Below are 101,476 nucleotides of genomic sequence, written 5' to 3' on the forward strand. Positions count from 1 at the left end.
TCGCTTTATTGACCAAGGGAGCTGGCGTACAGCTTCTGGATCACGTGGCCAGCATGACTAAGCCACTTCTGGCGAACCAGAGCAGAGCACGGAAACACCGTTTACCTTCCCGCCAGAGCGGTACCTATTTATCTACTTGCACTTTGACATGCTTTCAAACTGCTAGGTTGGCAGGAGCAGGGACCAAGCAACGGGAGCTCACCCCGTCGCAGGGATTCAAACTGCCAACCTTCTGATCGGCAAGTCCTAGGCTCTGTGGTTTAACCCACAGCGCCACCCGCATCCCTTTGCCTCTATATAAGCCTGTGTAATTTATAAACCTATGTACTCCCATTTTCTTGGGTTCCCCATGAGCGGCTGCTGTTCTGACCAAATAAAGTCACCTCAGACATCACAATTGGTGTATATATTGAAGGAATTCACCACCTGCCCACTCCTGACATCACATGACATCAGGTACGGAGGAGGTGCAAACACAACCACAAAGCTATGATTGGGAGCCTCTGGGCAAGATCCAGTGAAGCAGCTCCAGCAGCATCGGGACTTTTGATTGTGCAATGGAACTTGCCCCCTCTTTCCTCTGCCTGCACAACCCATGCCTTCCTAAATCTGTTCTAGGTTTCCCCCCCACAGCCCTCAAGAGCAGATCTGGGGACAGCATGGGGGCAAAAGGAGGAGAGGGAGAGGAAGTTATACTATGCAAGTACGCACAAAGATTATCATTAGTTGGATACCACAGTTAAAAAAACCCTCTATATAGTCCTTGGCAAATGAGGCACATAGCAAGCCCTGCTGGGATCTGCTGCATTATAGAGTTCCTGGTCAAAAGCTAAACCCTGCCAAAAGCCAGGCTGACCAATAGGCAGGGCCGGCCTGGGACATTTTGCCACTGAGAGTTAATGGGTGGCCCAATTTCACCCAATGGACTCTAAGGCTCAGTCCTGGCATGGTACTCTAACCTAGGAATAGCCAATATGGTGCCCTTCAGGTGAATACTAGACCACAAATCCCATCATCCCTGACCATGCTGGCTGATGGGAGTTGGAGTGCAGCAACATACCATGTGGGTTACCACTGTCCTAACCACTACACAAAATGGAAGGTCTTCCTACTCAGGCAGCTGAGAATGCAGCTATGGGGATAGTACTCCTGGATCTGCATTCATTTTGAAGTATGTAGAACTTTCCAAGGTCATTGTTGGCCTGTAAACACTCATCTCAAATCCTGTTGGCCTGTAATTGTTGGCCTGTAAATATTCAGCTCAAATCATCTCCTACATTGTCTTTTACTGTAGATCTTATCAAGGGGAAGATAATGCATTATTTATTCCTTTATGAGGTGTTGTCCTAGTCAAGCCTTAAAGCCCCTATGAGTATCTTCTTTGAGGGGCTTAAGATATTTGTGACCAACCAGGCGGCAAGATATCTAAATGCTGTAATATCTTTTAGACCTGCTATGACTCCTTAGCTTGTCAACTTTAATATAATGATCAGTTCTGCCTGCTTCATAGTTTGTACTTTGCTTAATGGTTAGTTGAATGTAATCCACATTTGACATACTGACCAACTGATTGATTGATTGAAGTATGCAGAAATGCAATATATCCTGGTTTTTCCCCCATTATGCAAAAATCCTTCTGCCCCAGCCCAGAAGAGGTAACTGCTAAATCTCCCAGTGCCTTAGATAGCAAAATCCATAATGAGATCATGTAATGAGATTTAACTATTGCCGCTTAATCTTTGGATCTCTAATTCATTTAAGAGTGAGCTGCTGAACTCTGTCTTATCAATGCTATAATCATGGTTAAATGCTGACACGTAAATTTACAGGACATGGCACTGAATGAACCTTCCTGGATATAGTTCAGAGGGTACTTTTTACCTTTGTGTACATGTTTTAAAATGTGTAGTGTTTTAAAATGATAATTTCTTACGTATAAGTGTTATCGGGATCATGTGTAGAAACAACAACAAGAAGTGGCGTACGATTTAAATAAAGTCAAATTCCTAATAGTTCTTAAGGACTGGGTTCTTGAATTTAAAATGAAATGCATGTTTGTGTTCCCAAATGGCCACAGAAGACCTAAGCAGCTTTGGGTTTGGGGCGGGTTGGTGTGTTTACTCTTTCTTCCTTACAGCTTTCATTGGGCCAAACCGCTGTTATAATTACCCTGTAGCATCAGCTGCTGCTTCTTTAAGTGGACAGAAGTATAAATCAACATGTGAACATTATTCTGCCATGGAGATGTGATGATGGGGGAAATTAGCATTTTATTTTATTTTTCATTTCTGCCTGTGACCGTAAAAATGCTGGCAATCCCTAGGGAGTTAAATCCCAGCCTGCATCAGCACGAAGACATGCTCACTTTGGGGCATTTGGCAAAAATATGTTGATATTATGGTGTCACAAAAAAGGGGGGAGGGCAGTGCTTAGAATCAAGAACACCCAGGCTTCTCAAAAGGAAGCAAAGGGGGTTGAAGGGGCTTAGATCTTGCTTTGCACACAGGTGTCATCTTGGGCATCTACTGTCAGCCAGGAATTTAATACACAGCCTTCCTGATCCAGATTGGCCAGTAGTCTGACTCTGTGTAAGGCAGGTTCCTATGTTTCATTAGATCAAAGGCTGCATTCAGTGCCTACAGATGCACCAGGAGGTAGACGATATATATAATATTGCTTGATTTCAAAAACAAACAAGCAGCAAATCTCCAAGCAGATAAAACATCTCTAAGGAGATAAAAACATCAGAATTAAAATTTAAAAACAGGTATTAAAAAGAGTAGAAGTAAAATCAATTTAATTTTAAAACCAATTTAATTTAATTAATTAAACCAACACTAATGTTTCAAGCATGAGTCGAAATATGGCTTATAAGGAGCCTTATAGGGAATTTGACCACTGGTCCATCTATCTCAGCATTGCCTAATACTGGATAAAGGTTTCCAAACAAAATGGTAACACAGTCCTTTGCCTAAAGGATTACAATCTACATTTTTATTTACCAGCCATTTTTAATGGTTATGTTTAATCTGCATTAAAGTTCTAGTCTGCAATCCTATGCCCATTTACTTGGGAGTGAATTGAATGGGACCAATTTATTGGGGGTGGGGAGGTACAGAGGCTGTGCTGTTGAAGGCTTATTGCTCGTTTTGCTAATTTGTTGTGGACATTGGTTTTTGTTGTTTTATTTGTATCTGGTGTGAATTTTTTTTAGTATTATTCTTACCTATATCGCAGTGCAACGTGCAGCACAGCCCTCTCAAGTAAATTCAGCCATAAAAGTGGCCGGCAGAATGGTTTGTGTCTTACAGCACAGCGCCATTGAACTGCATACTATTCCTATCTTGAGCGGGCAGTGCGTGGTTTAGTCACTCAATTATTATTAATTCTACACCGGGCATAGTTGCCAGTCTCAACCTCTGCTTTGCTCTCCGTGACTCTTGATTCTCCGGAGCTGATCTATTAGCAAATGGGGGGGGGGGTGTTTTTGTTTTTATAGAGATCTTATTCTTTGTTGGGAGAGGTTGTTTGAGTTTTATTATTTTAAGGGCGCTTCACTTCTAAACAATGTGGTAACGGCAAAACCAACAATATCCTGCAAGCTCCTCTCTTCTGGGCAGTACAGTAAGCTGCTGATGCCAATGATGAGTCAGACTGTTTGGTGCTGATGCTGCTGCCATTTCATCAGTTCTGTGATCTCGCCTGCATCTCTCCCCTTCGCTGCCCCTCCATCTTTGAAGCGCTGGGTATCTTTTTTTTCCGGGGTGGGGGGGCAGAACGCAAACAGGAAGGTGGATGTTCTCTACTCTCTTGGAGGCAAACGAAACCCACCTGGTGCTAACCAGATGTCCTTGAGAAGCATCCCTCCTTCCTCCTGACATATTTCCGACGGAAAGCTTCAAGGTAACTGCCTTGCCAGGTCCTTCGCTCCCCTCTGCCTCGTAAGAAGGCCCGGACGGGCTTGGAACATCCGGCCTGCCTTAGGTGGAGGATGGAGCCTCGTTTGAGGACAATATTCCTAAGAGCCTTCCTCCTGCAGCACTCCAAGGACCGGTTGCCTGGCGGATCCCTGGGGGAGCGCTGAGACAGCAGCCGGGAGGTCGTCTTGCTGAGAGCCTTTGTGGGGGCTTGGGGTAAAAACAAAAAAACCAAGAACTAAACAAGAACAGCAACCCACCACCACCAAAGCCAAGGGCTTGAGAAAGAGGAGAGGAGGGGCGCGCGCGCGCGTTTTCTGTCATTGCAAACGGCAAGACCCCTTCCTTGGCAAAAATGAGAGGGGCGGCTCTTCGGCTGAGCGGTGTGACGGGCTGACGGTCAGAAAGGATGCGTTGTTATTGTCTTGCTTTAAAAAGAAATGTGCTGCTTTGGCTCGAGGGAAGGGGAGAGAAGGCGCTTAGGTGAGGAGTCTCAGACCCCCTGACCTTTCCGTCCACTTTCAGCGGGAACATTTGCGAAGAGTGTGTGTGTGTGTGTGTGTGTGTGTGTGTGTGTGTGTGTGTAGAACACCGGCAGCACCAGCCTAGGAGTCTACTCCCACGCGGCCACGTTCTGTAGGACCTGCCCCTCTTCCTCTTCCTCCTCCTCCAGAGAAGACCTCCTGCGACAAGGAGCGCGTCGCTTCCCCCTTTTTCTCCCCTGCTCGCTCGTTCTCCCAGGAGACGAGAAGAAGCCGCAAAAGGGGACGGAAGAGGAACGCCGCCCAGTGGCCGGTGCGTGCGCGCCGGCGCGCTCCTCAACCAGTCCTCGCTCTCCAACGCGGCGCCCCATCCGCCTTGCGGGCCGCCGGGAGGGCAGCCTCGAGTTGCTAGAGGTGGCGGGGGACCCTCCTGGGCTTGTATTAGGCTTGCTCCTGCTTCCCTGCGCCAGGCTTGTGCGCCTCGACGGAAGACGCTGCGCCTCCGGCATCCGCGTGGTTGGTCTCTCCGGGGGCGAAGACGCAGCGGCGGCAGCACCGACACCACCACCAAGCGCCGGCTCCGGAGCTACCCCGCCTGGGGAAGGTGGAGCATGGAGGCCATTTGGCTCTACCAGTTCCGCCTGATCGTCATCGGGGACTCCACCGTGGGCAAATCCTGCCTCATCCGCCGCTTCACCGAAGGGCGCTTCGCCCAAGTCTCCGACCCCACCGTGGGTGTGGATTTCTTCTCCCGCTTGGTGGAGATAGAGCCAGGCAAAAGAATCAAGCTGCAGATCTGGGACACCGCCGGACAGGAGAGATTCAGGTGAGGAGGAGCCACTTTTGAGGATGGGGCTTGGGGGCCGGGGGGGGATGTCGTGTACGGATGGAGGGCTAGTGGCAGGTCGGCGCGGCTGAGGCTGCAACTGCGCCCCGAGTTCTGTCCCTTTTACCCGCCGCCACCATCATAAACATATTTGCTCTTCTGCAGAACAGCCTTCATTGTGAAGGATGGTGGAAGACCCGGACGGCTGGGTGGCGGTTTGATTTTGCTTTGTCGTTGAAGATGGAGGAGCCAGAGTAGGAGGGAAAAAGAGACACCTTGCTGCGGGTGGGGGGCCTTGGGGTGGGTGGGGTCCGGGTTCCAAGTGGGATCTCACAGCAGGTCACACAACAACACCCTGCCTCCTCCCCTCCCTCACCCCTATCCTCCTAACAGCTGTTCATTGAATCCTGAAGGGAGCCACAAGCACAACAAAGGCTGCTGAGGAGGGCCCCTCCTCTCAAAGAAACATAAGCAGCAGCCTTCTACCGAGCCAGAATATTGGTCCATTTGGCTCCATGTTGTCCACACTGACTGGCAGTGGTTCTCCAAGGTTTCAGGCAGGGGTCTCCCCAGCCCTACTTGCAGAGCCTAGGGTCTTCTGGTAGCTCTGCTGCTGAGCTCCAGCCCTTCCCTTCCCTCTCCATCCTCCATGTCTGGGCTGATACTGCAGAGGTTTTGTACTAGATTTATTCAAGAAAACTTTCCCACAGTGCAGATTTGTAGGCCACAAGCAACCATCTTGGACAGGAAGAAAGGGACTCTGGCCTTAACAATTTCTCAGGGTCGGGCTTCCCTGTCCCACCTGCCCAAGTAAGGGTCTCCTAATGTAAAGAGAGAAGAAAACCAGGCCACTGGGGATCTCATATGCAGGCTTTCCACATGCGTCAAGGAGCTTTGATGCAGTGGTGCCTTCAAACAGAAGATTTCCTTCTCCGTATCTTCCCAAGTGGTACAGCCCCCTCCCTTGAGAGTACTGTCCCACATGCCTGTAAAAACATCTAGGTCCATTCTTAATAGACACCAGGTGTGAGGAACATTTGGCTTTCCAGCTGTCACTGAACGACAGCTCCCATCAGCCAGTGGATGGGGGTGATGGGACTTGTCATTCAGCAAGTTCTGGAGGGCCAAAGGTTTCCTGCACCTGATATGCACATACATGAGCTACTCACTGAACAAGGCCTTGAGGATATAACAACTTCAGAAATTGTGTCATCTGGAGGACTTTGTGGATTGTGGTCGCTTTCCTCCCCACAACACCCTTGCTAAACTAGTTGGCCAACGCATTTCCAAATCTTTCTCCATAACTAACCACAAGAACTATACAGTGGTACCTCGCAAGACGAATGCCTCGTAAGACGAAAAACTCGCAAGACGAAAGAGTTTTTCGTTTTTTGAGTTGCTTCGCAAGACGAATTTCCCTATGGGCTTGCTTCGCAAGACGAAAACGTCTTGCGAGTTTGTTTCCTTTTTCTTAAAACCGTTAATACCCAGGGAATCCGTGCTTCGCAAGACAAAAAACTCGCAAGACGAAAAAACTCGCAGAACGAATTAATTTCATCTTGCAAGGTACCACTGTAAAATGTTAAGCTATGTTCCTGGATGCTGAATCTCAGAACTATGTCAAGAGCAGGCAGCCAAGCACCAAACTGGCTTGAGGGAGCAACATGTGATTTGCAGACTAAATGTTGCCCAGTCAGCAGATGCCCCTCCTGTCCTTTTTCCTGCCCCATGATTGAAAAATGTGTTTATGAGGGACAAAGCAACCCTCTCTCACTAAAATAGCACTTCTCCACCCATTTCTGACCCTACATAAAGGAAGGAAACTGTGCACCATCTCATTTTTCCACGCCCCCTCCCCAATAAACCTGGGTGTGGATGTATAATTGCTTCTGTATACGTGGTGTCTCCATTCTCTTAGGTGAAAGCAAGCTACTGTATTTTTCCGTGTATAACACGCCCCCGTGTATAAGATGCCCCCTATTTTGGGGGACACAAAATTAAGAAAATGGGGGGAGATTGCCCTTGTGTCTAGGACTACCCCCCTTTTTAACATTAGTTTTTTAGTAAAAAAAACCCTAGTCTTATACACAGAAAAGTTCAGTAATTTTTTATTACATTTGTATCCCACATTTCCTCCAAGGAGTTCTAAGCCAGTTCTGTCCGCTCATCCATTTTATCCACCCAGCAACCCAACAAGGTAGGCTAGCCTGAGAGAATGATTAGCCCAAAGTTACGCAATGAGTTTCATGGCTGTGTGGGGATTTGAACAGCACATTGGCCTCCAGTGTCAAGTTTTTAGTGCCCACAAAACTAACAAACCTTCAGCTTAATATATCTTGTGACTTTGTAACGCTGCTGCATTCAGACATTGTGATAAGCTATTTATTATGCTGGGAAACAAACCTCTCACAAGCTTGCATGCTTCCCCTCCATTTCTGGCATGGCCTAGAGGAGGAATTTAGGAATTTTGCTTGCCCTCTATACATGAGCTACATTTGGACAAGGATGAAGTTGCTACATGAGAAAGAATGGTTTTGTTTCACCAGCGATTACGCTGCAGGATGCTTAATTAGACTGTTTCCATTTAGAATCACCAAGGGTTTAATTCTTTTTTTTAAATGAAAAAACAAGTCCCATTCTTCCAATTCACTTTAGTTATGGAAACAGATGGAAATTCAAGAAAATGAGTTCAGAAATATATTTTTATTTATTTTGTTTGGTTCATTCGTCATTCATTTCTGTTGGGATCATAGGAGCTAACTCCTAGGGGCCAAGGTCCCTTCACACACACCCCCAATGAAAAATTTAGGGGTGCTGGCACTTCACAAAGATGATGGGTATTGCCATTCAAATGGGGGGTGCCGTGTCATGTGATCAATTATGTGGGGTGGCACTTACCTGCCCCCCATATTTTATTCAAGTTGCCCCCCCTGGTTGGGATGAAATATAGAAAACAGCCTGGGGGAGAAATAGTACAGGTCAGAGAAAGGTTATAGAGAAGAATGGGGACAGAGAGCGGGGAAACTGACAGATATATATATATATATATATATATATATATATATATATATATATATTTAAAATCTCTAAAATAGATAACCTGTCCAATCTGGCTGAAGATTAGCAAGTCTGATGCTTAGGGTGGGTGAGGTGAAGAGGTGGCAGAATGCCTGAAAATTGCATGACATTAGGATGAAAAAGAGAGAAGTTAGAAGCAGCAGAAGACCTACTGGGTCTCCCATTGAAATAAATGATGGGGCATATGGAAAAGCAGAAAAGGAGTGCAATTGAAACGAATGCCAAAAAAGAATAAAGAATAAAAATGTTGTTTCCCTACTCCCCCAGAAATCACATGACATGCTGTGACCATTTCAGCTGTGCTTCTGGTCTTAACAGATGCTCTCTTGAGTCACCTTCCTCTTGGACCCTGATTTCTAGTCTTGGGCTGTCCCATTACTATTTGATTTAAATCTCATGGTTTCCACTTGCAGTGCACAGCTCTCTGGTGTACTTAGTCTGGATCATATCAAAGGCCTATCCAGTCCAGCTTCCTGGTTCCTATGGTAGCCAATCAGATGCATCTGGGAAGCCTTCTAGCACAGACTAAAGGCAAGCACCCACTATCCCCAGTAGACAACACTATGTGCCATAGTTCTGGGAACCTGGAAGCTGCAAAGAGCCATCTTGGCTATACTTATCCTTCATCAACTTATCTAACCCCCTTAATGCAGAGGTTTTCAACGTTTTTGGGTGCACAGCTCCCTTGACCAACTACATTCCTTCTGCGGCACCCCTGTGGGGCTCAGGAGCCCAGTTATGTCACCCCTTGCCTGCAGAGCTGGCAGTTTCTCACGCTTTTTGGAACACCCTCCATTGTAGAGTGTCCCCTCATCCTCCTCTCCCATCTCCTTGGGAGTCCCCCGGGAAGCTGCTGCTGCCCCTTCCTGTCCCAAAGAGAGGTGCCTCCTCACACTGCCCCACAGGGGCCTGGGACATGTCTGTCCATTCCCAACAGCAAGGGTTGGTGGACTGGCTGGGCTCCCTCACCCACTTGCTTGCTTACTCCAGGCCACCTCAGCTCCTGGCAACAAGCACCCTCTGGCCAGCCCCAGAGGCACCATTCACCTGGGGAGCTTGTAGCCAGGGCTGCTGCAACAAACAGCTGTGCAAGCCTTTGGGAGGCAGAGACACGAGAGGGTATTATTATTATTATTATTATTATTATTATTATTAGAATTTATATACCACCCTATACCAAGAGGTCTCAGGGTGGTTAACAGAACAAGATCAACATAAAACACACAATATATATATATAATCAAAATAAAATCAGCAACCCAATAACACCCCTCCCCCCCCAAAAAAAGAGCCACATTTTGAAAGGGCATAGGATGTCAATCACATCAACCAAAGGCCTGGTTAAAAAGGAATGTTTTTGCCTGGCACCTAAAGGTGTATAATGAAGGTGAACTTCCCAGGGGAGAGCATTGCACAGATGGGAAGACACTGCAGAAAAGGCCTGTTCTCATGTTGCCACCCTCCAGACCTCTCGAGGAGGGGGCACACAAAGGAGGGTCTCAGAAGATGATATCAGGGTCCAGGTAGGTTCATATGACAAGAGGCAGTTCTTGAGGTATTGCGGTCCTGAGTCCTTTAAGGCTTTATAGGTCAAAACCAGCACTTTTAGTTGGGCCCATGAAACTAATTGGTAGCCAGTGCAGTCGGACCAGGATCTGTGTAATATGTTCAAATCGTCTTGCTCCGGTGAGCAACCTGGCTGCTGAATTCTGCACTAGCTGAAGTTTCTGAACTATCTTCAGAGGCAGCCCTACATATAACACATTGCAATAATCTAACCCTGAGGTTACCAGAGCATAGACAACAGTAGTTAGGCTATCCCTGCCCAGATAGGGGTGTAGCTGAGCCACCAGCTGAAGCTGATGGAAGGCACTATGGGCCACTGAGGCCACTTGAGCCCTGAGTGACAGCAAAGGATCTAGGAGGACACCCAAGCTACGAACGTGTTCCTTCAGAGGAAGCGTAACCCCATCAAGAGCAGGCGACTTCCCACTCATCTGGTCTAGGGAACCACCCACTAACTGCCTCAGTCTTATCTGGATTGAGCTTCAGTTTGTTGGATCTCATCCAGTCCATTACCGAGGCAAGACACTGGTCCAGCACTTCTGCTGCCTCACCTGCAGATGTAAACAAGAAATAGAGCTGAGTGTCATCAGCATACTGCTGAAAACGTACTCCGAACCTCCAGATAACCCCACCCAGCAGTTTCATATAGATGTTAAACAATGTTGGGGATAGGATTGAGCCCTGCGGAACCCCATGTTGATGGTTCCACTGGGTTGAAAAGCATTCCCCAAGCAACACCCTCTGGGAACGACCATCCAAGTAGGACTGGAACCACCGCAAAGTGGTGCCACCCACCCCTAGTTCAGATAGTCACTCCAGAAGGATACCATGGTCCATGGTATCGAAAGCCACTGAGAGGTCAAGAAGAGACATGTTTCCCTTCTCTCTCTCTCAACAGAGGTCATCATACAGGGCGACCAAAGCAGTTTCTGTGCCAAAACCAGGCCTAAACCCCCAATTGAAATGGATCCAGAAAATCAGCTTCTTCCAAAAGCACCTGGATCTGGTCTGTGATCACTCGCTCCAGAACCTTGCCCAGGAAAGAGAGATTAGCAACTGACTGGTAGATAGTTAGGCATCAGAGGGAAGGAAAGAGGGTCTGAGGCCAGTTTTGCCTGGGGCATCCCTGACCATCCTTCAAGGCACCCCACAACACACTGGTTGAAAACCATTGCCTTGCTTAAAGCCATCACCCCATCATTCGGCAGCAGGTTTCACAAACTATTTGTGTACTAAATGAAAAAATAAGAACATAAGGAGCTTTCTGCTCCATTCCCCACCACCCCCCAGTGCCCTTCAAGCACTGTTGGGACTACAGCTCCCATCATCACTTACCATTGGCCATGATGGCTGGGGCTATTGGGAGCTGAAATGCAGTAACATCCAGAGAGCTCCATGTTATGGAAGGCTCATGAAAAGCAATGCTTCCCTTACCAGAATACAATTTCTGCATGCAAAAGGGCACCTTTGGACGTCTCCTTAGATCCATAGAGATATGTGGAACCTAGGAGTCTATTGAGTGTTCTATATACACCATTCACTTGCCAATTCCTAAAACCTAGCCAACCTCTGTATACCACATGCAGTGAGGCGGGTGGAAGGGTATGCATTGTGAAGAGTTTTGCTTTACAAATACCTCCAAATGACTCTAGTCTCTCCATATATTTTGAGGATGACTTGAACTAGCAGACTCTTGGCCCATCAGTTTAGTGGAAGCACAGCCTGCTGGGAGAAACACCGAGACTTTGTTGTCCTGTTTAGGCCTATGGTGGAATCTAGTGACAAAGCTATCTGCATCTCATGCAGAAGGTCCCCGGTTCAATGTCTAGGTAGGGCTGGAGAAAGAGTCTTGCTTGAAACCTTGAAGAGGCACTGCCACTCAGTGTGAACTATACCGAGGCAGGTGGACCGGTGGTCAGCCGTGATATAAGGCAGCAGCTTCTTATGTCCCTAAATTTCAGATTGCATGTGGGGGTTGGCATGTTTGAACATGGGGCCAACATGAGGTAGTGGGCTTAGGCTTTGGAGCACCAGGCTTCACATCTCCACTCACTGGGTCACCTTGAGACTGTCACAGTCTTCTAGCCTAGCTTACCTCACAAGGTTGTTAATGAGGATAAAGCAGAGGGCAAGATTCATTTTCATTTCTTTCTGCTCCTTGGAAGGTGGGTGGAATGTACATGTAGTTAACAATATTGCACCCCCAACACAAGTAAACAAAAGCAAGAAGTTCCCTCACATGTAGGAATCTAGTATATCAGGGGAAAGGGAAATATTATATGTGGTGGGCATTGAGTAATTAGACCTTTCGCTAGTTAAACAATCTGTGGCCTTTTAAACCACAACAGGGGGTTTATTGTTTGTTACTATGGTGTGAATATTTGTGTAAACCACCCTGTGATCCTTGGATGAAGGGAGGTATAGAAATGCAATTAATAAAACAACAACAACAACAACAACAGAGCAGCATTAAGATAAACAGCTTCATACCTGCAACTTGGAGTGGTATAGCCCAGACAGAGTTACCGTGTGATTCTGCAAACACATATAAATTGCATCCATACATCCATTCCTTCTCTTTCCTCCAGCCCAATACATACATTGTATGTTACAGCCCACATGCTACCCAAGCAAATGGTCCAATTTCTGTAGTGAGGGTATACCCCCCAATTGTACACCTTATTTGGGGTGTTGCTGGTTTGAAATTGATCAGCAATTACTGGTCCTCTTTCTCATCACCTGTTCTGCTGAGATTTTATAAATGAGGAAACTGCTACTTAGGGAAATCTGCAAATTTGCAAAATAGTAGATGTGGCCTGTGCAGAGCAGGCTTGGGACAGATGAAAAGTAAAACAAAAAAAGTGGTTATAGAGGGAATGAAACAGTCGCATTTTCCAATGTTTTATGGCAACAGTGACATTGGAGTAGAAGCCAGACACTTTCTAGAATCGATTTCTAGAGTGTCCATTGAAAATAGAAGTACTAGCCACTGCAAACCCTGTGTTGCTCTTGAATTATTATTTTTTTAAATCAGTACAGTTCTGAAAGGTTCAGTAAGTCTTCTTGATTCAATATTGTATTCAAACATAGAAAACCTGCTCCTTGGTCTTAGCAACCGTCATGCAACTTTTGAACATAATATCTTAAGAGGTGTCCAGATTCATAATGCACAGACAAACAACATTGCAGACTGTGTAAGAGAAAAAGATGGTGGGGCAGAGAATCTTTGTGTTGTCTTGTACAAACCCCCTTTATTTTGCTGTGTAGCACAAAAGGGCTGTGTTCTGGGTGGATTTGCACCTAACTGGCTATTTCAGATGCACGAAACCAGCCTTTGCCACCAGCGTTTTCCTCTTGAAAATGATTCTCATTTCCTTCCTTGGGCTGCTGCTCTCTTCCAGATCAATTACCAGAGCCTACTACAGGAACTCAGTTGGCGGTCTGCTCCTCTTTGACATTACAAACCGCAGGTCCTTCCAGAATGTTCACGAGTGGCTAGAGGAGACCAAAGCGCACGTCCAGCCTTACCAGATCGTGTTCGTTTTGGTGGGCCACAAATGCGACCTAGACACTCAGCGGCAAGTCACCCGGCACGAGGCTGAAAAACTGGCTCTTGCTTATGGCATGAAGTACATTGAAACCTCCGCCCGGGATGCCATTAATGTGGAGAAAGCTTTCACCGACCTGACTCGAGACATATATGAGCTTGTTAAGAGAGGCGAAATTACTATCCAGGAGGGCTGGGAAGGGGTGAAGAGTGGGTTTGTCCCAAACGTAGTCCACTCCTCGGAAGAGGTGGTGAAATCAGACAGGAGATGTCTGTGCTAATTGCTTAACGAAAGCAAGGAGAGATTATTGCTGAACTTTACTAACCAAAACATACCCTGCTATACAAACTTGTCGTGTGACAGAAGAGAATGTGACAGTAGTATGGCAAGTACCAATGCCTGGTGCTTTGAACCTCTGAAGAATAGAATCGTGAAGGGCTGTAACCCCCTGTTATGTAGGAATGAACCCAGATGCATGCTTATATTGTAGGAGATGAGGTAACGTTAAGAGCAGAAAAGATCCGATAGGGGTAGTAAATATCAGGGAATTTTACAAACCCTGTTTTAAATAAATCTGTCATTCAGTGCTTTGTGTTGAAGCCTATTAATATGAAACATATTCAGAGGAGGAGGAGATACAGAAATCTTGGCTTATTATTATATATTTTTAGGAAGATTAAAACATGACATGGTTGCCATTCTTTTTATGAGAACTTGATGGTTAACACAAAGAGGAAAGCATATTTTGCAGAAGGGGCGAAGGCTTTCATGCCTATAATATTGCTGCAGTATAATCCAACTCTCTTTAAAAGGAAAGGGGGAAGTGTTAGATCACTCTTGTTAAAATGCAGTGCAATGAATAGAACTGTTAAAATGTGGTGCAATGAATAGAACACAGACTGGTGTTTTCCTGATCAAGCCAGACTTGGTGGTTCCAATTCCAGTAATTTAACAGACCAAACGTTTGTGCTACTTCTTCAGTTATTGAACTGGAAATGCTCCCCACTTCTGAATTTGCTGTAAAATCTGTTATCAGCAATGGTGAAATTCTCAGCCATATGCAGTCATACAGTATTTCTTAAATGGGAAATTATTTTATCCTAATTCAGAGAGGGATGCAGCCTTCCCACCAGTAGCAAGCTGCAGTGGGCAATTTTGGGTCATTTAAAATACAAACTTCTTGCAAATAAGGCTGGGGAGGGAAGCAGGACTCATCAAAATGGAGAGCACAGACTTTTCCCAAAGAGCGGGAAGTGGGGGTGTTCTTCGTTTTGTTTTGTGGGGTGAATTTTTTTGGAAAACAAGTTCGAAAGGACTATCTGAAGGTGAAGCTGAACAGCAGGAGAGAGAGAACTAAGGAAGAGGGTGTGTGGTTAGGAAACCCACAGGAAAGCGGTCAGAAGCGCAAGAAGGAAAGTTTTTACTTTGAAAGTAGAACTGGATAAAATGCTGGCCTACAAAGCTTCAAGTGGGCCTTTGTTTCAGGGTAAACTTGTTGAGTTCTGAATAAAGAAAGCAAGCAGTCCAAATGAATTAAGGTAAGCAATAACAGCCACCCTGATTACCTAGGAAGAAACTAAAGTGTTGGCAAGATACGCAGTGATATACATATGTGCAAAGAAAGGAAGCTTAATGTGTGTAATGGTCTAGATAGATATTAAGATGGAAGAAGCCTGGAAGCAGGAAGGGGGAGGAGAGAGAGAGAGAGAGAGAGAGAGAGAGAGAGAGAGAGAGAGAGAGAGAACATCTGGAGAGCACCAGGTTGGGGAAGAATGTGGTATAATTATTTTGAATGAAATTAATCTATACCTTCACATGCGTTTCCACACTTTATACTTACAGAAGATTCTTTTAAGAGAACCGCCCACATCATTACTTTGTAAAGATGCAGGTGAGTTTGAACTGGAAACAGAATTTTAAGTTTGGCACAACAAAGGTCATATTAGGGGTAAGGCTAATACCTATGTCTTTATTTTCAGTAATTAATTGGGTAACTAGCTTTGTAATAAACACCACTAATATCCACCTTGAGACAGGGAGAAAAAGTGGACGAGGGACAGTTTGAAAAAGCCCTCCCCATCAAGTGTGTTTTATGTTTTTGGAGGGGTTTCGTTTTTCAAACTAGCCCTCATCTACTTTTATATACATTGGCCCATATAATATTTTGCTTCTCGTCATGTGATGATAATAATTACACAAATAGTCACATGACATTCACTGCCAGCCAGGCTTTTGCAGACTTGCAACAGCAATGGGATATGAACAGCATTTAATCTTGAGTCAAAAAAAAAATAGCTAAAAACAATCCCCAATCAATCTAGTCCATCCTGACTTCCACTTTCATTGGAGTTAAGGAGAAATGTTTTGCCCAACCCATACAGATATTACAAAGCAAGAATGCAATCAGTGAGGGAAGGGAGCCACAGACAAAATCAAAGGAAAATTATTATATTTTTCTGGGCTTGACATTAGGGTTGAACCCAGGTATCAAAAGAGTTTTGAAGTTAACGCCCTAGCAAACTCTAGGGTGGAAGAAAACTGGGGTTGTCACCCAAATAAAGTTGTTTTAGTCAATTTTATGAATTTTTATTGCATGGATTTCTAGAGATGCCTTGCTTAAATGCTGTTACTGCAAAAACAGCAGTGTATCTTGTGACACCTTAAAGAATGAATGAAGGAATGTCACTTTTTAAAGTGTCACAGAACTCTGTGCTGTTTCAATTACAAGTTTCTAAAGTTTTCTAAAGAAAAAAGCATACATTCTATTTAGTTCGGGGTGGGGTAACCTGTGGCTCTCCACATGCTGTTGGACCCCAAATTTTATTAGATCAGCCAGCATGGCCAATGATCACGGATGATTATCTAAACTTAGAACTGACCCTGATAGTGAATGGGAGAAACTGAGCTCAGTGAATATGCCATAAATGCTTTAGACTAGAGCAGGGATAAGGGACCTGTGGCCCTCCATATGTTGGTCAGGGATGATGGGAGTTGTGGTCCAACAACATCTGGAAGCTCAAAGATGCCCATATCCTTGTTATAGATATAATGCACAGCAGTTTTAGAGAATGGACAGCAGGCATCATGGTTCTTCTGAAATGGCACTTTCCATCTATAGAAGAGCTTGCATTAGAAATTATTGTAAGATTAAATGACTACCCAATTAATTAGGGGCTCCTTTTTAGTTGATCAAAAAGCTTTTATAATCAGTTAATCTAAGCAATTGACTTATGTTGCAGCCCTCTAGAAAAAACCAGTATCAGTTAATACTGAAGTTATATCATAAACATTGTAACCAAGTCTAATTTAAAACTTCCCATTTTCTGTCCTACCATAACTGAATTGAATTGAATATCTATTTTATTTTATTTTAGATTGCAAAATTGACATGTTCATTTCATTCCAAGCAGGTTCATTTTCAAACTTTTCATCTTAGAACACAAGTTTCCCTTTTTTGTATGATAATATTGTGGTCTTTCATACTATTTATAACCCAAATAAGATGCTGTTGCTATTTCTTCTTCTTTAACCAAAGTCTTGGTGGTTCCTATTTTCAATTCTAAAAAACGCAGATATGCCTAGCATCTTAAGAGTGCAGCTCCTTGCAACTTTTATCGCTTACCTTGACTTTATCTTTGTGATTATTTTTTTTAGTACAGCAAAATAATTTATACTTTTTAACTTCATAAATATGCTGCACAGAACAAATTCATATGCTAGCTGTTAAAATCTTGGAAGAATCAGGAAAGGGAAAAGATAGTATATCTTCACAAGACATTATAGTGGCCATTCTTTGGATGGCTTCTGAAGGGGAGAAGACTATCAATGGAGGATAAGGCAATTAATGGCTACTAGCTATGACAGCTGTGTTCTACCCCAGAATGTGAGTTGCTGGGAGTCAAAAGTGGGCTCAGTGCTGTTATACTCGAGTGCTGCTTGTGGAATTCCCATTGTGGCCCTTTTCTTGCTACTGAAAGAACAGGATGTTAGACTAGATTGGGCCTTTGGCCTGGTCCAACAGGGCTCTAATTACATAGTTATATAAATTCTACACAACATTCTTAAAGCAAATATATTGGCTCAAATCCAAAGAAAGTTAGCCATGATACTCAAGGACTGGTATAAATTAACAAGGCATAAATAAGTCACAACGGCACTTGTCCTGGAAAATTTGAAAAGGCAGGCCTCAGCGTAGTTTGAATATTGGTCCTTAGATAGCCTCAGGGTCTGGTGGGCTTCTGGGCTAGACATCTTGGGAAACCCGATTTTGCACCTGTATTGGGTTGCTAAACTGCAGTCATCTGGCCCTAGCCTTGCATTTAGATCACCCACCAGCAGGACCTTTGCCCCTGGATAATCCGAAATCAGCAACTTAACAAAGGTTTCTAATCTTTTCCACTTGCTATTGATGTCATTATTTAAGCTAGTTGGAGGAATATAAACATTTATAAATAACACTTTAGATCTTCCCCATGATATAAGGCCATTGCTAGTTGGTCTAGGGAGGGCAGCTCTTTACAGATGGCATTTAGACATTGAGAAATCAAGATGCAAAGCCCCCCTTTTAGCCTTCCTGGGCCTCTGCCCAGGATAGCCCTAATTGCATAAGCATAAAAACCTTCCAGAACTGGAGTTTCTGCCACCCATGTCTCTTGAAGGGCAATGATGTTAAAGTTTTGGCGCTAGAATGGAATATCTGTAGAGCGAGAAGGAAACTCGGAGTGTTGTAATTAGCCTCAAATAGTTTTAGATAACCTCAAGGAGTTTTGGATGGTTTCAGCAGGATTTCAAAGGGGCTTTGGAAGAGCCTCAAAGGAAGGGAGGATGTTTAAAATGCTGTCCGGCGACTCCCGGAGTCTTTATCTGGCTGGGATATAAGCTTGTTTTCCGGGAGTGTGTCTTTTCTCCTTATTATTTTTTAAAAGCTCCTACTCACTTTGCGGAGGCTCACAGGAGAGCCTCTTCAGAAACCTATCGTCCTATTGAGTTCAGAGCAGCACATTTAACTTCCTCTGGATTTGGGTCATTCCACCGAATCCATTATGTTGACAACATGTTTATTTGGATTGGTACCAGCTTTCTAAAGTTGCAGAAAAGGGGCTCTCCTAAAATCCCTTTAACCAGAGACAGTATTAGCATAAGGGCTTCTGTATGCCAAGAATGACCTCTCTCCTTCACATACTGATGGTACAAACCTAAGTGTGGCTACTAAGAAGCAAGGCCAATTGCATTCTTCAGGACTCTCTCCCTGGTGTGTTTAGGACTGCAACCTTAATGTTTTAAAATTTAGGTTTCATAAGCAAATCAGCATTGGATACATTTCAGTTCTACCCAACCCTCAAAAAGTACTCAAATACTATTTCCCTTCATGGCTTCAAACCTTTTAAGACATTTTTTATCTCTGTAAGGGACATGATAAAAAATCTTACTCATCAATTAATCTTCTAATTAATCTTACTCTTTATTTATCCAAAGTCATTCTAGTGTAGTGAGAAAACATTTTTAACAGCAAATAAATACCCCAGGAAAAGCTATAGATTTATTTCTGCATTGCCATTAATTTGCCAAGCATTGATTTTTACCCCAGGTTCAGGCATGTTTCAAGTTGGCTTTAAAAATGAATTCAGAATTAAACATTCTGCATAATAACCAATATTACTCACAATGGACCCATGTAAATTAAGGGACCTGCTCTGAGTAGGACCAACATTTGCTACAATTCTCTATTTATAAAACATTTATATGCTGATTTTTGGCTCTAAATTTTTTTGGACTGCCATCTTAGCTGCAAAAATACAGTTGAATCCAAAAGAAAGCAACTAGCATGAAGAATTCCAGCATCGTTTTACGTCAGGATCCATAGACTAGCATACTGGCAAATTTCATTTCCCCCCAGTGCATTTGCTGTTTTTTACCATAATAGATATAGTTCAACTGCTGCCTGCCTCAATAAATACATTTTAAATACATAGAGGGGAATAAAGTTTGGTCATGTTTGGACTCTTTGATTTATAATGTATACTGCATTAGAGTTACAAAAGAAAGTAAAATGTATAGGAAATTTGATTGAAGACCTTTAAACATACAAGAATTCTGATTGAAACTCATGATGTAATCTCTTTCTAATGCCTTATATTTTTAGGCAACTTATATAAATGATCATCTGGGGAGGGGGACTTCCTCCTGTACAAATAGAAGTGGGGTTTGACTTTGTAAAATGAAAAACCTCATCTTTTTCTTGACTTGTTTTAGCGTTTTGACTACTGCAAGATACACTGGAGGCTAATACTTTTAAAAAAGGCATTTTCTTTCATTTTCACTCTCTGGCAAAGACAGACAAAATAAAAACAAGCCTGTTGGTAAACTCACAATCTCAGTCTGCATGCTGGATTAAAAAAAAAAAAATCTCTCAGTACCTCCAGATTAAAATTATACTGTACACTTTCCCTAGCTTTCTGTTATATGCACTGTAATGAAATGTGACAACCCCCCCCCCCCGCTGTATTTAGCTGTGTGTGAATGAAAACTATGCTTGTATCTAGCAAAATGGTTAATGTGATTATGTGACATTCAAAACTTGTAAAGGAAAATCCGTGTTTTTATTTCCTCTGCTGTTCCCCACCCCACCCCATCAAACATCTGTATACAGCAACCATGGTGGTAAAAACCCAGTACAGAGTAGATTAATAATAAACATATGCACTGTTTTAACAGAATCCACTGGTGTTTTTAAGATGCAGATATGAACAAGGTCTGTCTCCCACTATTCTGGGCATTTTCAAACTGGTATTCTTGTGCAAATCCACAATGAACAAATCGTTCTATAGAGCCAGGATGGGAAATAGTCCATTTGAATCACTGCCAAGGCAATGCATTGTGAACTACAGGAAAGTCGCTAATTCCTGTATTGCACACAGCTGACATTTTAACTGAAATCAAGCAAATTATGACCTAGGAATTGCTGGTAGATTGGACTGCTGCACTTCTGCAATGTCATTTGTGCAAGCTGCAGTTAAACCTTTGAAAATCCAGCTGTGGAAAACATTTGCTGACAAATGTACATCCTATCAGAAATAATGTTGGGAGTCAACATCCTTGCAGTGCATCCTTGCAGTGCCTGTTGCCACACTCTAGCTGCCCCCCTCCCATTAAAAAAAGGCTTCTTGCTTTTAACACCCAACTGACACAGGAACACTAATGGGCCTTGTGGGAAATAAAGCTAGGGTATGCAGTGGCAGGATCTCCCTAGCTTTCCACAATGTCTCAGAGCAATGCTGTATTGGGAGAACCGCAGGACAGACAAATGGTGGTTAGACTCAGTAGGCCTGGTACAACTCAGAGCAGAAACACAATTGGATAAAAGGAACCAGAAGGCACTTTGCACACAGACGCTTTAATCCTGGCCCTGGTCACAGCTGGTGAAGGTGAGGATTAAAGATAACGTTCTATAGTGTGGTGTTCTTAGGAACCAAAAAAGTGTCCATCTGTGCAGCAATGCTACCAACTGGATGATGGATGGTAGACGGACATTGGACATGTTCCAGTCTTAGCTGGATATATCCCTGCAAGATCATGGGTTTAAAACAGGCAGTCAACTATGGTGCTCTTCAGATGTTGCTTGACTCAAACTTCCAGCAGCCCCAGCTAGTAAGGGCATTGGCCAGGGGTGATGAGAGTTGTAGTCCACCAAAAACACAAGAGTTGTCACCTGATTATAGAATCTGAGTCAATTAGTTATATTTGTATGTAGGAGAAAATAGTTCTTGAAGCAATAAGCATATTTTCTGTTCTTAAGGTTATGTACATGTATCCTCTTGAGAATACATTGCTTCCTATGAGAGATGGGAAATGTAACCAGAGAAGGATCAGGAAATGGCAACCAAAAAGATCAAGGCATGGAAGTACATAAATATGAGGAAATGTTCCAACAGTTGGAGCTGTTTGCTTTAGAAAAAATGGAGAGTAAATTGAGGGATGGAGAATGATGAATGTTTATAGAATTATTTAGGGCTAGGGGAGAAATTGCAGTTGAGTAATAGTGGAAGATTCAAGACAGTGCGTAGCTGGAAGTGTTGAGTTTGCACCCACAATATTTAGTAATGGCCACTAACTTGCATGACTTTAAAATAGGGCTAATAAAAATTCATGAAGGCTATCTGGTTACTAGGCATGATGGCCAAGTATTAGCTCCAGTGTCTGTTGCAAAGATTCACAAGTGAGAAGCGTCCTGTTGCATGTAGAGGACCCTTGTGAGCATTGGATGCTGGAGTAGGTGGGCCTTTGGTATAAGCAACTCTTCTCTTATGATGAAACTTCAGAAAGGATGTCACATCATTTGCCTCAAGATCTTGTGCTGAGATGACCCTGTGTGAATGACTGAATTTGTAAGCACCTACCTCTTCCTTTAAACTGCAAGGATTTGAATCCTAGAATTATTGCAGTCCTGGGGCAATGCACTGGAAGTTTGGTGTTACAGCAACTTGCTGAAGCACAGTCTTAGAAAAGGAATTTCTTCTCTGGACTATCATCGCCTAAGAGGGTGCTTGCCACACACACACACACACACACACACACACACAAATATACTGTATATCCCAGCTTTATTTTGTGCAGCTCGATAGGGTATGTGAGGAGATTTCCCATCCAGGAAGTGACCAGCTCTCAGACCGTCTTTACGCAGACCCATTCTGAAGCATTTTAACAGTGGGCTTTCAACTGGCTTAGCTGTATAGTGAGGTGGGATTACTGCTACCATACAGCAGTTCTGGCTACAAATCATGCCTAGGATAGTAAAGGGCTCTCAGCTCTTTCAAAGGCACCACAGCTCTTCTCAGTCCCTCATGCTGCATCATGGCAAGACACAATCAAGAGTTATTGGGTACACTGAGTAGCAGTGTTAGGCCACTGTGGAATAACCAGAAACTTTCGGGAAATAAAGGGAGACATTCACAGGCAGAGATCCATAGAATTACTTTAAGTCATCCCCAAGTTGTGCACATGCTTAGGAAGCACACTTTTAAAACTCTCCTAGAATTATAAAATTGTATTTGGAAGGGGTTTCATTGGTCATCTAGCCCAATCATCTGCAATGCAAAGCTAAAACAATCTGACAGACGGCCACCTGGCCTGTTTAAAAGCCTCCAATGAAAGTGTGCCACAAAACAAGAGGACAATGACTGCTCAAGCAAGTCCAAACACCCTTTGGATGTATAGAAGTGCCCTTGTAATTCTTTTGATTGCTCCCATTGCAACCAAGAGGCACCAATGCTCTGTGGCAACGTGACGATTCAAGACGCTTGGATAGCCATTTCAGCCATCTTTTAGAAGTGTGGGAGGCATGCAAAACATGATTTTAGGGCTGCAAGATTAGCTGACCTCATTTGTGCAGCAGTAGAACCATTTCAGGATCCACTATCCTTTGTTATTATTTCTGCACTGTGTTCAGACAGTTCCATAAGAAGTTTTAGTGTTTGCTCATGCCTTTTTCATTTATGTTGCCATGTACACTAGCAGACATGGACACACTGATTAAAGCACAGTGCAACAAGGCAAGACTAAATGAAAAGTGTGAATGTGCTAACTCACGAACTGTAGCAATTCTCTAAGTTAAGATAGGTGAGCAACAAACACAAGAGAAACATGCTCATCCCTAAAGTTTTAAGATGCCAACCTACATCCACCCTAACAGCTCAGGCTAGACGTGCCTTACATATCTAGGAGATCCAATGTCCATATGGAACTTTTAGCTGAAGCACTATTAGCCTTACTCAGCATCTATAATAAACACTACAGCTTGAACACATATAATTTTATTCAACCATCAACTCAAACTCTCACAAGAGCACCATCTTGTCTCTTAGTAAGGCAAAAACTAACTTCTTGGAGGAGGGGGAAATCTATAGCTTGAAAAGATGAAACTATATACAAAAATTCTGTAATCCAAAAGGAAAAATGAGAAAGAAACATTTTGTTTCATAATCAATGTTTTTTGCATTATTTGGATGTTAAGTTCTGTATTCTTATTCACCAGAAATATTGCTGTCTTCTGTTTCTTCTAAATCTAAATAAAATAATATCCTTTTATTTTACCATAGTATATTAGATTTGTCTTTTAAACATGCATTTATTTTCTACAGGTTCAAAAATATGCTTTGGGATCTTAAGGTATATAGCACATGAGTAGGCAAACTAAGGCCCGGGGGCTGGATCCGGCCCAATTGCCTTCTCAATCTGGCCTGTGGACGGTCTGGGAATCAGCGTGTTTTTACATGAGTACAATATGTCCTTTTATTTAAAATGCATCTCTGGGTTATTTGTGGGGCATAGGAATTTGTTCATTTTTTTCTTCAAAATATAGTCCGGCCCCCCACAAGGTCTGAGGGACAGTGGACCGGCCCCCTGCTGAAAAAGTTTGCTGAGCCCTGGTATAGCACTTTGGGATGCCACCTCCAACACTGGGTAAACTTGAAAGCTCTCCATCATTTTAAGAACTAAAGCAATCTCTATTTACCATTCCACCATCATCGTCAACATTTACATTAACAATTATTTCAGAAGTTTTGGTGCCCATCTGCTGAAAGGAACAGGTGCTAGAGGTTTCTGCTATAAGTCTTTCAAGTTTCAGTGGAAGAAGAAGAAGAAGAAGAAGAAGAAGAAGAAGAAGAAGAAGAAGAAGAAGAAGAAGTAGTAGTAGTAGTAGTAGTAGTAGTAGTAGTAGTGTTGGGTGGCTTCCCAAAAATATAAAAATACATATAATGAAATAAAAGTACAAAAACTTTAGAAGTGTTGTTTATTAGAAGAAATTAAAACACAGTTAACATTTGCTTTTCATTTTAAAATAAAACCTGCACTGCCACCTATTCGGCAGTGTAAGTACAGCACTTTTTTGACCTTAAAATGTGCATCATGGTTTCAAATAAAAAGGAAGACGCCAAGGCAAGACTTTAGCAAAGCTTCATATGAAGTAAAAAGGGAATAACACTAAGCCTGTTAACCAACTGAAGCTGGGCTCAAATACACCATCCATGTTTAAATGCAGGTTCCACCAAGTATCTTTGCAATCATCTGAATTAGAACAGATGGCAAATGCACTGATTGTGTACAGTAGGCCATTTGCTCCAGGATCCCTCCAGTTTTACAGACTTGGGATGAGATATTTATGTGAATACAGTACTGAGTAAGATCACATACAGATTGCATTGTGCATTAAATTATTTGTTTCCTTAAGAGCTAAACATGAGCTCGTGTGTGTGAAGTGTTTAGAGGATAGCTAAAGCAGCTAGAGGCAGGATTACAATAGACTGTTCCCCATATTGCTGCCATACCTTCCCCACACCAAATTTTGATATACCTCAATACTCATATATACAAACAACCCTTTGCAAAAGACAATTCCTATAATGCACTTCAGATTTTCAGTCAAGTCTTGTAGCCAGCATTTTCCTATGACAGATTATGTTGGAAGAACCAAAATCCTTTATGATTCATGTTCCAAAGCAGCAATAATAGAACATGCACAGAACCAAACTGGGCTTGCAAACCAATTTTTTAAAAAGATGTCTGCTAACTAAGATTAAAGTTGAGAACACATTTAATATAACAGAACTAATGAATCCTATTAATAACTATGCTTTGCTTTTGGAAGGGTCATCCTTGTTTCTTCGCTTTACGTCCCAATTATAAACTCTAGCCATATCTGGAAACACAGTTAAGGAAATTATTGTGCTGTAAGGTGAAAGCAGATGCTCCTCTCCCTGGATTTTATCTGCTTCCCATAATTAGCACAAGCAGTTTGATTCCTGAATACTAGACAGTGCTGTTCTCATAACCAATTTCTAATCTGTTCATCTGAAATATGTAAGTCTGTGCTCTGAAAACAGATCACAAATAACACTGTGCAGGGCCAGCAAGAAAAAGCCCTACAGTTTCCTTAGCATGAGCTTGATCATAAAGGTTTTTATTCCCGAATACCTGCAACAATACTAGCTTTCTCAAATTGCCAATAACTTGCCCTGCACACACTCTTGTGACACCTGGCTGGACAACAGGCAGCGTTTTCCATGATCACAACTCCATTTTCAAACCATGGGAAATGACTGCAGCCAGCTCATTAACAGGACATCTTCACTTGGTTAAGCACCTGAGCACATGCTTGTGGAAAGAATAAGATGGCTCTCAGTGACTAGACTGCATTTACCTGCAGATAACCAGAACACTTATCAACTTGTAATTTTGGAAAGGCTGGCAAATAACCACTTGCCTATGTTTTTAGAAGTGGTTAAAAAAAATTCTTACTCTCTGCTTCTCTGGTTTTTCTGACTGGATGCAGATGTGTGGTTAAAACTCTCTCTGCTGCATGGTAGACAACCAGCTTATCACAATTTGAATGAGAACTATTCTGTCCACAGTTCGAAGCTAGATAAACCTTTGGTTTTAACAACAGTGCGACAAGATTAAGGGAGAACAAAGGCAGGAAAAGGTGCTAACAAATGTACTGAATAATCCAGTGCATTTTACACTTCCAGAAATCGTCTATGAAAACCTTTGAATAAAAATCATAAGAAAGTTTGTTCTTTTTTGAGGTTTTCTTTTCCAAAGAAGAGCTTAAATGAACTTGATTACTCAGGAGTATTGCTCACCTCTAGCTCATTCTCTGCTCTTCCTCTGGAGAAGGAGCCTTGAGTCAAAATTCAGCCCCCAAAGCCACACCCCAAAATTTGATTTATTTCCCCTCCAAAACATTTTTTAGACAGTGCAAATCTTTTTTCTACTACTCTATATGTCTCCCACTGTGATGTTTTTGAGCCCTCCAAAGTCTCCTCACAAATGTTTACTGTATTTTTCGCTCTATAAGACGCACTTTTCCCCTCCTAAAAAGTAAGGGGAAATGTGTGTGCGTCTTATGGAACGAATGCAGGCTGCGCAGCTTTTGCTGAAGCCAGGAGAGCAAAAGGGATCGGTGCACACCGATCCCTCTTGCTCTCCTGGCTTCGCTTCGCTGGATAGGCACTGCGCAGCTTTCCCTCTCTGCGTAGCACCCCTTCAGCGAAGCGGGAGGAGAAATGGAGCCCCTTCCATTTCTCCTCCCACTTTGCTAGAGAGGCGCTGAGCAGAGAGGGAGAGAATTTTTTTTTCTTGTTCTCCTCCTCTAAAACTAGGTGTGTCTTATGGTCGGGTGCGTCTTATAGAGAGAAGAATACGGTATATTTTGCTCTAACCGGTTCCTCACTGTGATGCTAAATGATTTTCTTTTGTGACCCTCCAAGATCACCTTCTTTTGAACAAAGTGATGAAATTTTTTTTTTTATAAAAAAGTATTTTCTTATTTATTGACCACTGCCATGGGTGGTTCCTGTGATCCTAAAAGTCTTTTATGACCCTAACTGCCCCGCTCTGTCCTTTAAAAAAAGTCCACTTTTACACTTTGGCCACCAGAGGGGTCAATGTGGCCCTCAGCATGAAAAAAGTTTTGTACTGGAGGGAAGAACCTTGAACCTCATCGACTGTCCTGGAGTCACTGCTCACAGCGACTGTTATATATCAGTGATAACTGAGGATATTGTATCTTTTCACAGCAAGAGGTATCTAGACTGAACAAACTGGGGAAATGCAATAAACACCTGCATCTGCTACTGGATTCACTATTCCTTGACCTAAATTGTTTCCACAAGCAGATTCATTCAAAGAAAGCGGATGAATACTAAGAAATAGAGGACATAACATTGTGAAACAGGAATTCAATTCTCTTTTTAAAAGGATACTGACTTCTGTAGTAGTGAACTGATCCCTAAGAAAATCCAGATCTTCCTCGAGAGACTCAAGGTTTCTTGTGGCTGTGAAGAGATTCTTTTCTAGCAATGCCTGGGCTTCATCAATGTCATATTCCAGCATTACGTTGGCCTAAGAACAACATTTATGTTGAGGAACCTTCAATGGCTTTTGAAATTAAGTAGTTTTAAAATGAATGACTGACTGACTACAAATTCACCTTCAAGAGCCTAAGTTGGTTTTACCCTTTCTGATAGAGACCATTATCTTAAAACACAATTAAAACAGCAAATTAAGCACAACCCTTGACACATTATAGTTAAAAGACTGATCTTGGACATTGAATATGGAAGTTGAATACAGAAGCAATAGCACAGCATAGCATAGCTAGATGATAGATAGATAGATAGATAGATAGATAGCCAGGCAGTCATATGTAGCTATAAATATTGCAGGTGGTACTGTTTGCAACCAGTTCAAAAACAGTATGTGAAGCTCATGTGCCATTTTTTTTACACTTATTTACACTGTAGCTATCTGCTGCATTTGTTGCCCATTTAAGAGATTTAGAGAGACACTTTTGGATCTCCTGAAAAGCCTGGTGTCATTCAAAAATTTTGCTCACTCGCTGCTCACCTCCAACTGCAGATAATTTAAAACAACTTAAATAGTACTGGTCTGGGAAAAGATCATTGTGGGAACACAATTTTACAAAAAGCAGATAAAATTAACCAATCAGAAACTGTTGCGATTTAAACATATTTTATAAATATTCTGCTGCAGGAGTGCCAGACATTCCCTGCCAATTTCATCTGGGATTGTGTGCTCCTTTGTTGGATGTTTCAGATTTGGGGTAAAGCAAAGTGTTTAGTAGACTCCATGTTTCTTATTTAATCCAGGCAAGCAATTCATCACTTGTTATTTTACTGTTAAGTAACAGTTCAGAAAACCATTTAAATGATTGTTTAGGTCAGAAATGAGGAGCCTCTGGCTCTGCAGATGTTGTTGGGACTCCCATCAGACCCAACCAACATGGTCAATGGTTAGAGATACTGGGAACGCTGTAGTCCAATAACATTTGGCACGTCACAGGTTTTCCAGACCCAGTTTGGGTTATTGAGAATAACTCATGTGGAGCCTTAGGCTCACATGCTAACTTTAAGCACATGCAACTTAAAGCACCACCTGAAACAATGCACAATGACTAAATTCAGAGGAGCCTCCAATTCATGCAAGTATAAGCCAAAGCCTATATTTGGACAGCACAGCAAATGATGGCTAATATTGAACAGAAAAGGTGAAATAGATCATTAGGGCAAAGCTAGAGGAGAACCCAGTTCATTTCCATAGTCTGAAGGATCAGCTGAACTGTGCCCATTGTTGCACCTTTCAAGATCTGGGCTGAAATGTATTCTTTTGCAATGTTGCTAAGAGGCTTTTGTCCCTGCTGTTCCAAAAAATTCCAGAGATTGGAAATGGGTAATGATTTCCATTGCGGGGGGGGGGGGAGGTTCATACCAAGCTGCGTGGCCAAATAACATCATGAAATGTTAACGTAATATTCAGAACTCATGTTGCCTTTCAGCCATGTTTGTGGCTGAAAATAGATGCTTAGTAAGTGTGAACATGTTTTTACTTACCCCCAACCAAAGACAAACTTTATCTGTAGGAGGAACAGAAGCTTTACAGTAGAGGTTATCTGCCAATAAAAATCTGGTTTCCATCAGTTTTGTGGATTCCTAACGAAAGGAGAGATGACAAATGAACATGGCTAGAGCACTTGTGTTAAAATTAGTCATTATCAATAATTTTCTACAGCCAAATAAAGATTGATTTGTGATAACTATTGATGTAGCATTGTAGAAAAGATAAATACCCACCACATTGTAAAAGGTATTTACCTTTTTCTTCTGCATGTGTTTTAAGATTTCTAATGTCTGCTTAATTTCAGGAATTTGATTTTTTAACCTGTGAATAAAACAGATATAAAATATTATTTCTGCTACACTTACTAAACAATCTAATCTGCTTTATATATAATTGGGGTTTGGAGGTAGGGCAGAAACACTCAGTCCAGCATGTGAGGTTGTTCTACAGATATTTCCATATAAGGGACCCTTGCCTTATTGGGAGTCAGCCTACATTTGAACTTACGCCTCAGTTGTGATGTTGGAAATATTGAATTAAAATCAACCAACAGGTTCTTTAACGACGGATGTTGCAAGACAACTCTTCTAACTTTCAGAACCCATAGAATTCCAGCTATAATTATGAAAAAGAAGGCTCATTTAGCCAGGAAAGAAGTCTTTCCTTATCAGCATTTTGAAGACACATCACTTAAGCTACTGTTTGTACCTAAAAGGGCGATCAGGAGGAACAAAGTCACCTCAACTAAATCTGACATCTGTCCTATTACTGAAGAAGATCACAGTCAATGTGAGGAATTATTATCAGAAACTCCAGAGACTATGTAAGGAAAATTCAAGAGGTCTAATCAATTTATAGCAGTTCTGAATAAAAATTACCCTCCAGATTTAGCAGACTGGATAGTCCCAGAAAAAGAGGATTTCCTAAGTAATTTTATTAACCTACCAGATAAAGAACAAAGTGGCATTCTTACCAAACTAGCTAAGTTTCAGTCCAGGTTGACCCAAATACAACAGCATGGACAACAAAATGTTGGTGAAACAGCTGACAATCAAACCTTTTGCCCACAAACTGTTTCTCCAAAATGTATAGTTAAAAAGAGGACTACCAGAGAAACTTTTAAATGTATAGATGCAAACTGCAAACTCAACCCCCCTTGGAATATGATATGGTTAGGGACAATCCTGATGGTGTGACTACAAATTCCTGGCTGAGCTACTGGAAATTAGTTCCAAATGAAATAGGTAGTCCTCTCCCGAGAATCAAAAAGTATACCAACACCGTTGAATGGGTTCCCACTGATAAGAGGAATGGAAGCTTTTTTAAAGATGAAATTGGGTACCTGGACAAAGTGGAACCAAAAGGCCAGAGCCTTAAAGGAGTTGGGGCTAAAACTGATGTCATGGAGCATAGCAGGCTGTCATTCAAGGCAGAGTAATAGACAACATGAACTATTTTGTGCAATTTGATATTATTCTGCTTCAAGAAACATGGCACAATGACTCCATAATGATTAACGGAAACAAATGTCACTCATTGACAACCACTCCCTCAATGAAAGGTGGTAGGGTCAGTGGGGGTCTAGCATGTTTCATCTCCACAAAGTTGAATACAGCTACAACAGCCATGATTCCATGTAACCCATTTGCAACTGCTGTCTTGGTTGTAGTTTTGAAAGTATGTTTAATGCTGATTAATGTCTACATACCACCTTGTCAAAAAACAAAACAAACAAAAAACCTACTGTGAATACTATCTGGACAGACGTAGAGAATTATATAGAATCCATGGAATCCCTATATCTTACCGCAGTGTTTATCATTGCAGGGGATTTTAACATACATATGGGAGTTAACGATGTAAATTTGTACACCCATTACAATCAGATTCTGAAATCAGGTATTTACTTAGCCAGAGGTATCTCCCGCCTGTCTACTTACATCATAGATGTAATTATTCAGAGCTTTGTTTAGCCCAAGTTGTAAGGCAGAGGGACTTGCTAATATTGAACAGCATGATAGAGGGAGATCAACCCAGAGAATATACCCACTTTACAAACCATGGAAAGTGATAGATTATATTGTGATCTTGTGATTTGCATATAAGTTTGTCATGGAGTTAGAGCTGGGCAATAATATTGAAAGCGATCATTTACCTCTAACAATGGTACTAGTAGCCCCAGTATTTAACAATATTTCCCCCCAAACTCAATTTATCTCTAATGCAAACTTAGGTGTGACTGCAGGCAATAGAATTAGGTGGACACCAGTACACTTAATACTTAACTCGTTCCAAGGGTCCTTACGTACCCCGAAAAGTCCACAACATGAGGCGCCGTTTCTGCGCATGCGCAGCAAAACCCGGAAGTATACAGTGTGATTGTACATGCAATAGCATATGGAAACTTGATCCTATTCTTTTGAATGAACACTTCTGTTGATTAATGCAAACATGTGATTGCTTTTCTTCTATTCCAGTAATAATTATTGCCATCAAAATTTGTTCGATGGTATGGCCAGGCTCATTGTCTAATTTTTCACCTGGATTTACTTTAACTCCTAGTCAAGCAAAATAATGCATGATAAAAAGCAACAGTGGGTGCAGATACCTAATTATTTAATACAGTAGCCCCCATCATTAGTGTAAAAACCAGCTCATTTACGTCATGATATAAAGCAGAAAAATATTAACTGCAAACATGTCAAATACTCTTATGTGCCTTTCAGACATTCCTCACAAGTTGGACCACAGTCCTAGCATTGCAAGTTGTTTTAGTATCCTACCAGTGCATCAGCTTGTAGCAACAACTGTCTAGCTTCTTAAAGGGTAGTAGCTTATTACATTTTAGCCAAAGAACTGTCTGCATGATGACATGGGGAGTAGCATTATAACTTTAGAATAATCCTTATAAAGGACACCACAGAAAATACCTACCTTCTTTTCTTCTGGGCAAGGTTAAGCTCCATAAATTTATATTTCTGATACTGTTCATCCAATTTCTTGAGTACGGTGTCTGCCGTCTCATTTCCTGGCTGTTTCATAAAGGAATCTACATCTTCCTTTGAGTAGAAACACATTATACATAAGTAAACTCCCAAAGCTTCAATTCATACAACCATGTGAAGAGTTGGTTGGTCAAAGCCTGGCCTGTTCTGACTTCTTCCAGGGCTGGCATTGGGGGCAGGAATGGCCAAGCACCAGCCAAAGACCCTCCTCCAGTATGAGACCCACTACTGAGAGTCCCCTGGCCCTCCTCACCATTTCTAACCACTTGCTTGCCTATCCTTTTTTGCTTTTAAATTTCCTAAGTCACTTAGAGACTTCTTATATGTCAGCTGGCTACTAAAATTGAACAAATAACAATAATTCTGCTTACTCTTCTACATTCAAAAGCATAAACAGCATAGTCAAGCAGTAAAATGTTTGGGAAGCGACTCCAGGGTTAGTTTCTCCTCTTAGTATCAATCCCACATAAACAGGTTGCCTGAAAGGAATGGCAGCTATGCAGCCAGCCCCCTCCCCCCTGGGAATATGCAGCCGTATCTAGCTGGCCACTCAAAGCAAACAAATGCCTGTCTAGAGAGATGTTCAGTCTGATCCAGCAGGACTCTTATTCTTCATAAGGAATTAGATTCATAAGATAGGCAAACTTAAAGACTACAAGGGGTTTTTTTGTGTGGGGAGCCAATAGCAAGGGAAGATTACTGCTTTCCATGTATAATTGGCTACTCAACTACTGGTAGCAAAATGTTAGCATATGGCCTAATAAACCAGTCTCTGTTGCATCACACTGGCGCTCATAGAAGCATAAGGAACTGCCTTACACTGAGCCAGACCATTAGTCCATGGAGCTCAGAACTGACTACACTATTTTACTCCCTCTCCTAGTTTACAGTATAAAAGCCCCCCTTCCTGGTCACTTGGAAGCAATTCTTACTTGATCTGAGCCAGCTCGGCTCTTCTTACAGAAGACAAATCCATGGTACACAGACCTATTAAACCATGACATTATAGCAGTTATAGTTCGCAAGACTAGCACAACCGTGAAGCTTGTTGGGACCTGACAGTATCTCTTCAGCTAGCTTCCCTTGCAGTGTTGCTATAAGAATAGGGATGAGGGGGGAAGAGCAACGGGCAGTGTCTTAGGCTCTCTGGGAGGAAAGGCGGGATGCAATAAGTACCGGTAAATTACAGACCACGGAACCTTCGCATTAAAAGGCAATCACTCTTGGAATCCGAAGTGGGTGGGGCGCAAAAGCAGAAGAGGCTGCCCCCCCACATTCTTGCCCCCATCTTCCCTGCTGGATTTATTTCCCCAGAGGCGTGACACCTAACCTGCCTCTGAATACTAGCGGAGTCCTCGCTTTCCTGCCTCGCCTGCTGGCAGTCTTTTCCCAAACTAAAAACAGGCTGCTGTCTTCGGCTGACCTGGCAGGGCTTCCTGCCCGTTCCTTATGATAATAATAATAAAATAATAATAATAATAATAATAATAACAATAGGCTACCTTTAAACTCCAGTTACTGCAGGGAAGGCCGCCGCCGCCGCCACGTGAAGGGCCTCCTTACTAACAGGCAGTCTACCCCCTAAATGCCAGGTGCCGCAGAGCCTCCGCGCTCCTGCCCCGTGGCGAGGGCGCCGGTCGGAAAAGAGGGTCTTTGGGGCTGAAAGCCTCTCGGACATCATTCCTGAGGAGGCCCCCACCCCACCCCCCGCTCCCTGTCAAAAGTGAAGCGCATGCGCAACCAGCACACCACGCAGGACACCCCCCCCACCCCACGTTCACATCAGTACTCGAGGTCCACTCTCGCCCCCTCCGCGTAGCTCCCCATTTCCCACCCACCCCGCGCCCACATTTTTGCTTACCACGAAGATGGCCTCGGGGATGCCCAGGTGCGCCCGTTTCCCGCCCGTTGGTCCGTCACCGCAAACTGCCTCGCCGACGGTGACCGCCGCCATCTTCATGAAGGGAGTAAAAGAATGGGGAGGGAGGGGGGAACAGAGCCCGACGTGCTTTTCCTCCCTCGCGCATGCGGACTGGCATCGAAACTGAGCTAACCGTAGCCCAGACGTCGCGCGCGGGGGTTCTGAGGAGGGGGAGTGGAGGGTCTCCCTGTTGTCTGATAGGTCTTGATTGACTGCCCGAGGGTAAGGGAGGAGCGTGCCCTGCCATTCTCGTTTTTGGTGTGAAGGTTGTATTGTTGGTGTTAGATGGTGGTGATAATGTGCAGTTACCCCCCTAAGAAAGCGAAAGCCCCTTCGTGATTTACCATATAAATAAGATTGGATATCATTATTATTATTGCATAGAAGCAAGGCTGTTTACATACTGGGTCATTGAAGCACATTGCTTCATCCCCTCAAAGAATCATGGGAACTGCAGTTACAGGATCGCCATGAAGGATGCCCGAATATTTGTTACTTTTATATCAGACATTTCCTTCCAAGAGCTCAGTATGATGTATGCATCATTATAGAGTCCTAGAGTTGGAAGGGACCACGAGGATCAAATAATCTCATCCCCTGCGCTGCCACTGCAGGAATCTTTCGCCCAAAGGGGGGTTTAAACCCACGACGCCAAGACTAAGGGTCTCATGCTCTTCGGTTTTCCCACTCCCCTTTTTATCCGCGCGATAACCCACTGTCACAGGCGCAACACAGTGAGCCGGTGGGGATTTGAATCCTAGTTTCCACTACATCACATTAGCGGTGGCAAATGTCCCTTGATTATGATAGGGAGGAAAGGGAGTCAGGGCAACAAGAGGTGGAACCAGAGTCAAAGACAGGTAGAGCCGATTGATTCTGTTTTTGCCCCATCCACCTCCCTGCTGAATTCTACAAGGGCAGCGCTGAGACCGAAAAAGAGGAAGGTAACAACTACGTAGTTCCACCACCTCCTGGGTTGGTTGTAAGAAGGAAAGGAACTGAGGTTGGCGGAGCAGTGCCACCTTAGCCCTTATGAACCAACCTCTGATATATCACACTGGTGGCTTTCATAGAAAAACTTCCTTATACCAAGTCAGACCATTGGTCCGTTTACATAGTTGTCTAATTTCAGATTTGAAAATAAGGGATCAGCGGCCTCACCTGTCCCAGGGACAGTCTACGGGATATCTAACAATCCAGGATAGCAGTGGGAAAGGGTGCTGGAATAAGGGAATTTCCCACCAAAAAAGGGAAGGTTGACAGCTATGTGTTTAGCTCAGTATTGTCCACACTGACTGGCAGCAGCTCTCCAAGTTTCCAGCTGGTGACATTGCTAGCCCTGCCTGAAGATGCCATGATTCAAACCTGATGCTCTACCACTGAGCCATGGCCCTTCCCCTTTACACATAGATGTAGAAGATATTTTATACGGCTTTTCAGGTGACTCTCACATAGTAATATTAAACTATAAATGTAATAATAGCAAATACAAGCTACAAGAGGGGGAGCATTTTGATAAACAGATCTCAACTCTATTTTTAATAGATATGTCTAGTCAGAAGTAAGCTTGATTGAGTTCAATGGGACTTAGGTTCAGGTAAGTGCATATGGAGTTTCATCCTAAGGCTTCTTATCCTTCATCCTCAGCTGTGCGTTTAACTCAGGCATAGAAGAATAAGAAGAGTTTGGATTTGATGTCCCGCTTTATCACTACCCTAGGGAGTCTCAAAGCGGCTAACATTCTCCTTCCCCTTCCCCCCCCCCACAACAAACACTCTGTGAGGTGAGTGGGGCTGAGAGGCGAAGTGTGACTGGCCCAAGGTCACCCAGCAGCTCAGTGGCGTAGCGTGGGGGGTGCAGGGGGGGCCGGCCGCACCGGGCGCAACATCTGGGGGTTAGGGTTAGGGGGCGCAAATCCACGGGTTAGGGGGCGCAAATTACTTGCCTTGCCCTGGGTGCTGACAACCCACGCTACGCCACTGCAGCAGCTGCATGTGGAGGAGCGGAGACGCGAACCTGGTTTACCAGATTGCGAGACTACCACTCTTAACCACTACACCACACTACAACTCCCATCATCCCTAGCTAACAGGACAGGTGGTCAGGGATGATGGGAATTGTACTCTAGTCCCAAAACATCTGGAGGGCAGAGTTTGCCTATGCCTGGTTTAACTCTTTATCATGTGTCCCCTTTTGTTACATTTAAGTTACTTAGTTACTTTTTATCATGTGTTATCATATGCCCTTTTAAAATATGGGTTGGGGGGTTATTGGGTTGTTGTTTTTATTTTGATTATGTATTTTGTGGTTTATATTTTGATTTTATTCTGTGAACTGCCCTGAGACCACTGGGTATAGAACTGTACAGTGGTACCTCGGGTTACATAAGCTTCAGGTTACAGACGCTTCAGGTTACAGACTCCGCTAACCCAGAAATAGTACCTCGGGTTAAGAACTTTGCTTCTGGATGAGAACAGAAATCGTGCGGTAGCGGTGCGGCAGCAGCGGGGGGCCCCATTAGCTAAAGTGGTGCTTCAGGTTAAGAACAGTTTCAGGTTAAGAACGGACCACCGGAACGAATTAAGTACTTAACCCGAGGTACCACTCTATATAAGTTCAATAAATAATAACATCCGTTGTCTCATTCTACATGATTTACTATATAAATGAAAGGAAAAATAGTATCAAAACAATGTGATACACAGTTGTTAGGTGGTTTAGTGACATTTTATACAAATTCCAGCAAGCAAACCTTAGCCTGAGATCATAAGCCACTGCCAACTCCAGGCTTAGATGGAGCATTGGTCTGAAGACTCCTCAGAGACTCAGAGAGTGGTCTCTGGCCAACAAAAGCTTATAGTGTAACAAGTATGTAAAATAGCCCTGTATCAGTGATTCCCAAACTTGAAAATTGCTGAGTGTGTTGGTGGACCACTTAAAATAGTTTTTCTGCCCATTGCAGCAACTGTAACGCATTTGTGTTAGATGCCATATGCATTTTAATTTTATTGCTTCTATTTTGATATGTTTGCTTCCTTTCACTTGTTTTCCTGGCTCCTAATCTTCTCCACTCCTTTTAAATCTCTCCCTCCTGCTCTTCTGTATTCTTAATGCTCCCCACTCCTTTTAAATCACTTCCTCTTGCTTAAGATCCTAATCCTCTTCATTTCTTTCAAGTCCCCTCCCCTTGCCAGAGGATTGCTGGGTTCTCAGAATGAGCAGCTGCTGCACCCACTGTTCTTCACAGCCATGCTGTGGACCACCTGAGTGATGCTCATAGAACTCTTGCATTCAACTCTATTGTTTATGATGTCCCCTTGGAATACTCTGGGCCACTGTGAGAATATGTCTCCCAGCCCCAGCTGGCCAGGACTGATAAGGGCCCTGCTACTCTGATGTAAGCCTGCCAGAGTTCTCATGAACATGGAAATAGGGCCTTGAGGGCCTCCCTCAAATCTAGAACCAGCTCTGCTAAGATCAGCCAGAGCTTGCACCAGAGTCCACTTCCTCTTTTTAGCACCTCAATGCCCAGCAGTCTCCTCGCCTGAGCTCAGAGCTGGCATTGAGGACTCCCAGACTGCTGTTTCTGGGCAACTTCAGCATCCATGCCAAGGCGATTTGCTCCTCATTTGTGAATGCTCTCTATACAGAGTATCACCTGGCACCTTCATTACATATCTTTAGATGCCAGGAACGTATATCTCAACTAGGTATTTTCTCTTCAACCATGGCTTTTTAAATGGTTTTTTTTTGGGGGGGGGCTATTGGTTTGTTTTTCATGTATTATGTATTTTGAATTCTAATTTTGTATTTTTATATTGTGAACCGCCCTGTGACCTTTGGATGAAAGGCAGTATACTGACTAAATAAATAAGACAAGGAGGAAGTAGAAGATGGGGATTGTATCATGTTCAAGAATATGTACTATTCATAACCAGCTACCCACCCAGATATGTGGCTTCCAAGCTGGCTACCTCTCTTCTCACACACATCCATTCTTGTTCCATAGGAATTTCAAGTCTATATACATTTGATGTACACAATTTGCTTACCATATAATTGATGCTAATACATACTAGTAACTTTTACTAACTTCACAGCTTGGGCCCTGCTTTGGGTCTTTCACGAAACCAAGTGAAGTGAGAGATGGCATTTTCAGCAGTGACAGCACCCTAGTTATGGACTAGCCTCCACAGAGAGATTAGCTTGGTACCATCACTGTGGTCTTTTCAGATTCAGGTGAAGATCTTTCCGATAGCCTAAATTATCTAAAAGCCCTAGGTAATCTGGGCGCATTACACACAAACACAGCTTTTTTTCTGGGGATACGCAGGGGTACACATACCCCTAAACGTTTTGTGAATCTTTGTACTTTTGTCCATTTAATGTATTTATTTTTCCCGATTTGAACTATAAAATGGTGATTTTCTTGAGTCAAAATGAGAGTACTATTTCAATTGTTTTTTGACATTTATTGCTAAGTTAACCAGAGAACTATGTTGTTGGGCCACACACAAAAACAATAAAAATAGTTTCTGTACTGTGAAACCGATTCCAGTAGGAATGCAATTATGAATGGGGCATAATTTGAGGCTTTTAATGGCAAAATAAATGAGTGATGAGATAGTTAAAACCCTAGGTCTTTGTTTATATGCATTTTTCTGCCTAAGGCCCTCATTTCATATATGGATATGTGGTGCGAGAATGAATGTATTTTGTACATGGGAATAGCTTCCAGTAGACAAAGCTAAACTTAGAAAGCAACTCTAATATAGTACAGATTTCCAGCTGGTTCCAAGGCAAACAATGCAGGTATAAGCTCTAAATTTTACTTTAACATAAAATTAGAATACACAACCAAGGTGTTATAGGCCAAGAAAATAAGAAGTTAGGCAATGTGGTGGGGAAGGTGTGTACACTCACCTGCTTGCATTGAGAGATGATGTACTTTGGTTTTTGATAGCTAGGTTCATTATATGTATGCAAAACTTGAAGCACAACTTCTTAGCTTTCATGTCATTCTGTAACAGCCTGTAAATATGCACATATACCTGAAACAACCATGTAGTGCATCCTTTTTTACTGCCTATGCTATTTCTGCTGTAACAAATTTTGGAATGGGTCAGGGACCTGTCCTATTGTGATCTGTAAGGCACTAGTCACTGGTGGAGCTATATAAATAATAATTAAAAGGGTAAGGCAGTTCTTAAGTTGAAGAAAAATGTAAGTAATTTACCAGAATCGCCAACCACAAACATTGACAAAACTACTTAATTCCAAAAGTGACAGTACAATAATAGATTTGATAGGTTCAACTGAAAGGTCACACAGACTTTCAGCCCATTCACTTCTTGGTAGCTTCTTAGCTGGTCCTACTCAAAAGGATTAAATCTACTGATTTTGGGGAACGTTTTATTCTACTGGTTTGACATGGTTACCTGAACCATTAATCAAAAAGTGTATCCCTTTTGGAAAAGCCCTTTGGTTCATTAGCCATAGCTGATCATCCTTAAACACCCAATGCCAATGGCATCAAATAAAACAGTAAAAGCTTTTAAGTGTTGCTGGTTGACCCGCACCATTGGTTGAAATGAAACACTGCTTTTAAGAAAGATATTAAAACACACACCCAAGACACTTTGTGCCAGTTTATTTTCCAAAACCTGTTTCATTAACAAAATGGAGGACTCTCAACCACCTCCTGTTTTACATACTGTCAAGGATCATTAAAATGTTAACATAGCAAGCCCTGTGCTTCAGCAAAATAAGTGCTGGGGGCGGGGAGAAGAGGCAGGAATTTATTTACTTTTTTTGATGGCTAGATGCACCATGTTCTCACACTGCAACTTTGTAAAGGGAAAGCATATCAAAATCAATCTAAGTAAGAACAAGCAGAGCTGGGCAAAATACATTTTTTGAGTAGTTTAAATAAAAAAACACAATACACTCCATTAAGCTATATTTCAAATATGAAATAAACTGAGAAACGTTTGAAATACAAAATATGAGTACATTTGCAGAAACCCTGTTTTCAAAATAAATTGCTAAATGCATTTATTCAGTACTGTCTTACCAATGCTTGTACAACCTGCAATTTTTAATTGTACTTGTGTTTTTAATTGTTTTACAGATAATTAAATATGTTATTTGTTATGTCAGTTGAGGGGAAATTATTGAATCTGCTTTGATAAACTGAAGTCTAGAATCATTTTGGTGTTTAGTGGCCTTCACCACAACAGAACTATTGGTTGATTAATCATAATGGTACATTAAAAGAAATTTCCTGCAGGTGCAAATGGCTATAAACTTGTATTTTATTAGCTAAACAAAATTTGGGCTGCTAGGTATTCATGCAGCATTCAAACATTTTGCTGTTTGTCATTCAATTAATGTGGCAGGTATTACTATAATCTGTTCTCAAAACAAAACAAAAATTCAAAAGACGACTTCCTCTTTTTCTAAAATAAGAAGTCAACTCTGCAGCTGCATTCAACATTATTTTTCTGAATATAGTCTGTCTCTATCACAGCCAGGCAGCAGGAACCACAGCTTCACATCTAGCTTTTAAACTGTGGTTCCTGCTGCCTAGCTGTGATATAGACAGATGAAGCAAAGAGGTCACTGAATTAAGGATTCGGCTCATAATGCAATATAATGCTCACCAATACCATTTCTCTGAGAATAAGGTGTAGTAGACTTTTAAAAACTGACTCACAGGGGGAAATATTGTTAATACCACAGTGACAATCAAATGCTTTGTCTCAGAAACTTTTATCCTGTTGCTTCCACCAATAGCTGGTAAACGGCACTAGTGTGTCATGAACTCCCGATGTTTGCTGAGACTCTCCTTGCCTGCACTAGCACTACTGATGTAAGCGGTTGCTTTCCAAACTACAAAGACTGTAAGACTCACTAAGCAGCTCCTTCCCTTCAACTGACCTCTTGGGACCATGTTAGACAATGCAAGAAATGAGTAACCTGATTTCATGTGTCTTAAAAAGTAAAAGAGAGGAAATAGTGAGAATCAGGTGTCTGGGTTATAATATGCAAGAAGTAGGGTTTAAGCCTTTCCCCCACACTCTGGTAATCTTGACACCCACTCACCCCCAATCTGCTATTTGTTCTGTGAAGGAAATAGTTACTGGAGTTAGTGGCATATGCTCTTGATTGCAAGGAGGCTTGTTCAACAAACTCAACATCATATGTTGATCCCAGACTAAGGCAGTTATATCAGACTAAGGCAGTAATCAAGTTACTACTAACTTGTCCCATTAATTACAATGGGAGCTATGTGCTACTAACTATCTGGAACCAACGCTGCATGTTGCTTAGTGAGCACATGGGACCTAAAACCTGCTTAAAAACTAAACTTCCAACCTTCTCCAACAATGAGGTTTTCCTTGCTTGTTCTACCTACAGAATAGAAAATGATCAAATACTACAGAAAAAACCCCCAATACATTTTCTATATCAGATACAATATGCAATTTAAATCATATTTGAAATACAAATATATGGATTATCAATACTGCCCTGCTGTGACAAAAATTATACAAGAATTTTAAAGAGTCATCCTGCAAACAGGAAGCACCTGTCAAATTAATATATATATAAAGGCACATACCTATTGCATTGGGGTGGGGCAAGGAAGAGAATATTGGGAACAATGAATTGAAATTATCAATTAGAAAACCAAACCCAGAACAACATACACATTTAACACCTTTTCCCCCTGCTTCCAATATTTCAAGAAAAATCCAGCCAACTATTTTATAAAGGAATACAATTGCATCAAATTATTTACCAAACTGGTGGGGTAGGGGGAGAAGAAGAATAAAGACTGCATTGGTTATTACAATATTTTAAAATAAATGCTATCATCAGAAAGCTGGGGGTATGAGGTACACAATACATACTAAAGCAGTACATGGGACAGCCAAGAAGTCAAATTACATATTCAAAAGCAACATTTCTAAGTAATTTCTAGAAACTGTAGAGATAGCACGTACAGTTCCCCATTACTCAAAAATATAATCTTTAAAATGGAAATAAGTGACTGGTACACAGCGCATGTCAATATTATTCTCAAAATGCAGGCTACTTAAAAAGAAAAGAAGTTTTCCCTTTTATGTACAAATAAAAGCACTGATCCACAGTGCATTCTACTCTAAAATTGTAGTCCACCCTTACCACACATCAATAAACCCCAAACAGATCCAGGTACACCCTGTATTTAATTTTAAAGTCAAAGACAACATTTTACAAAAAAACCCAAAAAGTATACTTGCTTTCTTTTTAAGCTCTACACATTCTTATCAGAGACTGAAAATGTCTTTATTACATTTTTAAAAAATGAATGTATATCTAGGAAAAGGAGCAACAGCTTTAGAAGAGACATTTTCAAGTATGACAATATTACCCATTAATATCACATTTCTATTCTTATGGCCAACTAATGTGACCATAGCAGCCATGTTTATTTATTCCTGGGTTTCATATAAAGTGGGGTAAGGTGGAGGCTGGCTTTAACTGCAACAGGTTTGCAACAATAAAGGGGACTGACTCTTCCCAGTCTATGGCATTAACTACATGGGGATCATTGCCCATTATTTACTCCCAGCTCATTTCATTTCCAGTGTAGAAGCAGAGCTGGAGGGACACATGTGGGCAATGGACTACGGGAGGGAACGGGCTCTGGTTTCCATGCCTGTCCATGCTTTCTAATATTAAGCTCAAACGCCACCTTCCTTTCTATATGAAAACGAGGCAGAGATGTGAACAAAAAAAGCACAGCCACTATCATCATGTCTAATCTGACCCTTAGAGAGAGCACTCTCTGTACAAGGGCACCTTTCACCCTTCAGATTCTCACACACTCTCCTAGAAGCCACATGATGAAACTGCCATCGCTCTCATCCTGTTTTAAGAATGTACAAAATCATAATATAATCGAACTGTCCATGCTTCCCAAAGCTTTTAAGACAGAATTCTTGCCATTTTAATAACCTATATGTCTTTTTTAAAGCAAAAATAAATCTCTAATCAGAGTTGAATATGGGAAATGCAGAAAGTGGTGTTGACACAGAAATCCACGTGTGTGGGGGGGGGAGTGTGAGTGTGTGTATTTCTTTCTCCTCAGCTTCATGCATTTTTTCTCTGAATACATATGGGAATTACAACCCTGACCTACCAGTCTAATTATCAAACTATAAAAGTATCAAACACAACTAAAGCCAGGACACACCAATCTTAAGATTTAGGCTGTGACCCTAAATACAATGGAAACAATGGAACAAAAACAGATGAAATAAATCTGCCTTGGTTTTGTAGCTTTTAAAATGGCAGCCTTGTAGCACTGCCTTAAGGATAGCACTGCCTTAAGGATAATCTTGTGACAAGACAACCACCACATTGCTTCACCTGCAAATATTTCAGAACCACAAACACATATTTGCAGTCAACCCGTTAATGGCCAAAACACTATGGCAACCTTCCACAGCTTGGTGCCCTCCAGATGTTTTAGACTACAACTACCATCAGCCCAAGTCAGCATGGGAAGGTTGCCCTAAAATAATGAATAATAGAAATGATACCAATATATTCATAAGGAAGGAGTTGTTCTCTAAAGTCAGTATCTTTGGGAAGGCAGTAGGTTGGTCAGCATCTTACTCTCACAATAAATTTACAAAACGATGTCATATGCAGTGCAATCCTGTCCTGAGTTTAGTTGAGTTGCTATTTTTATAGTTAGCTTTAACCTGCTAATATATCTAATAGGGAAGCAGCAAATGTCAAGTATGTATGATGGACATCTTATTGGCTTTTAAAAACCTTTAAATACATATAATCTAACATTATTCAGACAGTTCAATTATAAACACCACTAATACCACTGTAAACAACCTTTCGCCAACTGGAAGTTGAAAACAGTACAGCTACCTGTACTTTTAGCATTTCTGGCAAGACGAATAAAAGTGTAATTCTGGCCACAGCGACCCCAAATGCAGTTTCAATAATGTTAACAGTGACCACCATCTAACTGCTAGGGTCAGCTATAAAAAAAAAGATGCAATCTTTCAGCAAGGAAATGAGTGATAAACCCACCTCCACAGAGATAGGAGAGTTCAAATTCTCCAGATTTGGCACAGAAAGTGGTGCTAGCAGTTGGGACCAAACTGTTATTTTGGTTTTCCATAAGGACAGACAATTCCCTAAAGACCCAGTATGACTGTAGGGATGACTAGCCCAGGTACGAAGGGGGGGGGAGGGCGGTCTGCCCTGGGTGCCACCCTGACATGGGGTGACAAAATGGCAGGCAGCACTCGTCACCGCGGGGCTTGCAGCATGCACAAGCCACATATCTCAGTGCCCACAGGCTCTGTACTGTGCGCCTGCCTCCCCCCCACCAGCTGTAGGGTGGCTGAGGCCCCGGTGTGCACCCCGTCCCTATGGGCACTGCGCGCCCTGTCTCGTCCCTAAGGGCACGGTCTTGTCCCTATGGGCACTGCGCGCCCCATGGCGCTCGGCACCCATAGGAATGGCACAGGATGCACGACAGTGCCCACAGGGATGTAGCGCGTGGTAGTGCCCATAGTGACGGCACGGGATGCTGAGCACCCTGTTCTGTCCCTGTGAGCGCCGAGCGCCCCACCCCTATGAGCAGTTTGCCCTGCCCCTATGGGCGGTTCACCCCACCCCACGTGCCTGAAAGGCTTCCTCCACCACTGGACTAGCCATGACTGTATTCTGCTCTTCCCCGAATTTATTTTGATCTCACACCTTGCCACTGTTCTCAATTGCGGCAACTTAAATATGAAGCAAAGACAGCACTCTAATCATACTCAAGAACCACCCCACCAATTGCACATTAAAGATCTGATAAAGGAGGGAGATTTTTATATATAAGTTAAAGAACTAGACTAAGTATTACCTACAAAGGTTCAATGCTAATATTGACAGCCAAAATACAGCTACTGACATTTATTACTTTTCTGGACAAGATGAACAAATTGAACAAATAGATAATCACTTAATGTCTAGAAAGCTCATTTATTATAAACTCAAAGTCCTTGGTTATAGGATAAAAGCACAACCTCCAAGTTTAGGGTTATTGGAGACAGAATGTAAAACTGAATCTGACAAAAATTACACCAGTATAGTGGGCAACAATTCTTAAAAAGAATTCCTCAAATAACCATTACTGGTTAAGAGTAATGCCATTACTAGGGTTTACAGGTTACCTTCATGCATGAGCATGGGGGAATCCCCACACATTTGCTGTAGAGAAAAGGTTAAATTAGGTTGTGCAAGTATCACACTGCTTACAAAGATTGCAAGCATGAGAAGATGCACATACTCAGTAACATTTGAGTTCAGGTCACTGAGCTGGCAAGTTAGATACGAAAAGAGAAATTACAAAATCCAGTCTTCCTTAATGAATTAAATTGCATATGAATAGAAGCAAAAATGTGTAAGTATTGGGGGCTTATGCTACCGTGGGACTATTGTGATTATTATTATGCTTTGAATGTGATTTTAATGGATACATCAATGATTACTGTATAATGTTGTAGAAAGCATATAAACAACATACATAAACCCATTCATTTGGAGAGTTGAAGCTGCCCTCTCTCTGAGGAGGTGGGTATTGCATGAAGTTCCCTGCTGTAAGACTGCAGCCAGTAAATGCAATAAATTAAGCACAGTTAAACTGAATTATTAGAAAATAATATCTGGGGGATAAAAAAGGTTGCTGCCTATTTTACAACCCCAAACTTTACATGGTCACAGCCTCTGAGATCAAACATTTTAGCTAGTTATTATAAAATCTGTGTAATTTAAATACATGTACTGATCCAAACTGGATTAAAAGACAGAAAATTGGTTAGAAGCATGATTTAAAATCCTAAATGAGGATCAATTGAATTAACTCACTAGAATATCAACTAAAACAAGGCCTTTAAGTAAGCTGCTCCAGCTTGTATAGGGCTACAATAAATATTGGTTTTGGACAAACCAGGAGAGTACATTAAAGCCCAAAGCCCTTGAAAATTCATTTTCCACATTTAATTACTGTACATGCATCCAGTTTATGTCTTTGCCAGTACATGTCCAAGATTTGGTCTGAAACGTTTTTTCCAACTTGCAACATTTAATCCATACAAAGTTAGTGGTTACAAATTGCAAACACATATGTAAAAAAACGATTTGATTTTTTAAAAAAATCATGTTTAGTTTGACAAAACAAGTATATCTTTCTTGAAGCAAGCATATATATATATATTTACATTCTTGGCACAATATTAACAAACACAAAAGACACTTACAGGGAAAAGACTGGTTTTCTAGAATTTGACACAGCCTGAGCCACAAAAGTACTTTTTGTTTCTGCAAATCCCTTCCCATGGAACAAGGGCCAATAACTTGGCAAAAACACTTGGAAGAGCAAGCTCAAGTGCTGCAAAAAGTTTTAAATGATAAAAAGGGGCAAGCTTAATGAAAGAAAGCCACATTGACATTTAAGAGAGAGGCTTTTTGCTGTTATTGCTACCGCAATGAGCTCAAGACAAGAAAATCATCACAGCAGTGATAGAAAGGAAAGAACCAGTTTGCACGCTTTCTTCAGTTAAAATGTTCTTTAAAAAATAAATAATCATCATCATTTTTTGCTTCCCATCTCCCCTCATAGGTATGCCTGGACTCCATCTGACAAATTTAAAAATAATGTTTAAGGTAATCCTTTCATTATTTGGGAGCATTGTGTTTGAAAATCATGGACCATCTTACATTCTCCTACACCGCAATAATATCTTAAGTATCTTGAAGGATAATGGTCTGAACTTTTCAATACAAAATAAATTTGAGCTAAATGTCTTAAAGCAGTACAATATCTGCATTTTGAATGTGTTACAAAGAAGAAGAAAAGATTATGCAGCACTAGATTTTTTTTGTATTTCAGGGTTTACAAATATTTACACTCCCTCCTCCCCCCCAAAAAAGTTTGTTTTATGTAGTGACTGGCCCTTTTAAAATTTTCTTTTGCTCCTTTACCCACAACATGGGTCACAAGCTATAGAGGGATAGAGGAGCTCAGGAACACAATTTTCCAGTTCTTAAAGTGCAGCACTGTAAATGATGAATGACTAAGAAAATGCTGGTGCCCTACATCTTAAATTAAGGGCAAAAAGCTTCCCAGACTCACTGCTGCTGGCCACCTGCAGACTTTTTTCTGGGACATGAAGGCAACTCTAGCTAAAGTATGAAATGATGCTGCTATCTGTACATAAGAGGCTGCATAAGGAAGTGCAGCTATTGCCATCCATGCCAGAACCGCACACACTCTACTTTGTAACATACTATTTTCTTCAGAATAGGTCAGGTGCCCCAGTCTCTGCCAAAGCATAGCTCTATCACTTGGCAAGGCAACGCTCTGCTGAAATGCCAATTGACTATAGTTTTCTGTTAATGGCCTACATTTAGTTAAAAGTTGATTCACAGCATTTAAAACTCACAGTACAAAATTTGTGAATTAGAAGAAGCTAGTCTAGCATGAGAAAAAGCAGTCAATATTGGCATTTCTGATAATGCAAGATTCTTCTCAGAGTCTTATTGTATCAGGTACTGCTTAAGAGTATCTGAAAGGTTTATTGCTCAACTTCATTAAGTGGTGCGATGGTAACAACGGCCACAGAATTCTGGGAGAAAATAAATAGAATAATTATACCCTCCACTAGCTTACTAGAGGCTAGCTGTTGCATGGAAATGCTGCAAAGCGTTTCCAAGTAAGCTCTTATTTAAAAAGGGAAAGTCAGGATTCTCCTTACATATTTTGCTGACCTTCAGCTTCAGAATACTTCAGCTTTCCACTGAAAACAGTCTTATGCTATCCAAAACCAAACATGATTTCATACCATAGTGACTGTTATAACAATAATCTCTAAAGCACAGCAATTCAAAGTAATTGATATTGTATGGGAAGCAGGTATGTGCCCTAGTGAGGACCGCAGTTCAAAAGTTCTGTCTTCTTTCTACCAATATTTGGTTGTCAAAGTGTCTTGCTGCTTTGGCGGGTCTACATAAATTGTATCTGCAACATATATAAAGAAAAACAAGCTGAATGAAAGTCATTAAGGTTACATATTTTTATTCACAAAATACTTGTAAACTGCTTTTTCATATATATTTTTAAAACAAAATTCTGGTGCACAACAATTCTTTTGTACATGCACACACTAGTAAAGGTAAAGGGACCCCTGACTATTAGGTCCAGTTGTGGGCGACTCTGGGGTTGCAGCGCTCATCTCGCTTTATTGGCCGAGGGAGCCGGCGTACAGCTTCTGGGTCATGTGGCCAGCATGACTAAGCCGCTTCTGGCGAACCAGAGCAGCACACGGAAACGCCATTTACCTTCCCGCTAGAGCAGTACCTATTTATCTACTTGCACTTTGATGTGCTTTCGAACTGCTAGGTTGGCAGGAGCAGGGACCAAGAAACGGGAGCTCACCCCGTTGCGGGGATTCAAACTGCCGACCTTTTGATTGGCAAGCCCAAGAGGCTCAGTGGTTTAACCCACAGCACCACCCACGTCCCACATACACACACTAAAACCATGTAAAAATTTAAAATCACAGATCACCTTCCATCTGCTTAATAATATCCCAGGAATATCTCTAAAAAGTTGTGCTGATCAATCAGAGGCTTGGGTGAAGCCCTGCTTCTTAAAGTTGAACTACAAGGTATCAAGTCTTAACTTTTGAACGTTCATCACAATAAAAGTTCCACTACTCTACTAACTACAGTAAAATACATCTTAATTGCAAATTAGGCAAACATTTTTTTTTGTCTGTTTTCAACAAAAAATCAAAATAAGAAACAAAGAACTGGTTTGTTTCCTGCTAGCAACACCCAGGCACAATCAGTTGCTGACAGACCCATTGCTGAAGGGCCCATAACTGCTTTTTTTTTTAAAAAAAAACATTTTAAATAAATATATATTTGATTCATTCTGTAACTCTTTTAGTGGAGCTGATCAAGCTCTATCTGAAAGTTTTAACCTGCCTAACTTTCATTAGGAGGGGGTCTCAGTGCTGTGAGGCAAGTACTTTAGGATCTGAGACGGTAAAAGAACATACCAGTATCCTTTCAAGCTCACGGACAGTTGAATATAAATAGTGATGGTGATGATGTTTTGCAGCCTAAGGAGCAGATTTGACCAATCAGGGGAAGTATATAAATATTTTAAAGTGGCAAGTGCTGTTAACAGTCTACAGGAATCATGAAGAGTTTCATCTTTATGCTAAGGAATATACTAACCTGTGTTCCAGAGATAGGTGCAAAAGGATTTGTTGGCCTTAGGCTGGTTTGGGTATATATCATAGGCTGCGGTGCCATAATAGGAGTAGCTCCAATCTGAGCAGGTACCTAAATGTCAGACAGAAACAGGAATGTATAAAGTCATTTACTGATCCTCTGAGCTTGAACATGGTTGCTCTATCTATATATTTTGAAAGCTAAACAAATTCTAGTTCCCTTTCAGCAACTTAACGCCAAAGCTCTCGAGGCTAGGTGCAGAAGCCGCTTATGCATGAACACAGTACTCCTACTGCTGAAGCGGCCAGTTTCTGCACTCTTCAGACAGTGGTTTCATGTGGTCTTCAACAGAGTCAGACCACTAATCCATCTAGCCCAGTGACATCTATTCTTACGGGAAGCAGCTTTCCAATGAGTCTGGCAGAGAAGATAATTTTCCCTGCCTGAAATCTGAGAGAGATGGAGGATTGAATTTGCTTGCAAGAAACTGAAATGCCTCAGAAGTGTGTTGACCAGATAATTCCACCCACCTGTAATGGCCAGCTTCTATAATAAATTGTCATAGAGCAACATGAGCATAATTGTAAATGCAGGAGTTCAGATACAGCCAAGGTATTTCACCTCTTTGGAATTTGTACATAAATGGTGATGGTGGATTAAGTTACAACTTGAATGCACTTTTAAACACCACCAAATGAATGGGCACCAAATAATAAACACCACCAAACGAATGGAATCAGTTACATAAAATATGACTAAAATTCTGTTTTAGCCTTAGATTTCCATACCTAAGCTATTGTGGACATCCTTATAAAAACATGGTGGAGACAGAATATTTGTGTCTGTTTCAAGAAAGAGATGAGGAGGCTAAGATAACTTCCTTGGGGAGGGACAAACTAGTGAAAAGGTCTTGCTCTAAGGGGATGCTAAAATTGCATCCATTAAAAGATGTTAAGACCACACTGGCAAATCTTAAAACGTGGTCTGGGGATAATATAAAAGACATTTCTTAGGACATCCAAGTAAAGCAGTGGGAAAAACTTTATACCACACTTTGATTAAAATGTTGGTAAGTACTGGGAAGCAAGATAAAAAATACTTCAGTGACTTCCCTTGTGCACGCAGAAGCTTTTCAGACTACTTTACAATGCAACAGAATAACAAAAGAATTAGTACTTGAGATTTCAGGCTCATTAGACTGCTGCAAATTACGATGTATGACATTCAAAATAGAACATCTTCTCAATGTATTATATAAATATAAAGAGTGAATATTCTTACCATTCCATACACAGGCACTTGAGGTGTATTCAGTGGGTAGGTTACTGGAGCAGGTACCTTTGACAGTGGGGGGGGGGGAGATTGCATATAAAATTTGGCTACAAATTCCACTGCTAACACTGAAGAAATTGTATAAAATGCATCTTATTTTGCAGGATAGGAACTCGCATATCCAAGATAAGGTACTCCATTCTAGCACAGCAAAAAGGAGGAGGGACAGAAAATTATTGGGAGTAGTAGGATACCAAAACTAGAATGACTTTAGCTGGAAACAAGACAAGCTAGTTATGAAGTTAATTATCCTCAGTCTTGCACACCATGTAACTGTACATTCAAAAAGAATTAAAGCAATGTGGCTGAATGAAATTACGAGGCAGCTATATTATCTGACTGCTCTTTTGTACAGAGAAAGTTCTCTTTCCATATAAGGAAGGAATAGCTAAGGAGAATATTTTCATTAATTTGATTCATGCTTTTCAGCTCAGATTTGAAGCAACCAGGAAGCATAATAGATATCTAAGAAAGAGCTACCATTTATACACATAAGAGCAATTCACACAGAAACAGTAAAGCTGCAATCTGTGCTACTACAAACAAGTTAGAAGGCATCAAGCACCTGTTACTGGGAGCTGGAATACAAGGCTATGAATTTTTGCCATATCTGCCAGGATCCTATCAAAAATAAAACACCAATCCACAAAGAACTGGAGACCAGAAGTGTACATGTACCAGGGTTTATAGGGCTGTTTCTCTTCAGCTGCTTCTCCAAAGCCCTTTAATTTCAATTTAGTACACATTAGCTACCTTCAGAATACAGTATTTTTCTTCTGCAGCTTACAACACTAAAATCATTTAAAGTAATAAAATATAAACATCTTGAAGGGGAGTCTCAAAGCCAGTTTATGATGGCTGTAAAGTGCTCAGAGAAAAACAAGGCAACAATTCCACTAGGGTAGCACCAGCCCCTAGTGTGCAATTAAGTAGTTCTTTGGATTCTGGCCAATATTTTTATCACAAAAATACTTTAAAAAATACAGAGAATCACATCTAGAAGGTACTAAAGTATTTACATGTTATACAAGATGCACTGTAACCTTCAATTTATTTTATGTCCAAATCCTCTCCCTTGGATTCTAAAATTTCATGCCAAAGCCTTACTGGTAAATTCCTCTCAAAATTTTGACAAGAATGCTTTGTGAAATACAGGGGAAAAGCAAACACACAAACAATTTAAAGGCTGAAAATACTGTAAGTATTACCATCTGTGGAGCAGGAGGAATAGGGACAGTATTCCATGTAGTTGAGGTGCTTGTTTTCGCTTGCCAGTTGGTTCCACCAGTAAGTTTCTTCTCTGTAGGCTGATTCCACTGCATATCAGATCTAAAAACGAATTGAAAGCTGAGCAGTTACATATGGAGAACAGCTGAAATGATACTGCAATATACGGAACTGTGCTGTTAATCACTAATTTCTTTTACCTGCCACTATAATTACACCTCACGGCCCCTGGATCATAGCATTTGGTATATGTAACTTTTTAAACACCCCATCTACTTTTTATTAAATTCATAACTGCAAAATAAATTACTTCCTCCGTTTGTTTCAAGGTGTGCTTACTTCAGAAAGAGCCTGGCAAGTAAGAGAGCCAAATTTCCATAAAACTTTGTGAGTTACACTGGTAAGGTAGCAGATAACTCAGCTGGCTTTATACATCGGAAACTGCTCTCACAAAGCAGTTCCCAGAGGTTTAGGCAAATTTTAAATCATACCAACCAGCCCACCACCTGGTCAAAACAATATTTTTATTAGCAATGTTAACAATTCACCTGCGCCAGGAACATCCCACACCCTGTGCCTTATTGATGGCATCCCTACACCCAAGGTGTGAAGCACGACTCAGAGCACATGGTGGCAAGTTTGATGTCACTGCACTTACAGGCAAATTCTATTTGTGATTTGTTTTATAGTCAATTAAATTAGACTTTTAACATCTTTTACTCTGGGACTTCTTCTTTACCTGTTTTAGTTATTGATTATAGCAAGATATATATGTTAATTTTTGAATGTTTAGAATTAAAACATTTGGATTTTTTTCCCTCTAGTCAGAAGAGACTGGCAGGATGGTGAAAGTTTTACAAACCTTTCTTTTCCAATACTTGAACAATAGTGCTATTCATGAAATCAGTTGCGTCACATGTTTTTGGAGTGGGATTTGTGCCCCAACCCTGGCCCGGAAATGACTACCAGAACAGCCAGGTGTTACATGGGGAGATTGGGTTTGTTTTTAATATTTGCTTAATTTTGTATTTTTAGCTGGATGTTAAAACTGGATGTTTTCATAAATTATATGGAAAAAAGAGGTTCCCAAGACTTCACTTGGCTTAGTGTAGATTAAACTCCCACTGGCAATTAGAATGCTCTCCACAGACTTATCAACTGAATACAGATAATAAGAAATAATGAATTATTAGGAATCGTTTAAGGGAGGCGGGAAGTTACAAATAAGGGAGATGAGCCAGAAGTTGTAAAAAGATGGCTTGTAAATACAAAGATGTATAACTGAAAATGTTCAGGTTTTTTTAAACTTTCTTTCTTTTTCTTCTTATGTTTTTTATTTCTTCTTCTTCTCTATTTTTTTTTATTCTTTTTCTATTTTTCTGTATGTATGTGTATTTGTAATATGTAACCAAAATAAACAAATAAAAATGCACTACCTTGAACCCCTGGGCTTGTACGAAGGCAGGCTATAAATCTTCTTAATAACTCAAAACAATCTTAAAAAGCTATTGCTGAATGTCTCATTTTGAAGGTTAAGGTCTGTTCCATTAGGCAATATTTGCTCTCACAGAATGATCGTATTGGCACAACACTGAATATTAGAAAATTCTGTGATAGCTCAGCAATGCGAACACAAGTCAAAGACATTTTTATCAATATATAATTAGAAATTATGAAATTAAGGAATATATGTCTCACTTTTTCGATGGTGTTCCTCCAAAGCCAAGATCTGTAATAAAACACCAAAAAAAATTTAATTAAGATTTAGAATTCCTTTCATAATAAACATAGGGAAACCTTTCTTTAAAAATGAAAGTGTTAAACTTACTTCCAACCAGATTAGCAAGTGAAGAATCAAGGTCATTGGCCAAAATCTTCCCACTGTGCTGACCAATTAAAGCTACTCTCTGATTTTGAGCTTGTACTGTTGGTTGCAATACATCATCTGTAAATTAAAGACTGGGTACAAAGGAGATAACCTTTTTAAAAAAGAGTATTATTGGTTTGCAGCTATCATTTCAACTGGTAACAGAAGGCAAAAAAAGGGAACCACCACCCAGAAATCCCCTTCTCCCAATAAAATGCCACAACCCTTTTTGCCTAGTTAAATTAGTTGTATATGCGATAGTCTGCTTACATCCACAGATGTAGGAATAAGAGTTACATCTATACTGTGATACTCACTGAAATGTCAGAATGTATATTTTGGCGAAGCTGGGATGTGCAAACCCACCTAAGCACACTATTTACCGAAAGCAATGGAAACTGAATTCTAGCCAGTATTAGCTTTTATGTACAGTTTCCATTTCAAAAGAGCTTAAGGATTAGACAAGATATAGGTTAAACCCCACATTATTCCTGGAAAAAATGATTCTAGACAAAATTCTAATAAGCTGCTGGAATGTAAGATTTACACTTCAAAGATTTAAAAAGGAATTCTTAAACCCTGGATTTTCAAGCAGTCTTGAAAGTGTACAAAATATTTTAATGCACACAAAGATAACCGCAGTTTCTCCTATGTATATGGTGGTTTGACAATTGCACTTTCTTAGAGATGTAAAATTAGAAAGCACAAACCGAAACCCACACACAACCATCAGTGCAGGAAATGGACTTGCCCAAGCAGCACCAAAAAGAGGAAATTTACAAAACTGGGGTGGGCGTAGATGGGGAGGTCATAATGTTTATTTTATCAGAATAATCAGTTAAAAGAAATTAGATAGCAATGTTTCAGTTATAGCCTTCAGGTGTCTTAAGTACTTTAAAGCCAGCGTGTGTGGTAGTTTGAATGCTGGAATTAGGTACAGCAACCTAATCGGCCACTATGCTTCCTGGGTGATCTTAAGCCACTCATCATCTCTCAGACTAACCAACCTCAAAGGGTTGGTGTGAAGAAAAGGGGGGAGTGCCATCTACATTGGCCTGAGTTCTCCAGAAGAGGGGAATGATAAAGATCAAAAAAAGTTTTTTAATGCAAGGATCATGTTCTTAGCGTTAGGCAAATATAACAGCTAAGAACTGCAGGCATGTTAAAACACTATGATGTAATGGTCCTTAGAGACCGGCTGTTTGCCTTCCCCTGGCAATGTTTGTCTTAGAAGTGGTGGTTCCTATAGAGAAGCATTCAGTGTTGGAGGCAGTTGCTGGGGAGTAAGAATGGGGAGTGTTCCTGCACTTTGCTCAGCCACTGTGAGAACAGGATGCTAGACTATTATTATTACCCATCCTTTACCCTCAAGGCAGATTTCAGCAATTAAAGCACAATGTGAAAAACAAGCAACTTAAAATAACAGAAATAGGTTGGGAACTAAATATATATTTAGCTCAGGTGTCAAAAGCCAGGTTAAAGAGATGTATGCCTTCAACATTTTCTGAAAGCTGTATAATGAAGATACCAGACACATCTCATGGGGAGAGAGTTCCACAATTTAGGGTCTGTCACAGAGAATGCACTCTCCCAGGCACCCCACCCCAAGCTTCTGGGGGCAGTGGAATAAGCAACAGGGTCCCCTCTGCCAATCTTAACACCTGACAGGGCTTGCGGGGAAGAATGCAGTCTTTCAATTATTCCGGGCCTGGGTGTTTTAGGGCTTTACTCACTAATTATGAGCACCTGGGAACAAACTAGCAACCAGTGCAGCTATTTTAAAACAGGAGTTATATGAGATCTAAACAGAATCTGGCTGCTGCATTTGGGACCACTTGAAGTTTTAGAGTTGCCTTCAAAGCTAGCCCCACATGGACCACATCACAGTAATTGAATCTGGAAGTTACAAGAGCATAAAGTGCGGTGGCCAAGTCATTTCTGTCCAAACGGGGCCATTGCTGGCGGAACACCCAGAGCTGGAAAAAGGGGTTCTGGTCACAGAAGTCACCTGAGCTTCCAGTGACAGTGTTGAATCCAGGAACAGGCCCAAGCTATGGATGTGCTTCTTCTGAGGAAGTGCAACCCCATCCTGGATGCCTGCTCGGTTTTCTGATCTGGGTCTCTAAATAGGCCCTGATCAAACAGGGCTCATCTTATGTTCCAGTATGTTTTAAGACAATACATTCCTATGGTCACAGGAGTTGAGTTTTGTCCTCTGCAATCTAAGATAGTTCCACATTCATTTCAATTGAGGGCTCTGATCTGGGCATGTATTCTTTTACAATCATATTCATTCCCTCCCTTGCAGTTGAACACAATATTGAGTGCCCAGGAAACTCTGGAAGCATGTGCATTTGAGGAGGGTAAGAGAAGCATTTTTGGTCTGTACACCAATCAGACTAATCTCTGCACGAACACCTTTACAAGTGCTCATTGAGGAGCAGTTTCCTGCTCACAACCTATAAATGCCCAGGTGGCCTTTCTATGTAAAATCATTGCTATGAGTAAGAAGAATGCTGCCTTTCAGAGGAGAACCCTAAAGCCCTTGATTTTACTTCCTGGGTTACACTTAAGGGCAGAGACCAGGGGTAGCACAAACTTATTGATGTTTACAGAGAACAGAATGCTGTGCTATTCAGTGGGGCACACTCCCAGGTTAAGCATACATAGTATTGCAGCCTTAAGCTTACAATCACTTTATTAACTTACCCATTGAAATCCATGATCCGGAATGCCACATTGAAATATACCAAAAATAAAGAAAAGGACAATCACAATGGGTATTAGATTAGCAGGAAACAGAACTAAGCACTTGTACTTTGGGGCAGGTAACTTTTTTCTAAAAGACAATTCAATCAGAAACATTCTAAGGAGCTTAGAATTTCTAAATTTAAATTATTTAAGTCCATCAGTTTAAAAAGACAGGCACCCTCCAGCGAATAAAACCATTTGATACACCATTTAAGCAAAATTAAAGTATGACTTCATCCCCATGATTAGGGAACATGGTGAGTCAGCAAGTGACTAACTAGCAAGTAGAAAAGAGCAAAGACTATTCTCCCCTCCTCTTGTGGCTGAGCTTTAATGTCTGCTGCCCTCCAATTGTTTTGGGATTCCAATGCCCATCAACCCCAGCCAGAATGGCCAACGGTCAGGGATGATGGAAGATGTAGATCAGCAATATCTTGAGGGCCACAGGTCTCCCCAGCCTAATGGAAATGCCAACAACAACATTTAGCAGCCCAGGACTCTGAGGAAAGGCTATTCATGCATGTTCAAGGAAAGGAAACATACAGAGAAAAGTTATGGCTGAGCAATAAATGACAAGAAGGAAATTTGCCAGACAGGTTTATTCATTTGCTTCCCACTCCTTAGCCACTAGCTGTCCATACATGTGAAGTATTGGCGCTCTGTCTTCCATGCATTCTGGAAAGCAGTGTTTTACAGATTGACATTATATAAAATAATTATCTGATAAAAAGGCAAATACTGAATCCAATGACCTATATAACTAGACAAATAAAAGTAGCTGCTGGCTTTATAAAATGCAGAAATGTGAAACACATTAAATAGCTTTACCTGTTGCAGTTCTAAATTCTTGTACTGCTGATTTGCCACCAAATACAGCATCAAAATCCACATTGACTGTTGAAGAGGCAGTATTCTGTGGTACCGAATTAAGGGGATATCCTATAAATGATAATAAAAATTATTGGTACTGTTGTCATTAAATAGGTCTGCAATTCTAAGAGGCTGATGTTATGTAAACATTTATATGAAAAGTACAGGGTAGTGTAGAGAAAGAAAGGAACAAAGCAGATGCCAGATTTAAGAAGGGGCATCTAGTGAATTATAGAACTTTGGAAACCCAATCTCATTCATATATATATATATATATATATATATATATATATATATATATATCCTTTTTTAAAAAAAGTTATGGTCATGAACATGTCAAAAGTAACACATGCAATTTTGCATATTTAAAGTGCACAATTTTGATTCTTAATTAAAATTGTCACAGTTATCTGACCAACAATTAGCAGTTGTAATGTGGTTTTGAGTTGAAACTGAGAAAATTAATGCAGAAACTGAGAATTAATACAATTAGAAATATTAGAATCACTATAATAATGTATATTTAGAAAGAAATTAGAGGATATTTTACCACTAAACAGTTCCACTGTTTGTTTGGAGGTAAAGGTGGATGTCACAAAAGGGGTGGTACTTTTTACAGCTTCTTCAACTGGCTTCATATCAAAGAGGTCCAGGTGGGGTGGAGACCCAACACAACCATTTGTGGATGAGAAAGTTCCTTTCAGATACAGCATTAGGTTGAAAGAAAGGGAAAGAAGTAAAACTAGAACACAAGTAGTACTCAAGAGAGAAGACACACTGAACAACATGGGGAGTTCACAGAAGCAGGATGGTAAGGACTTAACACGGTTTTGTATAAGGCTGTTTCTCATTGGTCTGCTCACCCAAAAATTACTGAATGAAATTCATACCAGTTTTGTCTTTCATACAAAAATGCACAACCCTTTGGGAGCGGGAAACATATATTACACCAGAACACACTTCCAGGTCTTTAGACCAAGCAGTTGCTATTTCTACTTGAGCCTCACTGACTTGCTCACAAAATACACCTTGCATTCTACCAACACAGATTCATCCTTGGCTGTCAATCTAAGTCTGCTTTAGGTATAAAGTAGAGATGGAATTCTCACAACCTGTCTCTGCATTACATCTGAACCTTTGCTTGCTCTGCACTGGAATGCTAGCCACTGTTTCCTGGTAGACGTATTTCTAACTTCTGGGGGCAGGTGGTTAAGCTGTCCACTTGTTAACTTTTCTCATAAGTAGAGTGACCTGTAGGGTTTTCTGGCACTACATTTTCCTTCCCCAAACCTCTGACTCAGAGGTGTATGATGCACAAGAGAGGATATCTGTAAGTACGAGTTTGTGACATGATCTTACTGTGCCTATAGTTGAAGCTGGGAAGCAGCATCTCAACAACCAGTTTGGACTGTATCTGTACTATAACCGAATTTTCTATGTGTTGAGGACATAACTATTTTTACTCCTGTACATATCTGTTCTATATAGCAGCCTTATTTAATTCCATCACTAACCAGAATCCTAATGAGAGGAAGACATTCAAGTTATAATTATGGGCAGAGGCAACTCCGTGTAGACCAAACTTCCTACCTCAAGTTGTTCTGATAGCAGCTAAGCATTTGGATGTAGAACTCAGAAATGCAAAATGGGACAGTTACAAATACCCACAAACCACAAACATTCTGTTATGTTCTCCGCTCCTGTTACATGTTTCATTTACTATGGAAAACTGGTTCACAATGACCTAACAGTTCAGAACACACACCAGGAGATGAAGAGAAGATGTTACACCAGGGCCATGTGGCAGCGGGGGGGGGGGGGAGCAGCCGGGTGCACCTGCCCTAGGCCTCGGGGGGCTCCGCCAGGGACTAGCTGCTTTTTTTTTGTTTGACTTTAAAACTTTATTCTAACAAGGCCTGTGTTACACCCTATGTAATGTACCCTCAGCAGACAAAATTTGCAGATGTTTATGTATCTAATAAAACTAGGAAGAAAAACAGCAATAATTTTGGGGTACAATAATAGCTGCTGTTATCAATTACATGTTTCTCTGCCACAGCTATTAATAAAGGCAACTGGATTACATGACAACATAAGATTAGCTGTGCATTCAGGAATGTATGACAATCTGAAAGGGTAAAGACAATTAATTCCAAGGACTGTAAATGTTTTGTTTAACCACAGCAGTAAACTTACCTCCCCAGGCACTGCCTGCTGATGTTGCTATGGCTGGAGTACTCTGTACCGTTGGAACAAATGCAGGTTGGAGATCAAAGAGATCAGTAGAAAGGTTGGGCATGCTGAAAGTTCCAAGAAGGTTGTCAGCTATAAATGGCATACTTAAGCAAGAGGAAGTTTATTATGCTGTTTGAACATCTGAACATTAGACAACTTCAAGAAATGCCTGCATATACATCCACTGACATGAGAGAAATAACTTGAAATTTCACTTTACAACACAAATTTGATTTGATGAGATCCTCCAAGAATCCTCCTCTCCAAGGTAGATTTTGTTCACAACAATAAAGCAAGTATTAAACCCACTGTCACCCCAACAATACTGTCAATGCCAGGCTTGTGCTGCAGAAGATTCTGTAGCCTTGTTTGGACTCCTCTTTATAGGCCTTCCAATAAATGGTGAAGGAAGGCTTTCAGCATCTGACCTTTTTAGTAACTGGTTTTATTTGACCATTTTAATCTTCAATTGGTTTTAATATTTGTTCTGCTGGTGGTGGTTTGTAACATTTTAAGGTGGAATTTTTATGCGGCTTTTATATTGGTTTTATTTATTGTTCTTGTGGCTGTTGATTTTCAACTGCAGGATAAGCAGGATATAACTGCTAAACTGGAAAAAGTCTACAATCCAGTTGTTGACTGGGTGAGGTCATTATTAATGCATGGAGGAATGCCATATTAATTTAAGGCTGGAAGTTTGGACAGCACTATGTACAACCTTTGGTGCCTGATCTCATACATTCATTTCTCATTGCAAAGTCAGATTTGAGCAACTTCTTTTACATTTTTTTCTTGCTGGTATCACTTCTATGTTATATACTTTATGTAAAAATGACTGTATATGTCTTGACGTTCAGTATTCAATCCTAATTTTTCAATTAATTGATTACAAAGATTATTGTAAAAGGGAAGGAGAAAGGTTACAATTGCTTTTTTAACAAAGGAACTTAGTCAAGTTTCTCTTCAGTAAAACAATGAATGAGAGTCTAAAACCTTTATGCAAATGAAGTGCCTGTTCTCTTCAATTCCCACAAAGCATTCTGAGTTTCCACTTGGGAATGCTTTCCAATACCATAATATGAAGAAGTTCTGACTCTAGATTATTTGTACCCGATATTGAAATATTCCTCACCTATTGGTGGTTGGAGCAGGTGTTGCAAATAGGTCAACAGCTGCAGCATTGGTGTTTACACTCTTCCCTGATAAAGTGCTTGGAGAGGCAGATGTAGAAGTTGAATTTGACACCACAGAAATCTCTCTCAATCGCTGTTCCTAAAAGAGTTGTGCAAGATAATTCAAATTTTACATTATGTGAGTTTTTCAGAAAGCAAGTACACCAACAATGAAACTTAACAATCTTGCGAAGTTAACCCACATCTCCATTCTACAGAGTGTCATGATGTAATCCAGCCATATTCCACTGTCATGAAAATCAGTGAGACTGTCCTGTTCATGAGTTAAGGCCATGATCCAGCCAAAGCTAACCACTTTCAAATCACATTGATTTCATGAAGAATTTGGTTGGCTCTTTCCACACCAAGCTCAGTGAGATGTGGAAATGCTCAGCTTTGGCTTGATCTGTGAATCCAAGATTTTTAAAATAGATCAGAGATTTGATGTGATCAAAATGAAAACTAAGGCTGCAGCATATGGTCAGTTCCCAAACACTCAAAGCACTCTTTCTCACTTACACACACACACACACACACACACACACACACACACACCCTCTCACTTTAACAAGACACAGAGCCAAGTTACTTTTTACAAGGGTATATGAAGTGCAGCAGCCAAACTAGCTTACACATTTTCTGACTCTGCATGTCCAACAAAACCAGAAGCAGTACCTTCAGTGCTTGAAGTCTAGCTTGCTCCTCCTCCAATGCCTGCTGTTTCTCTCTTTCGTCCATTTTAGTGAAGGACATTCCTGTGTTGGCAAGTGTAGAAACTGCACTGGATAGGGTGCTTGCTCTGAAATTTTAAAGGAAAAGGACCACATATTTAAGATCTTTGAACTCGAAGGAAGCTTCAAGCATCACCTAGATAGTTCACGAGTAAGGGGGAAACAGGACAGAATTCAGAACACTACAATGTTAGTCTTCTCCAAATTAACCTGGCAAAGAATGATAGAAGGGCATAGCATCTGGGATCCTATGTACACTTACCTGGGAAGAAAGCTCACTTAACTGAGAGGGACTTAAATCCAAGTAAATGAGTGGGAAACATATCTCAAAGTATCCATGTTTACCATGCTTTTTATGCACTTAAACTGGATTACAAAATACAACAAATTACAATAAAATAAGCACAACATATTACAGTTGTTACAACAGGCAGAAAAATTATTAGATAATCCACTGAGACCATCAGCATTCTCAAGTGGTCCATGGTTGTTTGGGAACCACTGGTTTAGAGTATACTTCGCAATGAAAAATGATCTGGTTTGTCTGCAAATCCAAAGTAAATCCAAATAAAGATTTTTAGAGTGCTTACAAGAGATAAGACAGATCTCAAAGGGAGGGTAATTCCACACGTATGAGGCAGCTACCAAGATGGCCATATGCATGTAGACAGTACTAAGTTGTTTAGGTGGAGAACTGAGGAATTCACCTCTTTTTGTGTTTTTTTCAGGGAGTGTGGGGGAAAAAGAATTATTTTTCCAATTTCAGCCCATAATTCCACCCACCCACTCTTAAAGGCAGATGATAGCAGCAGATGCTTTGGGCTAATTATACAATTCAATAAATCTTCTGTGCAACTGTAACAGCCTGCTTTGCATTATTGCTTTGGTGTTATCACCCACTTTTGCCCTTACTATTTGAGAAGAAACAATTCTGCTACATTACATTGAAGTCATAAAAAATAAGACTATAAAAGAGATGGGAACATCCTATACTTCAACACTCCAATATGCCAATAATCAATACTCTGGTTGCAGTCTACCTGCCTATTTATTACCTGCTAGCAGCTGAAACTTCCTTTGTCTTCTTCCCTTCCAGTGAAGCCAGATGCTGCTCCAAAGCTTCAAGCAGACTGCTGGGAGCCTAAAGTGAAAATTCTTATCAAATGTATGCAGGATTGCAAACTACTACTACTTCTTCTTTACATTTTCCCACTCCAAATACAAAAGAAATTACTTTTATGTAAGGTACATTCATAGAGAGGAAAGACAATGGCCTCAAAGCCTCCACATCTACTTTCCACCATAATCTCATAACTGAGTGAAATGAACAGTGGCTGCCTTACATCAGGTCAGACAATTTGCCAATAGGACCCAGCATTGCTGATTCTGACGGGCAACAGCTTGCCAGGACCAAAGGCAGAAATCTTTTCCATTATCTCCTACACGGTCCTTTTTATTTTGAGCTTCCAGGGACTAAATCTGGGTCCTTCTGCAGGCAAAACATTGCTCTCTCTGTGAGCAAGGAACCCTCTCCTGGTTTTGTTTTGTTTTGTTTACATTTAGGCAGGAGGCTTGTTATAACATTTCTGTCACCATCTTCCAGATGAGTTGTTTTCAGGAACTATCCCAGAGAACCGTAGGAGCACCTCAGCAATACCAGTTCTTGAAGTGAAATCGGTTAGCCCTGACAATTCCACAGTGAATTTTTCAGTTTATTATGTTGGTATGCTGGAGTCTACACTGGAGTGAAACGTTCCTTACATTTACTTGTAAAAAAGATTCATCAGCAAACAGCTCATTAACTTCTACAGTAGACAAAATGATCAGAAACAAGAGCACATGATGTGCACAACTGAAGAATGCTGAATTCATATTAAAATGGCTCAGCTCCATAAGCTACCTGAGTGTCATTTTGTTTTACTAGATGCTCACACACAGGTAAATGGAGTGGATTGCATTTCTCCAAAACATGGCACATATAGTATTTACAGAAAAAATTGGCTGTTCTGCAAGGGCTCATACTAAGCCTCCCAAAGTAAAAGAAAACAACTATTATGCCACGGTAATAGTTCTAAAGAGCTAACTTGCAAAAGTTGTTCCAAAGGCATTAGACAATGTATTAATGAAGATTCCTGTATTGTGCACCACTGTAGCTTTGATTCACAGGGGGTGGCATGTTAACTGCTTGAAAGAGAGTAGGTAAATCAATTCAACATCTCCTGGATGCATACTAAGGCTGGATGCACACTAAGGTGGTTGCACTTCATTCCCACTGAAATAAATCACTGAAGCTTACCCAAAGACTGGGGTGATCTGCATTGATTTCACGGTGTCTGCTCTTAACATTGGATATCACCTATTGTTTTTCTTTGCCCATGTTTGCATTAAAAACAAAAAACAAAAACCTCCCCACGCTTCTATAGCCTGCATTATTCAGCAGGGCTCCACACAAACACAATAGTCCTAGTTTTGATCCCAGTTTGTCAGATTAAGATTCAACATGTACAGAAGTCTGAAGCCATTCAGTGGGGTATTAATGGTGTGACCCCCAAAAATGTGGGGACACACACACAACATTTTAAAGAAGGGACCCACTTCAGGGGCATGCAGTCAAAAGGAGTACCTTGACTTTACTAGGCACCCAAGTCATTAGAACAGTCAAGAAGCCAGAAGGGCTGACAAAGCAATTGACACATTATGGGGGCTGTCTCATTCGACTGGTATGACAGAAACAGACAGGAGTTAAGCAACTGTAGAGGCAACAATAAAAATAAGGGGACAGAGGGATGACATGCGCAAGTAGGTACAAAATGCCTATTTGGGACAAGAAAAGAAACAGAAGAGCATGGCATGGTGCCAGCAAATGGAAAGATCCACGAAGATTAAGAGGGATCTACGGAACCATTTGATGCAATGTTGTAACATCGGCAGCATGTGAACTACTGTATCAGATTCTGAGCTGGCTAGCAAGAATTTTTCACTCTGTAGAGCTGTCCTACAGGAATTAATTCTGTACACCCCCCATTATGTGAACACGTGGGGCTATTTTACATTGAATCAGACTGTTGTTTGGTTTAGCCCAGTGTTTGGCTCTCTAACCTCTTTAAGTTAAATTCTTGCCTAACTTTGCTAACTGTATCCTACAACTAGAGATCCTGGAGATTGAATCTTGGGCCATTTTCAGATAAAGTTTGCTCTGCCACTGAGCTATAGGCCTCATCAAGTCTTTGTAGCTGTGGCTGCAACTTCTGAATAATATGCCTGGTGTATGAGCACCAGCAAACCTCATAGAAGAAACTATATAGTTTCCATAACCAGGAGTTTATACCTATGTCAGCACCCAAAGGACAACTTTAGAGTACTCCATTTTCTACTTTTTATTTGAGCAGCCAACTCCCTCCCTGGCTTTCAATTACATTTTTAAAAAAAATCTCTGAAACACACAGGAACATTGGAAGCTGCTTTATACAAAGTCAGACTATTTGACTATGTTGCCCAATATTGTCTACTCTGATGAGCACAGGCTCTCCAGGTTCCCAGGCAGAGAGATTTTACTGATTTTTTAAAAAAAGGATATTTTGCCAAGCATGTGCTCTTCCATTGTGCTATGGTCCCCTCCTGAGCAAGGGGAGGGGAAAGCTGTTCAGCAAGTGAAGTAGTTGTACTGCCCCGCTTGCTCAGTTTGTGGAAATTGCTGATTAAAACAAAGCACCAGGTTTAGGTATCCTACCCCATGTGTTTTTAAGAGTGGTGTTGTTGTTTTTAAATAAACACCAAAAATTTCTAGTAATAATATTCTCCAAAACAGCACAGGAAAAACAAAAGCATTAATTGTTACTGAGCACATTACCTATATGAAGCAAAACAGGTTACAGGAAAAATGGCATGTATTTCCATATATAGTATATATGGAAGAAAATGATTTCTCAGAATGTATAGAATGGAACACTAACTATTAAAATCACAAAAGGACACAGGACTTGGGGGTTAAATTAATATGAAATGTACACTGACCTGAGTAAGATCTGGAATGTCACCCTGATCAATTCCAACTTGCTGGGTTCACAAAAAAGGAAAAAAATGTACATTACTACATGCAGTGGCAATGAAAAGAAAGAACTGTGGATCTGAATGTCTACATAAAAGCTAAGGGAACAGGGAGGACATGGAGAGCTTTCTGAACTGGTACAACTCTAAATGCAACTTCTAAGCTAAATTTTATATGGAGATCCTGAAAGGTATTTCTTAAGATTTTATGTATTTCAGTTACCAGAAATAGTAATAAATAGCTTGTCAGAACTTTGGAGGAAAAATATATTCAATAGATAGTTTTTAAAAAACCACAACCTTTGTTCAACAGGCATTTCTTAGTTGATAAAAATGAACAGAAACAGAGCTTTCAAAATATACCCTTAAATGTACATAGTTTACATTCAGCAACATACATAACTTGCATGAAATTGTGATCATAAGCACTTATTACTGTACCAGTCCAGAGAGCTAAATGAAATACTACTAATGCTACTGGATTTATTTACCTCTGCCACTTTGAGGAATTCTGACAATTTGGTCATTCTGGCTAAGAATTTTTTGTAAATATCCAGACCTTCTTTGCACTGGTTCTTCTTCATATCAAAATACTTTTCTGAAGCATGAAATTCAAAGAAAAAATTGTTTGTAAATAAAAGAACAGTAACATAATATTATTATTAATAAAGTGGTATGTTAGACTTAAAAAGGCTAGGTTTGGTACTTTACTATTTGAAGATGTCACTAACTGATTTCAACTTTATTTAACAGCAGTTTTAGCCAAGACCATAAAATGAATCCACCAATAACAGTTAAGTTTATTCAACAAGTGCCCTTCACAGGAACTTCACTGACAGAAGCAGGGATTGCAAAGCCTGAAGAAGAACTGAAGGTCAGCTGAAAAAATATATCAGCAGCTGAGGATGAATACACTAATCAAAATCTATTGCTATTGCTAGTGTGCGTCTCAGAAGAGGCCTACAATCTTCTGGTTTACTGCACACACATTAAATTTGTTTGAGTTTAGAATACTGTAGGAACCTAATTAGTAAGCCAATCATATTCAAACACTGACAAACAAGCTTCCATATCTTCCAAACAATCAGAACATCAATCAAAGCCTTAACTACACTGAAAATAATAAAATATATATATAAAGCACTTTCTGAGCATAAGCATGCACTCTTGCTGTCATCACACCCAAGAACTTTTACATATTACCATGGCCATCACTGGAGCATAAAATGAGAGCACACACACACAAAAGCTTTAAGTGTTTTTGCCAAGTTACTCCAGCCACCACTACCCTTTAAAATCAGATAAACACAACAAAAGAAAAGACAATAGAGACCAGCTATTGAATTCTGCAGGGTGAAATGAGTCTTCCCTAGACATTGGCTTAGCACTGACGTGTTAAGCTATGTCTATGAATACTTCAGCTGCCTAGTAGTTTAAAAATAAAATAAGTTTCTGGCACACTAGAATTATGTGTACTGTTATGAGAAGGAGTGCAACAGAAGAGATAATAGGCAGGACTATTAAGGTGTTGGTCATCCGTTAGCTATGTGCACATGTTTAAGAGAAACTATTTGAACATGGTGTAAGTATAAAAGTAGTGAATGGGCTGGCTTGCATGTCTTGGTAAGCCAAAGCAAGAAGTTAACCGTGGATTGTTGCAAATGAGCAACATTGCTCAATTGCTCCCACTTCACTCTGCCTTGCCTGGAGCCAGGAGAAACAAACGAGGAGACTTGGCTTACTATGATGTGTGAATCAGCAAAATTTAGGATTATTATGTGCAAGTTCAATGAGGGGGGAAGGAAAGAGGGAGAGAAGGGAGAGAGAAACACATGGGAAAGAACACAAGGGAGTGAAGGGAGAAATGAACATGGAAGATATTACAAACAAAACCACATCTGCATATTTATACAGGTCTCCACTGGTAAATGTTTAAACAATTGTTGTGTGTTGTTTCACATACCTAACAAGTTAATGATCCCCTCATTATAGGCTGCAAAAAGTCTAATGGAATCTTTAAAGAGGAGCATGAAAGCAGCATTTATTACACCATTCGTTAGTTCATTTGGGTTTGCCTGCGTAAAAAGCAAAGAGATTTTTTAAGTCAAATCACCAGAAAGTGAAATCACAACACATTTTTCACCCTCCATAAAGCTTATCACGGATTGTAGTAATAAATAACAGCTACAGTGCTTACATCAAAATCGAGAAGTGCATCTAGTTGATTCTGAATAATTGGGAGTGTTTTCAGAAGTTTTTCAGTATTCATTGTTCTCATCACACCATCAATCCTTCAAAATAAAATAGAAAATAAACCAAACAGATACACTCATTGAACACACTATTATGGTATCCGATGTCAGCACTACAGATTATATCAAACAAAGAGGACTCTACTGCTGCCCATTGAAATCAGTGGAACTTTTGAATAACATACATAGAATAGTATTTTCCAAAGTACTGCATCAAATTATTCCATATAAAATACTTTAAAGAATATTCTGATCTCCCAAAAGGTTCAAACTTATACGTAAAAGTTTATGCAAGCTGTTGCAACAGTGCCACTGAACATTTTATGTACTGTCAGATTCAATGCTCCAAAAGTTGCATTTTTCTATCACTGCATACTTCAAATTTCACATCAGAACATTTTTTTTGCACAAATTTCCAAACTCTGTATTGACAATTTTGTTTTCTCAAACACTTTGATGCCCATCCAGTCACTAGAAGAGCAAAAAATAAATGGAATTCTTACCCTCTTTTCATTTTGGTGAAATCAACTGCTACAAGTCTGTAAGAAAGTGCTTTTTCATTCAAGTATCTGCTGTATCGTCTGATGAAGGTAGACATATCATAGCCTGGAAATAAAATGCTATTCAATTAGACTTTTCATTCTTCTAGTACTCTTATCACTTTTTACTCAGTGTGAATTATGCTCCAAAAGTTCCTTGGGGACCTTCTTCACACATTTGCCATTATTACACACATTTGAAACTAGTAGTATAGTGATCATGCTTCCAGCACTGATAAGTTGGTATAGTTTCTCTGAATGTTGCCTCATGAAATTAATAAAAACCAACACTTTCTGAACCAGTGAGACTCTCTAACAGTCTTAATTGAAAAATAAGTTTATGTGTGGTTAACACAAGTTTATGTGGTTCACACAAGATTTTATAAAAGTTTTGTATTTCACCAATAAACTAATATTTTAACAATTTCCACCATCAGAAAGCCATTTTACCATGGTTGATAAAAATGATTTTTAAATTTAGATTCTTTATTTCTGAGGTACACTATAATTGAAACAACAACAAACTGGTTTAGTAAAAGGTAAAGGTTTAAACTGGTTTAAAAGGAAATCAAAATTATATACATGTTAAAGTCTACACTTATCTCTTCAAAATAGAATGAACATCTATCAAAAAGAAACATAATTCATGTAAGAGAACCAGGGGGAAGGTTATCTAGCATCTGGGGGTAACCATTATTTTTGTTTGGTTCTCTCTTCCAGAGACACATAAATCACATACTGTTCTGCTTCAGTTTAGAGGCTTCAAAATTCATGGGTATGGTGCCAGAAGTGGCTGCCAGGGCCAAGATGCAAAGGATCTGTTGGGCTTGCATCAAGTCCCATTACATTCAAACTAGGGAATTCTGGCCAGCACACATTGGTTTGAAAACCAAGTTGAGATCATAAGCCATGGTTTATGAAGCCTCAAACAACTGTCTAGACCAGGTTGCTATATCCCAGTGGGTGTTTTGCCCCTGGGACAAACAAGTCATCAGAGATTACATGATCCAGGAGTGGGCAATTCTATGTATCATAAGGATTACAGAATCCCCCATAAGTAACCTCGGAGTCAAACAACAAACAACACAAATTCTGCAGTGTGTAATTACTCAGGTTTTGAATATTTAGAACTCTACTAAGCAGCCAAAAAGATTGTAGATTTACATTTTAACTAATGGAGAAACAACAGTGATATCCGCATGCAACACTAAACCATGACTATTTCAGCTATGACCATCCATGTGTGCTTGGTTTCCATCTCCTAAAAGCCCCAAGCAATATGGCCAATAGTCAGGGGTAATTGGATGTGAAATCCAACAACACCTGGAGAGCTACAGGTGTTCAACTAATTGTGGTCTGTTTGAATATTCAAACCCATCTTGAGAACTAATGATGTTTTGCTTGTTTCTGACAAGCTAGGGTTTGAATGCCAATGTGTGCCAACTGTAGTTTCTTGTTGTTTCAAAACCTGGCATCCTGACTAACTCCCAGTTTGTTTTAGTGTTGAATTCTGGCCACTTACTTGGCAACAGAGGTGCAAGGCAAGGGTGGCTGTAAAAAGAAACTGCTCCCAAGATTAAGCAACTCTCAGCTGCCACTTTCCGAATCTTCCCCTCTATCCACACACTTTGCATGGCAGGAGGTTTCCTCCCTGTCCTATTCCTTCCCAACAAGTTCCCCCTTTCATGCCTGCCTATTTTGCTTTCAAGTAATTTCAATTTCACAGCCTTCTCCTTCAGCACGTGTTAAAAACACAGCTTAGAATTGGCTGCTAACACGCATCAATGGTGAATGTCTCCTTCTGCCTCCTTCCTTCCATAAAGGTTTGGAAATTCATGGAGACAAGAGTGAAAGGTGTTTGAGGATAAATTCCCTAGAGCAGTTCATTGGGCCATGGGATAAGTATTCACATGTCCCTTCTCTCATAAGGCACATTTCCTGGAGCTTAATAAAATAATAATAAAGGAGAGGGCTTGCAGGGTTAAGAAAAGATCCAATCCAGGCAAGCACTGAATGCATTGTGGAAGGGAGGTAAACTTCATGGTGCACTGAGAGCAATCAAAGAACTCAGAGGAGAGTTCCTCTGTCCTGCTGCTGATGTTGGTTGATGATATAGTGAGGCTGTAACACTTTATAGCACCATAGAGTCATGTGGGATATCAAGCTGTGTTGGCTGAAATACAAAATCCTGGCTAATGCAACAAACCATGGTTTAGAGGTACATGCAAACAAGGCCAATATTTTACCCAGTAAGTATCAACCCTTGCTTTCTGGAAAATCCTGGATGCTTACAAAACTGATCCTATCCATGTTTACTTGGAAGTAAGTCCAACTTTCCTCCAACAAGACTTACAGATAAATAAATATACTTGGATAATAGCCTCAGCCTACAGATAAGTTATCTTACTTAGTAACCATGACAATGTACAGAGAGCCAGTCAGAAATATGCATCTTATTCCTAAGCAGATATAATTCTGAGGTGAATGTCAGGTTCATGATGAAATTTTATGCAATTATAGCAAGCATAAATGCTCATATTAATTTGATTTATTTGTTTCCCAATACAAAACATATCACAAATATTCTAAGGCTACACTCCTAGATACTTACTTTGTTGTGAAGTTTACTAAAGTCAGTGGGACTTCCATACTTACAAATCCTGGACTGGACTACTGGTCTACTAGAGCCAATGAATGAAACTGCAGAATACACCTGGAGGCAAACTTCAATAAATAAAAGAGCATGCCTCTCCAATACAATTTGGATACATTCATGGGTTTATTTAAGATGACTGAATTTCTAACATTCCTTTAGCCCATAGAAGTTACTGTGCAAATTGCAATCTGCCTCAGAACAGAAAAGTAAAAAATTCTTACCCTGCATGGCACTTTTATCCAGATAGTTGTTGAGATTAAACAGGGTATTTCGAGATGCCAAGTATTGGATAAAACGCTGTTTGAGAAAGAATTAGATTCCAGATTACTTCATTTATTTTTTCCCCATAGACATAACTGTGTTAGAGAAACTAGTTTCTACGCAGTTGTATAAGGCATATCTAAAAGCAGGAGGGGAATCTAATACTAAGACAAGCAAATTAGATCTACTATCAAGCCTGATTTTTTCAATCACTGCTCGGGAGAGCCAGAATTGGAACTGAGTTATGCAACAAGGGCCAATGTGTAACACAATTGACAGCCACCATGTTGTGCAAACTCTGATGTGAAGAAAGGATAACGGCAGCAGAACTTGTTACACATTACACCTTTGCATAAAATTTATTTAAGTGTGGCCCACATCACAGCAGGGTTATGAAAAGATACAAACATAGTTCTGAGGCTATTCTTTAGCGACACACATGCAAACTCTCCACCTACATGGAATAAGGAAATGAAGCTAGTATAAACTACAGACAAATACATTCTCCTCCTCCCCCATTGCCAACACCTTCAACGTTCATCACATTTACAGCAAGATGACATAACTAAGGAACTATTCACTCATTCACTCATTGTCCCTTGGGATTGTTCTAGCCGTGAGATAGAGAATGCACCCTGCTCCCTCTTACCACTGACAGGAGTTATCAACCATACTTGGGAGGTCTGTGCTTATTTGATTGCTGCATCTCCCCAATCCCATGAGACTGAATCCACTAGAAAGCAAGTTATACCCTGTAATTTCAAGGAAATTCAGTTTTTCAAATTGAAGTGGGATCTACTCAAGCACTTCTTATTTTATTGCGAGAAGAAATTTAGGGGAGTTGATTGGAGCAAATGAGACCAAGGCCTGCTCCTGATTCCACCATGAATAGAATTTCAAGGGCTAAGTAATGAATGAAAAAATTCTCCAAAAACAGTTCCTATACAATTCTGTGAAGAGTGAGATGGTTGTAGAAAAGCTTATTGTTCAAATTCACCCCAATGTGCGTAGGTATATATGTGTTATAATGAGATGTGTATTAAATTCATTTCCGATTCAGACTTCTGTAGGAATATTTCAAATCTAGCCAAATGCAACCTGACACATAGTTTCCACAACTGCTAGATACAGAACAGAGTTCCTGCACCTTTGAGTATATGTATAAATTTTTCCTACAGAAATGAAAAGCTATACCAGCAGTGCAATGCTGACAATTCATTCATTTAATACAATCACTAATTTAGTAATTTGAGTATTTTAAAGGTGGCGGCAGGGGGGGTATTGCTAAGCTCAGGCTTTCATTACTTGCTTACTAATAGGTGAGGCAACAGGATAGACAATTCAGATTGGTATTTTTTAATTGTTCTCTCTCACCATCATTTCAGAGATCACCAGCACTTCACATCTGAACGTTTTCCTACCATTAAACACAATGTTCTATGGCAAATTGACTACTGTCTTACCTCATTTCCATACATCATGAGGTGGTGTGTTGTAATTAGAGCTTTGAACACTACTACCCAGCTACTGTTTGCTGTCCTCTCAAAAAGTGTGTCTGCCAGCTGTGGAATATTCACATTCATCTCATTTGTGCACTGAATAAGATCTAAAATATAAGAAAACAAGATAATTTACTTAAAACAAATATGGGGAAATGTGACAAAAACAGCAGGGCAAATGTTTTTATTTAGTGCCTTAAGTATTTTGCAGGTGTTATACGTAAATGGGAAATACGCTTATGAAGCCTCTCATTAGGAATCTGGCCTGCAAGCAATCTGGTTGCCAGTCCATTCTTTCCTCATTCCCTAACCTCACCTTCTCCAGGTTTCAGCCATTTCTTCTGTAACAATAACAATGCACTCCAGGGGTACGGGGGGGGGGGAGAGAAACAGCCTTAAACAAATCCCAAATGCTGCTTTCCGTTTGCATATCTTTCAGTATCAAGTTGCTTTCTTTTCTCTTTTTCATTAATTCCTTGCACTGGTAAAGACAATACTTCAAGCTTTCCAAAACCAGTCTCTAAATTAAGCTCTGTGCCTTTCTGACACCCAACCTTTGGTTAAAAATAGTCTCACAGAGCCACAGCATGCAAGCAGGTGCTGAAAAGAGTGTGCTACCAACTCAATAAAGAAAAATAAAGTGTATTATCTTGAAATAAATAAGTGTTCTCTCTTCCCAAGAGGAGGAATAAGAGATGTGAGCATTGACTATAGGCAATTATTATTATTATTATTATTATTATTATTATTATTAAATTTCTATACTATCATTCATCAGAAGATCACAGGGTATTTTAGGAAAATGGTAAATGACCCCTGGACGGTTAAGTCCAGTCAAAGGTAACTATGGGGTACGGTGCTCATTTTGCTTCAGGCCGAGGGACCAGCTGTTTGTCCACGGACAGCTTTCTGGGTCATGTGCCCAGCGTGACTAAACTGTTTCTGGTGCAACAAAGCACCGTGACAGAAGCCAGAGTGCACAGAAACGCTGTTTACCTTCCCTCCACAGCGGTACCTATTTATCTACAGTGGTACCTTGGGTTACAAACATCTCAGGTTACAAACACTTCGGGTTACAGACTCTGCTAACCCGGAAGTAGTACCTCGAGTTCAGAACTTTGCCCCAGGATGAGAACAGAAATCGTGTGCTGGTGGCACAGCGGCAGTGGTAGGCCGCATTAACTAAAGTGGTACCTCAGGTTAGGAACGGACCTCCGGAACGAATTAAGATCGTAACCAGAAGTACCAATGTACTTGCACTGGTGTGCTTTCGAACTGCTAGCTTGGCAGAAGCTGGGACAGAGGAATGGGCGCACACCCCATCGCGTGGATTTGAACCACTGACCTTCCGATCAGCGAGCCCAAGAGCCTCGGTGATTTAGACCACAGCGCCACCCGCTCCCATTCTACAGGGTAGTTTACAATATAAAAATACAAAAATACACAACATTGCAACAAACAAAAATAGTAACTCCCCACACTACAGTGGTACCTTGGTTTTTGAACGTCTCCATTGATGAACATTTCAGTTTTCAAACACCATAAACCCAGAAGTAAATGGTTTGGTTTTCGGACAAGCCTTGGAAATTGAACATGCCACGCGGCTTCCGTATTGAGTTTTCCATACTGAGGCTTCCGTTTTGAGTTTTCGGTTTTTGAACATTTCAGAACTCGAACAGTCTTCTGGAACGGATTACATTTGAAAACCCAGGTACCACTGTATTATTATTATTTATTACATTTCTATTAGAAGCAGGAATCTAAGACCAATATATCTGGCAAAGAGCCAGTGCAAAAGAGGTTTGCCCCTTCCAACATTTCAAAGCAAGGATAAAAGCTTTATAGTTTCTCTGGAGACCTTACAACACACAGCGGGCAAGGGGAGGGTCAGATGTGGGAAGCATTTGCACAGGCTGGAAAGAATTGTACAGTGAAATGGCACTACCCCAATGCTTTGGCAATAAGCAAAGCTAAACTGTCTATATTCACTGAGATTATTTTCACTTTACAATGGAACATTTATGCTTAGAAATGTGAAGGCCTGGGAAAAACTGGAGCCCCCCATTTGTGGGGGGCCCTTCACATCTCCATTTATGATGCAATTAATCATTTACTCTGGAATAATCCAAACTTCCTTCAGTAGAGTACCTTACAGCAAAACAGGAGATGGCTAGTTTAAGTCCTCCAACAGAGAACAAGTAGGGGAAAGAGTCTCAGCAAGCACCAGGTGGCCAACTGAGAAAAACCATAGAAAATGAGTTAAGGGCAATTTCCAGGGCCAGGCTACACTGGTGCTGCACTACAGGGATCCCCACCCTGCAAATATCAACCAATGAAGCAAGGAAGGGAACTTGTAGCAGGGTGGCAATAATGGTAAATAACTATTACTGTGTATCTAGCCTGTTTTCTACTTAGTCTCGGAGCAGCTAGCAGCACAAGTAAAACTGTAATCATGAAATACAAATAAGCAAAACAAGCTATTTACTAAAAGCAATGAGAGATAGCAATTTGCCTATCACAATTAAAGAACATGCATTTTTTATAGAAACAGGAGGGCATGCAATACTTGGTTCTCTGTAAAATTTACACACACACTCACACACGGCCCCAAACTGGACAAAGTTCTTTTTTAAAAAAACCTTTTAAAAATGCCACACCTTAAATTAATAGGAAGCTGCCTGATTTCCCCAATTCCTACCTGCTCATTCAAATTATCCAGGTTTTTATTATTATTTCCAAATACATGGTATTCATTGCCTAGTTACATATTAGCCTTCAAATGATCTCCTGCCTAAGCTTAAGAGTTACGAAATGTGAGTAAACCTCCATGGGTAGGTGGAAGAAAACTTCTTACAACTACAGTATTCTTGCTCTTTTAGAGTAGTTTTTTCAAAAGGGCTAAGTCCCCAAAGATGACCGTCATCCCGGCCACAGCTCACACAAAGTACTGAACTATCTTCAGAACTTGCAAGGCAACTATGGACTTAGAAGGGCAAAGGGCAATTCCCCAAGGACTGCTACAGCTTGCCACAGTATCAGGCTCTCCCTTTGCTTGCCTTCTTTTAACTCATGCATTCCAAACAGCAGGGATCAATTTATAAATGTGAACATGTGCCAAAAAATCCTGCAATGCTCCCCCGCCCAGTGTTCTTCGCATTTTTTTGAACTCGGGCCCCTTTTAAAAACCTATTTTACCCTTCTGGGGCCTCTAACCCAGCACAAATAGTCGTGAATCTGCAGTGATCTTTGCATGCAGTGGATGCAGTTATTACCACTACTAAAGGTAAAGGATAAAGGTTAGTAGCTACAGACAGAAGAACTTATCCCAATGCCAGCACTAAAACAGAAAATGAGCGGGACATCTCTGATCTCCTTTCCCAAAAGCAGCAATTCTATCCGAACCCCGTTCTCAAATCTCAGAGAAGATGGGAGAGTGAGGGTGCAGCTGCTATCACCCTCAGGAACACAGTGCGGATGAACAAGGGTCCTCTGCCAGGTCAGCATGCAAGTTTCCATTCAGCATATTTGCAAAATATTGTGGAAAATTGGAGTGCATACATTATTGCAGTGCACCCTGTGTGTGGCTGCCCTTGAGATTGATCCAGAGACTTCTGCTAGTACAGAATTCAGAGGCCAGGTTGCTTGTGGGAGCAAAGTATCACCAACACATTCTGCAAATTGTCTGCAGGATTTACACTGACTCGCAATCTGCTGCTGGGCCAAGTTCAAGGTTTTAGTATAAATATATAAGACCCTATACAGCTCTGGACCACTTTACTTGAGAGACCACCTCATCCCTTATATACCTGGTAGGCCACTGAAGGAGAGTTTTTCCTCTAAGCCCCTAAAATATCAGACGCCTGTTCACAGCAACTGGGCTTTCAGTGTGGATGCTCCTGTTTCGTGGAACAACATTCCTACTGAGATATGACTATTTCCATAAATAACTGAAGAAGCTGTGCATTAGCTTTCCACCACTGTGTGGCAGGTGCTGCTGTCTAGAAGAGCTGAGCCTTTAATGAGGGGATACACAAGATCAATTAACTGCTGCTAGTCTTGACAATTAGAAGAAAAGCATTAGACCTGGAAGACTAAGAACCAACCTCAGGGAATAATATCTAATTTACTCCACCAATACCTTCTTTCTCACAACTACTGGATCTCTGTTGTCAGGGAAATGCTTTCTGCCACACCCATTATTCCAATTGTGCACACATAATGATCCACATCTGAGGTCTGTTTGTACTGCTACAATTGCATTTTGTACCAGGTGTAAACCCGATTGCTATATTCTACATACATATTCTTTTCAAAAAATGTAGTAGGATTATTATTGTTAGTAGCCTTGAACAATATTGGAGGGAAAGGAGAGAAATGAATGTAAATAATATAAGGAGAAAGAAAGAAAGAAAGAAAGAAAGAAAGAAAGAAAGAAAGAAAGAAAGAAAGAAAGGAAGGAAGGAAGGAAGGATGGACCAGCTCCTGGCTGTCGAGGGGGATGAAAAAGGCATCTATTGCTTGTCATTTCCTAGAATTCTGAGCCCTCTACCAGGTGCCCCCCCAAAGGCGGAAGAGCTGCCCCATAGCTTGAGAACTAAGGATTTATTTAAAATGGACTCCTCAAATTAGAGGACAAAGCTATACAACCTTAACTGCAAATACTTTTTCAATTTATGAAAACCAAAGATAGTAATGCTGGCCTGTAAGAAAAATACTTCCAAATCCAGAGTTGGGCAAATAACTAAAACCAACCCAAAATGTAACAAAATTGTGGCAAACTTTAAAGTTTTTCAGAACTCTTAATCAGGAAACTTGTTACATTAAGCAGTGGGTGGGGGGACGGGGGGGGGACAAGGAAAAATAGGTTAAATGTTATGAAGACTTACAGTCCTATTTTTCTTCAAAATTTCCCTTGAATTATGGAACCAACCATCCACTATATGAAAAAAGTAGATAAATAGGTACCGCTCCGGCGGGAAGGTAAACAGCGTTTCTGTGTGCTGCTCTGGTTCGCCAGAAGCGGCTTAGTCATGCTGGCCACATGACCCGGAAGCTGTACGCCGGCTCCCTCGGCCAATAAAGCGAGATGAGCGCCGCAACCCCAGAGTCGGTCACGACTGGACCTAATGGTCAGGGGTCCCTTTACCTATTTATGGATTTCCTAGTAAATCACATTGATTTCTACACAAGCTTCTTGAATTTATCAAGAGATATAAACAGCGCAAGTTGCAGTTCAGAAGAAAATATAGTGTTTCTATTGTAACAATGACCAGAACAATTCAGTGTGTTTGCCTCAGATTCTAATCATCATAGTTTTTTCCTAGGATCACAATGATCGTATCCAGCCTCATGCGTTGCATCAAAACATTATTCTCCAAGAAATGTCTCTTGCTAACAGTTTTAAACACACTGAAAAGGAACCCCAAGTTTTCTTAGAAAGCAGACTACTGCTGCTTGTGAGGAGTATGCCTTAATTTCTAGTTTGGTTTCCCTGCATGCTTCCCACACACAAACCTCCTGCAACCACATAATCTCTAGTCTTGGGAAGGCTCACAATAAAAAGAATCCACATTTTGGACTAAAATGAAAGCAACCTTCTTTACTACTAGCTAAGGCAAGATGCAACAGTGCATGTTTAGTGAAGAATGAGATCTGTGTATTGTGATCTGTGAATGTGCTTGCTGGATGACTCTCAATAAAAATGAACAAATATATTTTCACATTTCATTACTCTGACAAGCTGCTCTGAGGAATGCAAATGTACTGGAAGGGTAGGTTATAAATCTCTTGAACAAACAAATGCATACATAGACCTATTGCTGGGCAGTGACATTAATATAATTGCAATATGGTGTATATATAAATCTGTATCAGAAGTTAAATGTCAGCATCCCTTCTACTAATAGATCACATAAGCCACCTCTTGGGCCAGTTCAGATAAGGATTTTCTCTTCCTGGCCATTTCCAAACACCCCTGGGTATAAAATGCAATATGAGATGTGCATCAATCCCTTCAGCAAGCAATTTAAATGATTGTGGCAGTACCTTATGGCGCCCCCACCACTGGTTGCTTATTCAGATGTTGTGTTTCTCCATACGATCATATGCACAAGAGAATAGCCAAGAGCAATTATGTGGAGAAAAGCACCAAGGAAGGTGCATGCATGAAGCAGGTGAAGACCCATTATTCAGCTGGGGAAAATCTGTCAGATCAAAAGTATATTAAATTGTTTCCAAAAAGTGCAGATAGTGGGCACCTGTCACATCTCAACAGGAATGCTTTTCCACAGAGTGGGCTTCTGAGATCTTTGTAACTTGCATCAGAAACTCTCCCACAGACTGCAACAATCTACTGGGTGTATAAAGGGTAAGGCAGTCTCTTATAACTTGGTCCTAAGCTTCATAGAGATTTATATGTCAGTAATAACATTTTGGGGATGCGGGTAGCGCTGTGGTCTAAACCACTGAGCCTCTTGGGCTCGGCAGTTCGAATCCCCGCAACGGAGTGAGGTCCCGTTGCTCGGTCCCAGCTGCCAGCCTAGCAGTCCGAAAGCACACCAGAAAGTGCAAGTAGATAATTAGGTACTGCTTCGGTGGGAAGGTAAACGGTGTTTCCATGCACTGCTCTGGTTTCGCCATGCTGGCCACATGACCCGGAAAAACTGTCTGTGGACAAACACCGGCTCCCTCGGCCTGTAAAGCGAGATGAGCGCTGCAACTGGACTTAACTGTCAGGGGTCCTTTACCTTTACCTTTTTAATAACACTTTGAATTTCGCCCAGTAGCAAACTGGCAGTCAGTGCAAATCCTGAAAGCAAGGTGTTATAAGCCAACAGAAATAAAGATTATGAAGTACTAAAACCATAATGGGCACCTGTAACATTCGTAATTTCAAATGCATCATTTCCCCATCAGTGCTGCTTAACTACATATTGTTGTTGAAATCCATCTGCCTCAAGAGACAATGGAGGAGTGCACACTTGGGGGTGAAGCCAAACTGCTGGAACTTTGACCAATATTAGAGAGATGTTTTGTTACAGCTGGGTCAGATTAAGGCATCCAATTGTGCTACTACAGATGTATCAAGGCGTTTCTTCTTTCTGTGCTCTTCCCGGTGGTCATTCCTCCTCTGGTAACTGCTGTGGATACACAACCTGACTGTCCGTCTCTAGGCACTGTGGTTGTCTGCAAAGGTTTTCCACATGGCAGGGTTAATGTTGCCAGCCTTCATGTTCGCAGACATCTTTGCAAACCAGAATTAGTCTGCCAACAGGCCTAGTGCCTGAAGCCAGGCTCCCCATAGAGCATGTCCTTGGGGGTCCTGTTATCTTCCATTGTGTGGGCATGACCAAGCTCCTGGCAGGTGCAAGTTGCCCATGTCTCACTATCACAAAGCAGTGTGCTCATCTTGGTATTGGACGTTAGCATCACATTCTCCCATATCCTTTTGGAGAGGCAAGCCATTGCCGTAGATGTTTTGCCAATACACTTGTCCAGCTCAGCATCAATGGAAAGGTTGTTGGTTATGGTGGAACCCAGGTAAACAAAAATATCTACCACCTCTACTACATAGAAATTATTGCTATAAACTGTGTAGATGGATGATTTGATCAAACCTTCAGATCTACATGAGAACACATAGACTGAAGCTAGTGCACATTAACACAACACAGAGTTTTAGTGAATGAAGTGAAGGAAAAATTGTGTTTCAATATCACACATTATGATGAAATCTCATTAAAATTCAATAGTAACAAAATCCAAGATAACAATTCACTACACATATGAACATCTGGCTTAATGAAGGTTAATTTACCGATTCTGAGAATTCTGAAACAATGACCAAGATAGAGTTGTGTATTGGTCTTTTATAACAAAACTTCAGAATTTCAGTGACACACACCTTCCATGGGGAGAAAGCATTATGATACTGAATACTGCCTTTTCTTCTCCTGACATGTTCCTACTCTTCTCTTTGCATATATGAAGACCATGTGCACAGAAAGCAGCACAGGAATTGTTTACCAACATTTATACCCAACGGCAACTATGGAGGCAACATTCAACTCTTCCTTGATGCTTCCCTCTTTCACTTGCAGCTGTTTAAAAAGCTCTGCTGTTGCTGCTTCACAGAAATGACCAGGAGAAAACGGATGGAAATAGCAGCCCTGTTCCATTTCTGTGGATCAAGGAAGACTGAAGCTCATTGAAGATTGAAGATCATTGAAGCTAAGTGGCCTCGATCCTCAGAAATGGGGCAAGGTTGCTCTGAAGAGGAATAAGGCTTTACATTACACTAGAAAGAAATGGAGACTATAGGTGATGGCTCACAGGATGAGGTACAAAAAACCAGATCCATCCCCACTAATGCCAGCAAATGATTATCTGAAAAGCTGCTAGTTCATATGCTTGTTTTGGAAATTTTATTCATCTGAGTTCTATTATAATTATTACTACTACAACAACATCATCATCATCACTGTGCATGGGGTTTTAAGAGTAACTTAACCAAAGTACAGATCCCTGCCTTGAAGATCTTATGGTCTATAAATTTCCACAGTTGGGAGACCAACACAGAGGAGAAAAGGGAAAGGTGCAGGTAACAAGAAGCAAACATGAGGACTCGTGGTTATAGAGGCCCCCAGTCTTTTTAACATTTACATGAAACCACTGGAAGCTAACCCAATTTGGTTTCTATTGTATTGCACTCATGAGCTCTGCATAATTATTCTCCAGCTTTATTATTACAAGGAGTACTGTACTTCTTCTAGCCTACATCTTTCTTACAAAAGTACTTTGTATTACAGTATCTGCTAGAGATCATCATAAACTTACAACTGTTTTCTGTATTTCCAAAAAAAGGAGCTCCTTAGGGTGTTTCTTGTCACAGCATGCCTCTGAGACTAACAAGTTCTGATTTCCTCCATTACCATACAAGGATCCAATTCAGAACTCTGTTGTGCCATGCAGTGCTGTAGGCTACTGTATTCTAAATCCCTGGCATTCTTTACCCTGGCAAACCCCAGGAATATCTTGTGTTCAGACTGCATGGTTCAGCTGCTGTGCAGCAGCCAAAGAGGTGTTATTGTAACTAATCCTCAGAACAGTACCTACTAAGAAGCTACAACTCCCCTGAGCCCGATCCACAATGGCTGGGAAGTGCTGCAGCTGTGTCAACTAGCTGCAGAAGTCTGATGGGTGTTCTACAGCTGACTGCCTATGTCATCCCCAACCCCTGGTTTGCCTGGGATTTGATAGTCCGCCCGCCCCACCCGCCCCGTTTTCTCTCAGAAACCCCTAAATTGGAGCAAACATCAACCTCTATCAGTTTTTCTGTGGATTGACATTTGTTCCGATTCAGTGGTAAACAGTGGGTTTTCCTGGGGAAATGGGTGGGATAAATGAAATACCGCTCGGACCCGTGTCTAGAAAACACGGGGCAAGTGGGAAACCTCTCAGGCCCGTGTTTTCTAGGCACAGGACAAGTGGAATTGTGAACAACCCTGAAGTCCATGGTTATGGGCAGCTGAGCAGTGAAATATTGAATGTGTTAACTTAAGAAAGCAAGAGACAGGAAGTGACCTGTTGAGCCCTTAACAGTTCATAGTAATCTGGAAATAAGCATTAGGAGGAGGGGAGAGAAAGAATATTTATGCCATAAAGTTGAAGAAAACCACAAACCGTTATCCCTAAGCAACACTCCACCTCATCCCCACCTCCCTGCAGTAATAAAACTGGTTCAGGCTGACAGCTAGTTCCAGTTCTGAACCCTTGGTATATACCAGTGGTTTCCATAGCTAAGTAGTATGGAACCCCTGTTTTTCAAAAGCCAAGCCCTCTATCTGAAAATTTTGACCACCAGTTGGGAATCACTGGTATACAAAATAATGGGAAAGAAAAGAGGTGTTTTCTATGAGCCCCAAGCAGCAATCCAAGGCTCCAGTTCCATGCTGGGTGGAGCCTAGAATTTAGGTTGGTTTTATTTTTATTTATAAATTTTCACAAATAAAATACAATTGATCAAACATTTTCCAGTATACATTCACTTAAAAAGTTGACTTCCCTCCCACTCTTCCATGGTTTTCTCACGATTATCTTTTGCTGCTGCATACTGTAACTAATCTATACCTCTTTTCCTCAGCTTTATTCTCAAAGTAACTTTTAGTGCTGATTTACTCCAAACCTGATAGTGTGCTAACATATTTACAATAATTTTCCAGAATTTAGGTTCTGAGGCAACATTGCAATATTTCGTTGTTGGCTGCCATTTATAGTTTCCTTTAGCCAAGTCAGTAGAAAAACTGGAGCTCTCCTAGTAGAATTATCATGAAAGGATACACTAAAATGGCAGTACAAGTCAATGCATAGAAACCTCCCTCCTCAAAAGATAACAAAAAAGAAGTGGAATAGAAAGGGGGCTCTCAAGTTTCTCCAATATCAGTACAGTGGCCATCTCTGGACAATGAAGATGAAAACACATAAACAGGCTAAAGATTCAGGCGTAAAGTGTATAAATGTGAATGTATACAAACTGCCTTACCTTTAATATCTGTGCAGCGCTTAGAACATGTTATGCACTTTATAAGTGTTAAATACACTATTTTATCTTTGCAGGATATAATTTCTTGCAGACATATGGCTAATAGGGCCCCTCAGATCACCCAGTTTTAAGTTAATTCTCCTTATCTTCACATTGAAATGCCTATTATATGGGCACACGTTTTTAAACTACATCTGCTTCCCTTGACTGGTTCCTCCAAAACACTCAAGGCAACATGCATGCTATTATTTAATTCTTATAACAACCTTAGGCTGAGACAAAGTGGCCTCATTTGCCTGCCACTTTAAGCCACAATTAAGGTTAACTATGATTTGTGCTGGTAAACAGGGCTAAATCACGGCTGCTTTACTTCTTCTCTGCCATGCCAGCAAGATCTAAGCTATGATTTGTTTTAGAGTTACAACTAAACCTGGCTCCAAACAAATCACAAACAATAACCAAGGTTTGTTGGTCCCATGCATCAGCACAATGCACTTTCACCTTTAAACCATAGTTAAGATTAAGTGTGCAAACCAGCTCAGTGACTGGGCCCAAACTTCCAAAATTGCCTTTAATTCAGGTTCAATGTTCTGTCCATTGCATTGGCAAACAATACCTTGGTGTCCTTACTATCTCTCTACTACATCTGCAAAGTACCACCACTGCCAGTGCTCTTTGCTCAGCAAGATACAAATACAAGATTGTATCAGAATGAATTATTCTCTCAAGTGTGTCCAGCAGTTGGAAAAATAAATAAATCACAGTGCCAGGATAACCCACTCACAATCAGAAACCAGATTGCTATCAGATACCATGTTTGGACAGAGAGGGCAGACTGAGAGAAAGATTACTATAGTTATCCTAAAGCAGGGATAGGGATGCTGTTGGCCTACATTATCCCTGACTACTGGCCATGCTAGCTAGGACTGATGTAGGATGGATTCCAACAATATCTGGAGGGCCATAGGCTTCCCATCCATGTTTCAAAGTTTTCAAAACCAAAACAAATATCCATTCAACTATGAATGGATAAACAGTTGGGAAACAAAGTATACCAAGCTGCCACAAAAAGGGGGTTCATGAATAAACAAACAAAAGCATCTTTTATATTATTTGATACGCAGGTGATCTGTTCTGATGTACAAATTTTGTAACCAGAGGCTATGATTGTCAATGGATAATCTCTCCTTCTGTGTAGAGTAACTTACAAAAACAATCCTTTAAAAACATGAAGTGCAGGAATCTTGGCATGTTTGAAGTATCAATTATGATGCATGGTGTGAAAGTTTTATGATATGCCAAATGGCAGTCTAAGCTGGAGAGCATTCACAGTTTGTGAATGACCACATCAGTTTTGCTGGGCTTCTGATCAGCCCTCTCTCTGGACCCAAATTTTCACTTATTGCCTAAGATACCGTTCTAGTTTCATTTTTACTGCAACTGGCATACTTCTTCTTTGAAAGTGTTAAAGAGATGATCATACATTCTTGTAAGTGCTATGTGAAGAAGGAAGACAAGAGGAAAGCTTTGAGTAAGTGCATACCATTTATCTACCTTACATATCTTTTCTTACCCACATCCACCCTGTTTTAACAATCCTAAAAAACAGATTATTCCGCTTCTATAAAGAAAACCAGCACAGCAGTGCTTGATAACCTCTTCAATGCAAACACCCCAATGGCTCCCAGCTTCAGATAATTCCAAACCACCAACCTTTCCTTACACAGTCAGCATTAAATAAAAGCCATTTTTCAAACAAAGGAAACTAGTGGATTAAGCAGAACCATTTTTTCCACAACCTAAAAAAAAAATGCTTCATGTACAAGAAATCACATAAGCACTTCACAGCTCTTCTTGAACTTCATGATAATGGCATGTTGTATAAAGAATTATTAGCACTTAATTATTCCAGTGGAGTGAGATTCGCATTATAGACTCATTTTAACAAATGGGCAAAAAGTACAGATATAGATAGATAGATAGATAGATAGATAGATAGATAGATAGATAGATATTGCTTTTAAAACTCTTCAATAACATAATGTCAACACCTCTTAATTTCCTGATGCAAAATAGTACAAAAATACATAGTTACATATAAAAATAAAATATTACATTAATACAATGTTACTAATATATATAAATCAATATCAATTATTCCTCAATTATTGATTTCAACTTTGCATCTGAACTTCAACCTTTCACAGGAAACAGAAACCACAAGAAAGTATTCTTCTGATTTTATAGACAGTATATTGGAGCTATGGTTACTAAGATTTGATGCTTAAATACACAAGCATCAATAAGTAAGTTTAAACTGCCAAAACACTCTTTGTAAACTACTCTTAAATACACAAGCATCAATAAATAAGTTTAGTCCTTAAAGTGCCAAAGCACTCTTCGTTGTTTGCTGCAACAGCTGCACATACTAACCTTCTGGGATCAAGAACTTCGGATGTTACAATTAATTTATACTTCCTTTCATTCTGAAGACTATCATTCTTCAAAAGCACATATGAAGGTTACATTATGACCTAGGCCTTTGGTGACTTCACAACCGCAGAAGATAGAGAAATGATCCAGACAACAAAATGTTGTGTTATACTTAAAAGACTCTAAGATGCTAGCATACCAATGATGACAACAGGGACTACATAATTATTCAGACTTCAGAATATTATTGCTTTTGAAAGATCCAGCTTTTGAGCACAAGAAGTCCCAATAATCTTTTGGAATCGAATGGGATTAAACACACAATGGGCTTGTAGCCAGAAATACTGCTGCAGGAGGTGGAGGACACCAAGGATACCTGATGGGGGCTATCACAAGTCAAGTTAAACATTAAAATAAACGCTTAAATTCTTATCAGTCACCACAGTGCCTTTGCAATCACTGGTCAGAACACTGTAAGCAACTAATGCTTCTTATTGAACTACGTAAAATAGTGCCTGCCTCTTATGTGTTGCTTTGTAAAGAGTGTCTAGATACTGGCTTTTAAAAAAAAAAAAAATCGAAAATACAAGAAGGGCTCAAATGGGGGTGGCTTTTGCCCTGCAAAACAGTTTATATATTTGCAGAAACAGGATCGAAGAGTACATCAGAAACAAATCAGTATTCACAAAGAAATATTTAATCACAGAGTAAGACATGGGAAATGCACATTGTTACTGCACCACATAGTAGCTGGAGCCCCTGGTAAGTCAGAGGGAGTTGTCCCTGAAAGTAATAGGAAACACACTCACACCAAGCAACAATCAGATTCAATATATGTTTTGCAATATGCAGCAGAGTAACTACATTTCATGTCAACACAGTTTCTCCACATCAAAGGGTAGCAAGTAGATTTCTAGGTAGACAGTGTTTTATGCATGCTGTTGAATACATTATGAAACATACAGCATTACTGAACATGTATAAAACACTTTAGAGTGTTCAAAGTACTTCATATACATTATCTCAGAAATCCTTGCAACATCCACATAAGATAGCCTAGTATTAGTCCCATACTGCAAATAAAGATTGAGGCCAAGAGATAGTGACTTTTCCCAGCAAACTTATGACTGAGGTGAGACAAACTGGGCAATTTCTCAACTAGCTTGCTACTCTAACTTCAGGATGAAAACTTTCATCTTCCAGGACTGCAGTTTTTAACCATACATGTAAAACAAGACTGCTAAACTCCAAGTAAGCAGACTACAATATCTTATCTGGTGAAAGTGTTAACAGAAGACTTCAGACCTTTGAGGCATCAGGTTAAGAATGTTCTTTATTTGGAGGCAGATTCCATTATGATGAGAGTCACTTGACAATATTCATTCACTGACTTCTTAGGGAACAGATATTTTAATTTCAGTTATTTGGAAGCTGCAATGTAAATTCACAAGATGGGGGGGGGGTCTAAAAGCTACTGACCTTACTAATGAAAGCAACAGCATTACTTTGCTTTTGGGGGGCGGGTGGGCACAGAATAGTAAATACTATTCAAGGATAGCCAAGTATACTTATATTGTTTGATAAAAGCATTTTACATCCACCACACCTTTCCTTTTAGCCCATTTTAAAACATCTGCTTTAAACTTCCCACTTTGCCAGGACTCACAAGTGGATGAAAACCTGACTTTGTTTGATCAGCAGGAGAGAAAACGTGCAGAAAAGGACAGGGCTCCCAGTTTTACACCAAAGGTGGTTTCTGCAGGCCCAGCTTCAATTACCCCACATCACCTGAAATTCTCTCTTCTACACAACTGTAAGAAGCCCTGCAGTCCTCCTCTGCACCTGCTCTTCCTAGAAAGAAAAAAAATCAAAGCACTAGAAGCTGACTTATACCACAGAATTTCTACTCTGACTAGCAATGATCTAGGGTCAAAGACAGGGGTCTTTCTCATCACTTGATAACTGATTCCACCCAGCACCACCTTTCTATTTTAACAAAAAATGCTGGTAATTGAAACTAGGACCTTCTATGAGCAAATAAGCACTACTACTGAACTTTGGATCTCTCCCCAAGCCCAAGTCACGAACACATATACAAGACCTGGGTACAGGTTGAAATTAAAAAGTGGGTCCTCAGTCTAGTAAGAGGCTCTGAAAAAGCAAGTCTTCAGTCTGCAAAAGAAAGGGGCTGTCAACATTTCACTCCAAGTCCCCAGCCCCACTAATTTTTGACAACTGTTGCAATACTGGCAGGATCTCATTCCTACTGCAAATGTCGCATACACGACCAACTACAAAAGTAATCACAACCAGAAAGTCTGGTACTGCAATATCAAGTGATGGAGTGATGGAGAAGGCCAGATACCCCCAAGAATACAATTGGTAACTAGCTCAACAATCAAGGAGTCAATGTGTCACTGGAAATGAACTGCCATCATTATCAAGTCCTGGGATTAAGAGAGAGGGGGAAATAAAACTAAGAAAAAACAAAACTTTCCTGCTTTAATATCCTTCCCCTGCACCCTGCCAAGAATCTATCTTGTCCAATTTCAACCACAAAACAACCCTATTCTGCCCAGCTGGTAATGTCTCTTTCAAGCCTCCTAAATGAATTTCTCCTGTCTGTCTTGACAACCCTAGTACTAGTACTAGTAGTTTAACACACCCACCCTAGTACTAGTACTAGTAGTTTAACACACCCACCACTGCCAATTTGAGAGTTATGTTTTAACACCGAAAGTTAAACATAGATTGCACTCAGCAAGCCATTTGTGTTTGAACAGCCCAATCCTAAAACCCTACCTCCTCAAAAATAAAGTTAAACGGGGCTTCCTTCCAGGTATGCAAGCACAAAACTGCAACCTTAACCTCCAGAAACAAACCCTATCAAACCTAGTTTGTTAGTCGTGCTGCAACCTTCCCCCCCCCGCCCCGCCCCACTGCTTTGCTTGCTTTCCTTGCCAGTAGTGGCATTGCGCTCAGCCCTTTCAAAACTAAACCTATACCCACCAAGTCTGACGGTTTCGCTCTGACCCGCAAACGGGGCGAGGTTGGAAAGTCAGCCAGCCCCACTCCTCGTGTGATTTTTGCATTGAAATCCTAAAACACACGCACACACATATACACACACCCCAACTAGCAGAGAGCATTTCCCCTTTGAACGCGTAGCGGGGCTTGACATCTAAACAGCCATGCTCAGGGCTGCGCTGTCAATCCCCGCGGCGGCGGCGACCCTTCCCTCCTCGGCAGGTCATTCCCCCGAGGGGCTGGAAAGGCCGGCAGGGAGAGCCCTATCCGAGGGGTTCCCCAGCTGGGGCTAGCCGCTACCATTACCATCACCACCAGCCCACCCACCCAGGTTCCGTCAAGCCCTTTGCCTGGCGGGCCCGGCGACAGCTGCGCTACTCACAGTCGAGGTGCTTCTTCTTGGGGCCCATGACTTCGTGGGTCGTGGCCTTGCAGACGGCTTTGGCGACGGCCGAGCCGGTGACACTGTGCTGCGCCGCCGTGATCCGGTCCGTGATCGACTGGCCCGACATGTCGACGACGAGGAGGAGCAGGAGGAGGAAGGTGGTGATCGCGCGGCCTTGAGGCTCTTTTCTTCCAGCTCCCCCTTGGACCCCAAAATGAAGCGGCGGCGGCAGCAGGGCGAGGAATTTCCCGGCGCCCAAATCCCCTCAGCAGCAGCGGCGGCAGCCCAGAGAGTAGAAGGAGGAGGGCCGAGAGGGCAACGGGGCGGCAGGGAGGAGGAGGAGGGCCGGCCACCGCCCCACCAAGGAGAAGCCCAGCCCAGTGCACCGGCCTTGTTGGAGCCTCCTCCTCCTGCTGCCGCTGAGGGGTTCAACCGAGGCCAGGCGGACGGAGGCTCCCTCCTTCCCTCAGAGGACTCCGGCTCGCTCTGGCGGGCGCCTCTGCCTCAGACAGATCCTCTCCTTCTCGCCCTTCCGCCTGCCTGCCTGCCTGCCTGCTTGCTTGTCCGCCCTCTCAGCTGGGACCCCGTCCCCTTTCTACCTCCTCCTCCTACACCACGCCTCCCTCCTCCTCCTCCTCCTCGCCGATCTCTTTCCCCCTTTCGCGTTCCCACTCCCAGACAAAATGGCGGCGGAGCTGCGGCGGCGTCAGGTGACGGCCACCATGGTTCGCCCGCCTGTCGCGCTTCCCTCCACGCCTCAGCCCTCTCGCTGGCCCTGGGGGGATTCCGCCCGCCAGAATGTGTGCCGGCGGGCGGGCGGGCGGGCGAGCTGGTGGTGCACACACGCGCTCCTTGTCTTACAAGCACAAGCACGTACACTCGCAAGTGCACACACGCGCCAGGCTCGCTTCACCATCCATGCCTCACCCTGTCATACACACTCACTCGTCTCATCCCTCACTGTCGCTCCATCTCTCTCACACACACCTGCACACATTCGGTCCATTTCTCCCTCCTAACAGAAGCTCACTACAGCCCTCTTTTTCTGTCTCTCTCATACACATTAGCTCCATCACTCTCACACACACACATTCACTCCAACTCTCACCCAAGCTCATTTCTCTCACACACATAACACATATAGCGCACATCCCCTAGTCTGGATGAATGGGAGGTTGCCTGCTCTTGATTGGGTTACATTCCCTCTGAAGGAACAGGTATGTCACTTGGGGTTTCTTCTAGATCCTTTGTTGAGGCTCAGGTGGCCTCAGCAGCCCTGAGTGCCTCCCATCCACTTTGGCTGGTGGCCCAGTTGTATACCTATTTGGACTTCTGTGATCTTATGCTCTGGTAACCTCCAGGTCAATTACTGCAATGTGTTGTAGGTGGGGCTGCCTGTGAAGATAGTTCAGAAACTTCAGCTGGTGCAGGATTTGGCTACCTGGTTGTACACTGGGGCAAGAGTTTGAGCATATTACACCGATCCTGGCCCAATTACACTGGCTGCCAATTAGTTTCCGGACCCAATTTGAAGTGCTGGCTTCAACCTATAAAGCCTTAAACAGCTCAGGACTGCAATACCTCAAGGATCACCTCATCCCATATGAACCAACCTGGATCCTGCCATCGTCATGTGAGACCCATCATTGTGTGCTTCCTCCATGAGAGGTCTGGAGGGTGACAACATGAAAAGGGGCCTTTTCCGCAGTGGCTCCCTGTTTGTGGAATGCTCTCCCCAGGTAGGCTGTCTTGGTGCCTTTGTTATACACTTCTTTTTTACCAGGCGAAAAGGTTTCTCTTCAACCAGGCGTTTGGCTGATTAACATTCTATGGCCTTTTCAGTGTGTTGGGGGTGGAGTTATTGGTCTCTTTGTTTTATTATGCATTTTGTGTTCTCATTTTGCATTTTATGCTGTGAACTTCCCTGTGATAGTTGGATGAAGGGCAGTCTACAAATTTAATAAATCATCATCATCATCCTTCTATTGATCTCTCTTAATGCACACACCTCATCACTATCTCCCACACACACACTTGCATCCCTCTCTCACACAGGCTCCCTGCTCACTCTATCTCACACACGAAAACATTCTCTTTCCATCTCTCACTGTCCGCCCACCTCTCTCTCGCGCACAAACACAAACACTCCCATCTCTCTCACATGCATGCCCTCCGTATCTCACTCATGCTCACATACATACTGTTTCTCTCTCACACACGTAGACATGTGCACATACCGTCTCTCTAACAGACATACAGTCATTACATCTCTCTGTCTCACACACTCATTTTATCCATCTCTCTCACACTCCAACCCTCCATCTCATACACATACACGTATCCCTGATGGGTCAGACCAAAGATCCTGTGCCTACCATACTTCAGCATCCTGTTTCCCACAGTGGCAAGCCAGATGTCTCTGAGAAGCTCACAAGCACATCATCATAATTACTGATATATTGCTTCCCCTCTCATTGGGACTCATGAGGGCAATAGCAACACTTTCCTGCTATTTTTTTTCCTCTTCCCAACCAAGCAACTGCTATTCATAATACCTCTAAACATGGAGGATTTGACTGAACAAACATTAAGCTAACCAGCCTGTAGTTTCCTGGATCTCTTCAAAAAGTGTTTAAAAAATTGTCATTACACGGGCCACTTTCCAGTTCTTGGGTACAGAAGCCATTCTTGGGGATGTTACATAATTTTGTTAGATCAACAATTTCCTATTTGAGTTCTTTAAAAATTCTTAACTGGATATTTTCTAGATCCAGTGGCTTGATTTCATTTTATTTGCCCATATAGCCTAGAGGTATTACCATTATTTGTCTTCATTCCTCTGACTCCTTTCTTTAGAAAGTTTAGGCACAAAGATCTAACCTACGTCTTCTGTAGTAAATATAGATGCAAATAATTCATTTAGCGTGTCTGAAATCTCCTTTTCCTCCCTTATGCAGCCTCCCTTTCCTCTAAAGGTCCAGCCACTACCCTAGCCTGTTTCCTGCTTATAACCTATTTTAATAAGTCGTTGATTATGCTGATTTTAAATTTGGGGGGTGGGTGGGCAATATGCTTTTTTGCCTCCAATAGATTAACTATGTGTGTTAACCATGCTGGCAGCTTCTTGGCCTTGGTGGTACCTTTGCTGAACTGGGGTATATTCCAACTCAGCTTCTGGCAGGAGTGTCCCTTCAGATGGCAGTAATGCAGCAGCACTAGAAAAGCATTGCAGAACAACTAATAAAGCTGAGTGATATTTGGATGGTCCAGTACAAATCCACTATTAATATGCTATTATTGCATCAATGGCATGTTGCAGAATACACCTGCAGAAATCCTCCCACTGTTCTGGAGGGCGCCTTGATCATTTTCCATGTACAAAGCGACACCACCTTCAGTATGCCCTTCTCCAAAGCAGTGCCCCCAGAAGCTGAAAATGTGTTGTCGTTGTTTAAAAAAAGACTAAATCCCACATGGGTTGAAAAGTCACTGGGGAAGGGGGAGGATATGTTCAATCATGAAATCGGGTTGTGAATCTGCAGGTGGCCCCAGTCGCTGTAAAATTCTGTACCCTGTTTGAGGTCTCATAGGTAACTGGGCAGGAGGTTTAATTCAGTCCCTAACTGTGTTCCTAGCAGATAAAATATTGGAGGAGGAGGATTGAGAGGCACAAAAGAAGCATTAAAGTGCCAAATTATGCAATGCTCCTATAGGAGTTCATCTGCATGACATTCATTCAGAGCAACCATTTGCACACTTCAGTTCCCTTTTTGACAGGAAATTTTGTAATTTTCACAAAACATAGCCTTGAAATTGAGACTGTTGCCAAAGACGGGTCTTGCTCCCATTTAACCATGTTTGTTGTAATTACTAGCTAATGTAAATGTAAGCATGCTGATTTCAGAATTCTTCTCAACTAGAGGAGTGGCATAAATTTAGCAACTGCACTTCTCTGAGAGTTTTAAAATCATAGCGCATATCACATACCCTATAACCACAGTACACTATGAAAATAGAAATTTGTATGTTAAAACATGAAAAATTGAAAACCCTGGTGGTTTCCATTGTTACTACTCTAATGAATGAAATGTTGTAAATAAATAAAGTAAATGGACCTGCAACAAAATATTGTATTGTTCCTGTTCAGAGACTGTACACACTACCCATTTGCAGAACAAAAGCACAGTTTTTCTCAATCCAGAATTATACATGCTCATCCTCAACATGCTGCCTTCAATCTAGATTGAGTCTGCAAAGGTGGGTGTGGTTACTTGATAATGTATTTTAAAACCCTCTCCTTGGTTAGCTTATCAATGTATTTTCCTCCCTGCACATGTCCCAGGTGAATGAAGGAAGTGGTGATTCATTCTTGGTATATATATATATATTTATTTATTTCATAAAATTTACACACTGCTTGAATGTAACAAAAACAATCTTAAAGCTGTTTACAAAAAGATAAAACAAGAAAACCAAGAAAAAAAATGAAGTAATAGTTTTAGAACATTTAAAAAGTCAAACCACTAAAACAAGCTAAAATTCACATCAACTTTCTAAGCACCTATATAGGCTTGTCTAAAAAGAGTGTAGCAGGTGCCAAAAAGAATTCAGTGAATATGCATGCTTGATATCGATATGCAGGGAGTTCCAAAGTGTAAGTGCTTGCACACTAAACAATCACCCACAATGCTGTTGGGCAAGTGTGGATACACACACCCCATATCTGGTTTTGCCTACATCTGCTTTCAAATGAACAAATTGGGGTAATGCAAGAATCAATCTGCAATAAACTATTTTCTGAATGAAACTAGTGTTCGAATAAGTGCTTTTCAGGGGTAAAAAATATTCTGTAGCTCTAGACTGTGTGCTGACTGTGTAGAAAAAACAAGTAGACAGTCTCCATTGATTCTGGGATATGTCATGTACAGAGCCACAGTTGTAGCCAGACTGTCAAGCACTTTTCCAGGATACTCCATCCTGTTTTCTCTCCTCCCCCAAGTAAGTCAGCATTATATAACCACTGAGCATATTCAGGGTGTCTCCAAACTGCATACCCAAACTTTAGGTTTATGCAATTAAAATGGATTAAAGCACCAGAAATCCACTTTAAAAAAAGAACTGGACTTTTTGCGGTCCAGAAAGTGGCAGAAAAATGCAATGGAAAATGTGGAATTAACAAATGATTAACAGGAAAACATATAAGTGCCCCACAGACAAATTGGAATGAGTGTAGAACAAATGCTCAATGTCTTATAGATACCCCTTTAACAAACCAGTACCAATGCTCAATAAATAATGGATATCATCCACATTCCATGTAAGCTTTATGCAAGCTAATCAGGATGAATGCTCAATAAATAGGTCATCTGGAGGATCCCTCAGTCCTTACTGGGTAGTTTTGGAAATGATTTCTGCAGGGGGGGTTCCTTTGAACTTCCATGAACATGTCTGGTGCCATTTGAGCTATATAAGGTTCTGTTCTTGGATAATGAGTTTGGTTTTAGTATAATAAATAAATAAATAAATAGATAGATAGATAGATAGATAGCAGGGGGGCTGCTGAAATCAGATGGATAGCCTCTTCCAAGGCCAACAGGGAGTGAGGAAGAGGCTGTGGCAAGTCATGTGGTGACAGCTTTGCCCTGACTCATCTGGTGTGGCCTTGTGACCTGTGGGTTCTGAACTATTATCTAATGCACTCTGGACATGGCCAAAAGTGGCCACATGGGTGGCAATCTTAAAGTTGAGAAGAAAGTGATTGTCAGAGGCAGGTGAAGAAGAGTCCTGCTGAACCAAGGGGCATGGCCACAATAATTTAGTTTGCTAATGTGATATCACATCGTTAGGTCTTCTAGCACTGCTCTGCCATTTCTCACTATGAGTATAGCTTTGATATGAAGATAACCAATTCTGTAATTCACTATGGAAAGAAAGCAGTTGAATGCACGTAATACATTCAGTAGCTAAATAAATAAATGCTGAGTTGCCCTGAGAGAAGGAACAGCTGCAATCAAGCGTGATGGTGGTCTTGTGATAGGGACATCTGTCCATTAGCACCTGGACTGTGACAAACAACAGGCCATCAAACAATTACAAATCAGATGGAAACGATATTTGGCGGCAACAAAACTGGATCTTAGCAGTCTGTCTAGAAATGATAAGCTCTCCAGTGCATGATTGGTCTAGAAATAAGCTGCTGTCACACATTATCAGTTTCTATTGTAGACATAATAGCCTGCATAGCAACATATAAAATTATATCCTTCCTACTCCAATTCATTGGGAATGTGAAGAATGCAACTTGCAAATGGCATCTTTTTCATCCCCCTTCCCCCCCCTTTTCTCATCCTTCTCTTAGCCCACCTTTCCTTAAGTCAGAGATAGCCAATACAGTGCTCTGCAGATCTGGTTGGACCACTGACCATATTGCCTGGGGTAAATGGAGCTGGATTCCAATGACATCTGGAGAGCACCACGTTGACTTTGTTTGCCCTAAGTATAGAACCATTACATCCAAGTTCCCTTTACAACAGAAGCAATACCGTTTTGGGGTATTAATGCTATTAGCCCCTCCATTCAGTTCAGCGATGTTAAGGTCCTGAATGAATCCTTTAAAGTGTATCTCATTGCTTAGTATCTTACAATTCAGCATATGGATGTGGAGGAATCCAATGTTGTTCACAACTCAAGATTCACTTTGCACAAAGTCCATCACTGCGTCTCAAAGTCAAACCTGATGCTGTTTAATAATGAAAAAGATAACATTTTGTGCAGCATGAGCCCATGCATATTTAGCCAGAAGTACGTGGCACGCTATTTGATGCAGCTTATTCCTAGGTGCTGTGCTTTCAGCTCCACCGTTGTGTATCATTGTGAGGCTGCTCTTGTGGGACACCAAGACTTTACCATAGAATCAAAGAATCGTAGAATTATAGAGCTGGAATGCCAGTACAACTAAGAGGCATTCTTCTGAACGAGAAGCCACTCCCAACTGTTATCTCCTTTAAACACTCAAACTCTACCATGGGTGTTCTAGCAAGTTTTAACCTCCACCCTTTACTGACACTGAGTTCATCAACCAGAGGCATCCCATTTTGTTTACTTCAGGCTTTGGGAACCTAGAAAGATGTACAGAAAGTTGCTTCATATTGAGTCAAACCTTTGGTCCATCTAGCTGAGCAATAGCTCTCCATGTTTTCACACTGGAGCTTCTCACAGCTCTGCCTGGAGATGCCAGGAACTTCTGCATGCTAAGCAGATGCTCTACCAATCTACTGCCCTCCAGATGTTTTCAACTACCTCCCATCAGCTCTAGCTTCCACTTCCTGCTTGTAGCACATCTGATTCTGCTGACTTTGCCACTGTCTACTGCGCCACTCTGTTGGACTCCTGGGTTCTGCCCATTCGCCTCTCTCAGATATGCTCAGGAGCAGAGAAGGCTGGTACCCTTTGGAACTGGAAGAGCAAAAGGCAGGGAGACCAACAATATATAGAGCCAGAACAAATGGCTGGTGGAGCAGAGACAGCTTATCCTAGTTTTGTTCCCATCCTTCTGCAGTTCAGCAGAGGCAACACTGCAACTAAGGAGGAAGACCTTGACAGCCAGTGCCACCCCCTGGGATGCATGTAAATAAGGAGGTAGGCAGATGTAGGGCTGGCTAAGGTTGGTGGGGTATTCTCAGTTATCCTGATGGACCAGCCTCCACTTCTCAGGAGTATCCTCATTTGTGACATGGATAAGAGCACACGGCAAGACTAGCTGGTTCAGACTCATCTAGTCCTTAATCCTGTTCTTAGAGTGGCCAACCAGATGCCCATGGGAAGCCCACAAGCAGGACCTGAGCGCAACAGCACTCTGCTCACTCTAGTGGCGTTTCGTCATAAGGGGAATAGGCTAGTCCCCTAAATTTTCTGCTGGTGCCTCCTCCCCAAAGCACAGGAATCCTCTGCCCAGCTTAGGGAGGTAGGTGTGAGGCTTTGATGGGTCCAAGATCTGTCCTGCCATCTTCCCAAAGACCACCCGGCTTTTGGAAGGAAGCAGGAGTACTCCAGCATCCTGTCAGAGCCCTGGCACTTCCTTTGCAAAGCCCAGGAAGCTTCTGGCTGGCTTAGGGAGGTGTGATGCTCACGTGTGCGATGTCAGGACATCACAATGTCACATGCATGACATCCCCCCATCCTTCTTGCAAGTTGGTGCCTCTGGCCCTAACTGTTCCCCTGTTAAAAATTTCGCTGCACGCCACTGGCTCACTCATGATTTCCAGCAACTAGTCTTCAGGAGCATGTTGCCTGTCGTACCAGAGGCAATTTAAACAGTAGGTCCTGACTAGTAGCAACTGATAACCCTATCCACAAATTTATCTAAACCCCCTTTAAAGTTGTCCAAGTTGGGGGCCATCACTATATCTTGTAGTAGTAATTGCAGGGGTGGGGGGCGCTTCACTGAAGGGAAACCAGCGCAATTCACTACCCAGTTGCTTTGACTATGTTTCCCAAAGATGTGCAATTGGTGACAGCTGTAAAGACACACACACACACACACACACACACACACACACACACACTTGTATTGAGATGACAATGGAGGCTTTGAAAAGGTTTCTAAAGTCACATTGCATCTGGAATGGGTTGCTTGGCAGAGCATCATTACAGTGAAAACAGGATCTTTCTCCTTGTTGGGCTCATTAGGCTCTTTAGCATTAAAACAAATAAAGAACACAGCCCCAAATGCTAGAGATAATCCAACGGCCATGTTACACAAAATAAATAAATAAAAATGCACTGCTTGAAATACAGATCTTTACAGCAGGGAGCATGTAATTAAACCATAGATTTAGAAGCAAAAGCATCATTGCAAATCTAAATGTACTGCTCATATGATGGATGGATGCCAGCCTATTTCCATTTAGAGATCTACACAGAAGCTAGTAAGAGTCTGGCTCCCATTTATTTTCTTCTTTAAAAATCTCATTGGTAGTGACAGCTCTGAAGAAAAAAGTCTGCACTTATTTCATCTGTTACAGACTCAAAATTATTATGGAATGCTGGGAAGCAGCCTCATTTGAGTTGAAAATAAAAAAAATATTTATTTATTCAGTGCATTTATATCTCACCTTTTTCTCATAGGAGCTCAAAGTGCTGTACATGGTTCTCCCCTTTCTCATTTAATCCCCTTAACAACCCTGTGAGGTAGATTAGGCTGAGAGGCAGTCAGTACACCACACTGGTTCTTGATAGATAGATATAGATTCTGAAATCTGCACTCATTCTTACCTGCTCTTTGACATAAGGTCCCAAGGTGGGTTGCAACTATATAAAAATACAATATTAAAACCAGTTTTTAAAAATTACAACCAGAAGTTTAGGATGGGTCTAAATATATATGCTTTTGATAATATTTTATTCTCTTGTTAACTATGCTGTTTTAAATGTGCATTTTATATTTGACTTCACTTAGCAATGTTTTCTTTTGAAATGTTTAAGATTTGTTTGTTTACTTTGTGTTAAATATGTATTCTGTAGTTTACCTCCTTTGTAATGTTTTATTTTGAAATCTTTAAGATAATATTTTAGTTTCCTGTTAATTATGTTGCTTTGACTGTATACTTTATATTTGACTTTCTTCAGAAATGTTTGATTCTGGATTGCTTTATTGATGTTTAATATGCTGTAAACCGCTTTGAGATTTTTCTTAAAAGTATAAAGCTATATAGAAATGAAATTAGTAATAATAATAATAATAATAATAATAATAATAATAATAATATAGATATGCATACATACCATAAGTTTAAAGCACTTCCCCCTTTACAAGAATCCTGGGTACTGTAGTTTATCCCTCATAGAGCTACAATTCCCTGCATGTTTATCAGGAGTCTTTGGGGAAAGTTTCCAGGAGTCATTGGAGGAAATCATGTGCTTTAAATATATGATGTGTATGCAGATCTCAGGTGTCAAAGCCCAAGGTACAGTAAATAGGTGTATAATACTTCCTTCCTTGGGCTTATTGCCTTTTCCAAATTTGCAAAACTGAAACATGTGTTAATGTTGCTCTCACCTGGAGATATTTCATTCAAACTGGTCCAGCCACCCCAGATTCTTCTGATTATGCTCTATGGTATCCCTCAGGAAGGGACATTTGTTATTCCTTTCCTTCTGAGCCCAAAGCATTACAGGCCCAACAGTAAAAAGCAGTTCAAAGTGACTCTTGTTGAAGGTTACAGTACAGCATGGGCAGAAGGTAGATTGGCAAGGGTTTCTGTCTCCCAGTTGTTTTAGGAATGGCAGCAACAAAACCACTCTCCTTGCCCTCTTCTTGTGAAGGATGCTGTTAAAATAAAGAAAGCTCTCTCTCTCATGCACAGATAGAGACACACAGTATTTAGCTTCAGGATATCCCCTGATGCCAATTGCATAATATTGAATGACACACATACTGTATCTAGTCGAAGAATATTTGCATTCTACATGAATGTCTTTTGCACCTGGTTCTGGATGGTGGATCTTGGAATTCTAGTAAAAAAAAACCCCACAAAAAACACCACCACTACAAAGCAGACCCTGAAGTTTGCTGCCACAGCAACACATTAAAAGGCGATAGTACAAAAGTTCTGCAAACCCCTTAAGCAATGTGTTGCCTAGCATATAACAGGTTTAAAAGCAATTGTCTTAAGGCACATGATGCAGCAGCTGCTAAAGCAAAGCAGGTCTGGAGGTGCCCAGTTCCTTGTCTTATATACCAAGTCAAAGCACACCGGTCTCTCCAGCTCAGTGATGTCTACACTGATTGGCAGTGGTGCTCTATGGTTGTAGGCAGGGGATATTCCCAGCCCTAGGTAGAAGTGCTACAGATTGAACCTGGGATGTTTTGTATGCAAAGCACTAAGCTACAGCCCAACACATCTGAAAGAAAGCTGACTTATACTGAGTCAGACCATTGGTACATCAACATTGACTAACAGCGGCTCTTCAGGGATCTAGGAAGGTGTCTCCCAGCTGCACTTGGAGATGCCAGGGATTGAACCTGGGATCCTCTGCATGCAGAGCAGATGCTCTGCCATTGAGCTATATGTACCGTTTGAGCTCTTTGGAGGTTGCTTAAGATCTTTTACCTAAACATCAGCTACCAAAAATGGCTGCAGTTCAGAGTAGTTCTTTTTGTCCCCTGTGAGCAGTTCACATCATTTGCAGGTGGGATTCCTCATCCTTTTGCTGTACCTAATTAGCACCCACAAAGCAAAATGCATTTCTTTTCTCAAAAGCAGGTGTGAAATATCCTCATCTCCACTCTACATTTTACATTGAAATGCTACACTTAAAACGCTTTTTCTCTCTCTCTCTAGCTTCTGCAGACGCAGCATATGGAAAAAGAAAACAGGAAATAAATCAGCAGTTTATATGGACAGGCAGCAGCACTAAGAAAGAAAGAAATGAAAATCACATTGCTGCAAGGCAGCCTTTGACAACCTGGTGCCTTTCAGATGTTTCAGACTAGTACTTCCATCAGCCCCAGTCAGAGGTTAGTGAAGGCTGCTTAAAGCTTTCTTTTAAAATCAATGCATATTCCTACACTCGAGTATGAAGAATGGTGCTGGGAATTGTAGCTCTGTGAGGGATAGACTACAGTTCCCAGGATTCTCTGGGGGATGACAGGTGCTTCAAATGTATGATGTAAATGTGACGAGCTTTTGAACGCAGAATAGAGTGTTTTGGAACTCATTAATATCTGCATTTGCTGCTATCAAAGCTCAGAGAGGCAGGTTAGCAGCAAAATATGTCTCAGCTTGGGACAAAAAAGCAATGCAAACAGTGTTTCAGGACAGGAGCCAATACATCAGCCAAACCAAGATGTTTTCAGCTGACTTCTGCTCCAGTTACACATTTAGTAATACAATTGCTCCACCACTTCCTGATCTGATATTCACTTCCTTTTTCCTGCTACATAAAAAAAAAAACAGCTTAACTATTTGGCATGTCCGTGAGAGTTAAACTTGGAGAGCATAGCAAAATGCTTCTGAAAGGGCAAGCACATAAATTCCTTAGCCTAGATTTATATGACTTATGGCATAAGCACATACATTTCTAGCCCAAAGAAAGTTCCACTGAGCTCAATAAGGCTTCCACATAGACTCATAGAATTGTATAGTTGAAAGAGGCCATCATCTAGTCCAAGCTCCTGCAATGCAGGAATCCTGCCCTCAGCCAATCCCTTGGTGGGCACAAACCACCAGCCTTCTGGTTAACAGTCACATGCACAGACTTGTTATACCACAAGAGGTATAGGACTGAAGCCCTGAGCTTCCACAGCCATCACCCAACATGAACCACCACTGGCAGGAACAGCAGCAGGTATCTTCTATGCTTATGGTAATACTTCATTCTCTTGTTAATTATGTTGTTTTAAATGTGCATTTTATATTTGACTCCCTTTATTAAATGATTTCTTTTGAAATGTGTTATTTTTGTTTACTTTACTGTGCTAAATGTGCATTCTGGAACTGACCTCCTTCATAATGTTTTCTTTTGAAATCTTTAAGATAATATTTTACTAATTATGTTGCTTTGAATGCATAGTTTATATTGGACT

The 101,476-nt window shown here is 41.1% G+C and overlaps 3 protein-coding genes and 3 long non-coding RNA genes across 9 annotated transcripts; 4 read left to right on the forward strand and 2 right to left on the reverse strand.

Moving 5' to 3' along the window:
* Nucleotides 1–3,633: 3,633 nt before the first annotated feature.
* LOC310754311 (ras-related protein Rab-39B) lies at nucleotides 3,634–19,903 on the forward strand. Its single transcript, XM_083596149.1, has 2 exons — nucleotides 3,634–5,225; nucleotides 13,271–19,903. Exons 1-2 carry the CDS (start codon nucleotides 5,011–5,013, stop codon nucleotides 13,695–13,697), a joined length of 642 nt encoding a protein of 213 aa, XP_083452275.1. The 5' UTR covers nucleotides 3,634–5,010; the 3' UTR covers nucleotides 13,698–19,903.
* Nucleotides 19,904–24,192: 4,289 nt separating this feature from the next.
* VBP1 (VHL binding protein 1) lies at nucleotides 24,193–33,877 on the reverse strand. Of its 3 annotated transcripts, none has more exons than XM_083596150.1 (6): nucleotides 33,698–33,877; nucleotides 31,766–31,890; nucleotides 29,086–29,152; nucleotides 28,825–28,923; nucleotides 27,178–27,316; nucleotides 24,193–25,112 (listed from the first exon to the last, which is right to left on the reverse strand). In XM_083596150.1, the coding sequence occupies exons 1-6, from the start codon at nucleotides 33,794–33,796 to the stop codon at nucleotides 25,042–25,044; spliced, it is 600 nt and encodes a 199-aa protein (XP_083452276.1). In that variant the 5' UTR covers nucleotides 33,797–33,877; the 3' UTR covers nucleotides 24,193–25,041. The 3 variants fall into 3 exon arrangements, with proteins under 3 accessions (XP_083452276.1, XP_083452277.1, XP_083452278.1); XM_083596151.1 differs by lacking the exon at nucleotides 33,698–33,877 and adding an exon at nucleotides 33,339–33,563; XM_083596152.1 differs by lacking the exon at nucleotides 33,698–33,877 and adding an exon at nucleotides 32,208–32,511.
* LOC310754416 lies at nucleotides 25,119–26,719 on the forward strand. Its single transcript, XR_014543818.1, has 2 exons — nucleotides 25,119–26,307; nucleotides 26,515–26,719. It is a non-coding gene; the product is annotated as an uncharacterized lncRNA (long non-coding RNA).
* Nucleotides 33,878–33,958: 81 nt separating the features above from the next.
* LOC310754375 lies at nucleotides 33,959–59,406 on the forward strand. The gene is made up of 3 exons (XR_014543776.1): nucleotides 33,959–34,023; nucleotides 55,801–55,855; nucleotides 59,318–59,406. It is a non-coding gene; the product is annotated as an uncharacterized lncRNA (long non-coding RNA).
* Nucleotides 35,788–46,745, forward strand: LOC310754411. Its single transcript, XR_014543814.1, has 2 exons — nucleotides 35,788–37,154; nucleotides 37,858–46,745. It is a non-coding gene; the product is annotated as an uncharacterized lncRNA (long non-coding RNA).
* Nucleotides 39,393–89,530, reverse strand: LOC310754244 (phosphatidylinositol-binding clathrin assembly protein-like). Of its 2 annotated transcripts, XM_083595969.1 has the most exons (20): nucleotides 88,888–89,022; nucleotides 72,470–72,612; nucleotides 70,967–71,042; nucleotides 68,054–68,156; nucleotides 67,496–67,589; nucleotides 67,262–67,373; nucleotides 65,790–65,896; nucleotides 65,266–65,307; nucleotides 62,307–62,392; nucleotides 61,196–61,319; nucleotides 60,481–60,620; nucleotides 59,310–59,413; nucleotides 57,664–57,810; nucleotides 57,072–57,182; nucleotides 53,454–53,570; nucleotides 53,324–53,354; nucleotides 51,607–51,727; nucleotides 50,348–50,404; nucleotides 49,070–49,177; nucleotides 39,393–47,843 (listed from the first exon to the last, which is right to left on the reverse strand). In XM_083595969.1, the coding sequence occupies exons 1-20, from the start codon at nucleotides 89,015–89,017 to the stop codon at nucleotides 47,829–47,831; spliced, it is 1,968 nt and encodes a 655-aa protein (XP_083452095.1). In that variant the 5' UTR covers nucleotides 89,018–89,022; the 3' UTR covers nucleotides 39,393–47,828. The 2 variants fall into 2 exon arrangements, with proteins under 2 accessions (XP_083452095.1, XP_083452096.1); XM_083595970.1 differs by lacking the exon at nucleotides 57,664–57,810 and having other exon boundaries at nucleotides 88,888–89,530.
* Nucleotides 89,531–101,476: the final 11,946 nt, after the last annotated feature.

This window comes from Podarcis filfolensis, assembly GCF_964270895.1.
Source record: "Podarcis filfolensis genome assembly, chromosome: Z".
In the NCBI taxonomy this organism is placed as follows: domain Eukaryota; kingdom Metazoa; phylum Chordata; class Lepidosauria; order Squamata; family Lacertidae; genus Podarcis; species Podarcis filfolensis.

What these genes read in the sequence shown, in the direction of transcription:
- LOC310754244 (XM_083595969.1), bottom strand. Translation starts at nt 89,017, where the DNA reads ATGTCGGGCCAGTCGATCACGGACCGGATCACGGCGGCGCAGCACAGT. An exon ending in TCATGATGTATGGAAATGAG is followed by an intron (nt 71,043 to 72,469) that starts GTAAGACAGTAG and finishes TTTCTCAAACAG; the next exon opens with CGTTTTATCCAATACTTGGC. An exon ending in AATTCCTCAAAGTGGCAGAG is followed by an intron (nt 65,308 to 65,789) that starts GTAAATAAATCC and finishes TTGTGAACCCAG; the next exon opens with CAAGTTGGAATTGATCAGGG.
- LOC310754311 (XM_083596149.1), top strand. Translation starts at nt 5,011, where the DNA reads ATGGAGGCCATTTGGCTCTACCAGTTCCGCCTGATCGTCATCGGGGAC. An exon ending in GCCGGACAGGAGAGATTCAG is followed by an intron (nt 5,226 to 13,270) that starts GTGAGGAGGAGC and finishes GCTCTCTTCCAG; the next exon opens with ATCAATTACCAGAGCCTACT.
- VBP1 (XM_083596150.1), bottom strand. Translation starts at nt 33,796, where the DNA reads ATGAAGATGGCGGCGGTCACCGTCGGCGAGGCAGTTTGCGGTGACGGA. An exon ending in TCCCCGAGGCCATCTTCGTG is followed by an intron (nt 31,891 to 33,697) that starts GTAAGCAAAAAT and finishes TTCTACTCAAAG; the next exon opens with GAAGATGTAGATTCCTTTAT. An exon ending in AACACATGCAGAAGAAAAAG is followed by an intron (nt 28,924 to 29,085) that starts GTAAATACCTTT and finishes TCCTTTCGTTAG; the next exon opens with GAATCCACAAAACTGATGGA.